The sequence below is a fragment of the Doryrhamphus excisus genome, linkage group LG22, assembly GCF_037039965.1.
Source record: "Doryrhamphus excisus strain RoL-2023G ecotype Guam linkage group LG22, RoL_Dexc_Guam_v1.1, whole genome shotgun sequence".
NCBI lineage: Eukaryota > Metazoa > Chordata > Actinopteri > Syngnathiformes > Syngnathidae > Doryrhamphus > Doryrhamphus excisus.
The window spans coordinates 9,744,440-9,888,618 of NC_136378.1; the positions used below are offsets into that span (position 1 = coordinate 9,744,440).

The 144,179-nt window shown below is 39.7% G+C and overlaps 2 protein-coding genes across 5 annotated transcripts; one reads left to right on the plus strand and one right to left on the minus strand.

Annotated features, from left to right (window-relative positions):
* Positions 1–10,831: 10,831 nt before the first annotated feature.
* Positions 10,832–61,453, plus strand: ctnna1 (catenin (cadherin-associated protein), alpha 1). 4 transcript variants are annotated; one of them, XM_078788246.1, is made up of 18 exons: positions 10,832–10,978; positions 19,067–19,181; positions 19,698–19,893; positions 23,676–23,842; positions 24,108–24,227; positions 24,711–24,980; positions 26,179–26,382; positions 38,163–38,243; positions 38,382–38,534; positions 40,498–40,590; positions 40,862–41,018; positions 41,106–41,306; positions 41,835–41,986; positions 44,898–45,008; positions 45,858–46,039; positions 48,496–48,601; positions 57,107–57,241; positions 59,861–61,453. In XM_078788246.1, exons 1-18 carry the CDS (start codon positions 10,857–10,859, stop codon positions 60,149–60,151), a joined length of 2,856 nt encoding a protein of 951 aa, XP_078644372.1. In that variant the 5' UTR covers positions 10,832–10,856; the 3' UTR covers positions 60,152–61,453. The 4 variants fall into 4 exon arrangements, with proteins under 4 accessions (XP_078644372.1, XP_057919005.1, XP_057919006.1 ...); XM_058063022.2 differs by lacking the exon at positions 10,832–10,978 and adding an exon at positions 17,463–17,631; XM_058063023.2 differs by lacking the exon at positions 10,832–10,978 and adding an exon at positions 17,638–17,824.
* Positions 32,117–35,450, minus strand: lrrtm2 (leucine rich repeat transmembrane neuronal 2). The gene is made up of 2 exons (XM_058063026.2): positions 34,799–35,450; positions 32,117–34,166 (listed from the first exon to the last, which is right to left on the minus strand). Exons 1-2 carry the CDS (start codon positions 34,998–35,000, stop codon positions 32,518–32,520), a joined length of 1,851 nt encoding a protein of 616 aa, XP_057919009.2. The 5' UTR covers positions 35,001–35,450; the 3' UTR covers positions 32,117–32,517.
* Positions 61,454–144,179: the final 82,726 nt, after the last annotated feature.

The following is a 144,179-nucleotide window of genomic DNA, read 5'->3' on the forward strand; positions in this document are numbered from 1 at the left end:
TATAGTAACACACACAAGCATGGTACTCTAAATATATATCTATTATGTCAGGTAATGTAAATGTAAAGGTGACTATAGGGGTGCTATTTCATGTCTGGGGGACTCTAATAATGTAAAAAAAAAACATGCAACCCCTCATTTTGGCATAATAAATGTTGCAGTTGCCATGACAATGACAGAGCCTCTATTTTCCTCACTGCAATATAAAATAGTATGGAGAAAGTAAATATAGTTTCATTGATAGAAAAACACACGTGGTCTGTCACGTTAGCGCTTAATGTGAGGGCGGCGTGGTGCAAAATATTATTGCATAGTATCCAATCCAATCCACTTTATTTATATAGCACATTTTATAAACAGAGTTTCCAAAGTGCTGCACAGACTAGTAAAATTAAAAAGTAATAATCCAAAACTAAAAGATCATTTAAGAAATAAAATAGTAAAATAGATATTAAAATATTAAAAACAAGAAACAAAGCAATAAAAGTATAAAAAATAAAACCAATTACAATAAAAACAAAGAACTAAAAGACACAACCATACGACTCACTCCGAGTTAAAAGCCAGAGAATAAAAGTGGGTTTTAAGACGAGACTTAAAGCTTTCGATATTGGGGGCCTTTTTTTACTTGGGACGGGAGGGAGTTCCATAGTTTGGGGCCAACCACAGAAAAGGCTCGGTCCCCCCCCTGGTCTTAAGTCTCGCCTTAGGCACCACAAATTGGAGCTGGCCCTCAGACCTTGGGGGCCAGCCCGTTCAATGCCTTAAAATACAATATTGTCTCTAATTGTTATGAAATATAGACAGTCATAATAAATGCGAGGCAAGCGACTCAAATGCTCATACTAAGAAGTATGCATTGATTTGATACTAAAACCAGAATATATTTCTCCTAATGAAATATGAAATTTTCATAATAGACGCAAGGGATTCCCTCAGTTATTGGAAACACTGACACGTCAAAATAGAAATCCATAAAGCTCTCTTGACAGAGCATGAAAGTGGACACATCCTCATGATTGATTAGACTTCCTCCTGACAGATACCCGGCGATTGTTTACTGTGGTGGACTCTGGCAACGACTGGGCGTTTTATTGCTGTCTGGCGCTGCAGTATTTCAAAGTTGGACTTGACTCCTCGGATGGGTAAGCACATTCGCTGCAAGCTCACCCGTACACGAAAATATTACTGTTCTCATCTGTTGCCTTTTTAAAATCATGTTTTTCACTTCCGCATGCACGGTGGACGAGTGGTGCAGACCTCACAGCTAGGAGACCAGGGTTCAATTCCACCCTCGGCCATCTCTGTGTGGAGTTTGCATGTTATCCGGTTTCCTCCCACATTCCAAAAACATGCTAGGTTAATTGGTGACTCCAAATTGTCCATAGGTATGAATGTGAGTGTGAATGGTTGTTTGTCTATATGTGCCCTGTGATTGGCTGCCCACCAGTCCAGGGTGTACCCCGCCTCTCGCCCCGAAGACAGCTGGAATAGGCTCCAGCATACCCCCCGCATATAAAATGGATGGATGAATGATACTGGGACATGTTTGTATATTTGTATGTACATTAAGTTGCTGTGTGATGAATTCAGTGCAATGAGTAAAGTGTTTTTTTGGAATGTGGCAGGAAACCGGAGTACCCGGATTCGAACCCAGGTCTTCCCGAGCTCTGTGCTAACCATGCTAACCATTCGCCCACCGTGCGACCCATGTATTAGATTCATGTTGCCCCAAAGGGATAGACAGCTGGGATTGGCTCCAGCCCCCCATGACCCTCGTGAGGATAAGAGGTAGAAAATGAATGAATGAACGAGTAGAGGTTCCTTGTCGTGAAGCCTAAACTTAACTCTCCAATTCTTCCCTCGTCCTGCGAAAAGAAACACTCCAAAAACTTCCAATTGTTCCAATATGACAAATATATAAAACTAGTATCAATATTTGACTTGTAAATTATGTAAATAGCTTTTATCCTCAGGAGCTCAGGAAGACCTGGGGACTCCGGTTTCCTCACACATTCCAAAAAAAAAACACTTTGCTAATAGCACTGAATTCATCACACAGCAACTTAATAAAAAATGTGTACATACAAATATACAAACATGTCCCAGTATCATTCATCCATCCATTTTCTATGCCGCTTATCCACACTAGGTTTGCAGGGGGTTTGCTGGAGCCTATCACAGCTTTCTTCAGGCGAGAGGCGGGGTACACCCTGGACTCGTCGCCAGCCAATCACAGGGCGCATATAGACAAACAACCATTCACACTCACATTCATACCTATGGATAATTTGGAATGTGGGAGGAAACCGGAGTCCCCGGAGAAAACCCCAAGCCCGAGCCTACATTAGTAGCTTTTCAGACTAATGTACAGATATCTAGCAGTAAAGTAACCTAAAAGTATTTGGAGGTGATATCAACATGTACTACTCAATAGATGACTGCAGTTGTCGGCAAATGTAATTGCAGCAATTTTTTTTCATGCACAAATTTTGCATGTCAATGGATCTGATTTCCTTAAAGGCCCATTCATTATTCCAAAACAGTTATTTCTGCAGGAAGCGGCCCTTGAATGTTGAAGCCTTTCAAAGCTACTTGACGCCACCAGGTGATGCTTAGCTGACTTCAACATATCATTATGGATTCAAAGGGCAGCACGGTGACAGTGGAAATGAGACGGAAACCACAAATAAGCTCTTATAGAGGTGACATCCTCTTCTACAGCGATCCCAGCTTTGGAAAGAAACACTTCCCAGACAAATGGAATGTCACTCCTCACGGCTCAGTTTTTGAAAAAGTCTAAAGTTGAAAGTAGAGTTTGTACTATTTGGAATTGAATATGTTGCTCTGTCATGTATGATGCATCGATTCATTCATCCAGTTTCTATTCCGCTTAGACCAGGGGTCTCAAACTCAATTTACTTGGGGGCCACTAGAGCTAGGGTCTGGGTGAGACTGGGACCGCAAAAAAAAACGCATTTATTAAAAACAGAAAAATATACAAACTTTTTCAGTGCTTTGGTTCTGATTTTCTACAATAAAAGCTCTGATAAAACATTCCACTGTTCTCAAATATCTTAATTTTTATTTTTCTGCACAAAATAAGATGAAAAATAAACAAACAAATCAAGAATAAAATAAATAAAATAAATATAATAATAATAATAATAAAACTGCAAATAATAAAAACTTAAGAAACCATATACAGTTGGCGGGTAGACAAATTATTTTTTTCAGATTAAAATGAACAAAGCATTATTAGAGCCCTGTAGACATGACAAAACACGACTATAGTCACAGTTATACTCTTTATTTACAACATATTGCGCAACTGCAGGGTCTTGAGACACATGCTAACTCGCAAACTAGAGAGCTAGCGACCTAAACGGTAGCCTTCAAGTTATTTCCTTTAAACTTAAAAAGCCCAAAACTTACCACTTCCACACGGATAGGGAGGATAACTATTAACAGTTATTTAACCTTTAACATGAACATTAATCAAACGTAATAATTTTTTCTGGGTACATGATACCATACAGCATCCATATCAAAAACTTACCACTTCCACACGGATAGGGAGGATAACTATTAACAGTTATTTAACCTTTAACATGAACATTAATCAAACGTAATAATTTTTTCTGGGTACATGATACCATACAGCATCCATATCAAACATTAAACTTTCATATCAAGGCGGGGGCCTCAAACTAGTGTCCTGTGCGCAACATTTGGCCCACGGGCCGCGTGTTTGAGACCCCTGGCTTAGACTCATTAGGGTCGTATTCCAACTGACTTCACCCTCCACTGGTCGCTAGGGCACATCCAGACAAACAACCAAACACGAACAAAGAAAAAGCCAGCGAGTTCAAACTAAGACGAAGCGGCTCAGTGCAACATGTGCAACACAATGATATCATACAAAGGAGGCTGCACGACCAACATGATTAAACACCTCCGGATTAATTGTGTAGAAATAACAGCGTACTCGGTCTTTGATGCTCTACATCGGAAATCCTCTAAGCAGTCAGAATCAGGGAAATCAAACACTAAATGACGACTGCCTCGTGCCATTGTTAAAGAGGATTGAAGAAAGGTTGCTGTGTACACACAGTGCAACATCCTGTTTATGCTAAAAGTCCACTGAGCTGGGACCAGTTCACGCTAATGCAATTTGCTGTGGCACCTAGTGGAGCCAATAAGGTGCCTAGTGGCATGCAGTGGCTCAAACTGCCTCCCAAGTGGCTTGTGGTGGCACGTAACGGCGGCAAAAATTGAGTTTGGTAGCAAGAAAATGTTTAAAATCTTTGTCACACCACTTGCATCAAGCAATTGCGGCAAAGTGTCCTCCAAGTGGAATCAATTGGAATCCACTGGAATGTAATGGCACGAGCCAAGTTGCTCCAATGATGCCGTGGAAAGTACACGGGCTAATGTTAGCTGTGTTATTGTTATGTCACCCTTAGTGATGCTAGAAGTCCACTGGGGTGGCGCTAGTTGGTGCCAAAGATTATGTGATTGGCGCGCAGTGGCACGTTGTGGCGCGTAGTGACTCGCTGTGGCACCAAATAACGGCAACATGCAGAGCGAACATTAATTTGGCGCCACTACGTGCCAATCACATAATCTTTGGTGTGAACTGTCACCAACTGGCGCCGGTCCAGTGGACTTCTAGCATCACTAACGGTGACATAACAATAACACAGCTAACGTTAGCCTGTGTACTTTCCATAGACAAACCTTTCACAAGTTGTTTACATATTTGATATTCTGCACCCAGGTTAGTGCATGTTTAAGTGCCTGCAGCATCACACGCTAATACCGAAAGAGCATATGTGGAAATGTTTTTTCATGAGCTTTTCAAAGAGTACTCCTGTGGATAGAAAGTTAATAACATTCATATTCAAGTTGAAAGGTTTGATATTTATGTACTGGTTGAAAACAGCCCTGTGAGAAATTCATAATAAAGTTGATAAAAAGTTCATATCATTTAAAGATTCATGCACAAGTTCAGACATTTCATACAAAAAGACATTTCTTTAGCACTCTCATTTAAACCATGTAAACATTTATGACCCTGCTTCTTAAAAGCAACAGAATCGAGACTTGGAAGGAACGGAATCGCAACTAAATTCCCAGCCTTACCCCGCAATGTTATGATTTATGGGATCTATTATGCCAGGAAAGTACAGAGCTACAGTGAAAATGTAAATAGCTACACACTGTTGGAGACAGGTGTTGACAAACAGCTAAACTACACACACAAAATGTCATTTTCACAGTGGAGTTTACTAAAAGCACTTTGGGGCAACATACATCTAATTCATGGGTCGCATGGTGTCCGAATGGTTAGCATGGTTAGCACAGAGCTCGGGAAGACCTGGGTTCGAATCAGGGTACTCCGGTTTCCTCCCACATTCCAAAAAAACACTTTACAAATAGCACTGAATTCATCACACAGCAACTTAATAGAAAATGTCTATATATAAATATACAAACATGTCCCAGTATCATTCATCCATCCATTTTTAATGCCGCTTATCCTCACTAGGGTCACAGGGGTATGCTGGAGCCTTTTCCAACTGTCTTTGGTCAAGAGTCTCTGACTCTTTTAAGAACACTGAATTCATCACACAGCAACTTAATAGAAAGTGTGTACATACAAATATACAAACATGTCCCAGTATCATTCATCCGTCCATTTTCTATGCCGCTTATCCACACTAGGGGGTATGCTGGAGCCTCTCCCAGCTCACTTTGGAGAGAGGCGGGGTACACCCTGGACTGGTCGCTAGCCAATCACAGGGCACATATAGACAAACAACCAACACCCGGAGAAATCCCACACATGCACGGTGAGTACATGCAAACTCCACACAGACATGGCCTAGGGGGGAATTGAACTTGGGTCACCTAGCTGTGAGGCCTGCATGCTAACCACTTTCCCACCGTGCAGTGCCGTGTAGTATGGGAAACTGCTTTTGCATGTTTCCACTGCAAGTATCAGGAGCCAAAAGAAGTTACACAAGTTGTGTATCTCCTCCAGGATTACACAACCATTTTCCCAGTGTCAGTGTGGTGGAGATCCCGGGAGACAGGCCAGCATGCCAGGGGAGGTGGAAGGTGCTGGAGGAGGGCAACTACCCAACAGCGTGGGGCCATGATCTGCTCCTCTGAGCGAGGAGGAACACGGCCAGCGCCAGACAAATTAACCTACAGCAGGCCACTTGCGGGCATGTTTGTGCCCAAAACTGTTTTCCGAAACAGACCCCCCGAGGGGCCCAAATTCCACAAGTGACATCTGTGTTCATAACCCAGTACCATGCAATCCAACTGACATGACAGAGAAATACGCCATTGGCACCATGTTCTCGTCATAGATTGGCGGTTCAGGACTTGGAAGCCTTAAGTCTCGGTCACGCATGGAAGGGATGGGAATGTTTTACACTTGTATAAGCATTAAACATGTTCAAATGTTATTCCGTAGAGTAAGGATCCCAAGGGGGTCCAATACAAACCCAGTCCACATCCATCCATGTACTGCACTGACCAAAGATATAAGAATAAATCTGGAATTGTGCGGCATGGACTAGCAGGAGTTGCAATCTATAAAAAAAACCCGAAGCAAAGCACCCATTGGGGTTATCAGGTTTGCTTTCCTGCTCGTCGTTAACTGTGTTGTGAGTAAGAGGATGTTCACAGTGAATTACTGCCGCCATGATGCTGCAGTCAATAATAAGCGAGGGAGCTTCGGCAATTTGTATGAAAGTAAATATGTTGTAAATGGGGTGATAAGTGAGCTGACATCCTCATACAATTCTCGCCTATTCATCACCTTTAGCTCACATAAACTCCATCAAATCCGTATGCAGTTTTTACATCATTAAAGATAAAAAAAAAATCATTTCCCCTACTTGGAAGTCACGTCCTTCACATAGACAGAAGCCCAATTGGACTCAAGGCTGTTAATTCCTGCTATTTATCTTACAAACTTACAGGAATGGAAACATTTATCTGGTAAAAAGCTTGGATTGTTTTTTATTTTGCTCTGAATCCTACAACTTGAAAGTATCACATACCGTACGGTCTACTTCCTCTCAATGGCATCATGAAAGTTTTTCATAACCGGAGATTGGAACATAAAATGGCCAAAACTACTGAGCAAAATGGCATCTTTATAAAGTATACCTCAAATGGGACCGCCACATCATTTTATGGTACCCGCAACAGCCTGAGAATAATGTGTCAATAATACACTTCACCTTTCTCCTTCATATGTATTTGTTCTTTCTTTTTGACAGAAATATTCTACTGTGTACAGTTCTTCATTTATTTTCTCCCGCTTATCCTCACAAGGGGGTGCTGGAGCCTATCCATTTGGGGCAACATACATCTAATACATGGGTCGCATGGTGACCGAATGGTTAGCATGGTTAGCACAGAGCTCGAGAAGACTTGGGTTCGAATCCGGGTACTCCGGTTTCCTCCCACATTCAAAAAAACCCCACTTTACTAATAGCACTGAATTCATCACACAGCAACTTAATGCAAAATGTATATATACAAATATACAAACATGTCCCAGTATCATTCATCCATCCATTTTGTATGCTGGTTTTCCACACTAGGGTTGTGTGGGTATGCTGGAGCCTATCCCAGCTCACTTTGGGGAGAGGCGGGGTACACCCTGGACTGGTCGCCAGCCAATCACAGGGCACATATAGACAAACAACCATTCACACTCACATTCATACCTATGGACAATTTGGAGTCGCTAATTAACCTAGCATGTTTTTGGAATGTGGGAGGAAACCGGAGTACCCGGAGAAAACCCACGCACACACAGGAGTCAGGAGATCCGGAAGACCTGGGTTTGATTCTCTGCTTGGATAACTCCGTGTGGAGTTTGCATATTCTGCCCGTGCATAGGTTTCCACATTCGAAAAACATGCATGTTAGGTTAATTGGCTACTCCGAATGATTTATGGGATCTATTATCTGCCAGGAAAGTTCAGCGTTACAGTGAAAATATAAATAGCTACACACTGTTGGAGACAGGCATTGACAAACATTGACTACACACACAAAATGTCATGTTCACAGTGGAGCTTACTAAAAGCACTTTGGGGAAACATACATTGAATACACAGGTCGCATGGTGGCCGAATGGTTAGCATGGTTAGCACAGTGAGGAGCTCGAGAAGATCAGGGTTTGAATCCGGGTATTCCGGTTTCCTCCCACATTCCAAAACCATGTGAGTGTGAACGGTTGTTTGTCTATATGTGCCCTGTGATTGGCTGGCGACCAGTCCAGGGTGTACCCTGTCTCTTCCCCGAAATGAGCTGGGATAGGCTCCAGCATACCCCTGCAACTCTAGTGAGGATAAGCAGCATAGAAAATGGATGGATAAATGATACTGGGACATGTTTGTATATTTGTATATAGACATTTTCTATTAAGTTGCTGTGTGATGAATTCAGTGTTCTTAAAAGAGTCAGAGTCTCTCGACCAAAGACAGCTGGAATAGGCTCCAGCATACCTCTGCAACCCTAGTGAGGATAAGTGGCATTGAAAATGGATGGATAAATGATACTGGGACATGTTTGTATATTTGCATGTAGACATTTTCTTTGAAGTTGCTGTGTGATGAATTCAGTGTTCTTAAAAGAGTCAGAGACTCTTGACCAAAGACAGCTGGAATAGGCTCCAGCATACCCCTGTGACCCTAGTGAGGATAAGCGGCATTAAAAATGGATGGATGAATGATACTGGGACATGTTTGTATATTTATATATAGACATTTTCTATTAAGTTGCTGTGTGATGAATTCAGTGCTATTAGTAAAGTGTTTTTTTTGGAATGTGGGAGGAAACCGGAGTACCCGGATTCAAACCCAGGTCTTCCCGAGCTCTGTGCTAACCATGCTAACCATTGGGCCACCATGCGACCCATGTATTAGATGTATGTTGCCCCAAAGGGATAGGCTCCAGCACCACCTTGTGAGGATAAGCGGTAGAAGCTCTGTAACCCCTTTGTAGATCCCTGGATGAGCTCAAATATAGATATAGTTCGGTGTCAATCAAAACTGAGCATTGTTATCCAGACGGAATATGATCTGACAGTTATACAAAGGCTGTCCAGCCATTTTAGTGGCATCACAACACCGGCCATGAGCATCAATGTAAAGTCGTTATTCTATTTTTGAGGCACCCAGGCACACGCGTGTTTGGCATATTTGGTTAGTGCACATTAGGGAGTGACTAAACCCGTGACTCATTTACAGCCTCACGTTTAATTTGTGGCTTTTCCACATAGTTCACCTTCCTTTTAGCCCGAGTCCCACTTGGAAAGCAAGAAATTAGGACACTAGCTCCCAGGAGAATTTTGGAATAAAACAAGGTCAGTAGAAGATTTACTGGTGATTGCATTTCTGTGAGTAATCTTTGAGATTTTCAACTCTATGCAGTCTGCAAGCCAGTAAAACAGATCCAGTAATATTGTGCTGTGCAAAAAGATGTTTTTTTTTTTTTTAGCAATGCCTTTATGGCTAAAATATCACAGACGAGCTGAACTGTTGACAATAGCAGAATGTTTTCGTGTTTGTTTGTCCATCTGTTTCTTAGTTAACAGGCTACTTCCTGGTTTATGGAGGATGACGAACAGACTGCCAATGCCATTATGATTCTGGGGGAGCGGAGGCTTCTGCTGATGCCATTGTGACATTCCGATTTTCACTATGAAAGCAATTTCATATGAAGAAGTTTACTAAGTCAGTTACTTAGTTACTACAGTAAAGTCTCGTTATATCGATATCGGTTATAACGAATTACTACTTATTACGATACTATTTTCATTTCCCGGCAAATTTCTAGTCTTTTATGATATAATTAGTTCCGTTAGTATGATACCCGGTTATTATGATAATCCGGTTACTACGATGCCCTTTTCATCTCCCGCCAGCCAATTTGGTCTGCTTATATCGATACAAACGCAGCTTAAATCAATCTTTGCTTAAGGATTTCAATACCAAAAAAGAACACGGCGAACGGCTGCTTCCAGTCAACTTTATTTTTCACACTTCCACCACCAGAGCGCAGCACACACACCGATTCCCGCACTTCCTGGTTCACAGGTCATGCTCAACCCGCCCCACATAGCTGGCCAAACACATGCCTGTATAGAATCTATACACACGAGAGAAACCACGAACGCAGTTGGTTCTTCTGTTGCAGGCATGTGTTTGGCCAGCTATGTGGGGCGTGTTCTTTTTTGGTATTTAAATCCTTAAGCAAAGATTGATTTAAGCTGCTCGACATTGTTCTATACTATAGAACAATGTCGAGTGCATTATTGCCCACTTTTAATGCAGTTCGGCGCAGGATCGGATATATGGATAGTCCGGTTATATCGGTATTTTTTCCGACTCCCGAGAATATCGATATAACGAGACTTTACTGTAGTTTTTGTGTCACAGAAGTACATCATTCAGTTATTTTGACACTGCTAATCAGAGAAGCATGAATGAGAATTAGAAACCATAATTGAATTGTACCGTGCAATCAAAACGGCAAGCCTTCAGAAGCCATTACATCACCGTCCCAACACCGTCCTGTAAACATTGTCCCCTACGTCTTCTCGGTCAAGTTTTTGACCACACAGTGACATAATATATGTTTCTCTTCACCCCTTGTGTGAAGGTCACAGAAAATTGAGAAGAATCATTAATGTTCCGAGCACGTTGACTTTTCCTCTCAACCCCCTCTCCGCTATTGCTGTGGACTGACAACTAAATTGCACCATGCCCATTGCTTTTCACAGAGGGCCAAGATATCATTGGGGAAAGGAGAGACAGCCGATGACATCATGCTGCTCCGCGGATGGCTGTCAGGATGAGTCAGGTGAATGTGGGCAGACTGAAAGTCACAAGGAACAAAACCCTCATCCAGTGAAGATGCATCCAATTCAGTCAGTATCAAAGTGAGTGGAACCCTGCTGGCAGCTGTACTGTACTATAATGTATAATGTCTGCAGGTAATAATGCATAAGAATTGTGAATTATGAGTAGATCACCTGTGCCTACTTCCAGTATGCGGCATTACCGGGATTGACATTATTTTGCATGCATAACAAAACAGTAAAGGTCATACACAGTACGTTCCGTATTGACTACTTTGATGTGTACTATGTTAAAAAAAAACATTCGGTGTCGGTCAGCATAATGTACTATGTGTACTATTTGTGTCATGAGTGACAAAGCAAATTAGCGCAATATAGCTCATTAGTAAGAAGAAAAATTGCCCCTGGGCCGCACTTTGGATAACAGTGTTTATTTTCAGGAAGGTGCAAGAGTTTGAAATTTTATTTTTAGTAACGTTCCTTACCTGAAGTCTCATAGTCGCAACGTTCAGACTGTTCAAATCGTTACTAAACAATGACAGTGTTCAAAAACAGTTGCACTGCCTGGGAGATCCACCAGGTTTGATTTCTTCTCTCTTGAAATATGTAAAGTTTGGCAAATCGGACATTAATTTGCGGGGACGTTTTTTCACCAGCCTGTACAAGCTCGCTTGTGCAACATGTATTGAAAAGCCAGCTCAGGACAGATCCAACTTCTACTCTCTGAACGTGACGTCTCTACCAGCTATTGACGCTTTTCCACTGACAAAAAGTGCAAAATTTTCCAAGACAACACCTAAACCACGGCTGGGTGCTCATCGTTGAACGGATTTATTATTTTCACGTCAATGCCAGTTTTAACAGTTGAGGATACACGACTTAAGATTACAACAATACCGTGTTGTAACTGCAGTCTTATATTCCGCAGTCTCAATTTGGCTGCAGCGGTCTTGTTTGGAATCAAATTTGTCTCCTTACTGTGGCCAACAAACATGCTGAGAAGTCAATACACAATAATTCAACCCCCCGAGACATTACTGGCAAGCAGAGAAAAAATTGGAAATCTAATCAAGATTAAATACATGAAATCAAGGTCAATAGTGGTTATTTTAAAGTAAAAAATAATATTTATCCTCCCAGGCATTGTATTTAATATTGTATGCATACTGAAATCTGACATATGTGACCTAAAATGGGCAAAATTGGAAATCTAATCAAGATTAAATACATGAAATCAATAGTGGTTATTTTAAAGTAAAAATAATATTTATCTTCCCAGGCATCGTATTTAATATTGTATGCATACTGAAATCTGACATATGTGACCTAAAATGGGCAAAATTGGAAATCTAATCAAGATTAAATACATGAAATCAAGGTCAATAGTGGTTATTTTAAAGTAAAAAATAATATTTATCTTCCCAGGCATCGTATTTAATATTGTATGCATACTGAAATCTGACATATGTGATCTAAAATGGGCAAAATTGGAAATCCTATCAAGATTAAATACATGAAATCAAGGTCAATAGTGGTTATTTTAAAGTAAAAAATAATATTTATCTTCCCAGGCATTGTATTAAATATTGTATGCATACTGAAATCTGACATATGTGACCTAAAATGGGCAAAATAATCATCAGAATAATCAAACACCAGACATTTACCTGTAGTCAGATGGGATAGGCTCCAGCTCACCCGTGACCCTGAACAACACAAGTGATAGAAACTGGATAATGGATTACAAACTGCCCACCCCAAACCAAGGCAGGTAGATCCACTTGATCCAATTCTGTGGATGAACAGGCACATGTTTGTATGATGTGGAGAAAAAAAAAGAGCAAATATTTACAGACATTAACACTATTATCTTCACAATTTTGATAATCAGCACCTCATGCTATCATTGCAAAATGAATAATCACACGTATTCTACATTGTTTTGATCTCCCACGTCTCCACACTCATTTGCATGTGCTCAATTATACATGCGGTGTGTGACAAACATGTGCGCTTCCTCATAATTAGAAGGAATTATTTATATCATGCTGTGCTCTCACCATTTGTTGAATACAGCAGGTACAAAAAGATGCAGTTCAAGGACATCCCAACTTGTGTCTCCCCAGGTCATTGTTACTTGGGCAAACATTTATCATTCAGGCACACGACTGCACCTTGCGTCCCCTCTCACCTCATTCGTTGGATGTACAACCTTTCACTTATGAAATCAGTCTTACACACTTGCACATCCGTCAACGCTTCCTAGAACTGTAAGTGACAAGGATGATGGTATCCACACTTGATCCACAGTAGTCTGTTAGAACAACAGGTATTTCACATGTGGATAGTTTCATGCATTATAGTGGAAAACACATTCATTGTATGGATAAATGAATAATTACATACATTTTATGCACCACTTTAAAAATCAGGGTGTCCAAAGTGCAGCCCCGGGGTCATTTTCAGTCCACAGCTTTTTTTAAAAATGGCCCGCAGCATTTAATTTTTTTTTTTTTCTGTAATGGGGGTTATCTTCTGGATCAAGCTGCATACTTTTGAAGACACAACAAATTTGTTAGCACACTCCAGATTCCACAGTGTCTTGGTGATATACGATGTAATGGTGTTTGTTGTCTTTCTATGATGATAATTCAAAAGTGCTCTGACCATTTTTTGTGGAATTACATACAAAAATGGCGAAAATTATTTTATCTCGCAATGTTAAAGAATCTTTAAGAACACTTCCTGGACCCAGACAGTGATCCAGATCACTTTTTTCATATTCCATTTCCGGCAATTCCTGAAAATTTCATCCAAGTTATTTTGAACACAAACAAACGTGCAGACAAAGAAAAACATAACCCTCTTGGCAGAGGTAACAGTTGGTTTTAGAATACAAAAATGAGCAAAAAAGCATATTAATACCCTTTGTCACATATAAACAAAGCTCTTTCTTCAACTATACCAAACGTCTTAGCATAGCTGCATGAGTTGGTTTTAAATATTAAAGCACCAAACATAATTTGTGTATTTTTTTCGGTATGCAGTTTGGGCACCCTCTCTTATATTAGAACTGAATTAGAACTAACAGAAAATATTATATACCTTAAAGTGGACTATACCACTTTTCTGACCTATGAATGTTGTTAGAATGTTGTATTCTCGTGTTAAATGATGCCAAAGTTTCAGATAATGAGGTTTGTGTATTTGGAAATAAGCCCTAAAAGAAGTTTGGGATGGTTCAAAACGCTGGGTTTCAAAAAGCATGGCAAAACTGCCCCTTTGTGATGTCACAGAGGGGCGGACTTCATTGTTAGGAGGCACTTAGGGCGTGTGACCAATCACAGCGGAGTTGGGCATGCCATATATTAAAACAAATCGTTTTGGCAGGAAGTACAAATCAATGAAAACAATCAAAGGTGCAGATTCTGCAAAATCTAAAAGTTTTCTGTGCAGGTTATTGTGCGTAGCTGCTCTATAGGAGTCCACAACTCTATACAAAGGGTAAAAAAATGAGCACAATAGGTCCCCTTTAAGAGTATAGTCGGAGCTTTCCAAAATAATACACAAGCTCCTTCTACTCAGAACGTCTTGCTGCACTGGTGGAGCTTCTTAATTAACACCTACTCCGGCCAACTACATTTTCTTTAGTTGCATTGCTTGCTGAACAAATAGCAGTTTTGTTTTGTTATGTTCTTTTTTTGGCCTTTTGCTATGATTGCCAGCAGCTTTGCCCTCTTCTTGTTAAGCAGTTTTCTCTCCGCGTGTGATTGAATTGGCTGAACACACATAGCAATGTGAAGGCGCCAATCCACAATAAATGTAAATTATCAAGAACAGCAAAGTAGAAACATGTGCATGTGTGTGGTATGTGTCTGGATGAACGAGAGAGAGAACGAGCGATACAGTGGCACCTGGCCTCTTGAGATAATTCTATTTAAAGCGCTCCTACTTCATTGGGTCCACTACAATACATACTCAGGGTTCTAGAACATGCTTATCAAATGTCCAAGTGTTCTCAGTCACAACTGGAACAAACAGAGTGTGCTCCGACAAAGTATGACGGGAAATCTTCACAATGTCTATTCATTCATTTTCTACCGTGTGCTGGAGCCTATCCCAGCTGTCTTGGGGCGAGAGGCGGGGTACACCCTGGACTGGTCGCCAGCCAATCACAGGGCACGTATAGACAAACAACCATTCACACTCACATTCATACCTATGGACAATTTGGAGTACTCCGGTTTCCTCCCACATTCCAAAAACATGCTAGGTTAATTAGCGACTCCAAATTGTCTATAGGTATAAATGTGAGTGTGAATGGTGTACCCTGCCTACCACAGCTGGAATAGGCTCCAGCACCCCCGCAATCCTAGTGTGGATAAGCGGCATAGAAATGGATGGATGAATGATACTGGGACATGTTTGTATATTTGTATGTACATATTTTGTATTAAGTTGCTGTGTGATGAATTCAGTGCTATTAGTAAAGTGTTTTTTTGGAATGTGGGAGGAAACCGGAGTACCCGGAGAAAACCCACATGTGAACTCGGGTCTCCTAGCTGTGTGGCCAGCGCTAACCACACATCCACCAAGTCACTATTATTGCCTTATTAATTAATATAAGGCTGGTTTAAATATGTGCATGTCCTTCTCATTCCTGCCTATTGTATCTGTATGCGTGAATGTGAATAATTGTTTTTCTAGAGTAGATTTGTCTTGTCATTGACTGGTGAGCAGACCAGGGCGTACCCCATCTCTCGCCAAAACTCAGTTGCGATCCAGCTCCAGAAATAAGCACATCGAATTTGTAATCTTGGTTTCCTACTTGTAGAATTTATAAAATACTGCCAATGGCTACATGTGGAAACATATACAATTACATGCTTAGGGGGTACAATTATTGACAAGCCCTCTAAACTTAAGAGTTAGTGATCCCAGTTGAACTTTATCAAGTTATGTCAGGAGCATAGACATAACGTCTGGTGCCCACAGTGAGAGAAAGCCGCTGCAAATCGTACTGTGGATTTCTTGTGAGCTTTGACCTCAAACCTCTTCAGAGAACAAGAATCCCGGAAAATCTTGTGGTGGTTTGACTGATTTGGAAATGCATTTATCTGACCTTTGACGTCTATCGATGTGTCAGATGTGTCAGGCCAGTTTCACTTCCTGTTCACAACAGTATGGTAAATGTTGCCGTCAAATTGAGAAGGGGAAAAAAAGAACACAATCCAAAATGTCTCCCTTAGAGAAAATATTTGTTGTTTGTCTATTTTTTATCCTTGATCCATAAAAGTACCGTAGTAAAAGCCTTGCTAATAATATCTAATAATAAGACAGGATTCAAATCCAGTTCGCAAACAAATAGTGAGATTTCTTTCTTATAACAAAAAGGAAAAATGAAAAAAAAAACTAGTCACATAACACGTCAACGCAACCATATCTAGATGGATGCATGTAAAAGTTGCACAATACTGAGTTTTAAAAAATGAAAACACTAAGAGTATAATATAATAATCAGTGTTAACTTACGTATTCACATGGTCAGCAGTCTTTTGCCAGCAGTCCACCCTCGCTCTATTGGCGACGACAGTGTTGTGTTTGGCTCTGATCATTTTTTTTGGAACTTCTCATAACACTCCATAATAATTACTTGCTCATCTTGTGTAAAATACACCAGCCAGATAAGTAGAATAATATCAAGCGTCCTCTTTTATGTGAAATTGGATTGTGCACAAAGGACTTGACAAAGTAAGTTGATAGCCATCTTTGCAATACCATAATAAGCACAAAACATCATTGTCAACATCAGCTTTCTACACTAGTAGAATACCACCACAGGAGCTGTTAATGCTAATGTGAATTTATTTTCCATTATTATGTTAACTATATTGGGTAATACAAGTGTAATTGTGACTATAGGGGTGCTATTCCATGTCTACAGGGCTCTAATTATGCTAAAAACTGTTTTATATGTAGTAACTACAAAAATATTCAATTTATTAATATTGAATCTTATTTTGTGGAAATTCACTTATGGTGGTCAGGTCTGGAACCAATTAAACTAATGCCAGCTGACTTGGGGCCCAAATTGACAATCACACTCACATTCATATTTATTGACATGTTAGAGTCACCTTCTAGTCAGGAAAAACTACTTTGTTTACCCATCACCCAAAAACATTGCCAAATTCTTCATAATATATGTAATAATATATATAATATAATATAATATATCCATAGTGTATGTGATAGGCAGGTTAGCCACTATTTAAAAAAAAGTAATTGAAAAAAATATTTACCATCTGTAATGGTAAGGGGGAAACAACGAATGTTTAATTTTTAAACATAAAAAGAGGGGGTGTCTTATATTCATTGTTGTTTTATAGCTGGCTCAAGATGGTATTTATGGAAAGGATAAGTTATTTAAATATTTCAAATTACATAAAAAAAAGTTTAAAACCTATTATCGGAGTATTTTGAAGTTAGTTTCGAGGTTTAAACATAAACAAAGTATCTGGCAGGTTGACGCAATAATGAATCCATATATGGGCAAGCACCGCTACTGCCACGCCCGAAACAAGCCGTCATTTGCGGCCCGGCTGTGAGTTCTGTGGTCCGCTCTAAGCCTGGAAGTTCAGGAAGTCGGTCACCGCCCTATTCCCCTCCTCCGCTTCGGCTATTGTTGGGAAACAACCATCGACACCGAAATAATCTTGAACGAAACTTCCAAGGTAACGGTCTCTAGAGACGGTCTTTGAACTTGTACTTTCTTGTATGTCTTTCAAGCGAGATATTTTGTAAAGTTAAGAACCGAGGGTTAAAAAAAGTCTCATTTCCGCGAAGGCAAGGAAAGGGGAGGACAACTTTTAGAGGCGAACAATTCTCATTCCTCCATCTTGAAACTTTCGGAACGAATTGTTATCGGTAAGTTAGAACCGTTTCTCTTCACCTTTTTGATGACAAAGTATAAACTGACGCGGTACTGTTCGAGAGCGTGTTGTAACATGTTTGTCGTTACTTTGGTATTTAGTGCGGAAGGCTTTAGTGGTTTGTCCACTTATTAGCATTAGCTTACGAAAGGTGTCGTCTTTGGCACGAAGTAGGTTAGCAGGTAAGCTAAGTAGGCAGGAATTATACAATTATGCTCGTGTCGCTTATTAATATAATGATCTGTAATCAAGATAATCCAAATTTCGTCCGAATAGTTTTACGTCAGCAGTCACACAGGTGTAACTTTAGCTTTTTTCGTATGGCTAGCACTTTTGCTAATAGTTTGAGCCGCCCTGTTGCTCGCAAAACAAATGTATGCACTTTTTACAGCGTGTGTCGCTTCCGGTTGGGATGAGAACGCATTGAAGAGAAACATTATGGTGGCAATCAGGCCTAATGTTATTATTGGTTGTGCTCTATGAAGGGTTATTTCACTTTCACGTCAACCCAGTTACCATACGTTGTGCATCAGTACCGATTGACCCGACCGCTGCAGGTTTTGACCGCAAATGGCCTACATATTCAGTCTAATGTAGCGCTGCAATGACGTGGACTGTCAGGAATGCAAACCTCAGTAAATTCGAGGCTTTCTGCATCACCATGGACGAACAGTGATACAGGAAGTAGAGCTCATCTGGTGGCCTTATCCGCCCATAACTAATTAACCATAACGTAAAGTGTGTCACATTCGTTAGTACAAATGTGCCTAAACAGAATGGCACATTAATGGATTATTATGAATTTAATGGATTATTCTAGCCACGCATAATTAAATCACACCCTGCCAATAAGTAATAGGAACAGAGATTATACAAATGTTCTGGAAGGCTACTAGCAATTACATTGTTTTCATCCTAAAGGTGACCATTTTTATGTAGTATCTAGTAGCCTCAAGGGGTAACTGACTGTTTATAACCAGTTTATGTCTGCTACCAAATCAATGCAGTTTCTTGTCACTGAAATGAGAGGACATTTTGTGAGGCAGGCATATAAACTCTTGTTGTTACTATTTTGTGTTATGCAGTTATTCACTTCAGGGACTTTTTCAATTTTTCTCCAGGTTGAGATCTTCTTTTGATGTGCAACACTGTTTACCTCATTTGAAAGAAATAACTAATGACCTGTGTTGTATTCGTGCATTAAGTGCCATCACTTTTTTTGTTTCCATTTTTGTAGAATTTCAGACATGACGAGCATCAACACGGCTAACATTAACTTCAAATGGGATCCGAAGAGTCTGGAGATCAGGACTCTGGCAGTGGAGAGGCTGCTGGAGCCCTTGGTCACACAGGTAATATTTTTTTATCATTAACATTGTAGGTAAAGAACAAATGGTTGAAAATAGAAAAAGTTAGTGAGTTAGCTGAGTTAGTATCTAATGCTGTTCAGTATGAACCTTAGAAGTTTTTGGGACACTAATTTTCCCAATTGGAATTACGGTAGCAACATAAATCGAAGTACAGTATCAATATCACTCCTTCACGATATTGTGTTTGGAAAAAAAATAACTGTTCAGCCCTGCATTTGTTTCAATATGCATATTTAATGACTAATAATAGTCCAAATTTAATCATAAACATGTTCTTAATGAATATGTTTGAAAGCTATTAGACTATTGAGTTGACTACTGTATTATCAGGTTCTCAATTTTTCAAATCAAACAATTGCATATCATTAAACAAAAATACAAATTAATGACTAAAGACTTACGTAGGAGGTCACAAAAAGGTGAAGGACTTGAATTGTAACATGATCCCATTGCAGGTTAAACATAATGATTTATCCCCTGTTTTTATACCTGCCATAGGTCACCACTCTGGTAAACTCAAGTAACAAAGGTCCGTCTAACAAGAAAAAGGGACGTTCCAAGAAGGCCCATGTCCTGGCAGCATCAGTAGAGACTGCGACTCAGAATTTTTTGGAAAAAGGAGAAAAGATTGCAAAGGAGAGCCAGTTCCTCAAGGATGAGCTGACTGCTGCAGTGGAAGATGTCCGCAAGCAAGGTATATTGGAAACACTTGATACTACAGAGTCTGGTCTCTTGTCTCTACATGCTCCACAAGATAAGTGTGTGTTAAATAAATCATAAACTGCTTTTGCAGAACAACACCATTCCTCATAGACACCGGTGTCACTGCCGTTCATACGGCCGTATCTGCAGTATTATCTTTAAAATGCAAGAGACCTTAGCAACACTGCAAGCCGTGGCCCAAATAGTACAGACGTGGTGCAGTTGTGATTTTCATTTCAGAGTACCTGATTGCAATCATCAGATAACACCGTCATTGCCATGTTGCACCCTGCTCCAGTGCTACATCGGCCTTCATTGAGACATTTACAAAGGATGTGGTGAATATTGATTTTGTAGATGTGTGCAGACATGATCCCTTTCATGGGGGGCATGGCTTCGATTCCCGGGCAGGAACGGCATCTGGTATAAAAAAAAAAAAAACTAAAACCATTCACACCAGTGGGTCGCTATGGCGACCCCCAACAGGGAAAAAGACGAAAGTGTGAGTGGGAGAAAAAAAAACGGATGTGTGTGAGTGTGTTGAAATCCATTTGCCACAGAAGTATTTATGTGATGGGAGAATCTCCCAATGTTCTGTACTCTTGTTTGAATGTCAGTTCCATATTGAGCAAAATCACGCTGCCTGGAAAAGGTCTGCAGGGATATCGCTGAACCTCTCATAGCTGTCGTCATGTTGCTGTCTATAGACCACAAACTAGTTAAGACTAAATCAACAGCGTGTCATCCATGTAATGCGGTCCATTTTACTTAAACGACTGCAAGCCATGATATGATTTGCAACACATGGCTGATGATAAACATAATACCTCCGATGTGGTGAAACCAAAACAAACTAAAAAATAAATGCCATAGTTTGTATTGCAGAGTACAAACAGCCATAGTGCAGAAACAGTGCCCAACTTCCTGCCACTCTAGCGAGGAGCACCTCCTGGATGGTAAAATGGTGACTTGACTTTACTGAGGAGGAACGGTGAAAGATATTTATAGCGCATATATTTTAATAACAAAAGAAATCGATACCAGTGCGAGCCTCTCCATAATCCATCGTAAGGTAAAACACTGCGATTGTTCGATTATTGTTATTTCGGCACATTTCTCACAATTGACATGATTTTTAACAAACATTATTATGCCCGGAAACGCATCAAGTGAGTAGATAAAAAGTCTCTCATGATAATCACATGATCAATGAAAATGAACATTTGCTGGCCTCCATATATTACCACGTGCGCACATGCATTGGTTCAGCACCTAGACGTTTCACAGAACGGCAGCGAGGGGGGGAAAAAAGGTGCTTGCAAAGTCAAATGGTAAAACAAGACAATATTTTTACCACTACAGCTTTTTACTTACTGTTGAGATATGGAGCGATCATCTGGACACTTGAGGTTTGTGGTTTTGTACTGCAGAGAAGAGTAGACTTTCTTATCACACTACTTCAGGAGAAGGCATAATTGGAATTGACTGCATTATTTTTGGAAATTGCAGAAGCTCTGCTATGTCATTCATAACACCAATAATATGGTAATGCTAATATGGTCACAAAGTCAAAATAAAATCTTCTCTCTTCGCCACTACAGTGAATTGGTCCTTGCTTACATTTGAATGCTGATACATGGCGATTGAACTATGCGGAATCTTCCCTTTTGATTGTTCCCGCTGAGCTGAGAATAGGAAGTGAAGTGATTTTGTTCGACTTATTTGAGATGGGGGGGTCTGCTCAGTAGGTAGGGCCAGTCAGTGTCTGAGTCTGGAGACGGGAATTCCACATCCCAATCCAACTATTTAAACAGTATTGTGACGGCAAGTTCCATTCCTCACTCGACATTTCCAATTTATTTCCTTTTTTACTTTGGTTATCTGCTGGCTGTTGTCTATGGCTCGAGGACAGCCGCTGTCACCATTTTGAGGTAGCAGCTGCGCTGGTGTGTCTCTCTTCTTCCGCAAGATGCCCGGCAAGTTAGATGCCCCCTGTTCGAGTTCTCCTCTCAATAGTTTGACATGTGGTTAGATAGCCCGTGCGACGCTCAGTTCCCAGTGTTGTTACTGCGGTGGCAGTAAGCTGTCACAGGGCTGGTGCCTCGTGCTGGCTGTCAGCTATGCTATGCTGCTCAGCGGAGCATGCCTGGACTGATAATATGACCCTCTCCATCCCCTGGATTCATGTAACCTTTTCCACCCAGCTGTGACCTGCCAGCTGTTAAAATGTAAGAAAACATTTATGACAGTATCACGAATGCCTATGCACATGTTGCAAGGGCTTTTTCCCCCACTAGTTATCTGAATATTTATGATCAAATTTGATTAAAGGTTAATTACGATCGGTAGCACTTTTCCTGACACCATTTTCCTCTGCGCTTTTTTTTCTACTCCTGTCCTTGTTGTTGGTTTTTGCCCTTCTCTTCCTGTCTGTCTTCTGTTATGCAGGCCTACTGTGATGTACATTTTAATCATTTCATCATGTACTCGGTGGCCCCGCAGCTGAGCATTATAGAGGCAGAAGTTTATTAAAGGAGAACTGATAGCCATCCACTCCTTTGAAAATGGCCTTATTGATTTGGTTCACAGGAGGTGATGATAGCCTGAAGGTGCAGCCTGTGTTAGAGCTGTGTGTTGCTTGTATGCAGAAACTGTTTTAACTCTGTGGGAGTAGAATGGTCCTCACTATTAATAGCAGCTTGACTCACTCAGTAGCCAATTGCTATTTCTTTTCTTTTATTTTTTTTTCGAAAATTAATCTTATGATGTGCCTTTTTTTTTTTTTTAACTAAGCAGAATTTGTATTAGCCTGCAGTTATGTATATGTAGTCAGCCGAAAGGTGGTGTTTCTCACTTTGAAGGATCATTTCATAGGTTTCCCAAAGTGGGGGTATGCCAAATGTTGTCGGGTGTACATGAATAAAAGATTTAAAAAAATAGCATGACTACATTAATGCTTAACAGTAATAGCGATCTAATGCCCATCACCGCCTCATGTGTATTTTCTAGTCTTCCTTTCACCTCCTCCTTGTTCACTAGTATTAACACTGTGCATGAACATACAGAGGTAATGTCATTGGCTCGGTGCTGAGTGACAGTGTGCAATTTGGTGCATAGGCTTATGCAATTTTAGCCAATATGTCAATTTAGCTCACTAATAAGCCTCATATCGCGTTGATTTCCTTATTGTTTTCTGTACTGTTTGTGCCTAATCCCATTTCATAATTATGTCCATGCGTAAAATTAGTTGCATTGTTTGACCGATTCTTTTAACATGTCAGGAGCATAATCACAGTTCGCTATTTACAGTATATATTATATACACGCTAGCGCACACTTTTCCAGCAGTATTTACTATGAAATATAGTCAGTGAAGGTGTTATTAGTCCATGAATGTAACCTATGACAGATGTACTGATGTTTATAATGTAAGCCGACAAAGTCAATATAAGCCCAGTCAACCGTATAGGCCAATGTAGGACAAATCATGGTGATGGACAAACAAGATTGTAGGCCTTTTGTTGAGGCTTTGACCTGTTTAGTGCACAGTATATAAGATACTGTACATAAAAAGAACACTGGATGTTCCTTTTATACATTTTAATGGCAAAATCTATGGCCTTCCCCTGGGGTCTTTCATTAAACAGACTAATAGAGAAAAGGTTTAATGATACCATATAAATGTTGTACATTTGCTTTTGTTATGGCAGCACTATTGGCAAGACCACTGAAATCTTCTCACAGATTTTTATTTTTATTTTTTTACATTCACAGGTGAGTCAATGAGGCAGGCTTCTGGAGAATTTGCTGAAGACCCCTGCTCTTCTGTGAAGAGGGGTAATATGGTTCGTGCCGCCAGAGCCCTCTTATCGGCTGTCACACATCTGCTGGTGCTGGCAGATATGTCCGATGTCTACAAACTTCTGCTGCAGCTGAAACTGGTAAGAGACGCCCCCTGTCTAATCAACGTAATCAATATTTACTCTCTCAAATCTGATTGCGGTCCTGCTATTACACATGGTTATTTTACATGGAAAATAATTTATATAATTTTGGCAATATGTACACAACTTTCACTATGAATAATACTACCAAATAAATAATAATAAATCTTGAAGTCATAGTATTTCATTTTAAGTGTTTTTAATACAGTGACTGCAATGTTTGAAAAGCATGGCGTAACTTTCTGTATGAACCCTGCTTCAGGTGGAGGAGAGTCTTGTGAAAGTGCGCAATGCCGGAACAGAGCAGGACCTGGGCATCCAGTATAAGGCCTTGAAACCCGAAGTCGACAAGCTGAACATCATGGCCGCCAAGAGACAGCAGGTATGTTATATGAATCATCAGTATCTTCTCTCACTAGCTGTTGTATGATCATCGCTATCATATGCCATGCAAACAATAATGTCACCGTGTGTGCTGTGCAATTGTGAATTTCAAATGTAAATTTACAAATATTTGTCTATGTAAATATACGGTATGTAAATATTTATGCAGTAGAAAAATTGCTCCATTAGGAAGACAATCCATGAAGCATTGCCAGTGATTGCTATCGCTTGTCCATAAGGCTATGAAGTCTCAGTAGCAACACATTACATTGCAAAGGCGTATTTTAACAGCCTGATTATGAATGCATTGTTACTGCCGGGGACAGAAATATATCTAGGTCATCCAGAACAAACTATGTCACACTAAACGTAAGGGCATGACAGGCCTGTTTTGAATTTAGTATAAAGTACCCACCAATGTAGCCTCCGGACGCAACAAATCTTTTCACCCAGTCTTTTTTTTTTTAATGCACCCACCAAGGAGCTAAAAGATTCCCACCACAAGGACCAAATGGCTGCAGCTCGCGGTGTTCTACAGAAGAACATCCCCATGCTGTACACGGCATCCCGCGCCTGCCTGCAGCACCCTGACGTGGCCGCCTACAAGGCTAACCGTGACCTGATCTACAAGCAACTGCAGCATGCCGTTTCAGGCATCTCCAATGCTGCTCAGGCCACAACCACCGAAGACTCTGCACTCAATCAACCTGCGGGTGGCGGAGAGCTCGCCTATGCCCTCAACAATTTTGATGTAAGTAAAAATAGTTTCAGATTGACTTATATCAGTGTTGTTTTTAACAGCGACTTGAATTTACTCCTTTAAATGCAAGGGATTTGCTCAAAAGTACCAAAAGCACACCACACTGTGTCATATTGTAAATAACAAATTCAAATATTGACATGAAAAGCCTCTTGTGGGGTGATAAATGTAGCTGATTAAGCCATTACTAGCCATTATTTTGATTACAATATATTTGTATTTAAACTGTGAAGATAATGATCATGCGTTCATTGGATTTGTTCAATATGTTCTGCAGGAATCCTTTTCCAATGCATCTTTAGGTAATCAGCATAATTGTGCACAACTTGCTGTTGCATTCTCACTGTGATATTTTTTACCTGCTTGATGGATCCTAACTGCTTGGTTGTCTCTTTCATACCCACAGCATAGGGTTTGTTTATTGGAAAGCATTTACAAAAGCAACTACAATTCTTATTTTATTTGAACTAAACAACTAATATCTCCTCTTACTCTCCCAAAGCTTGACCCTTATATCATCGTTCTACATTCGTACCATTCATTTTTTTGGAAGCATCACAGGAATGTTCAAATGGAGTTTTGTTCTTTGTAGAATTTTTAGGTATCCCGTCTTGTGTGTTATCTTATAAACAGAGTTAAAGCAGTTGATATTGTGGTAAATTTACTGTTAACATAGTTTCTTAATTGAATTTAGCACAGGTTTGACATAATCGGAATAGATCTCTTGACACCTGTTTAACCTTTCAAGCAGTGCATTACAAACAATAATACAATGTATTTTTTGTTCACAATTGATGTTTGGTTATCGTGTTTGTGTGTTCAGGGATGGACTGTAAAATTCCGTTTGATGGCATGTATAAGTCATAGCCAAAAATTGGTGAAATGGAAGTGTGAGGCAGAATTAGTAGATGCCCTCCCATCTACGCCACTGCACCCACATTTATATCTGTCTCTTTTTCGCCTTTCGTTTGTGTCTCTCATGCGTGTTGCCATGGCGATGTCACACTAAACCAGAGGAGGACAGATTAGATGGAGTGTAAGGGACTTGATTTGGCTCTGTGCCTAATAATAAACTACAATTGTAACAACTGAATTGTTAGATATTTATGTATTTTATTTTATTTTTTTTTGCCTCCACAACTTTTTTGTATAACTTTTTAATAAATCTCTTATTGATCTTCATCGACAGAAACAAATCATTGTGGACCCGCTGGCGTTTAGTGAGGAGCGCTTTCGTCCGTCCCTGGAGGAACGCCTTGAAAGCATCATCAGCGGTGCTGCCCTCATGGCCGACTCCTCGTGCACACGAGATGATCGCAGGGAGCGAATCGTGGCCGAATGCAATTCAGTGCGCCAGGCTCTTCAGGATCTGCTGTCGGAGTACATGGGCAATGTGAGTGTGTTTTTATTCTTTATTCCCTCCCCCCCTTTTCTCTTTAGGGATGATGCCTGCTGTTGCGTGGTGTCAGGTGGGACACAGCTGTACCAAATAACGCCACGACTGCTTCACGGATGCGGGAAGTGACAATGCATATACCCATGCTGGAACAATTGGTGTTGCACCTCCTGTTGCCATGCACTAGATGTAAAGAGTGTAAACAAGCCAAGCGGGAGTCACAAATGGCGTGCCAAGTGCGTAATTTATGTGTAAGCAGAGCGCAAACGGTGCACAAACTAGTCTTCACGCTATTTAGGCGTGCCATAAAAAGGCACACATTGCCGCAAAATGCATGCAAGTGTAAACACCCCCTTTAGGCTTTGTTCTGTGTTTTGTAAAGTGTGTTCACATGGAATGGAAAATAACAAGCCATGTATGAGTCCATATGTTTCGGTTCGGTTTGGTATTTTGCTATGAAGCTTCATTGCAGAATAGCTGGATGGATCTTTTGATTAGTTTGGTGTTACCATTGGCTGAAGGACATACTCTAAGGGTGAACATGTTACATTGACGGAAAAGCAAAATGGCAGGAAAATATTGTCCAAATGCCTTCTATTCTTCCTTTGCAGCATCGGCGGCTTTCAAACTGCTCTGGGGAATACATTGTACATGATTTTGTTTTCATTTTCGTCTTTTTGTGAGATCACAATTTCCATTCTAGTGCATCCCAGAGGTGATTGATGGGTTGGATTTAAGGCAATGTGTGGGCAAGTCAAGTTCCACGCCTCTGAACCAAAGGGCATGTAAATGTAGAGTTCAGTTACTTGATGTCGTGCAAGAAATTGAGGGGCAGATGGTCACTTTTTTTTAAAGCATATATAATCTTGTGAAGTGTATCATTTTGAGCCGTTTCCAGTCAGGTGTGCTTCCGTTCACCGTGCTACATAAGTGCGTGACATGAGCAGCCCAGTCGCACTCATTTCCACCTTTTGCAATTAATGTACACACAAAGGCATTATGGACAAGATCTGTTTGACATGCCAAAGCATAAATTGGATATCTACAGCGATTGCTGTGTAAAGGGTGTGTTTTTATGATAGGCTTTACAACCGTGTTTGTGGCTCCTGAAAAGGTGAAATACACAGTTGTCATGAAACTATATGGGCTTAAAGGGGAACTGCACATTTTTGGAATTTTGCACATTGTTCACAATCCAAAGAAATGTGTTGATGTTTCACATAAGGATTTTCAATGATGGGTAAAACTCCCCAAAAGTGCAGTTCCCCTTTTATTATTATTATAATATATTTTTTGTAACAGAGTGATGTTGACAGGAGTCAATTCCTAGTATGGTAACATAACATAATGAATAAAGCCGATTGTGATTTGTAACAGAATGCATGTGTGTTGTAGCCAGAGCATTGTCTTCGTTTCTCATAATCGCATTGCCATCTGTACTACCAATCTGCTGTTGTAATATACCACTGGGACAAAATGTTAAAATATCTTATTTACCTCCTCAAAAAGCAAATATATGGGAACTATGGTAAAACAACACATTTCCCATCTTCAGGACAGAATATTAAAGCTTGTCAATTGCTTTAAGATGGCATACATTTTGCATGTGAGCTTCCATGGAATTGTGTATATTCCTAATGATGGTTATGTAAAGTGACTAACTCAGCCACGAGTGGTGAGAGGTGGCAATGTTGCCCTGGCAGTGCCACATGGTATGACCTCATTTGTTACATATTGTCATGACAGTTTGGCATGACATATGTTGAGTATAAGTGTTTCTGCCACTTTTTTATTTATTAATAATGCATCTTTCGCTCTGTGTGTGTGTGTGTGTTGCGGTTTTGCTAAATAGAGTGATGCTTGGTTGATTTGACATATTAAGCTGCTGACATTACATTTGCCCTCAACTTTTAATGGACAAGTCTGATATTTGCGGTTTGACCCTTTTTCTTTGTCCGAGGCTTTTACTGTCTGTTATTCTCAAGCAGTTCTTTCTGCAGTTTTTCCAGTATATGTGTGTGTATCTTTAAGTCATTCAGTGTCAAAACCCTGCAGACTCTTTTCATTTTTAAATTTGCAGATGTAGAATGTTTATACAGCAATCTCTCTTAATTTAGTTTGTGGAAAAATAAACCTCCAGCCACCGAAGCATCAAAATAGTATGCCTCAACACTTCTATTTCATCATAAAATACGTGAATTAGGTGATTCAAATACTTTGAAAGCAACTAACAGTTCTGCTATTTACCTGTAATATTGTTTTAAATAGATAAATACAACGCTGTCAATTAACAGCTTTATCAAACAGTAGAAAACTAATTAGTATTGATTGTGTTGGCTTGTTGGGGTACTCGTTTAGGAGTATAAGATTAGAGTTGCCTTTTTATTAGGACTAATAAATGTCAGTATAACACCGGAACATTTTGGTGATTTCACATATTCAGGTGCATCTCGAGAAATTGGAATACTCTGCAAAAGTTATTTAAGGTCAGGAGACCAATTAAAGGCTCATTTTCAAGTGAATATACTGGTCAAGTTTTTAGACAGGGTTAATTATAAATCATACTGTCAGGAGGAAGGCGATACATACATCCATATCTTATCCATACATATTTAAGTCAAGTCCCAATATGAACCATTACAGCAGTCAGTAAACCAAATGCCAAGGTAAAAAACACTAAATGGAGTTGTACTTCAGACTGGGCCTCAGTCAGTTTGTCTGCCATGTCTTCCAAAGCTCACTGGTAAGCACCGCTTAGCCGTAGCTTCTCTGCGCTCCACAGGGGAAACTGTACAGTGCAGAGTAGCAAGGCATTCCTACTGGCACTTGAATGAACCACTATCGCTGGCAGCAGCACCCTCCCTATCTAATGCCTTATGTAATCACATCAAATTGTTACAGATCATTCCCTGGGGACCTGGACCATGTGCACCATTGCACCATGTTTCCTATCAGAAAATTTTCAGGGGTCCCCACATTCCCTTATGGACATGTTAGCCCGTTATGACACATATATATTGTATGATATTGCACAGTCCAGGCTGTTATTTGCCCAAAGAGTTCATAGTGTTACAGACTTGAGCCCTGGTGTAGAACAGAGACTGATGCTGGGACTAGACATTCTGTGTGATTTCATATTGTTTCTGTACTAATCCAATGCTTCTTTCAATATGGCACATCCATATTTCATTAGCAGTGATTTAGTACACCCTTATAAAAGACATTTGGAACATTCTAGTCAGGTTTTATTAACAGTCTGATGTGTTTTTGTCCCATCTCTTGGGTTGAATTGAATATGTGGTAATATAGGATAAATAAATTAGTGGCTGTCGGTATTCTTGTGTAAAAAAAAAAAATCTTTTGTGTGTCAGCCAAATGAGCCAGTGCCCCAGTTTAATGTGAATAAAAACGACAGTTCAGTGTAAATGTCAAATTCAGAGGTTTCTCTTTGTAATACAGATATTTTCTTCAATATATTGGCAGTGATCATCTTGTGTTAATGTACACTGGATAGGATGTTAGTATTTTTTTGTCCTTTGCTGCTGTCAACTGTATGAAATCGATAAGGAGAAATGCTTTAAAAAGTATTTCCAAAAGATATGTGCCAGTAAGTGTGATGAAGTGAACTAAAGCACATTTTGAGAACTCAAGTACAGTGTAATTTTAACCATTTTATTTAAAAATATACTGTTTTGGGGGATATTTTTGATCATGTTGGCACATCTTATCCACTATACAGATATGAAATTGTACATGTACAATACAAAAATGCAAAGCATTCATTTTGCACAAAAATGTTAGGTGCGAGAGGAAGGGGACCTGTTTGCTTGTTTTTCCTTTTTATTTTTTTTTATTTTTTAGGCAAGATAGGGACCAGAGCTAGAGGGTGACAAGAGGAAACAGAAACATTTTACAAAGAGCCAAAGTGCAAAGGGATGCATATTTCTACAAATGTTGTGGCTTTTCAGTCACTTGTTACAACCATAGTTTAACAGTGAAATGTCAAATAATAGCTGAAAATTGATTGGAATTCCACGTGATCTGAACTTTTGCTCTATCAGAAATGTCTTTCTGTCTCCCGGGTGACAAAACTGGTAACTAAATTTTGACTTTTAAACATGCAAGACAGGTTAAAAGGGCTGCTGTAGTAAGCGTTGCGAAGCTGAAGGTAAACCAAAGTAGAGACACAGCAGACCAGTTTAACTTTTTGGAAATCAGTGTATGTGCAGTGCATTGTTTTCTCCTTTTTAATTCAAATAAGAAATGAAACCATTCTTGGTGTATTGGGGGGAAAAAAAAAACACAAAACGTTTGTAGGCATATCATGACCATATGCTGACACATTGACACAAACATTTATTTGGAAGGACCAAACCAAAATTTGACGGGCACAAAGCCTGATATAAACTGAGATGCATTCTCGGAATTTGCCAAAAGTTTCAACATTAGTTTACAAGTGGTGAAAGTGTTATGGCAAAATGTTGTCACTCAGTATTTATTGATCAAATTAATTTCAATAACCAGAACTATGCACATTAGTCATAACCTAATACCGCATATTACCTCTAGTTGCTTCTTTCCTGTTCTGCATCAGTTCCTCTCGATCTTGCTCTCCTTCACCCTGCCCCCCCCCCCACACCTCCGCCCCCAAACTGAGCACAAAGAAGTGCGGAGCTGCAGCAGCAGCAGCTTTAGTCTGATGCTAATGCACATCCTCTCCCTCCTGCATACAAATGTGTCCTGACCCAGGCTTGCTGTTTGCTTATCACTTGATCTCAATTTGTTTTCACGGCATTGACCGGACTTTAGGTTGACACAACTCATAACTGTCATATTATGCGTTATTTGTAAGCCTGGAAAATGTTCTAGCCCATCCTATAATATTCTTTTAATGCTTTTGTGTGATATAGAGAGTGACTATAATAACACTATATTTGAGTGTCCGGACAAGCAAATTGTTGCCAGATCACTGGTGTGGGCGACAGAATATTTGATTCTTTTGCCTTGCCTTAATTGGTCCAATCTTGGGGCTGTCAGTCCTGATTAGTGTGTTAGGAGTAAAGAGCCTGGGGTACTGGGAAGGTTTTTTTTTTCTTCTAGAATGAATTGGTCCCCAATCTGGCATTTACACTACACATTAGCCCGGTGGTTCTCAATTATTTTCTGTCATGTACCCCCATAAAGGACAAAAATTTTGTCAGACCCCCCTTGTTTCCCTTATTTTAAGTAGAATTTTAGAACCTGTAATGCTAAATTATTTACCTGTACAAATCACTATGAGTTGCTGGTTGCAAGCATTGTTCAATCATGGAAAAAGATACCAACAGACAGAATTTCATGAATATAGCCCCCCTGTCTTTTATGCCTTTCCTAGTTATTACCGTCACGATCCACGTGGACAACAGCAAGAATGGAAACTCTCCCAGTCATTGGTTTTCATTGAGAATGCTAAAATAGCGACTTGTCAGCTGTAATTTGAGTTGGAGATCAGTGTGACAACAAACGGAAACCTTTACAAACGGGCTCATGCCTTTCTTGGATCATACATCTAAGATGAATAGATTCCCCCAGAAAAAAACAATAATCTGACAAAAATAAGGTATGTCTTTTTTCTTTTGAAGTGAATACAGCTGTTTAACTTGACATCTCTAGACATTCCACTGTAGTCAATTTGTAGTTCCAAATGTATGTTGGCTTGCTTGCAGTTTCCACGGTGTGGGTAAAAACTTGATTTTGTAATATCTTCAAAAAAGAAAGACAAAGTTTCTCCACGTAGCTTAGTGTCATTCGGCTAAATATTTGCTCTGTGCTGAGGAATTTTGAGACATTGTTGAAACGGATCTCACAGTTAATCTTTTTTTTTTGTTGTTTTAAAATGATTGCCCCTGCCTTGTACGAACAAACTTCCATTCATAGAAAAATAAATTTATGACTATCTCTACAACCACCCACCCCCCAGATAACTGCCACGTCCCCCATCTGTCATTGGCGTAATAAGAATTTGTCATGTTTTCACAAATCCCAGAAAGTAGAAATTTCTTTACATTTAACTGGAAAATTAATCCAAAAAGCAAACCCTGTATCATCATATGGTCAAATGGCAAACCATATGCCCTTGAAATAAATACCAGTTCATACTTCACACTCTTTATAAGGCAGTTGCTGACACTTGCACTGCCCGTAGCCATTAATGATCACAAGCGCTCCTTCCTCGTGGCTGGGCTCGTACTCATTATAGGGCACCTGTGTGGCTAGATCAGCCATAGGCTGCCGCTGCTGGGTCCTCATCTGTCGGCGATTCTGAATAGCGGTACAGTGGCGTATCCGGCGCAGGGTAGGAGGGCAGCACTTCCGTGAGATATATACAACAAAAATGATGAAAAAGAATGAAAACAGAAGAGCCATAGTCCCCATGATAACCCTATGAGTCATAACAGTGTTGTCCATAATGGAGAAGTCATCTGTTACAGCTGCCTCTTCCATTGCAGTGGTGGTTGCTTGAAAAATGACAGGTGTTTGTGTTGTGGCGGTTGTGGTTGTGACTGTGACTGTGGTAAAGCTCCCAAAATCCTCTGCATAGTCCTGCGTCGGGATTGGCTGCATAATTCCAAACAAGGAGCTCGTCATCTCTGCAGCCGTAGTCACGTCTGTGGTTGTACTCACGGTCTGCACAACCGGTGCTGAGAAATTCTGACAAAGTTGGAATCCGTACACAGCATCAAGTATCTCCTCACCTTGGGCGTATTCGGGACTATGGCAGAGAATGGAATGTTCCCACCTTCCCCTGAAGGTGCTTAGCCAAGTGGCCAGAGGGCAAATCCTTTTGGTACATTCCCAGAGGTTGCTCGACAGCCCAATAGTACTTAGAGACTGCCACATATCCATCACCTGGGCATCGAGACTGCTTAATTTGTTGTTATCCATCAGCAAAATCTTTATATTTGGCAGAGTTTGAAATATGTCTGGTGTCAGGACGCGAATCTCATTTCCTGTAAGGTCCAGCTTCTCTAGAGTCGTCCAGGTCCACTCCATGCCGCATGTGATGTTGTTGATCTTATTCCACTGCAGGTACAGAAATTGGAGCCCAACGAGGCGTGGGAAATGGGCCAAGTTGATCTTTGTCAACTGATTGTGCTCCAAGTGGAGCTCTTTGAGTTTAATGAGCCCAGCAAAACCATTTCGAGCTAGACTCCGTAGACGGTTGCTGCTCAGGCCAAGATATTCCAGGCTGCGGCAGTCCCAGAATGCCCGAACAGGTGTGGTGCGAAGTAAATTGGAGCGGAGGTGGAGTATTTGGAGCTTTCTTAATCCATGAAACAGTTCCGGTTCCAAAGCGGTCATCTGATTGAAGGACAGGTCCAAAATCTGGAGATTGATGAGGTGGATGAAGGTTGTATTGGGCAACTTGGTGATACGATTGGAGCTCAGATTGAGGTCCTTCAGCTTGTAGAGCCCTTGAAAGGCATCTTCTTGAACCGTGGTTATCTGGTTGTGGTCGAGATGTAACCAGGTGAGCTGACTGAATCCATAGAATTGATCAGGACTAAGCTCATTGATGCTGTTGTGCCGTAGCGAAAGCCCCAGGGCTCCTTTGTCCACGCCATCTGGGGGTGCCTGAAGTCCCTGGGTGTCGCAGTAGAACTGCAGGTCCTCACAGCGGCATTTTTGAGGGCAGGTTGTGCATGATGCAGAAGGCAGCAGGCACACAAGGAGCATGCTGATCAAATACAGACAAAGAGCCGCTGGTGCAGATCCCACCAATGGCCACCTTGAATGAAAACCTGAGTGGATTTGAAGATAAGAAAATGAACATGAGGGAGAAAGCTAATCCAAGCTAAAGCTGTGAATTCAGCTGTATTACTTTTTAACTTCTTTCCCAATACAACATTTAACTTTTTTTTTTATTTAAGAATTTCAATTCCACTCAGTATGATAGATGCTCCTAATGTCATATATACAATCATATACAGCCACTCTGTATTGAGTTATCCTTTCATGCAAATTATTTGTACTGAGAACTGTATTGTGCAGAATGCTGTGATTCTTCAGTAACTGTGTACAGTCCAAGCCTATGGTAATAAATCAGGTGGTCAGAACATCAGGAACACCTATCTCACCATAACCAAGTACAGTACCAGGAACTAGAGCCATTTTTAATTAATTCATCAATTTCAAATACATTCTTATTCAAGACCCACTGTAAATATGAAGTAACACAGAAAACATTGCCTTGCTGTCGGAACACTTGGATTATATATAAACTACCATAGTTTATCACCCATATGTACCAATAAATTGACAAGCAATTGCAGTTGGTGACGAAGGGAAAAATGAGGCATGCTGGAATAGATTGGGCTATAAAGAGCTTCCGTTTGTTTGCTTCACCGCCTCCTATATAAAGAGACTAACTTACCCATTCTTTTGTGCACATCGGAAGCTGCATTCAACTGTCCTTCTCCGCAGACTTTTTGAGCAACCACATGGGAAAAAAATCCAAAGGGAAAGAGCCCCCTTGAAAAAGCCCAAACGAAGCGGTTGTGAGCCCACGCAAATGAAACCAAATATAAAATTCCATGTCCCAAGATGTTTATTCCTGTTTTTATTCTCCGTCCCATACAATCCCGAAGAGTGTTGAATAGGCTTCTCTATCCAACAAAAATCCTTGAAGTATTTTATATATTTTTCAACTTGATCAGTTGCAGTCACTGTGATTCCGATGGTTTTCCTCCTCGTCCGTTCCCCCTCTTCTTTTTTTTTTTATTTTTTTTACCCCTTTCTTTCCACCGCAAAGATGTCAGCTCAGCCGCTTACTTAAAGAGCGAGTGTTTTTTCTTTCATGGCCGTAGCCCTCCAACCCTAACTTGTTGATGGCATCCAAAGATTCTGCTCCCGACGCCGGCTAAGTCCCAGCATAGCCTCCGCAGAGCTGTGAGCAGAGCCCTCATCTGCTTGCTGAGACGCACAGGGAGAGAGAGAAAAAGGCGAGCAGGGAGTCGGAGATGTTATTCTGTGCTTTTTGTTGCAGCCACTCACTGCTACAGAGTGGTGGCAGCCTGGCGTCGACCATCACTACTGTTTCTCTCTCTTTTTCTCACCCACTCACACAAACACCCCCTCTCTCTCTCTCGCTCTTTCTTGCTCTCTCTCACTCAGTCAGTTGCACTCTGTCTCATACACACCGCTTGTGTACCTCCAGTCCTCCTCCAACTCCCTCTTCCATCCCCCTTTCCTCCCACCGGCTTGTCACGATGAGAATATTGATACCTTGAACGTGTTGCGGTAGCCTGCTATTGAAATTAACCACAGCCGTAAATCTAAGCATCGCCTCACAATCGGTCTCCATGCTTATATATATAATGTCTGCTGCCCATAAAGACAAAACAACTTAATGCTTGACACAGTTTGCAGTATGTTTTTTGACAGCAAACACCAAGGACGGCTGAGCAATAAGTGTGTTCCATTTCCAAGTCTCAACGGGAGCACATTATAGAAGTTGAATGTCAAGCTTTTATTCATAATTTACATATCCGGAGTACAGTGCTTTAATGTTAAAGCACTGGCATGAGGGTGTAAAAAATGCAATTAATACATGACTAGAACACGTCTGTCATTGCTAAGTATACTAGCTAAGTACCACAGTGTGAAATTAAATAATTCAAATACTCCGTGACGTTCAACAAATGGGCTTGATTGTTTTGACCCTGTTTGGAGCACTGAAATAAAATGCATGACAAATCTTACTTTTTCTTACTTATTCATATTTAACGGGTATTAATGTTATCGCAGTTGACTAGATTTGGAACTCCCTAAGTACGATCGTGTATTAGCACTACAGATGGGCTTAATAGAGGAATTGATTCCGAATTTGGTCGATTGTGTGACATTGGTCTGCTGCTGACTGGCGTTGAGTGTAGTGCCTCTTGTCAGGCATAGACTTTAGCTCACCTGCAACCCTTATGAGGACAGGGTATTATAGAAGATGGATCCACAATGGATGGATCCATGGTTGGTGTGAAATTGGTTGTTGATCAATAAAGTCTTGAAACACAATGTGGCAAAATGACCAGCGACAGCCGCAAAACCAGATTGATGTGTTGAGTACAATATTAAAAAGAATTCAGAACATTCCGAGAGCTTTGCTCATCTTTTAAAAAAAAAACAATTACAAACTATTATAATTATACAAAAAATAGCTTGCACTGCACTTCTCTTCACAAGCTGTACAACGCACATATATTCATTACTTTGTTTGTCAGTTTAATGGCATTTTGTATATTAACATTTTAATACCTCCCTGGCTGCGACTTCCACTGTCTGCTGACCAGCGTGTAACTGTCACTCTTCAAAACGACTATGATAGCCACCCACTAAGATGGCGCTGCAGAATGGACGCGGGGGTACACATTTCATTGAGGGATAAAAGCACGTTTAGTCAACAAGCGATTTTTTTTTTTACCGACAGAGCGTACTTTTAACACCGTAATCCAGCAGTGAAGTGTTTCTGTGGAGAAGAGATGTTTTTAAGTCTGTCCTAAAAGAGATGGATAGAGTCCCTTAAGAACCATAAAAGATGCCACAGAGAAACTGCCTCCATAATAAGCACCTGAAGAAGTGCTTTCGAACCCTCTGATGTGGAAATGAAATATAGGCTAGGCATGAATGAAATAGGATTGCGAGACAAGGGGCAGAGCTGACTAAAGGCCTACCACAGAACTGCATCCAACCGGAAAAAAAAAAAATCTGAGGATTAATGCTATGGGAGCTCCCTTTGCATCTAGCTGTGTACACAACCCCCACTCTTCTGGGCGAGCAAAGGGCACTGGGGGATGGGGCGGGTCCATGCTCCTGTGTTGCAGCTGATTTGCACATTAGAAAGGGGGTGAAAGACCGCAACTTAACTGGGTCCTTGTTGTCCTTTTGTGTCCATCTCATTTTTCTGCAACCTTACTAATGTTCTGCCTCTGTCCTCTGTCTTGCAGTGTGTTTGCGATCCAGCTTCTGTGTGTGTGTGTGTGTGAGAGAGAGAGAGTTCTTAGTTGTGGTAACTTCCACTTGAGCAGTTTACAGAATGAGGCTGAACATTTCTCCGCTCTGTGGGGAACGGTGGTTAGAGTTTGACTACTGCTTAGCACTTTCTGCCAAAAGTGTTGCAATGTTTCTGTACATAATTTAAAGATTGTAGCCTTAAAGTAAGTAGTATAGTATTTCAACTAGTTATTTTGCTAAACCTCGTTCCCTGTGTCATATGTCGGGTGTCTAACCTGTTTTCATTGAGGGCCACTTGTAACTATCAGTATGTACCAATAGAAATATGAAATCTTGTGACGATATTACATAATTGCATTTGATTATTGTATATTCTTTACTAACACATTGATAACTTGCTTTGAAATGAGTATGCGTTTTTCAAAATAAAAAGCTTGGAACATCAAACATTTAGAATGAAAAGATGAAGTGCATTATTGACGCACATTATTCCCAGACTTGGGAATATGAATAGTGTGGCAGGCCACATCTCGCCCCGGGTCCTTGAGTTTGATTTATGAACAAAGCAGCTTGTTTTTTTGTTTGTTTTTTTTTTTTGCATCATGCCCTTGGTGCATGCCCATAAGAACATGGGTGATTTGGTTATGATGCATGTTCAGTACCATATAAAATGAAATTGCCCTTAGGGAGGATATAAATTGATTGTTGTTCTTTGTGGTCTTGATTGGGATTATCTCACCAAACAAAGTAATTACAATGCAGCCCATGATTCTCCCATGTTTTCTTTTCAGGCCGGCAGGAAGGACAGAAGTGATGCTCTGAACACAGCCATTGACAGGATGACAAAGAAAACAAGAGACCTTCGCAGACAGGTTTTTTTTTTCCCCATTGAGATTTTTGAACCATTTACTTTCCTTTAGTACAGCCGTCATTGTAGAAGTGAATAAGAAGCATATCATGTATTCACTTGGAAAACGTTGCCATTTTCTTTTCTGTTTCTTCCTCTACAGCTACGCAAAGCTGTAATGGACCACGTCTCCGACTCATTCTTGGAAACCAATGTACCCCTTCTGGTTCTGATTGAAGCGGCAAAGAATGGCAACGAGAAGGAAGTCAAGGAGTACGCACAGGTGTTTCGCGAGCATGCCAACAAGCTGATTGAGGTAATGTACGATGTTGCGCCAACTCCAATTAAGACCGCCGGGCACCAACTTGCAACATGTAGTTAAAGTTAGGAAACGCATTTCCAAGAAAAAAAGAAAATGGCCCTATCCTTTACAAACATAAAGTGATCAATTATATAAAAAGCGGTTGTTAATTTTCTTACCGTGCAAATCCTTGCCTTTTTCTTGAGAACACGAAGAGACGAGACGCAACAAAGTGATGACTTTGCAGCAGCAACAAGCCAGAGGCAGGACTTGCTGACCTCATTAGTGTACTTCCACTCAATTCCTTGAATGCCCATGTCTGAGCGTCAAATGCTGACATTTCAAATGGGACGTCTCCCCATGGGCGGATGACCATGAGTCTAGATGCATTGGTTAGTCCAGTGAGAGCAGAGTAGCATAAGCTTTTGCCCCAAAAAAAGTAAGAGAATTGGAAGGGAAGGGGACACTGCACTGGGGAGGAGACCTTTAAATTTGCCAAGGAACACCTCCCTGTCAGACATGACACTGACAGGCCGTCCCCTCATTTTTAGTATAGCTTGTATCGTATAGCCATGTAAGAAAAATCATTGCTTTCGTTTGAAAGTAGGTTGTGTCACGAGTTCATTTTGCAATTTAAAAAGCAAAAACAGGACAGATCCTGAAAACTCACTCAACTTTAAAGATCCTTGTGTGTCAAGACCTTTTGTGATGATGATTCTAATGAGGCTACTGGGGACTGCATGAAGAACTGATTGTTCGTAGCGAAATCTGCAGATATGACATGACAAATGTTATTCATGGAAGTCTTTACTGCTTATTTTCTTTCTTTAGGGTTGCAAAAACATTTATACTTCATTTATTCCAATCAATTTAATTAGAGTTGAGATACCTGAACAGTTATACCCTTTTATATCTACACATGTAATTTCTAATAACTATTTCATGTTTATGTAGCAGACTCTATAGAAGTTGTCACCAACCTTTTTGAGCCCAAAATCCCTGGTCTCGGCCGTGAACTCTATGCAAGATCTAGGCTCCCATATTTCAATATTATTATTATTATTGTTTTTTTGGTTGGTACTAGCACCTCCGGCCAGGCTTTGGGTGCTTGCCTTGAAACGGTGACACGTGATTGGCTGGGTAAGTCTGAATGATGACTGGTTGGCGACCCCTGCTCTTGGGGAAAGTGCTTTGGAAACAGAGCCTACTAGTTTATTTTTCTAGTCCCTTTTCTTTATTTTGGTAACACTGGTTAGCACTGCTGCTTTAAAATTTAAAATATGTTTGGTTGAGTGAAAGGTATTAATTCAGCCGTGTGATTAAGTCATCTGGGATCGGCTCAAGCTCCACAAAATGGACTGACAGACTGATGTGTTAGATGTAGAAGATCCTCAATTCATCGTTGGGAAGCCTTGCCCCCAAAATTGTCCATTGCCGAAACCAGTATTTATGTTGCACCGTTCTACTCTAATAATGAGCCCACGAGTTAGTGGCCCAAAGGCAAATGGTCCATTAGTTTGTACACATTTGTTTATGACTGACCCACATTCATCTTGAAAGTCTATCATCTAAATAGAGCCACGACCTTTTCAGAAGTATGTACTTTTTAGGAAGCAAGTCAAATTTTAACTAGTGTATAGTTGCATTTTCAGAAACAAATGACAGGTCTCAGGTTGTGTAGGTCTTTGTAATAGATTACATGTCAGCACACTACTGTCTAGATAATCCCGCTTTGGCGCAGTTTGTCTCATCCCAGCCGTTCTGTCTGCATTGCTGCTAGCATATGCCAAACAAAGCCTCTGGCCTACATTCTAGAAACAGTTCCCTGGAAGATGTAAAAAAAAAAAAAAAACTTTTGGAAGTTATTTTGCATGCGATTAATTTGTTGGAGTCTTGAAGAAAAAGCTGAACTTTTTCAGTTATTTCATTGTACCCATGTGTGCTTTCTGTCTTGTGTGATTTTTTTTTTTTTGTTAAGGTGGCCAACTTGGCTTGCTCCATCTCCAACAATGAGGAGGGAGTGAAGCTGGTTCGGATGGCGGCATCCCAACTGGAAACTCTTTGTCCTCAGGTACAGCTACTGTTTGCACACACTTTGTAACACAGCTGCCGAACCACAGCGGACCATAATGAAAGGAATTACTAGAAATTACTATAACTACTATCATAACAATGACTTTGTTCACGTATAGTGAAGGTAATCATTTTTATTTCAACCATGTAAGGAAATACGGCCATAGAATTTCCACCTTGGACTTGTATTCTGCATGGTGTGTGACTAATATAACAGTTAATACAATCTACCTCAGGAAGCCATAATGACTGTAATTGGATGGTTACAGGTGATTAATGCAGCTTTGGCCCTCGCCGCAAAGCCCAACAGTAAGGTTGCCCAAGACAATATGGATTTGTTCAAAGATCAGTGGGAGAAGCAGGTCAGAGTCCTCACTGATGCTGTTGATGACATAACCTCCATCGACGACTTCCTTTGTGTGTCTGGTGAGTGGCACTTGGCACTTCCTGCTAAAATATGCAATAATTGATACACGTTCATGTGGAACTGCAACTACAATGGTGTTTCCCCAGAGAACCACATCCTGGAGGATGTGAATAAGTGTGTCATCGCTCTGCAAGAGAAAGACGTGGACGGTTTGGATCGCACAGCAGGGGCCATTCGAGGCCGTGCTGCCAGAGTGGTCCATGTGGTCACTTCTGAAATGGACAATTATGAACCCGGGGTCTACACAGAGAAAGTCTTGGAGGCCACCAAGCTCCTCACCGACACAGGTACAGCACAAACATGAGTACGTAGTGGTGTACAGACTAAAATAGAACCAAATCACGAGGAGAAGAAAGATGCTCTATTTGCTTCAAATGTAGCAACAAAAGCCTAGTCCCTCTTCAACTGTGTAAACACACAATTTGTGTTGTTTGACACCCACTTACCAACTAAGTGGCAATGTTTGGAAAGCTAAACTGATAAACTAGTCTTTTACTTGGAAGAGCACGGATTGTAAAGCTTCTTTGATAGCTCTCGGGGTAGTTTTTTTTTCCTCCAAGAAAGTCCTATAATTCATTCATTCATTCATTTTTACCACTTACATGTCAGTCTCTTTCATTGTAATATCCATAGCAGCATAATGAAATATAAGGCCATCACCTGTACTAAAATACACTTGTCTGTCTTGGCTTTTGTCGTGTGACTGGGAATTGTGATTGGTCAGTGGTTAGCCTGTGTTTGCATTGGCCCATCTTCACTGTGTAGAATCTTCCTCAATATTGTCTTTTCCCACCTTTCATCTCATCCTCCCTCAGTGATGCCACGGTTCACAGAACAAATTGAGTCTGCAGTGGAGGCCTTGAGTGCAAACCCCTCACAGCCCGTCGATGAGAATGAGTTCATTGATGCTTCTCGTCTTGTGTATGATGGCATTCGAGACATTCGCAAGGCTGTACTCATGATCAGGGTGAGTTGCACATATCGGGTTCCTCATTCAATTTGACACTTTGGTTGTACTCTACCTTGTACCTATGTGAAAATGTATGCTGTGTAAGAATGTGTGATTAGATGTGACGGCAACATTTCAAAAGAAGCCTTATAATTCAGTTGTTTATGCCATTCTGTTATCGCTGCCGTGACTTTCTCCTGCAGGCAAACCTCCATCCTAGCATTCTTTAACCCAATGCATACATCTTTACGTGAGTTTTGACTGTGAAACATAACCAGTAACTCAGCCAATGATATATAAATGACTTATTGCCACATGCAATTTGCCACATGCAAATTACAAGGTTTTTTTTAAATACTTAAGAAAAAAGAAAACACATTGTCATGCTGCAATACACACGCCGTTAGACAGGCACCCCCTTTCTACCATCATAAAGGAGAAAAAAAACATTTCAAGCTTACACATCATGACAGTGGCCGCATCCCAAAGCAACCTTCAGTGTCAGAAACGTAAGAAACATGGACAGTGAGCAGCTGTGGCAATGCTGTGTGCGACTGCATAAGCATGCATGTTTACATGTGCACAATGATTGTTGGGATGGTAAAGTAGTTATAACCAATGCCAAGATAATCATAACAGTAGAAATGTACCACACTATTAGAATAGTACTACATTAATAAATATCGGCAGAAATTTTGATTAAAAATGCTCTGCGGCGACATTACCTGTATTGTGTTGAAGGTGTGTTAGGCCGAGCAAATTAAGCACTCATTTTCTCCAATGTGTTATATGCTGTAAACAAACATGGGTCCCCAACACCCACAAAGAGTCAAATTAGTATCCCACTGTGAAATTCTTGGCATTTGTATTCCCTCAAATCTCAACATTGTCCAAAAATGGTCTCCTGTAATTTTGTTTTCACACACATTCAGGGTCATTCAAAAGACACTTTAACAGTTTAGTTTGAACAGAAAGTGACCGTTTAGTGTATATACATACATATATTTATGGGGTGGAATACTTACCAGGTTCTCTTCCCAGCTTCTCTTGTAATCAACAAGGTTAAAAGATTCAGTTTGACCAATACAAACTACGAGTGGTATAAAATGTACAAGCATTAGAAGTAGGCTGTAATGTGTGGTGACAATGACTGGCCACAAAAAATTGGATGTGGGACGTGGTGCGTTCATAAAAGAAGCAGAAATTAGATACAAAACGTGCTCCGAACCGGATCTTTGGTTCTATGTATATTTTGGCATTGTTGAAATTGCCATTCCACATTTCATTGACATTGAACAAGCATTCATAATGGAAAACAATTAATTAGTATTGTCAATATGAAGATGACACTTAATGGTAAAAATAGGGGATTTAGCTTAATAAAAACATGAAAGACAAACGTATAGGCAAAGGCTACACAATTCTGCTTAGACTCAAGATCAGTACTATAAAGGCATGGCAAACACGGGACTGAGACACCCCCCGCCCAACCGACCTTTACCTTACAAAATTGGAGTTCAGACTGCATTTGACAGCTGGACTGAACAATCTTCCCTCCTGCAGTGACATCAAACAGTATGCCCTCCAGACATCAGAGTATCATAAGTCTGAGAGCTGCTGACTGAGAGAAACGTGGGGCAGCTGTTGCTTCACTTAATAATGCTCAAGATGGCACAAAGGGCACCAGTGCTTTTCAACTTGATGCTTTTGTGCCGTTCGTATGTGTCACAGCATACAAAAAGTGGAGCTCCAGTTTGCTTTTATGAATATGAAATAAAAACTTCCAGTAATTCCATGTCAAATACTCAGCTTGGATACATCTCGTACAGTGGAATTCTATATTGATATCTTGTTTAAACTTATTACATTACCGTAACACTGCATGAAGTCAACCATGTCATGTACGACATGATGAGAGTGGGAGAAAGAGGTTAACCTCCCATTATGTGTGGATGTGGTAAGGTTTTGGCTTCTTAACTTCAGAAGAAATAAATATGAGGCTAACTATTTAGCTCGCTGGCTGGTTGGTTGGCTCGCTAGGAGTCGTTTCGAGTGCCTGAAGCGTATAGGAGTTGTGAAAGTGGTGTTACTCATAACAACACGGTAAAGGTGTGATTCAAATGTTCAGATACAATGCTTGGTGTGTTTTAGCTTTATTTAATTCATGTTTTTTTTTTTTTTTATAAATTTGGAAAACAATTGGAAAGGGTGATTAATCATTCATTTGAAGGCTGATTAATTTGATTAAAATGTAATCATTTGACATTTAATGTGATTGCAACAAACCAGGACCATGTTCTTAAAGTGCTAACTGACATGGAGACTATTCAGAAATGGGGGCTTTTGGCTGCCAACCACGAGCTATCATTTGTGAGCCTCCCACATTCATCTGCCGCTCAGGCCACAGCAGGTGATAGCTATGCCCCACTGAACGGCATTGTCTGACTTGAAAGAGATGCCTGTGACTCAGTATAGCTTTGTACCTGGAAACCATACCAATATTCCCTCTGCGCCGTGAACGGCTCTACATTCCGTAAAACAAGAGCGTGGTTAGTCAGAGACCATCAGTTATTTTTAGGCGGGACCGCTCCAACGCCGTTGCAGATTGGGATGGTATTGAGACCATTACGAATAATGATTTGTGTAAATACAGAATGAATTGTTTATATTGGATGATTGAGTAGGCTCAAGGATAAAGTAGCGCACTCAAGAAGGGTAAAATCTTACATGGTTGCAGATGGAATTCCGAAGTCAAACCTTTGCTTGTGATATTGCCCGTTTCTCCTTTTCATAACAACACATCAGAAAAAGAATTCAAGTATATAACATGAATACTTCTTCTTCTGTTCTACTTCTACTACTACTTCAGTTTTTCCCCAGATTCACAAACTGTATGTACCTTACCCATTCCAACCATGTCCTTTTACAGACTCCAGAAGAGTTGGACGACTCAGACTTTGAAACCGAAGACTTTGATGTTCGCAGCAGGACCAGCGTGCAGACAGAAGATGACCAGCTCATTGCTGGCCAGAGTGCACGGGTGAGTGTGTAGTTTCTATCCGAAAGCTTTACAGTTAACGCACAACATTAACCTCGATGTCGTTATTGGCATGACACTGTGATGTGTAAAATTTCCTGATGAATAATTGCTTATTTTCTGATTATACAGTATCTATTATATTGGGTAATACCAACGTCAAGGTGTGACTATGTGGGTGTTTCATGTCTTGGGGCTCTAATAATGCTAAACTATGAAAATATTCCTTCTTTGTGGAAATTCACTCACCACAGTCGGGTCTGGAACCGGTTAGCACAAATAAAATAGGGATTATTGTATATTCAAGTTATTGTTAGAATTATTGTGTATATGAAAGTGGTCGTTCTCAGTCTAAGCGACTTCACAAAGAGAATTGTATTTATTGCATTGATTTACTGCTCCTTAAGTGTTTCCTGTACTGACCTTTCCAGCGCATTCATGATAGATCTGATTGCCTGTTTGGAAGCTGTCCTTCAATTGTCCATGCCACATAGATGGATGGAAATTGTGCTGAATAGATTTGTGCATGATATTGAAAAGTGCTGAAGAAATCTCCATGTATTGATCTGTGGCAGCCAGAGGCAAAGAGTTTTGTTAAGCTTTTCATGTGTAAATGTTGATTATGACTGGTGTTGATCAATGCCTAAAGCATTTTTCCCCCTACAAGAACCTTGGTTAGAAAAGCAAATCCGATCTTTGGAATCATTGCACACACAAATGTATTGAACCATCTTGATCTGGAGGATCTAACCTGTGGTCTCCCATAGCACCATATCACCATGTTGTAGAAACACTTTCCAAACCATACATAGAGAGAAGGAACAAACATGCTTCTGCTATTCCCTGCTTTAGGCTATCATGGCTCAGTTGCCACAAGAACAGAAGGCGAAGATTGCAGAACAAGTCGCCAGCTTCCAGGAGGAGAAGAGCAAGCTGGATGCTGAGGTATCCAAGTGGGACGACAGCGGCAATGACATCATCGTTTTGGCCAAGCAGATGTGCATGATTATGATGGAGATGACAGACTTCACCAGGTGAGTTTTACTCTCATCTGTCAATTAACAACCATACCCTCATATACAAATACATACCTGCATTTCGGGTGGACATATTGCAACCATGAGATCATGTTCTAGTAATTGGTGACAGCAAAGTTTTCATTTAATTGGCATTATTTTCTATTCCTCCAAACAAAGAAAGGCAGCCTATATGTGCCTCAGGATACTTTCTCTAGCAAAATAAAACTTAAGTTGATGCACCACAATTTATCAGCCATAATTGTCTACATAGTAGGCATGGCCAGTATGAGATTCCGATGCTGTCATAACCTTGGACAAAAATGTCACGGCTTCACGATATTATAATTACAACTCAAAAATTTGTTATTTTATAGAAAAGACAAAAAGTCAAAGTCAGTCATTTTAAACCATATAATAGAAAACAGAAAAATTGGAACATACATATTTAAAATGAATCACGAAAAAATTACAGAATTCTTTCTAAATAAATAAAATGCAGTCTACCGCAGCTAATTCGTAATTAAAGTCTCAACACAATATATAAATACACACTCAAAAAAGTATACATATTTATTGTGGTAAATGTGCCGGTCACACTTTTCCACCAACTTCCATTTCCAGGTCATGTTCTGAATCACACCTCCGTAGTTGGTAACCCTCGATACGAGGAATGTCGACCAACAACAGCACGACCGTTCCATTAACGACATTTTTTTTTTAGATTGGGACTTGAACCGGTAACTGGCCCATGCCTATTACATAATAGATTTTACTGAATGACAATTCACAAGTTATTAGAACACAAGTGGAAACATAACGTCGGGTGTGCTTGGCAAGTCAACCAAGTCCCATATTAAGAGAACAAAGCTAAAATGGAGTCACATAGCAGATGGGAGCATATGAAGGATTGCCGGGAAGAATATATATGTTCGCATTATTCCCTCACGCCTGCATGGTATAGTAGCACACAGAAGGTCAGTAGCGAGCTAATTCCACCTTCTCCCAAATTATCACCCCTTCAACCTTGAGCCGGCACAATGCCTCGCCAAGGTTAATGCTCAGTGAGGTAATTGATCTCGACCTTTCTCCTGACAAATCTGCAGAGTGAGAGTGATTCTTGTTGACTTCCTGCATTGCTTATGGCTGTCTGTTGGCCCTTATGAATAAAGCATTGGCGGCTTAGAGACATGCAATATATTTTGGGGGCCACCTGATGTAGAGCACCGGGTAGCTGCTAGCTGATGGCTTTGTCCTGTGTGGCTTGCTCACATCTTGATGACTCCCATTAAAATCTGCCCATTGTTACTCCTTCTTTTTTTGAGGGGCTTTCATTTCTATGTAGGCCAAGAATGCTCAAAATGTCGGCCTTTATTGTGGCTGTTTTGTTATTGTCTTGCTTCGACTCCAACATAAATTGGGTTGTGGTTTTCACATTTTCCTGTGGCACATTTCATGTTTTTTTAAGTCGAAAACCAACCCTTTTCAAACTGAACTCACTTTTTAAACTTTAAAAAAGACCCTATAGGTGTTTTTTTTTATACGCAGTAGCCCTCTGAAATCTCGTAGCTATGCCTGCTGGGACCGACTCGTCCCTTGATAGATTCTGCTATGTGCTATGGCACGTAGCCTCTTACCCTGGGACCATGACTTGTTTTATAGCAGCGCATCAGAGGGACTGATATCGGAGGGTAGCTATGACAACATGTGAGCAGAACACAAAATTCCATCTGTCCTAGGTTAGATGGCTCTTTTTTTTTTTTTTACCCTTGCGAGAGTTGCATTGACTTCAATTTATGTCTCTTGCCAACTGTGCCCCTGAATCCCTTGTGGGCCCTGGAAAAAAAATAGCAAATGTCTCTGGTAGATTTGATCACAGGGCTTTCTTCACCTGCGTAAGGTCTGCCTATATTTAGAGTGAATAAGTTGTTGCTCTGTTTGTTGTTTTGTACCGAACCAATAAAAATGCACATCTCCCCCTTTCAATTCCTCTGATGAAAACCAATAATTATGCCCTCTAAAAGGATTACGTGATTGAAAAATGTCCTCAGCTAAGGCCTGTTGTTCTTTTTAATTTGCATTGTTTTTTATTTGTATGCAAATGAATAATTAACGCATGGGGTGCACCTTAAAGCTTAAACAACCAAACAGCAGACTCTGATGAGTCTGTCATGTCAAAAGTTGTTTTTCAGCTGATTGTGTCTGATTGCAGCAGAATCTGGATAGTCACTTGCTGAACTTGCAGACATGTTGATACACTGATAACCTGCATACGGGGATGAACACTGCTTTGAAAGAATGCCACATCTACTACGACCTGGAGTGAAAATCCTCTATCCCTGTGGCGTCATTAGTCTTTTTGTAGCAGCTCTCCAAAACAATCTGTCCTTTCATGGATAAAGTGTTCCTACAGTACAGGTGGCTGACGTTGCAATAGAACAGAACTGACAGATCTTTGCCAAATTTCTCCCCAGGGGGAAAGGACCATTGAAGAATACATCCGATGTCATTAGTGCTGCCAAGAAGATTGCCGAGGCGGGATCAAGAATGGACAAGTTGGGTCGCACCATTGCCGACAATGTAAGTTGCTATTACCCTTTAACCTGAAGGTTTTGCACCCTTCTGCTTGTCAGGTCAATATTTAATTTGAATTACTCGAATATGGGTCTGATGAAGTCACTGACAAGACAAACATTCACACCCTGATCAATTTCATTAATTTTTGTCCTCTTTTTTTTTTTCACCATCTGCCTTAACCTCTTGGAAAAGGCTCACAGTAAAGAGTCCTGCTGATGTTAACGGCTGCCATGATTTCTGTTATTCATGAGACACTCTTACTAATCTTAACCAATTTCTCTCCAGAGCACTCGTTCTTTTTTTCCTGGGCCTTTTGCCTCCTACTCCTCAACTCCTGATTCCATCATCTCTCAACATATATTCCTTACCCATGAGACGATGGTCCCGGACATAGGGTAGACACACATTCAATTATCCATGGCTTCATATTTCACTTAAATACTTGCACTGTACTACTCCTCTGGGAGACATGATGTACATGATGTATCCCCTAACTTATTCACGTCTCGTGTCTTCAGCAGAGTCTCATATAGTTCTTTTGCAATGTAATTTTTTTTTGTTAAATCACAGTTTTGAACCTTGCTACAAATTATGCTTATGAGGCATGTCTGCAGTGGTTGGGGTGTAGTTTAAGAACATACTGTATAGCCTTGTATATCAATTATTATGTTATTTTAACATCAAACTGTTCAACGCAGTCTGGACGTTGATGTTACATGACAAACATTTTTGTTTTATGCTAAATTTATTCAACACACACCTTTCCTGCTCATTTCCGCTACTTTCACACGCAATCTAGTTTTAGTATTTTTCATCATGAGCCCCACCCGCCTCTCTTGACTACATGCCACTGCTTACAACATAAACCGTACCAATTTTGCAATGCGCTTCTTTGTGCCTTCCTAAAGGGAACAGCCTTAGAGAGGCGCATCGCTCACATGAACGTGGCAAAAAATGACCTACTTATTATACATTCTTAGATCCTTAGGAAGGATATGCGAGAGGTATATCTAGAACGTTTGTCTCGACACTACACAATCTCACGTCTCACTGTGACTGGTCCTGATTAAAAGTGCATGTAGTCAAATTTGAGCAGTGGTCTTCAATGAATTTAGATACAAGTAATGTCAAATATAACGCCCAGCGTTGCCGGTCCACATTTCTAGCAATGTCAGTGTCTGACCTAATTGCATTGGAATAGTCCAACTAGAGAAGAGCTGTGTTTGCAAACTACTCTTCCGCCTCAATGGCACAGTTTTTGAAGACGCTTATTCAATTCAATTAAAAAAGTGTCATCCCCAAAAGAGAACAGATGGGCGACTGTGCAGGTGTGTGACTGTGGTTATCGGTGGAACTGAAGCCTGAATGTGTTGGATTTTGGTGACGAGATTACTTTTTTTTGATATGTTCAGCATATTTTATATGAGCACAAACACTGTTCTTTTTGAACCGAAACAAATGATGCGGGCCTCTTCGGGCTACCAAGCCATCCTGCTTTTAGGCTGTCTTTTAATGCGACCCATTACAGGTATGTAGATATAAATCAGCTACATGTCAGATGCTACTGCGATGTGAACGTTTGGATCGCATACATCCAACCTACGTCATTGAAACGCGTTTTTTGTTGTGTATAATTTGGTTAAGAAAATGTTGACTCCGGTTGCACAAAATACTTGAAATTGCCACAGATTTAGGACGGTACCGCTTGTGATGTAGTGTTTTGTGTGCATGTGCATCACTTCCTGGATGCATTGTGTTCACGTTACACGCAAACTCATTTGGTGTGACTAACGACATAAATATATATTTATATATATTTAAATCCAAATTGGGCATCTGCAGTGTGAACATGACCTGTGACTTTCAGTGGGGACCAAATCTCTATCAACCAGGTGATACTAACCCAGGGGTGGGCAAACTACGGCCCGGGGGCCACATTCGGCCCGCCAAGTGTTTGAATACGGCCCGCCCAATCTTTCCAAAGTATTTCATTTAAACTCAACATACAACCTGGCATCATGGCCTGAGCCAACCTTTTGATGGTTTTATCAATTTCGTTTTTTGACATGGTCTGTTGTTTACAAAGTACTCCTGAAAAAAGGGACACAAGCACATAATAATAATAATAATTATTATTATTAGATTATTATAATTATTATTAGAACTATTATGATTATTATAATTATTATATTAATGCTAATTATTATATTAATTATATATATTATTGCTATATTTGCATATTTTACATAATAATATAATAATTATTATTTTAATTTTATTGTAATTATTATAATATTATTTTTAAAATATTTAAATATAAATATAAAATAATAAATAATAATAGCAGATTTCATGCCAATTTTACAGATACAATAATACCAGGTGGACTGTTACGTGTAAAATATATAGTCTGCCCCCCCCCCCCTGTAAATTTTGTCATATCAATGCGGCCCGCGAGTCAAAAAGTTTGCCCACCTCTGTACTAACCCATAACACACTATGTAGTCGAAATTCTTATGTGATAAATGAGTAGGGATGTCAAGATAAGGGGCAGTGCATTTGTGAAAAGAGAGGAACATCCCTCTTGAGAGATGAATCCATTAAACGTGCTTTGCCCTTTTAATTAGCAGTATAATTGCCAGGTGGCAGTTTGAAAGCTGCATGTATTTACTCACATAGTGTGTGTGTGTGTGTGTGTGTATATATATATATATATATATATATTTAGGACATTTCTCTAACAAAGCACGGGATGCCCCAGGCCCGCTAAAAGCAAAAGGCATGGCGTGTTACACTGTCTGCATACTCCAGCAGTAATAGTTAAGTGAATCACCACCAAGATGCATACATACTGACAGCAGAGCAAAGGCAATGCTGGGACTGCTCATTAACCTAGGCATATTAATCACTTGTGCTCTGTGCTTCTGGCATAGAGGGCCTATGAGATTTTACTCCTCATATAAAACATCAGCAGATGGTCCCAGATTGATAGCACAGCTTCTCGCCCCTCGTTCCCCTTCACAAGACTTTGCCGCGCTGCATTTCTCCATGTGCTCGCCTTGATTGGAGGCGTGCGGGTGAATATGGTCAAGTTTGGTGTTTGTGAGGAACATTAAAATGTGTAATAGAGCCTAATTAAAATTGTGAATAACTTAAAAGTGGAGGAGATGAGCTGTGGTATGTAGGTCGGTGTTGTACAAGGGTCTGCAATGCAGTTGATTAAGTATTTATGACCCTCCTATGCAGGGCATCTCAGAATTCTATCCAAATCGGTTGGTAAACAAATAATGCCCTGTAATTGAGATTTATAATGCAAATATATTTGTCACCATGTCGCCCATAAATATGTGCCTTTTGCCTGCGCGCCACTTAAACACATGCATGTAAACATACAAATGCATACACATAAAATAAGGTTTGTGTGTTTGCACACAAGCAAGCTTTATCCTCATGATGTATACTGACATACATAGTGTACTTTTCCAATTTGCATTCAATCAGCGGAGATTTATAGTGATCCATGGGCTATGTTGCTGGACAGAGTCTAATCCTGGCTCTGGCACTAGCCGCTTAACAGCAGACAGGGTAGTAAATTACCTACTGCATTGGAGAAGCAAAATCACCCAGTGAGCCCATAAATTCTCAGCTCAGCAGTTCAAGGGTCATCTTCCAGCCAATTGGAGTTCAGTTCAGCTAAGAGCATCTCACCTTATTTGTTGAGGAAATTTATCAAACGCGCAATTGATCGGTTTGAAAGGCGTTCACCCATGCTAATACAGTCTTTTGAATGTTTTTTTTCTTCCCCCTGGAGGCCTGCAGAATCTAGAGTCATTTGAAGGGAACATGGTTGCGTGATGGATCTGTTGAGAGCAGGAAATGGGGGGTGTAAGATGGGTGTCTAAGAAGACGGAAAATAAAGAAGAAACACTTTTTCCACATTCTACATTTAAATATGCAAGCTGGAATAATCCAGTCCACTAATTGGTCCTGAGACACAGCCCACAAACAAGTGTCCATCCAGCCGCTGCTTTGAGGGTACAATATAATAATTTGGTACTTCCAAGCAGTCCCATCTCAAATTATCAGCTGTCTTTCTCCGTGTTTACATAAGATTTCTGCAGAAAGCCTACAACTATTAAAACCAAAATAAATTGTAGCTCAGTTGCCACATAGTGAAATTACACCTGAAAGCTGCAGCATAAATTTACAAAAAAAATGTCGACTTGATTCACCCTTGTTTATCAGCTTTGTTTGTAATTTTGGCTCGCGTCTTCTCCTGCCATACCTAGATTGTTATCCTCGATGTCAACATTAGCATTCCTAAAGTGCCAGTGTGATTGAATTGACCCTCTGTGCCATTATGTGGCAGCCTTTAAGTAGACGGCCAGTGGAGAGGACAACTGGTGATCATCATCCTGTTGAAATTCATTTTGACTGATGTATAATTGGGCTGAGCTTTTTTTACACACCTTTGAGGTGTAATCCCATCTAAAAGTGCCGTGTAGTTAATTTTCTTTGTGTGACACAGTTAATTTCCTACCACAAATAAATATAGGCCTTGCCGTAAGCAGCAAAATAAGAATACAGTTTTTAACAAGACAGGCATGATCGTGCATCAGTCACTGACTTTTTTTGTCTGCTTGTTTCGAACAGCGGTGAAGTAAAGTCAGTTAGAAAATTGCTTGTAGTACTGAATGCAGTGCTTTTGAGAAAAATACATTCTGCAGATACAGATGGTACAGATAGTGGTGTATCCCGACTTGCTACCAACCTGTTCTGTTGACAACTAACAGAATATCTGGCCACTGTATCACTCATATTAAATGAAGTTATATGAAGTGTATATATTTAAGTGTTTGCTCTTAATGCATGCACCCCTTTTCCCCGCTGCAGGGTACTTAGGCCTGGCTCAGCATGTCTTTACTCGAAATTGGCATTTTTTCATAGTCAAAACCAGTACTTTTTTATTTTCTGTCCTTTGTCTCTATCATTGTTTTTGGCGTCATACATCATCACTACTAATTTTTATTAGATTTTTTTATGTACTGTAACTTTCATATTGGGAGAACTGCCAAACCCAAAACAGTGCTTTCTGTAAATAGGATTGTCCTCATAGAATAGATATTACGTTTGGGTCGGGCTAATAAGGTCATTGTTTGCATTTGCTCTACTTTTGATTTGTGTTAGACAAACTTGATCAAGGAAGAACCTTTTGCTCGGTTCTCTGTGGAGCTCAACAACAGGTTGTTGGCAGTGACTCATTAAAATGCTGTGTCAATAAATATTGGAAATCGGCATTTCGTTTGAGTGAAGCTTCCTGAAAGGTCAGCGTCTCTGCCTCTCTGTGTGCCATATAATGGAATTCACTGAAACTGCCTGGCATTTGTAATGATTGGACCTGACCTTCCTGATCATCATTTATATCATGGACATTAGCCAATGCGTGCCACTGTGAATCCTTTTGTTTAACATCCTGCTCTGTCATTCTTGGTCACTCATTTCCTGTCTCGTTTTATTTTATGGCAAAGACAGATGGTATATTTTATTTTGATTTATTTGCAATACTTGCTGTCATCGTTCAATAGATGCAGAGCAATCAAGTCAACTCAAACATTTTATCCCATTCTCTGGTATAACAATGGCTTATGAAAATGGCCATAGACTAATTTTTATCTGTACTTGAGCTAGATCGTGTTCAAATTTTTGTTGAGCACATTTTTTTTGGTCTATCAGTATGCATTCCCATGCAGGTTCCTTGTGGTTATCCGAATTACCGTGAGTAAATCCATTTACTAGGTATGTAGCACAGTAAATATTTGTAACGAGACCACAATGTACACGCTGTCGAGCGCACTGGTAATCACACTGGGGTTGTATTTGCGTTATCAAAACAATCTTAAGGGATCTTGTCGCTTCTGTACGCAACTTATGTATGCACTTGTCACAGTCGGAGAAGCCTTGCAGAGTGAAGCCAGCAGCTGAGCACGAGCACAAGCGATGCTTTCACAGCGCTCTGCTCTCAGCCGTCTGAATTCTTCCCCGAGCCCTCATTAGCATGGCTGCTGCATTCAGCCTCATCGCAGGTCTTCGCGAGGGTGTGCACATCTTTACCCCACCCCCCCACCCCCTCCACGCACGCACACATACATAGAATTACATGCACACACTTACTCAGTATTCGTGCTAGCTGCAGTTGAATCCTCCTGTTTCTCTTCTCCCCAGTTGGATATCCCCCTCTTATTTACCCCTCCATACTGTTTCCACTCTGGCTCACTCTTCATCCTTATTCTTTCTCCAAGTGCTTGTGTTTTTGGGTTCTCCTCCACTTTTTAACCTTTCTCTTCTGCCCATTTTACTCACCCTACCCTCCATGTATTGGTCCTCATCTGTATGATGATCATCCCCTCCAGCTCGCCTTCCTTTCCCCTCATCTTCTTTTATACTTTTTCCTTTTAATGGAATGCCAACTATTACATATCCTTCCTCTCCACTTGGCCCATATTTCTATTAATCACTAGTAGATGGTGATGATGAAAGACTCTCCTCTGAATTCATACGGTCACAGTGGCTCTATAGAGCCCTGAATTGGGCATTACATCAGAATATGCATGTAGGGTCAAACGTTTACCTTAACATTTCTTTCTTGGGGAGGAGGATTTTGGTAGGATTTTTTATGCACAAGCACAAGACGATTGATTGATTTGTGCCTAACTGTAAGTCCCAACTGAAGTATCACATTTCGCCCCCTAAATCAGGCGTGGCAAACTCAATCACACAGAGAGACAAAATTCAAAGCCGACTGTAGGTCACCAGCCAAAAAGGTCTTACATTTTCCCAGTTCCCCGTGTATGCAGTGATTGAAAGATACAAATATAACGTGCCAAGCAGCTGTGGCTGCATCTTCAGTTTAGGATGTTAGTTTTAAGTAGGAATAGCAGCAGGAATAGTTGAAACGTGCAAAACATTGTAAGCAGGCTGATGGTTGAGGTCCGCGATGTGGATTTTCCAAACAGTCCTTCGGGCCCGAGTTTGACACACATGCCCAAAATGATATGTTAATTCTCATATTATATTGTTCACTATGCACATTACTTGCCCTTTGTGGATATTATAGTCTGGATACATGGTCATAGGTTGACACTTCACTCCAGCGCCCACAGAAAACGGAAAGTAATTTATGAGATTACCTGCCCTTACATAATTGGTAACAATCTGCTGTCTGATTATTTAAATAGCCAACCAACTGTTTGTGACACACAGTGTTTGCATATCAGGTAACTGAACACCGAAGTCTGCTCAAGTGTCCCATCAGGGCTTTTATGCTCCCTTACTTCACAAGCTGCAAATGTGAATACTGTAGTCTAATTACAATGCAGACGGCGGGCTTGTTTATTGAGACGTAAAAAGGGACCAGCAGAGTTACTATGAATATCCCAGGTCTAGCCGTCATGTGGTTTTAGAGCAGTTTTTCAAATTGATAGTGCGTCACATAATGACACTTTAAGGAGGTTCACTATAATTCCAGAAAGAATGTTCTTAATCGGCACCACAGCCCAATTATTTGCTTAGTGCACTATCCACTTGAACGCATACACACCTCCACACAAACGATTGTCTCCTTAACCCCCTCCCCCAAGAACAACTTTTTTTGTTCAACACTGGTTTTGGTCTTGGAACTCTGCATTGCAGGCTATTTTTGCCCAGTGTCTTTATTATAGTGGAGGTAAGGACACTGACCTTGAAAGGGCAATTGCATTTTTTTTTTTTTATTTTGCCCATCACTCACAATCCTTTTGTGGTACATGATCAAATAGTTATTTCCATTCTAGCACGAGAAAACAAGTTTATATGAGCTGGCTAACAATAGGCATCATGGGAAATGACTATTTTGATGCTAAAACGCCAACATATCTACTACCTGTATTCGTAGCAGCTAACATGAAAAAGTATTTTTAGAGGCCTTCATGGTCTAAATGGATGTATCCCAATGACGGCATTGTAAGCTAGCTGAAATTAACTTTTATTCCCGTGTTGTAATGCACAGAAATAACACATATGGATTGTGAATGATGGACAAAATTCCAAAAAAAGTGCAGTTTCCCCTTTTAACTGAGGCAAGTGAGGCCTGTTGTTGTGGTGTATTCAAATCCACTGGGTACTTTTTGCTTTATGCACCTTTCTAATATTGTTGTTTGCCTTGGAATAGAATTTTCATTCGGTGTGATTATGTGGGTGTTTGTCATTTTGCCTCTTAGCACCTTCCTAATGTGGGTGTCTACCTTTCCTGTCATGCTGTCGCTAAGTCGTCTTGATAAAGTGTGAGATCACCGTGTCTGTAGAATAATAACATAAATATCCAGTGCCAGCAAATAACTCAAGTGACAAATTTTGATTCATTGCACCACCCACAAGCTGTTAAAACACAAACACGAGCCACGACTGCCCTTTCTTCCATATACCAACGGATGCTAACAGATTTGTGTAACATATTGTCTTTGTGTTTTGCAGTGCCCGGACTCGGCCTGTAAGCAGGACCTGCTCGCCTACTTGCAGCGCATCGCCTTGTATTGCCACCAGCTCAACATTTGTAGCAAAGTCAAGGCTGAGGTTCAGAATCTGGGAGGAGAGCTGGTTGTCTCGGGGGTAAGTTCACCATCATTTTAATCACAGACACAGGGGGAGGTATCTATAATTTACAGTCTTCGGTGCACTCGGGCACCAAAGTTAACAGAAAAGCGGTGGAGCCGTTAAAGAAGGGATGTTAAATGACAAGTGAAATAAGCCTAACTGTTGGTGAAATGTTTTGACAACTCCGAAAAGGAAGGGAGGAATAAGTTGACAGTGCTGAAGTCTCAAAGGTAACAGAGTGAATCCTGGGAAGGATCGGGGTGGCAGAAGATGCCAACAAAGCAGGGGTTTCAAATCTTAGAAATGACAGTTATATCTTGGCACGCGTGTAAACAAAATTATTGATCGAGTGTGTCACTTGGTTTGCTCCAAATGATATACAATAGATCCTCTTCTTTCAGTCATTTGACACTCATAGAAATGCTGGCGTGTACACATTTTTCCTACACGGCATGCATTTTGACCCACACATATTGCATTTCGTTTTCAAGTTCAGCCTCGACTCTTGAGGCTTTAATTTGTTCTGCAGCAGAGTAGAACCTCAGTTAGCGTGTTGGAAATGAACTCCCAACATTTTGCCTCAGTTTTTGGATGGTTTCCCGTTGTCGTCTTGTCATGTTCTTGATACACTGCACGCATCCTTGTTAGCCTGCTAATACATGGAAACAGGAAATGGAAGGCTGCTTCGTCGCCGGTCTGTGATGTCATCAACAGTTGACTGTAGATCTTTGCTAACACAGTTGACACAAGTCTTAAAACTATCGAAGACGTGGAGTTTGGGAGCGGAATCAACACAAATATTCATTTACCCATTTTCATTCATCATTTATTTGCATTTTGAATTGTTTTCTACATGTAAAACTAGAATTGTAAAACTCGAAAAACATGTTCGGTGTTAACATTTTTGCCATTTTGGACCGAGAGTCAGACCTTCTGGAGCGGATTAATGACTCTAAACAAGGTTCCACATTATTTCTTGTGTGTATACGACTTGTTCAGAGGGCGGACAGCCCGCCTCTGGGAACGCCTTCTCCCCTCGGTTTTGGGTCTAGTAACTGTTGTCACACATCGATTGGTTCCAACTGCAATAACACTCCCCTTCTCTACTTGATTACCAATTCACGGGGAGTGGTGAAGTACTTATAAAATGGCTCCAAGGTCTGAAAATGTCTTATTTAACACACGGCTCCATCACACCCGGCCAAATCCTCTTACTAGTTGGCCGTTGACGTTATCCTCCAATTTTCAAAGTGCAGTAAAAGTGACTGCTGTAATGATTAGATTAGCTTCAGATGCAGAACCCTTTCTCCTCAATCGCCTCTGCTCACCAACAACGGGAGCTAGCAAACTAAATTCTTAAAAATGCTCAATCCAGGTTTAAGGTATGCATTTTGAATTATAAAATGCATGGTTACGCGTGAGTCATGGGCTAGCGCAGGGGTGGGCAAACTACGGCTCGGGGGCCACATCCGGCCCGCCGAGTGTTTGAATACGGCCCGCCCAATCTTTCCAAAGTATTTCATTTAAACTCAACATACAACCTGGCATCATGGCCTGAGCCAACCTTTTGATGGTTTTATCAATTTCGTTTTTTGACATGGTCTGTTGTTTACAAAGTGCTCCTGAAAAAGGGACACAAGCACATAATAATAATAATAATAATAATAATAATAATAATAATAATAATAATAATAATAATTAGATTACTAGATTATTATAATTATTAGAACTATTATGATTATTATAATTATTATATTAATGCTAATTATTATATTAATTATATATAATATTATTGTTATATTTGCATATTTTACATAATAATAATAATATAATAATTATTTTAATTTTATTGTAATTATTATAATATTTTATTATTTTTAAAATATTTAAATATAAATATAAAATAATAAATAATAAAACAGGTTATTTCCTCATTCTGTGTGGAAGTGGTTTTTTTTGTGGCTTATTTTGTCTTTCTTTCCCACTCCATTTGAAACCCTAGTTAGCTCATTAGCATGCTGATGATTAAAGCGGTGCCTGTCTTATGTCACTGCAGTGATCCCGTAGTTTGTAATGGAAAACAAATAATAGTAGTAGTGTAAAGGTGACTATAGGGGTGTTATATTATATCTAGAGGCTTTAATAATAGTTAAACATATTTAGGAAGCTATTAACAGGTTTTTTATGCTCTAATGACGAAATATTGAATTGTACTTGGAAATGACTACTCTTAATTGTCTTAAACCAGGGATGACTGTATTGCACAAATGCTTACTTTCTTTTTTAAAATCCGGGCCATGTTTACAGGCCTGTTAAAGCATTAATTAGCCACTTGCCAGTCAACCTGATTTTAATAGCATGCTCTGTGTGCATGAAATAATGATTCCCATCCGCCTTTCTGCAGGGCGAAAAGGAGACGGAGCTTTCAACACTTTGCATAAGTGTCACCAGCGTCTCTGAGGCTTTTAAATTGTTGAGATGAAATTAGACTGACCTTTTTCCAAATTCCACACATATGTTTATATGCCAAAACGTGGGAAGGTTGTTGATTCCCGGCTACAAATAACAATGCCTTTGTTTTCAGATTCAGACCCAACTAGGCTAAACATTTTATCTGCCTTGTCTTGTGAACAGTTGGACAGCGCCATGTCCCTCATTCAAGCCGCAAAGAATCTGATGAACACGGTGGTCTCCACCGTGAAAGCGTCCTACGTCGCGTCCACCAAGTACCAGAAGAGCAAAGGCATGGAGGCCCTCAATATGCCCGCCATTTCCTGGAGGATGAAGGCACCTGAGAAGAAACCTCTGGTGAAGAGAGAGAAGCAGGATGACGGCCAAACAAACCGGGTCAAGAGATCCTCTCACAAGAAGCACGTCAACCCCGTGCAGGCGCTCAGCGAGTTCAAAGCGATGGATAGTATCTAGAGTCCAACTCCTTTTTGGTTATTATAGCGAGATCAAGCTTTGCAGTTTATCCATAAGAGCTTTTAACATATTTTTGAAACTATTTCCATAGGTGGGGTGTGTGTGTGTGTGTGTGTGTGTGTGTGTGTGTACATGTGTGTGTGTGCGTCTCAATCTCAATCTCAATTCCATCAGATCCGGTTGCTTGATGCCGTCTTCTTCTGTGGATAATAGAAAGGGATCAGTTGGATAAATATTTTTTTTTAATTATATATGCCACATTTATTTCTGTCATATTTGTGACAGAAAAGTATGATTATTTTGTATTCTAACCAAGTTTATAATACTCTTCTGGGGTTTTGGTGGTTATGACATGGCAACGTATATAACTGAGAGAAACAGCAACTATGCAAACTGCCTTATTTTAACTTGAGCAATAATAGTTTAGATGGAGGGCTCAGTGACATTTGAATATGTTTCCGACTAGCTGCGGTAAACCAAAGTTAGTATATACTTGTATTTGACACAGCCTTTATTTTGGTTCTATACATTTTATACGTCACATTGAAGGTGACCAGATCTGCGCTCTTGAGTCCAGCTTTGTGCCATTCGGGCTTGATGAGCTTCATTTTCTGTCACCGAGCCCAATCTTCACAATCCTTGAATGGGTCCAAAATTGAGGGATCAATACTTATTCCTCTTCTCAGCCTGAGAGGCAGGTGTGGAAAGAGAGATGAGGGTTTCTTTCCTTTCAGCGCCTTGTTTTGCTATTCCTTGTCCTTGAGCTTGAACACTAGTCCGTATTCTACATTGTCGAAGCTTTAAAAAGCGTCACTAGACTAAGCGGTGATAAGATGTTGATCTGCGTTTGACACCACTGAACCAATCCCAGATGGTCATGTATGTGCTGATTATTAGAAATATACAGTGCATGGTATTTGCTGCACAACCAATCATCTCAGTGTTTTTTTTTTTTTTTTTTGGTTATGCCTTTCAGTTTGGAAAAGATACAAAGATAAATGACTTTGCTGTGGATTTTTTGAGTTGATAGCTGACCTGTTAGTGCACACTGTTCTGAATTCATGTGCCTGCTTTCTATCTCAATAAATGAATAATAAAAAAAAAAAGATCGTGGAATACTGGAATACTGGTTAAGTATGCAGTTCTGCAATGGCACATAAAAGAATGGGTGTTATGATTGCAAGACAACTGATGATTCCTCTGAGCATAAAACAAGGCGCCGTTGTCTACAATTGCATATTTTGTCACCTTCCACATGATTTCAGATTGCATAATAAAGGTCCTCTGGGAAATATGTTATTAGATCGCTGGCCATGATAGGTCACGGTTTGCATTTTGTTCCTCAAGGAGTTGCAAACTGCTGTGTCAAAAGGACAAAGAAGTCAAAGTGCTTAGTGCTTTAATACAGTATATTCGGTATTATATTAATATTGTCCATTCTGTATAATTTCACACATTAGGAATTTTTCTATTAAGTTCCCTGTTAAGAGAACAGCAAAACACTGAAACCTTGACAAGTTGGGCATTGAAATGTTTGAATTCACCTATAATGGTTATACTGGTATACTCTCAAGCCTGTCTTAAGTCTCAAGACGGGTCAAGTCTAAAATCATAGGGTTGAAATTGTCGAGTAATATCACACTTTAACAATGTAACATATCTAAATTTGACAAGTACGACAGATGTATTTATTTATTTTTGTTTGTAACATGACAAGAAAAATTATGTTATCCATTAATTTGTTGTTCTTAATCCTGATAGTACGTAACCGTAATAGTTAATATTTCAGTGATCCTGATTCAGTATAGATAAAATACATAATAATCATGTTAGTTGAATATGTTGAATGGGGACACATCTTACTCAACAAAATCGATTATTGTCAAGTCATCCATACATTTTTTACAATGTTTACTCTCACCTGGGTCGCGGTGGTATGACAGAGCCTGATGTCAAGTCTGAATATCATTGACTTAGATGCTATTATTGACTATTTGGCTTATTATTATTATTATTAGAGATGGTTATTATTAAACGAGGGCACTGTTGCTCAAACTATGTACAAGTTTATCTTTTTGCTACAGCTCGCTTCACTTAAGACGACACAAGCCGGATCCAGTCAGAAGCAGACACATAGCCATACCGCTGATCCATGTAGGGGAGTGGGGTGGGTTCCTGGTTCCTAGTTTTGAGGCTACAGTAGATGGACTGAAGCTCCAGAGCTCAGCTTTGTGACATATCTTCCAGACAATTTTTTTCACTAAATACAGTAAAGTCTCGTTATAGCGATATTCTCGGGAGTCAGGAAAAATATCGATATAACCGGACTATCCATATATCTGATCCTGCGCCGAACTGCATTAAACGTGGGCGGATCTTTGATATGGCATGTAATTTTCTCCTTGAGTTCATGGATTGCGTATCTAGCATGCTTTTGTACTACAATAAATTTTGTACTACAGTAAATAAAAATAAACTTACGCTGTAGTGATTACCGGGACAGGGATCGATAGGGAAGGTGTTGCCACCCGGAGGGGTAGGCGCGAGGGACGGGTGTTTTCCGCTGTGTGTGCTGCACTCTGGTGGTGGAAGTGTGAAAAATAAAGTTGACTGGAAGCAGCCGTTCGCCGTGTTCTTTTTTGGTATTGAAATCCTTAAGCAAAGATTGATTTAAGCTGCTTTTGTATCGATATAAGCAGACCAAATTGGCTGGCGGGAGATGAAAAGGGCATCGTAGTAACCGGATTATCATAATAACCGTGTATCGTACTAACGGAGCTAATTATATCATAAAAGACTAGAAATTTTCCAGGAAATGAAAATAGTATCGTAATAAGTAGTAATTCGTTTTAACCGATATCGATATAACGAGACTTTACTGTATTGAAAATACAGAATAGTGTGCCTGACTGTCGGAAATCCGATGTATTAAATATCCTGCGTCACAACGATGCATTTTTTGTGCTCTGTAAGGTATTAATGTTTTATTAGTGTTTTACCGACCCAGTTGCTGGGTTGCATGTGACGTCACATCCAGTTTCCGATCCGCTCAAACACTTTGGTATCGAACAAATATGTTTGTAAGTGGACGTCACTTAAAATGCCGCATACATTCTCTGTTCACGTTTTTTTGCTTTTTGAAGCATTTGATCAATAGTTTGTGCTGTTTTGGGGTAAGATGCAGCCATTGTCTTCTATGGTGGACATGATGACCTTCTGTCCTAATTCTGCTTTTTCACATCAAATAATGAAGATGGTTGATGCAACAAATGGCTAATGTCCTCATAACAATGTTTTCTCTTTGCTTTTGCATCCCCTGCAGAACATATCCCACATTTCCCACCTGATCAACAACAAACCTGCAAGGCTAGGTTATTAGCATACCGTAACTGCGGCCTACTTGACCTTTCGGCAAAACACTTCCTGCAGCTACTCTAATGTCTGCCAAGCATCCACCTGCTTCACCGACTCTAAAGAGCACATTTAAATGCTGTTTTTTTTTCCACTGTGCACCGTTACACAGCTGTGTCACATTCTTCCGATGTGTTGATACTCCATGGCGCCCGTTATTTGCTGTCACTTGCACGTCACATTGAAAGCAGGTTGTTGCTATTTGCTCGCCGTCCTTGAAATCTGATGCCAACAAATACATCCACGTGTGTATATAACTTGATGTTTGTGTTGCACAGCGTGCGTGTTGTATTTAACAAGGTGCTTTTTGACTGAGCTCGATGTTGCGGTGACTTATCACAGAGTTAAAATGATAAAGCAGCACCTCTAATACACAGTTTGTAGATTTGTTACATGTTATTCACGTAAAATGATCTAAAGCAGGGGTCTCAAACTCAATTTACCTGGGGGCCACTGGAGCTAAGGTCTGGGCAAGGCTGGGCCGCATCAGGTTTTCCAAAAAAAAAACAAAACGCATTTATTAAAAACAGAAAAATTTTTTTAAACTTTGCTTTGGTTCCAATTTTCTACAATAAAAGCTCTGATAAAACATTCCACTGTTCTCAAATATCTTACTTTTTATTTTTCTGCACAAAATAAGATGAAAAATAAATAAACAAATCAAGAATAAAGAAAATCAATCAGTAATAAATATAATAATAATAAAACGGCAAATAATGTTGGTGGGTAGACAAATTATTTTTTTCAGATTAAAATGAACAAAGCATTATTAGAGCCCTGTAGACATGACAAAACACGACTATAGTCACATTTATACTCTTTTTATTTACAACATATTGCGCAACTGCAGGGTCTTGAGACACATGCTAACTCGCAAACTAGAGAGCTAGCGACCTAAACGGTAGCCTTCAAGTTATTTCCTTTAAACTTAAATAGCCAAAAACTTACCACTTCCACACGGGTGGGGAGGATAGCTATTAACAGTTATTTAACCTTTAACATGAACATTAATCAAACGTAATAATTTTTTCTGGGTACATGATACCATACAGCATCCATATCAAACTTGCGCGGGCCGCACTAACATTAAACTTTTATATCAAGGCGGGGGCCTCAAAATAGTGTCCTGCGGGCCACATTTGGCCCGCGGGCCGCATGTTTGAGACCCCTGATCTAACTGCTCATCTCTTCTTAAGAATGATTTATATTATACAATTACATTACTTACAAATATAATAATTTGCCAAACAAAAATCAAGAATATAAATTGGTATCTATGTGGAATAAGCAGCAGTTTTGTATAATAATAATTATAATAATAATAATTATTATTTTCTCAGTATTTATTAGGGTTGGGTGACATTACCGTGCATTACCTCAACACTGCATATAGTCAGCCATGGTTTGTCCGACATAACAGAGTGAAGAAAATGTCTCCTCCCGGTCAGTGTGGAAGTGGTAAATTTTTAGCTTTATGCTTTTTTCCTCCATTCCATTTGTAATCATTTCTTATGTTTTGAATAAAAAAATTGGAGGTTAGCTAGTTAGCTCAGTCGTTGAAATCTGTGTTTGTTTGTGTTGCGCAGAGTGCCTGTTGTTTTTAACAAGGTGCTTTTTAACTGAGCTTGACGTTGCAGTGATTTATCCCAGAGTTAAAACCATAAAGCAGCACCTCTAATCCACAGTTTGTAGATTTTGTTCCAACATGTTATTCACGTAAAAATGATCTAAAGGCTAATCTCGACCTCAACATGGCTTGAAGTGAATGAGTATGTGTTGCTATATGTCAGGGCGGCCCTAATTAGCATGCGCTGTACATCTGAGTGCTATTTCAGCTTGTATCCTGCATTAATGTGGACGACTACGTTCCCTAAATGGCCCATTCAGTGGGGCTCGTATTCATTTGCTGGAATATCATTTTAAAATGGAATCCCGTGCTTCATCTTGGTGTAAAGTCGGACTTAATGAGTGTCCACGTAAGAGATAAATCCCACCGCAAAGTAATAATGTCCAGTGTGGTTTGAAACCATCTACTGTTTGAATGCGCCATGCAGTAGACACACACACGGGGAATAATTATCCCATGATAACATCTGATGTCGTTGATGCCTGATTGACAGTGTAGCAATACAGAAAGACGGCAGCAGCTTGAATGTTTTTTTAAAAAAAAATGCATCTTATCAGACCCATAATATCACCATAATAATAATAATAATAATGTGGAACAAAATTTGAATACCCCAATGCATGTCTTAAATGGCTTATTTGGGTAATAAGAGTGTAAATGTGACTATAGGGGTGCTATTTCATGTCTAGAGAGCTCTAATACTGTATAAAACCTTATTTTTAATGTTTTCTTTGCTTTACCTACATTAATAGTTCATTTATAAATAAGTTAGGTTTGCAGAAATTCATTTGTCACAGTTGGGTCTGGAACCGATTACCATAATTTCCGGACTATAAGCGCACCTAAATATATGCTACATCCTTTAAATTTCATTCATTCATTCATTTTTTTACCTCACAAGGGTCGCTAGGGTGCTGGAGCCTATCCTAGCTGCCCTATAGACCCTGGACTGGTCGCCAGCCAATCACAGGGCACATATAGACAAACAACCATTCACACTCACATTCATAACTATGGACAATTTGGAGTCGCTAATTAACCTAGCATGTTTTTGGAATGTGGGAGGAAACCGGAGTACCCGGAGAAAACCCACGCATGCACGGGGAGAACATGCAAACTCCACACAGAGATAACCGAGGGTGGGGAAAGACAAAATAAGTAGCCAAAAAGTTACCACTTCCACACAATATAAGAGGAGAACTCGTTCATTCATTCATTTTGTACCGCTTATCCTCACGAGGGTCGCTAGGGTGCTGGAGCCTATCCTAGCTGTCTTCTACACCCTGGACTGTTGGCCAGCCAATCACAGGGCACATATAGACAAACAACCATTCACACTCACATTCATACCTATGGACAATTTGGAGTCGGTAATTAACCTAGCATGTTTTTGGAATGTGGGAGGAAACCGGAGTACCCGGAGAAAACCCACGCATGCACGGGGAGAACATGCAAACTCCACACAGAGATGACCGAGGGTGGAATTGAACCCTGGTCTCCTAGATGTGAGGCTAGTCATCATTATTATTTATTATAGATGCCTGATATCATTTGATTGCATTTCTGACACACAGCCTTTACAATTACATTAAAACTGGGAGATAATCTAATGTTTTTGGCCTCACTTCTACAGCAACAGTTCCGACTTTTCTATGGATGCAAATGAAATCCATAGGTATATCTATATATATATGTATATATATATACATATATACACTTACCCAGTAGCATAAATAAGTACTTTCACATCTACAGTAAACATCAAAGTCTCCCATTTAGTATCTCCATACAAGCCCATCCCTGTAGACCTTTCATATGCGGTGATAAAACACATGTTTTTATTTATTTATGTCCTTTCTCAGAAACATAGCCCAGGGCTTCAAAAGGTTAAAACACTAAAGCCGTCGTCACGTGTTGTCAGCGTAACTCACCAACTAAACTCAACCAGTATCAAAGGTTTTACTTTGACTATTAATTATTAAGAATTATTTATATTATATAATTACATTACTTCAGACCAGGGTTCAATTCCACCCATGTTCTCCCCGTGCATGCGTGGGTTTTCTCCGGGTACTCCGGTTTCCTCCCACATTCCAAAAACATGCTAGGTTAATTAGCGACTCCAAATTGTCCTTAGGTATGAATGTGAGTGTGAATGGTTGTTTGTCTATATGTGCCCTGTGATTGGCTGGCCACCAGTCCAGGGTGTAGAGGACAGCTAGGATAGGCTCCGGCACCCTTAGCGACCCTTGTGAGGATAAGCCGTAAAAAAATGAATGAATGAATGAAATTTAAAGGATGTAGCATATATTTAGGTGCACTTATAGTCTGGAAATTATGGTAATCAGTTCCAGACCCAACTGTGACAAATGAATTTCTGCAAACCTAACTTATTTATAAATTATAAATTTATTATTATTATTTATATTATTTAATTTAATTCATGAAACATGAGAAATAAGGTTTTATACATTATTAGAGCCCTCCAGACATGAAATAGCACCCCTATAGTCACCTTTACACTTGTATTACCCAAATTACATTACTTATAATTATAATAATTTGTAATAATTACAAATTACTCATAATAATAATTATTATTATAAAATAAAATAATAATAACAATAATAATAATAATTATTATTATTTTCTCAGTATTTATTAGGGTTGGGTGACATTGCCGTGCATTACCTCAACACTGCATATAGTCAGCCATGGTTTGTCCGACATAACAGAGTGAAGAAAATATCTCCTCCTGTTCAGTGTGGAAGTGGTACATTTTTTTTTAGCTTTATCCTTTTTTTTCCTCCATTCCATTTGGAATCATTTCTTAAGTTTTTAATAAATAAATTGGAGGTTAGCTAGTTAGCTCAGCAGCATACTATGCATAAATCCATGGCTGTGCTGTCGTGATCCTGTGGCCTGTGCATTAGCAAGTGAAATAAAGAATAATGGGAGTGTAAAGGGGAATATAGGGGTGCTATTTATTGTCTGCAGGGCTCTAATAGTGGTAAAAAAATGTGTTTAGAAATTCATAAACAGGTTTTCTATGCTCTGAATGTAGAAATTCACTCATCACGGAACCAATTAACTGCAATAAACGAAGTTGGATGGTTTATATGACTTATATAAGACTCCCACTGCCGTAAATTCTGGTTTGGTCTTACCTGTGTTATCTGTTCAGTAATTTGTCTTTCCTTTTCGTTGACGCTCCCACCATATACCGTAGATGCGGACAAAATAGAGACGAGTCTGTCGAGGGAGATGTTGTCACACCTGTGAACGTTCCTGGTGAATTTATGACGCCTCTGCGGGCAGCGTAGCAAAACAATGAGCAGATCTGCTGTGTTTTGACAGGATTGGCTTTTTATGTGTCAGCTGTTCCGTTCACCGGATTAGCCGAAAACACTGCAGGTTATTCATTCGACGCTTTATGAATTGATTTTTCCATAAAATGTACTCTATTGTGATTTGTATCTGTATTGTTGCATAGAATTACATATGCTGTGCGGCTGGGATTTTATCCATATAGTCCAACTAATGCTTTTCTTGTAGGATTGTGAACACATAAGAATCGCTGGTACGGTGCATTATTGGAATGAGCTTACAACAGGGAATTACCAAATTGTTGACTTCATGCGCCGTCATTCAAGAGTAGCACTGATGGAAGCAAATTGTAGTCACATTTATACAAGCACACTCCAATGCAAGTACTGCATGCCAAAATTGTATGATTGCATAGTAGTAGTGTCTGGCTGGGCAAAAAAACTCTTTCCAACTCGGCGACGCTCTCGGCATCGAAACAAGCATCCGAGCCCCCCAGATGATTGCAGCTTTGTAAATAAGACCGGTCCCCACTGATGCGGGGAGAGTTAAATCCTTCAGAAGAAGCTACCCGGATGAAGAAATGACTTCCGATTTGTATTTGTGTTATTTCTCCTGCACATACTTCTGCTTTTGTATCCGGTCATCATCAACCTTTCGGTGGCGTTGCCATAGCAGCACAAGCAGAAAGGTCAACGCAACAAATCGGATTTGATCACTTACAAATGACGGTGCAGACATTGGTGCTTCAAGGTCTGATTTGACTAACAAAATCAGAGGCCTCACACGTTTTGTCGTCACGCCAAGCAGTTTGTACGGAAGCCAGGGTGCAAATGAACTACTTGTCATTTGTGGAATCATTAGCTCTGTAAAAGATGGACGAGTCCAACAGGACACATTGGGAAATATTCATTTATTTGGCTTTGGACTGTGCCCACAAACATGCCCGAGTGATGTTTTATTTGCACTTTAGAGCCAAGTGAATGTTTCAGATATATGATAATGAAGCAAACAAGCTATTAGATCAGCTTGCTTATTCAGACCAAAGCACACACACACACATATATATTTATATTTATATATATTTATATCAGGCAAAATGATCTGACTCATTGTAGGTTAAATAAAAGGCAAATAAAGTAAAGTAACATTCATTAATTCATTCATTTTCTACTGCTTATCCTCACAAGGGTCATGGGGGTGCTGGAGCCTATCCCAGCTGTCTTCGGGCGAGAGGCGGGGTACACCCTGGACTGGTGTCCAACCAATCATAGGGCACATATAGACAAACAACCATTCACACTCACATTCATACCTATGAACAATTTGGAGTCGCTAATTAACCTAGCATGTTTTTGGAATGTGGGAGGAAACTGGAGTACCTGGAGAAAACCCACGCATGCACGGGGAGAACATGCAAACTCCACACAGAGATGGCCGAGGGTGGAATTGAACCCTGGTCTAATATGAAGTGTTTTTATTTTCAGTTGCTGCCATAAGTTGGACTGTGAGCATCGCGCTTTCATTGTGAAAACGTTTATCAAAACAAACGAATGAAACAGGCTGCACGGCGGTCGAGTGGTTAGCGCGCAGACCTCACAGCTCGGAGACCGGGGTTCAATTCCACCCTCGTTTTGCATGTTCTCCCCGTGCACGCGTCGGTTTTCTTTGGGTACTCCGGTTTCCTCCCACATTCCAAAAACATGCTAGGTTAATTAGCGACTCCAAATTGTCCATAGGTATGAATGTGAGTGTGAATGGTTGTTTGTCTTTATGTGCCCTGTGATTGGCTGGCGACTAGTCCAGGGTGTAGAAGACAGCTAGGATAGACTCCAGCACCCTAGCGACCCTCGTGAGGATAAGCGGTAGAAAATTAATGAATGAAACAAAATGGTGTTTTGTTATGTACATATTGAAAACAAAAACACTTTTTTGTTACTTTACTTTATTTGCCTTTTATTTAACCTAGAAATGTGTGATCATTTTGCCTGACCCTGTACTATACACCTTCTCTCAAGGAATTTCCATTTACAATACCAACTTCAAAATATACATAGAATAGAACATGTATCTATGAATCTATGTATCTATTGAACCATATATATATATATATATATATATATATATATATATATATATATATATATATATATATAGTCACTATAAATGAGGAACTGCATACCTGATTCCTTTCCTTCAAATTTCTTATGCACCGAACCACCTTTCTAGGGCATCATAATAATGGTAATTACACTAATTATTTTTCGGTTTGCCCCAGAGCTGTCTAGAGGGGGAAAAAAGCTCCAGAATGTCCCCTAAAGCCAAAGCCACAGGCTGAAAGTTGGGAATTCAGGAAAGCCTTAATTAGCTTCTAAGAAGAAGGTGAAAGCTGTTACAGAACTACACATTGACTTTCTCATGTCACATTAAAAAAAAACAAAAAAACGCAGTTTGTTTAATGGAGGTATTGTCCTGAGGCGTTTAATGTGTGCTGTATTTTGCCAAAAGCATAATATGTGGTGTGGTATGGGACCTTCAGATGTCTCCAAGGAGAGCCATGTTGGCAGGGTTGGAACGGGTTTATTTGTTCGGCCAACAACACTGTTCCATTTTTTTGTTATAGAATTATTTTAGTCATATTTTAGTCATCCATCATCATTACTGCTTATTATTGATACAATTGTCACAATCACTATTTTCTCATTCTTCATCCAGTCTCTCGACCTCTCTGATGATACCTTATATCAGTTTTCTTCTAGAACAACATACCAGCACATTGCATTGTTTATCCCTAAGACAGAATTCTGAGAAAACTCGTGTTGTGTACTATGTAGTGCAATGACCTCTACATTGGAGACACCAAGCAGACCTGGTACAAAAACTGTTTCTTCAGGCCTGGATTCATCAGTTCATTATTATCTCAAAATGAAGACACATTTCTTTGAGGACAACGGTGTCCAAATTCTGGCTACGTATGACCTTGAAAGAACTGTGAAAGAAGCCATTCATGTCAATCTAAAAAATGTCACGACCCATCGTCTGCATGCAACAATGCTCTATCATCTCTCCTCCAAATATTGTCTGATTCCACAGAAAGCGTGGCCACAAACAAGCAGACGAAATAAGTTCTTGTTATGCAGGAGGGTCGTTTACCTGCCACGTCAGGCAACAACAACAACAACAACAACAACCCTATTGTGGGAACTTACCCACCAGAGACTGAAGAAGCCTTTTGGATCAAAGATGAAACATCTTCAAAACACTTGCCTCCATTCAACCTTTGCTGATTTAAAAATGAAGCTTGAACCTGATGAACTTAAGCACTAAAAGACCATCAACCATCCCTGAGGATGAGCTTGCTGGGTTGGAACAAAATTCCACCTTTTCATGTCATGGCTTTTTAGACCAGTTAGATAAAATATCAGTCTTAAAATCCCCCCCTTTTCTAATTTGAGTGCAGGGCCAGGTTCACGTATCCATCCCAGAAGCAGAGTCTGACAACATTTCAGAGATGGATAATATTGAAAAATGGTGCCAGCACATTGAAAATAGTCGGGACACATAATTCACACATCTGCCTTGCATACAGAACTGTGATAAATGCTAGCTACTTTTAGTCTTTTGTTGGGGGACTGTCATGGTATTGGAAACACAATGGAACCTTGGTTAGTGTCATCCTGAAGGTCAGACTAACCAAAATGTACTTTAACCAAAACATTCATTCATTCATTCATTTTCTACCACTTATGTATGCTCACAAGGGTGCTGGAGCCTATCCCAGCTGTCTTTGGGTGAGAGGCGAGATACCACCTAGACTGGTCACCAGCCAATCACAGGGCACATATAGACAAACAACCATTCACACTCACATTCACAATTACTCACAATTAACCTAGCATGTTTTTGGAATGTGGGAGGAAACCGGAGTACCCGGAGAAAACCCACACATGCACAGGTCTCTTAGCTGTGAGGCCTGCGTGCTAACCACTTGTCCACCGTGCAGCCTTAACCAAATCAAGTCAAGTTTATTTATATAGCCCTTAATCACAAAAGAGCCTCAAAGGGTTGTACAAACAACAGACCATGGAATCTCAGATCTCCTGATCTGAACCCCCATCCAGGCAAGGAAAAGGTCAAAACCAATTTTGGGAAAAAAACTGTCAACTGTCAAAACCTGTCAAACAGGCCGGTAATACTATTAACTCAGTGCTAAAGTGTAAAAATAAGACAGAGCCAACCATATATTTACCACATACAGTATATGAATATTCATAATGTTGGAAACGTTCCTGTTTCCATGCAGTACCAAGCCAATAGACTGCTTTTGTGATTTAAAAAAAATACAACAATCTGGGTTTTGATTTTTTGTACGTTAACTGAGACAAATGTTAACTGGGGCGTATGCTAACCAAGGTTCCACTGTATGTATGTGTGTGTTGTCTAGCATGATTTGTGTCATGTAATTACTTGTGAAATGGTTTTTTAGCATGCTTTTTAATTGACTTATGCTTTGAGTGATTTGCTGTTCAAGTCCCCATGTTGCTGTCTCCAGTCAAGGCCAGGGGATTATTTGCAAAACACTTAAATCCAGTTTGAGCTGGACTACTTCGATTAGCTCTGGCTTGTAAAATCCATGTGAAAAATGGCCTTTATTACAGATTTATTATTATGAATTGAAGTTTCTTGCAGTGGTTTTCACAGGCCGAGATTCTGTACATGTTTTTTTTTCGGTTATTTGTTAATGTCATGTATACTGGCATTTCTGACCATCAATCATCTCATGTTTTTTTTTTTAACTACTTTCTTTTGCAGGATTTTATATTTTAATGGCTTCCATCGTGAGTGCTTTACAAGTCAACAGCTCCAATCACATGCAATGATCTGACATGCTAGTAGAGCGACAACACAGGTGAGGAAAAGAGCAGTAAAACTGTGAAACCTGCAGCAGAGACGGAGACGGTTTGGGTGGGTTAGAGAGGGATGAAAGGCCTCTACATTGACACATGATTCCGTGTCTCATCCTTAAACCAATTTCCTTCAACAATACTCTGGGGAGCGCTCTGATTTGCGCTGGTTGCCTTTCTCAGAGAAAGTGTTTATCCTGCTTTCACAATTAGATCTCGCTCCCAGTCGCCGCGTTAATCAAATCGCCAAAGATACGCCCTGCGTTGTCGAAATTGAGGGAATGTGTCCTACATGTCGTTCTTACTGCTAACAGGATGTGCAGCGGCACCGTTATGACAGGATTTCAGTGAAGTCAGACTGACGGTTATTTTGATGCATGGTCGAAGGAAATGTGTGCGTGACCTATGTAAGTCAACGGGTAAAATATTACTCATATCTCGGTATGGCATTTTGCTTTGTGTTGTGTTTTGTGATTTAATATCTTAAAAACGGGTTTTGACATCTTTAAAAAAAAAATGCATAATGGGAAATTCTATTTATAGGGATGACTTTTAATAATATTTCACCTGGGTGGAGTGTTGTATTAAAAATCTACCTCCACTGCACATACATTTTTCTGATGTGTGTGATAACAAGGATGGCTTATTCGCTATCATAACAGCAGTTATATTGGCTGTATGTCTTATCCCGAGATTGATTTTTTCAAAGGGGAAAAGCAAGTAAATATAAAGGCATGAGAATACTTGTCAACTAGAGCAGTTGATTTTCAACCTTTTTTTACATTGGAAAAATCTTGTGGCACACCACTAATGAAAAATGTTACAAAATGTCACCACAACCTCACACGTACATCAATAAGTCTATCAGAGGAACAAGGCAGGTGTTGCCACACGGACTAATATTACATTGCTATGCCAGTCTTTACACCACAGACACTCCACAGTAGCCATGTTTTTACATGACGAGTATTTCTCTTTCCGAATGACCTTTCGGGAAACAATGGTATCCATGGAAAGGAATATTCCAATCTCTTGTCTACATGCGGCGTGAAAATCAATTAGAATAGTCAATAGGGCATGCCCATTAAAACGTAAACATCAACATCACGTGATAACGACTTCCCCGAGTTGTTCTTTCACTTGTTGGAATAATTCCGTATTGCCAGTTTTTTGTCTGTCGGGTCTTGAAATTTAGTTTGAATCAAAACGGCGGTTTAGTGGTTAGCGCGCAGACCTCACAGCTAGGAGACCAGGGTTCAATTCCACCCTCGGGCATCTCTGTGTGGAGTTTGCATGTTCTCCCCGTGCATGCGTGGGTTTTCTCCGGGTACTTCCAAAAACATGCTAGGTTAATTAGCAACTCCAAATTGTCCATAGGTATTTATGTGAGTGTGAATGGTTGTTTGTCTATATGTGCCCTGTGATTGGCTGGCGACCAGTCCAGGGTGTACGCCGCCTCTCGCCCGAAGACAGCTGGGATAGGCTCCAGCAACCCCTGTGACCCTCGTGAGGAAAAAGCGGTAGAAAATTAATAAATGAATAAAAGTGGACTTGTGAATAAAGTATAGAAGGGTTTAGATTCTGTTCCACAGATGGCGCTAATGCACACGAAAGCTGCTTGCCAACCGCCAATAAACAACAGAAGAAGAAAAACACCACGAAGAAGAACACACCCTGACAAATTCCCATTTGAGCTTGTACAAGATACCTCAATCGGATTGGTTAAAGGAATATTCCATCCCTGTTCAATTCTTTCCGTTTGAGCAAATAAAATGCAATTAGAATATTTGGGTCCATGTATACTATTGACATAATACTTGCAAATGATGATTAATAAATGTTAATTATAAAAAGTGATATTGGATAATTCCTCATGGCACATCTGACGGTTTCTCAAGGTACACTAGTGGTTGAAAATCACTGAACTAGACCAGCACATGATATATAAAAGTAATATAGTCGAAAAAAAAAAAAAAAACACAGACCTCATAGTTGATGGTTGTAGTATAATGTTAGTGTGTGTGCATTTCTCTCTCTTCAGAGCATAATGTCAATAGAAATCCACTACAATCACTTAATGTACTCTACTAGCCCACTTTACATATGGGCTTTAAATGCTTTAGTCGAAGACCTGCTCATTTTTATTGGGGTTCTTTATAGGTAAGGTTAGCGATGATTTTCAAATGCACTCATGATTTATGGGTAATTAGGGCAAGAGTTTGTTGGCCCACAAAAATGCATGTTTGCTCGAGGGCAGCATGTTGTAGTCAAACCGAGGCCATAATACTCTCAGGGACCAGAATTGCTTTTCAGACGCTGAGTGAAGGCGAATCAAACTAGTACAGCGCTCACATAAATAGAAAATGTATTGTGTTGTTTTCAGGGGCGGGTGTACTTCAAAACAGGGGTGTCCAAAGTGCAGCCTGGGGGCCATTTGTAGAGCGTGACTCGTTTATTATTGGCGTCTGGAACATTGTAGAAATAAAATTAAATATAAAGTGCAAAAATAGGAAAAATAAGGCACATTGTATAGAAAAAAATATTATAATAATTAAATATGCAAAGTTTTGGCTTAAATTATTCCCTTATGTACCAACCATTCAAATCAGGGGTGTCCAAAGTGCAGCCTGGGGGCCATTTGTAGTGCATGACTCGTTTATTATTGGCGTCTGGAACATTGTAGAAATAAAATTAAATATTAAGTGCAAAAATAGGAAAAATAAGGCACATTGTATAGAAAAAAATATATTATAATAATTAAATATGCAAAGTTTTGGCTTAAATTATTCCCTTATGTACCAACCATTTTGTTCTTGGGCCATATTTTTTTGATTATAACCTATTATTCGTCACAATATATAAAGTACCAGATGGATTTAATAGGATTTAATAAGCTTTGCTTCTTCCTACTCCTTTTGGACATGTGGAACTGTGAACTGATTATGTGATGCATTCAATTGTAATCTGAAACATGTTCAAATGAAATAAAACCATTACTATTACCATAGCAAAATACAAGTTATATGTAGTATTTTGTAGTACTATTTTGTAATGTAGTACATTACATTAGAGTCCATTACTTTTTACACTGCATGGAAACCAGCTGCTGTCAAATTATAGTTAAAAGTAATTTCAATAAGAAAACCATAAAAAAACATAATTTTCACAGCTCTAGGTAAGTAAATAACAGATTTTCGTTATTATTATTATATTATTTTACTAAATTACGCACGGGAGATATGATATAAAAGCAGATCAGAACCGGAAGTGGGAATCCAATCCAGTTCCATGCGCACCTGCGCGTCCTCAATGGACGCACGACTTCCTTTGAGCAGGTAAAGCTGCTGACAGGTGGGATGATTTGTGTGATCGACAGCTGCTCCTCAAACTTTGCTTAACGTGGACCAACAAGACGGAAGTGGCAGCCGGTAAGGAAGCGAAACTCTTTAATATTTTGGCTGTGTGGTTTGATGCACCCGTAATGCGCACGACGACGCAGACGGCCTCATTGTTTGAGTTATTCGAGATTATTGTTCGAGTTATTCGAGATTATTATTTGAGTTATTGGACAAATTGTTGAGTTGAAAGCGTTGTCTTGCTGGCATTGGTTGAAATATGATATCTTGAATGCCGTCGATCTTATGGCAGGCAAGTGAACGCAGCTGTTGGTGTTTGTTTAATTGGTCCTAGTTGACACGATTGAAAGGTAAATAAATTATGCACATTTAATATCATTTTTAAACTGGAATTTTTCTTTAATATAATTTTAGTTATTTGATGGGACTCCATTTGATAAAACAAACATGATGTACAATAGTTAAAAATAAATAGAAGTTAAAGTGGTCAATATATTTTCAATCATTATTATGAAAAATTATTAATTAATGTACCGCTATACAAAATGGCATGGATTTATACTATATTTTCCCTTTTGTTTGAAGGTTTTTCACCTCACTAAATAAGTAAAATTTTGAATAGGTAAAGTGTAGAGGCTAACTAGTTAGCTCGTTAGCTTGCTATGCTAGTACAGGTAGCCTGTTATGTCGCTGTAGTGATCCCATAGCTTCCTCAATACGATATATATACAAATAATAATGATTGTAAAAGTCACAATTGTTAATAAAAATAAAATAGCAATGAGTTTTTGTATTTTAGCAACACTAGCACTTAATCAGAGCAAACTTGTTCAAGAAGCTAAGTCGCGCCCAAAATGGCTGACTGAGGCGGAGTAATGGCCACTTATGGCGACTTTACAGGCAATGGTGGAAGTTTGTTATTAATGCTCAAAGTTGCTAGCAGTCAGGAAATGTATTCAGTAATTAAGTATACTTATCAACAAAACCGGAGTAGATATCCATCAGTACCGTTGTCACTGTGCAATCCAAGTCTGAAAGCTTCCAAAAAAATATCCACTATGTAAACCACACATTATCATTATTTTTTAAACAATATTGGCTCTCACAGTGTCTCTTTCTGCCAAGAAAGTTTTGGCCGGTCACCTTTTTGTAGCCCTGAATTATTGTTATATAATGTTGGTGTGAGTGATATTGCTAATGCTATGCTGCCCTCTGAAAGAAACCATAGAATATGTCAGTACAATTGAAGTAAGTGCTTGGTTTGCATTGCTGAAGTTGTTCAAGTGTGGAACCCTTGGGTCACCATTCTGCTCATCACATTATTCATCAACCGATTTCTAGGCGCTGCTTGTGTGCGGTATGCTGTCCCAAATGTGGCCCGCAGGACACTAGTTTGAGGCCCTCGCCCTTGATATGAAAGTTTAATGTTTTGATATGGATGCTGTATGGTATCATGTACCCAGAAAAAATTATTACGTTGATTAATGTTCATGTGAAAGGTTAAATAACTGTTAATAGTTATCCTCCCTATGCGTGTGGAAGTGGTAAGTTTTTGGCTATTTAAGTGTGGAAGTGGTAAGTTTTTGGCTATTTAAGTTTAAAGGAAATAACTTGAAGGCTACCGTTTAGGTCGCTAGCTCTCTAGTTTGCAAGTTAGCATGTGTCTCAAGACCCTGCAGTTGCGCAATATATTGTAAATAAAGACTGTAAATGTGACTATAGTTGTTTTGTCATGTCTATAGGGCTCTAATAATGCTTTAATTTTAATCTGAAAAAAATGTCTACCCACCAACTATATGTGGTTTCTTAAGTTTTTATTATTTTTATTTGTTTTATTATTATTATATTTATTTATTTATTAGTGATTGATTTTTCTTTATTCTTGATTTGTTTAAAAAATAAAAATTAAGATATTTGAGAACAGTGGAATGTTTTCTTGTAGAAAATCGGAACCAAAGCAAAGTTTATTCATTTTTCTGTTTTTAATAAATGCGTTTTAGCTCCAGTGGCCCCCAGGTAAATTGAGTTTGAGACCCCTGTTATATATTATGCAAGTTTGACTCTTTCTTGGCCCGATGCAAGCATCCATTTTGCTGCGTTGGCTTAAATGACCTGCATCAGAATGCAAGCGTGGAAGACGGTTGTTTAGTGTAGTGCTAACATTTTGCATTTCAATGCTTTAATGCAATTTGGGGTTTTTTTTTCTTACATTTTGGCCTGGTAGTTAGCATGTTAGCCCCACAGTCAGGACATCAAGCATGCATGTTTGGTTAATTGGGGTATGAATGCAACTTTGGTTGTCTACAAGTGTCCTGGAACTGACTGGTGACCAGTCCAGGGTGTACCATACCTCTCGCCCCAAGGTCATCTGGTATAGGCTCCAGCTCGGGAGTATAAAAAAAGAGGATGTATGGGCTTCAACCACTGACATTTCATGAAGATTCCTCTTGTATTGTAGTCTTTGACAATGATACTCTTGAGAGAGTTCTTGGCCTGGTTAGGTTTTATTTGACCATTCCCATCACCTGTCCTTACTGAGTCTTACATCATCCTCCAGCTTCTGAATGGAGAAATGCTGCATGTTTAGCAGGGCCAGAAGCCACAATGCCAAAACAAGCTCCATCCAATTTTGATTGTGACTTTGGCAGCATTTGGATGTGAAAATCCCGTTTGACATCTTCAGCCGCTTATCTTCCAGTCAAATCACATCAGATTAGGTTCTAATTTGTTATGCTTTTTTTTTGTCAGATTTGAAGTGATAAAGAGGGGGTCATGTTTCATCCACACCCTGAATGTCAAACTACTTACAGATCCGAGGGAACAAAATGCAATTATTTGATTATGACTTGGTAGATGACAAATGGTGGAGCTCGGCGGAGCTCTGACCTCCCCGAGGAGAAGCACAAAGCTTGTAGTTTAGTTTCTAGTTTGCACATTCTTGGTAAATGGTGTATACGCTTGCACCCATCTGCATAGTCGTGGGTGGATTGCTCTTCCAATGAGGTGTGGTACATTTGTGTGCCATGTGCGTCATACCATATGCTTTAGAATGCTGAGAAAGAGCCAAGCGTTTGCTAGTAACACGACTCCCTGTGAATGCAATTAAAGTATTGACATTACACAGACGCATGAAAGCATCTGTTATTCAACTTTTTGATGGCAAATAACAAAGGTTTATGTCCTTCAGTGTAGTTGGTAGTTGCATAGAGACAGTACAGTTTAAGAGTCCTCCTTTATTTCTACAACTGGGAATTTATATATGAAATTCTATCTAGATTAGTACATGAAGGACATACTGTACAAAAAACAGTAATAAAAATATGAAATACTAAAAAAAACCCAAATGTTTGTGAAATTTTGAGAGAAATGATGTTAGCATGCTAACACCTAACATCTAGATTAGTACATGAAGGGCATACTGTACAAAATACAGTAATAAAAATATGAAATACTACAAAAATAAATTTTTGTGAAATTTTGAGAGAAATGATGTAAGCAAAAATGTCGGCATGCTAACACCCAACATCTAGATTAGTACATCAAGGACATACTGTACAAAAAACAGTAATACAAATATGAAATAGGAAAAAAAAAAACCCAAATTTTTGTGAAATTTTGAGAGAAATGATGTAAGCAAAAATGTTAGCATGCTAACACCCAACATCTAGATTAGTACATGAAGGACATACTGTACAAAAAACAGTAATACAAATATGAAATACTAAAAAAACCCCAATTTTTTGTGAAATTTTGAGAGAAATGATGTAAGCAAAAATGTTAGCATGCTAACACCTACCATGTAGATTAGTACATGAAGGACATACTGTACAAAAAACAGTAATAAAAATATGAAATACTAAAAAAAACAAATTTTTGTGAAATTTTGAGCAAAATGATGGAAGCAAAAATGTTAGCATGCTAACACCTACCATTTAGATTAGTACATGGACATAGTGTACAAAAAACAGTAACAAAAACATGAAATACTAAAAAAAAATGTGCAAAATTTTTGTGAAATTGAGAGAAATGACGTAGGCAAAAATATTAGCATGCTAACACCTAACATAAAAACACAAAGTGTTGTTTCGAGCGCTGCTGCTACCTAGCGAGAATGTGAATTACAGCTCAGGAGTGTGGTTCAAACTGGTTTGAACCGGTTTGGTCTGAGTTTTCACCTCGACCGAAGCCGCGTGCCGCTTGGCCTGCATGTCGGTACCCGTCAACTACTTCAGGAGTCCCACAAGCCATAGTGCTGTCAAGAGATTAAAAATGGAGAGATGAATTAATTATGATTTGTAATTAATTAATGTAATTGATTAATCTATATCTATTAAAATATCACTTAAATTTCTGAGCATTGTTGTGGCAGATGAATAATATATTGAATAAATGTTTTTACAGACTTAAACAGTCTAGTCATTCACATCCTACTATATTTGACACAAAAAGTACACAGTGTACATTTGGGCACATTTTAAGAATGACTTCAAATTTTTCACTTTCAGCGCATTGCTTTGGAATATGTATTTGATCCCTTTACATGCAACGTCAATTTGACACTTACATTGCTTTGTGATCAGTGCCATTCATTTACTTGTCACTTTCTCCATTGCCACTGTCATGAACGTTCTGCCATAACGTCGATAAGCCGGCACCGACACCAGTGAGCATGGGGTGAACGGCCACATGTACCGTAGAAGCTGCTGCAACTCAACTGAGCCGGAAACGCACTAAGTAAATCACCCTTCCCTTGTAATCAGCGGCTGCATAGGATGACTATATTAAAAAATCATGTTAAATTACTTATGTTATGACTCAGGTCAGGGGGGCAGACTTGACTCTACGCTTGATTTAAGTCATCATACGCTCCTCTTAGGTTGTAATCAGTATGTACTGTATCTTACTCCTCTTCACAAAAGGACATTTTTTGAGGGTGGGGGAATCTGGCTGAGTGTGTGATGATGAAATAAGGGTGCAGGACAGCACAAAAATGTGCTGGCATCAAGGTGTCTGGTCTTTTTTTTTTTTTTTGCCTTGATTGCAGCCATGTTCCTTGAAGGTTTTCTAATATCAGCGGCACTTGAGTGTGCACATAGAGAGAGGGATTACTACAGTATTACACTCAAGAACTGAATGGATGTGTCATCTTCTTTTCAGTCATACACAGAATTGCACACATTTATATTGGACTATCTTATTTTTTTTCCTGCAGATGATCTGTCTTGCAGAAGTAGGCTTAGGGTGAAATTGTACATTAAAACCTGATCCAACCTCATTAAATCCACTTCAAGCGCTGCAGAGCCAAATCAAATGTAAGCAATGTGTTACATTTTAGATAGCAGCGACAGAAATACCCTGCCTGTCATCGGGGATCGTAGCTACAGTACACCTTCCGTCATTTTCAGCATCTATTGACATTCTAAATACAATGGAACCTCGGTTAGCCTCAAAATGTCGGCCCAAAACACATATTATAGTTGTACAATTATAGTTTCACTTTCAAAATGCAGACAAATACTCATATTTTAGTGAAGATGACTGTTCAAAGACACAATATGGCAGCAAAATCAACACCACCTTCTTGTTTTGCCATGAGTTGTTTTTTGCATTCAATAGCATCCCACCTCAATAAGCCAAAATGAAGCCAAAGAAAGTCCCACTAGCATTTTGATAAAGATGAGAAACACTAGCAAGTGTCCTGTGACTGATGACCAGTTCAAGATGAGCCCAAGGTCGGCTAGGATAGGCTCATGCACGAGGATAAGTGGCATAGAAAATGGATTGGCTGGATAGAAACACGTCTTTCATTAGAAAAAGTTTGTTTCTACCTTTTTCCATTCTGTATTAATAAGTAGTAGAACATAGGTTAGTTTTAGGAAAATATCACTTCCCAACTAAAAGACAGAAATACATTTTGCTTTTGTGACAGCTCAAATAGCTAAACCAGGGGTTTCAAACACGCGGCCCGCGGGCTAAATGTGGCCCGCAGGACACTAGTTTGAGGCCCCCGCCTTGATATGAAAGTTTAATGTTAGTGCGGCCCGCACAAGTTTGATATGGATGCTGTATGGTATCATGTACCCAGAAAAAATTATGACGTTTGATTAATGTTCATGTTAAAGGTTAAATAACTGTTAATAGTTATCCTCCCTATCCGTGTGGAAGTGGTAAGTTTTTTTTTTTTGGCTTTTTAAGTTTAAAGGAAATAACTTGAAGGCTACCGTTTAGGTCGCTAGCTCTCTAGTTTGCGAGTTAGCATGTGTCTCAAGACCCTGCAGTTGCGCAATATGTTGTAAATAAAAAAAGTATGAATGTGACTATAGTCGTGTTTTGTCATGTCTACAGGGCTCTAATAATGCTTTGTTCATTTTAATCTGAAAAAAATTGTAAAAAACTATTACTATATTAATAAATGAGATGTTTTTGTTGGATCAACAAACATATCTTATTATTGAGACGCATGATACTGAATGTAAGTTTTGTTTGAAGGATGTAATGCAATCATCTTTATCGTGTCATATTCGAGGCCTGCCAGTTCTCAAAAGGCTCCCTGCCAGCCAGTAGAGCAGCAGAGTGCTGACGATGCAGCGCTGTCACAGCGCCTTTATAATAGCATACATCAAGCCTCAAACGCTTCGGAGAAATACTCACACGTCTACGTAGGGGGTCATTTTTGTTGCCCTATAGATTCTACCCAGATAGACAGAGTGCAGAGTTGGTGTTCAGGAAAAATGAATGAATGAATGAACACACGCCGTTTATAGCGGCAGCGGGGATTGCATCTGGAGGCCACGCCTCCCATACCCTAACAATAAGGGGGAACCATTTATCTGCTTCACTGTTTAACATGGGCTGCACGGTGGAGAGTGGTTAGCGCGCAGCCCTCACAGCTAGGAGACCCGAGTTCAATCCCACTCTCGGCCATCTTTGTGTGGAGTTTGCATGTTCTCCCTGTGCGTCCGTGGGTTTCCTCCCACATTCCAAAAACATGCTAGGTTAATTAGCGACTCCATATTGTCCATAGGTATGAATGTGAGTGTGAATGGTTGTTTGAATGAATTAATGACTATGTTTATCACTTTATATTAACGTGAACCTGTAGGCTATGGATTCTCCTAGAGCTAATCGCAGTCAGTAAATGCACCACCTCACTCAAATCGGCTCTCAGAAGACCTCTGATTAAGAATTGTGGCTTGTCTAAAGCCGGACAGATTGTCTATAAGTGGGGAAAATTCAGCGTGGGTTTTCTCCGGGTACTCCGGTTTCCTCCCACATTCCAAAAACATGCTAGGTTAATTAGCGACTCCAAATTGTCCATAGGTATGAATGTGAGTGTGAATGGTTGTTTGTCTATATGTGCCCTGTGATTGGCTGGCCACCAGTCCAGTGTGTACCCCGCCTCTCGTCCGAAGTCAGCTGGGATAGGCTCCAGCACCCCCTGCAACCCTTGTGAGGATAAGTGGTAGAAAATGAATGAATGACTATGTTTAACTAGAGCTAATCACAGTCAGTAAACGCACCACCTCACTCAAATCGACTCCCAGAAAACCTTTGATTAGGAATTGTGACTTGTCTAAAGCCGGACAGATTGTCTATAAGTAGGGAAAGTTCAGCACTGTTTTTTTCTAAGGAGTGGCCGTCCTGTAAAGATGACTGCAAGAGCATTGCACAGAATGCTCAATGAGGTCAGAACAACCTTCGAGTGTCAGCGGAAGACTTACAGAAATCACTGGCGCATGCCAACATCTGACAAATCTACCACAGTAGAACTGGTAAAATATTCTATAGAGACATGGAACCAAAGCTGGATTGTTTGGGAGGAACATGCAATGCCGAGTGTAGAGGAAAAATGGCACAGCACACCAACATGAAAACCTCACCCCAACTGCGGAGCATGGATGAGGGAGCATCATAGTATGGGCGTGCTTTGCTCCCTCGGGGCTTGAACAGCTTGCTATCATCCATGGAAAAAAATGAATTCACAGGTTTTTCAAGATATTCTGCAGAAAAACTTGTTCAACAACAGTTAAAGCAGGGGTCTCAAACTCAATTTACCTGGGGGCCACTGGAGCTAGGGTCTGGGCAAGGCTGGGCCGCATCAGGTTTTCCAAAAAAAGACGCATTTATTAAAAACAGAAAAATCTACAAACGTTTTCAGTGCTTTGGTTCTGATTTTCTACAATAAAAGCTCTGATAAAACATTCCACTGTTCTCATATCTTTTATTTTTCTGCACAAAATAAGATGAAAAATAAACAAATCAAGAATAAATCAGTAATAAATAAATATAATAATAATAATAATAAAACGGCAAACAATAAAAACTTAAGAAACCACATATAGTTGGTGGGTAGACAAATTATTTTTTTCAGATTAAAATGAACAAAGCATTATTAGAGCCCTGTAGACATGACAAAACACGACTATAGTCACATTTATACTTTTTTTATTATACAACATATTGCGCAACTGCAGGGTCTTGAGACACATTCTAACTCGCTAACTAGAGAGCTAGCGCCATTTAGTGAGTCAGTAAAGGCAATTGTAACTTCCTCATACAGCCCCAAATAACTTTCTACTTGGAATTCTGTACCGAGGCTCCGACACATAAAGCATGCATTCCCGTCTAACGTGAGACTGGGATGTCTTTCCAGATAAAGTAGGCTCTTGCATCCGTTACGGCTCTGGCGTCCGTGGACTTGATAGCCAGTTGACCGCTGAGAAAAGATGAAATGCGCTGCTCGCCGTGTGTGGATTTAAAGTGAGCAGCGTCTGCCACTGAAGCAGGTGAACTGACAGGCGTCTCACTCTTTACGCTGATTCCATGTCACCGTTTCCAGTGCGTTATAAGTTCAGTCATGCTTCCACGGTATTTGACAGCAGCGCCGCACATTTTGCAAATCTTGTTTGTATTATCAAGCTGCCTGTTCCCGCTTGTAAAATCCAAAAAAAAGTGTTGGCAAACCTTTAGATTTGAAGTGTGGAGTTGAATGTATCATCTGGAGCCAGGCTTGCCTTGTTGTTGTATCTTACAATATATGCTACCCACAATCCTTTGTGTTACTAAAAGGAAGTCCCCTTGTGGTTTCGACTTAGGCCATATAGTCAGGAGATCGGGAAGTGGGTTCCATTCTCTGGACACCCTGGACTGGTGGCCAGCCAATCACAGGGCACATACAGACAAACAACCATTCACACTCACATTCATACCTATGGATAATTTGGAGTCGCTAATTAACCTTGCATGTTTTTGGAATGTGGGAGGAAACCGGAGTACCCAGAGAAAACCCACGCATGCACGGGGAGACCATGCAAACTCCACACAGACATGGCTGAGGGTAGAATTGAACTTGGGTCTCCTAGCTGTGAGACCTGCGTGCTAACCACTCGACCGCCGTGCAGAATGGTCACTCATTCATATGCAAATATACGTTTTTGTCCGTTAAAAACTAAGCTTTTGGAATTATTGACTAATTTTTGTACCACAGTAGATGTCCAAGGGGTCCAAAACAACAGGATTTCCCTTTAAGTGTGTTCTGATTTTAAAGTGTTAAAGGCAATGTAAAGTAACCATGTCTTATTAGTGTTTTGTGTCATTACTGACACCTGCTGACCAGAATACTGCATATGACATAATTTTTTTTGACTAACAATTTGTCATTTGGACCAGTCCAGGGTGTACCCCGCCTCTCGCCTGAAGACAGCTGGGATAGGCTCCAGCACCCCCGCGACCCTTGTGAGGAAAAAGCGGTAGAAAATGAATGAATGAATGAATTTGTCATTTGGGAGCCTAAACAGAAAACCAAAAGAAGCGTCTCCCCTAACAGGGACGGAATTGCCATCACTAACTGGTTATTCACATGGAACTAAGCCAATACGACAGTGGTGTGCGTCCATGAAAAGTGCTGGCTCACAGGACACTTTGCATGTTCTGTACGATGTTAACCCTTAACGAACGTTCACTTCGGATTGTTGGGACGTCAGGAGGGCGTGAAGATGCATGCATCGGTTCATGAAAAGCAACAACCAAGCACAAACTACGCCGGTCAATTAAAAGTGGTGTGTAACGAAAGTTTAGCACCATTCTGCCCATGGCCATTTCATTTCTACCAGTTATGTGAAGTCCAGTGCAGCAGCTCATGTGACCTAGAACTGCCTGAGCCCGACTATTTAGCAGCCGTACACTTGCAGACAGACAGTCACTCTTTTGCTTTAGTCAGCCGCTGGTGGATTTTCCTCCCTCTCATCTTTTCATGAAAGCTCATGACTCTTTTATGAGAAGTTGTTTTTGATTGTACATACATTAACTCGGGTATTTTTTTCTGATTTTTGCATGTTAAAACTGACTGTACTGCATTTCTAAAGTATTTTTTGCTATTTTCTAGTTTTGAAAACCAAAGATTGCTGCTCATGCGCCAATATTGTTTAGTCAAATACAAATGTTGGATAGAAAGACAGCCTCAGACTGGGTTTCTGCCATCTATTTCATCAGCAAATTTAACTTTAACTTAAAAAATACTCCAAACGATTGGGATCATAGAGAAAATACATTTTATAACAGAGTTCAATAGACAAAATATTCATTTTTAGAGGTCACCGTTCTGAAAACTAAACACTACTTTTAGTCCATGGACATACAACCAGGGTATCAAAGCTTGAAGTACTCTCTTGAAAAGCAGGGGTCATCTGGACTTCAGCAATTCAAGGGGACCTCTGCTTTCATTAAAAAAAAAAACATTTTTACAAAAAAATGATTAAAAAAAAATAAACATTTTGATTCAATACATTGCACAGTTCTTTGGATTTGGTCCTATGGGTATGTGGGATTCCTGGTTCTTTTTTTCACTAAGTGCTTTGTCTGGGACCCCTGTTCAATACCTTTATTAGTGGATGCAGATTTACCAAACATGACTTGAACAACGCGGTGGACGAATTGTTAACATGTCGGTTTGAGCATCTGTGTGTGGAGTTTGCACATTCTCCCCGTGCGTGGGTAGGTTTTCTTTTGCAGTACAGAAAATTAGTCAATAATTCCAAAAGTTTAGTTTTTAAAGGACAAAAACGTACGTAGTATGTTTGCATATGAATGAGTGACCATTAAAACATGTTGGGGCTGCACGGTGGTCGAGTGGTTAGCTCGCAGGTCTCACAGCTCGGAGACCCAAGTTCAATTCTACCCTTGGCCATCTCTGTACTCCGGTTTCCTCCCACATTCCAAAAACATGCTAGGTTTATTAGCGACTCCAAATTGTCCATAGGTATGAATGTGAGTGTGAATGGTTGTTTGTCTATTGTACTTCGCCTCTCAACCGAAGTCGGCTGGGATAGGTTCCAGCATACCTGCGACCCTCGTGAGGATAAGCATCATAGAAACTGGAAACTGGATGGATGCTTTGTTTCATTGGCTATCCTTGTTGCACTGAAGAACCTGTCTTGGGATTTGGAGTGTGTCTTTTGATTGTCTGTGTCTTTGTCAAACACCAAAAACCTTGCAATCAGTGACGTGGCTACTGACAACTCTGTGTCAGTTGGCTCTTCAAGGAGACCCACATGGGACTTGTATTAATACAAGTTCTGTATGGATGCTGCGGTCTTGATTAGTATTCAGGAATGCCTGGATAACAGTGACTCATAGGCACTTCCCTACTCGGGCACTTGACAGGTGATGGTAACCTGATCGCACAGTTCATTGCACACAACTCTGGGTACACACACAAATGGGGATACGGAACCACAACGGTCCAACTGCAATACTAAATGTTAATTGTTGCTTCACCTTTTAGCCTTTTATAAAACGTTTTTCTCTCTTGAAACAAAGCCAATGAACTCTCATCATGGAAAGGTGCTCAGTTCAATGTTCCTCACGGCTTGGCAGAGCTCAAGAGATTTTCCTTCAAGTTTTGTGTCTTCTCCCATCCTTTCCTGGCTGTCTTATCTTATTTGATTCTGTCTGGTCACATTACACGTGCAACACACACACATACAGACTTTTCATTTCCTGTCTGGCCTAAGGGGTTTTGGTGTGATTCATGCCCTTTTCCAGAGTTTGAGTGGGTCTCAAAGAAAGAACGGTGTAACATCCAAAGAGTGTGGCACCTTCCTTAATTGGTGTCTTTTCTACCACGGACGTCACATTTGCCCTTGTTCTCCAGAACCTCCTACCTTGCTGTGTCTACTGAGGTTCATTACACAAATCCTTGTCGATGCACATAAAGATCGGTTTAACCTAAACAGGAGGTTAAAAAAAAAAAAAGCAACACATCTACAAGTATGCTTTGACTGTACAGCGGTCCCTGGTTTCTCACGGCTGATTGGTTCCAGGCCCCCAAAGTAGAATTCAATATTTAAAAAAAAATAAAATTTGTAGCGTTTTTTTTAGAACAAAAATCAAACCTGTTTGTTTGCGTTTGTGACCATTATTAGATCCATGTACACATGAAATAACATCAGTATAGTCACCTTGTTTTCACTACAATTTATAACACTTGTGCAGAGTATGAGATTACTGCAGAGACAGCCATGACCATACTAGCGAGCTAACTAGTTAGCCTCCAATGTATTTATTCTAAACTTATGAGAGGGTTTCCAATTGAGTGAGGAAGAAGGGCAAAAATAAGAAGCCAAAAACTTACCACTTCCACACGGTATGTGAGAACTTGTTTTACATGCCATGTAATAATGTAATGCACTTTCAATTTTTTTTTTTTTTTACTAATAGGTTACAGTCAACCACAAAACATCGATCATAATTATTTTTTGGAAACCTACTACCTAATTTGTGGAAATAATGGGATAAATTAAGCAAAATAAATGTTTTTCCCAGCTGTCGAAACCCGTTTTGATCGATGGTGAAAAGGCCTCTGCAGGTTGACTTCTTATTTTACCTATTAGTAAAAAAAAAAAAAAAAAAATTGAAAGTGCATTACATTATTACATGTCATGTAAAACAAGTTCTCACATACCGTGTGGAAGTGGTAAGTTTTTGGCTTATTTTTGTCCTCCTTCCTCACTCCATTTGAAACCCTCTCATCAGTTTAGAATAAATACATCGGAGGCTAACTAGTTAGCTCGCTAGTATGGTCTCGCTTAAAGGGGAGGCTGTCTCTGCAGTAATCCCATACTCAATCCCATTACAAATTGTGGTGAAAACAAGGTGACTATGCTATTGTATATTTGTTTGATATTTAATGTTATTTCATGTGTACATGGCTCTAATAGTCAAAAACTTTTATAGTCAAAAGTAAAAAAAAATGTATTTATTTTTAAATATTGAATACTACTACTTTGGGGCCCTGGAACAATTAGCCTTGAGAAACCAGGGACCGCTGTACATGGGGGGGGTTTCACGTTCACATTCAGTGATGTATAATGACGTGAAATGAGGAATGTTTGTAAAATAATCTAATTTTTGAAAATATGATAAATGAAGTGAAATAAATGTCTTTCCCAGCTGTCAAAACCTGTTTTGATTGATGGTGAAAAGGCCTCTGCAGGTTGAGTTCTATAACTTCAAATTACACTTTGCATAGAGCTATTCAATTTGTCCTTAGTAAAAGATTTAAGTGAGGTGAATTATAGATTATAATGAATTATGTCCAAACATAAGTTTATCCTCAGTGGCTCATTTACAGGTTCTCCCAACTGAGCACTAAGAGGCTTTTTTTCCTCTTTGGTCCCAATGATAAAAGTGGTGATTTTAATTGTTGCTTGTTTTAGTGATTGGGAGGCAGGGACCAATTTTTGCACTCTGTTGTGCACTGAAATGCTAAGGTCGCATTCATTTGGTAGCAGGTCTCATCTGTGCATTGATTGCTGTGTTTTGGATCCTCTTTTATCTATAAAGACCGCAGTCATTTGCACACAGCAACTCTCGCTTTCCAGCATCGGTGACTCAGTCAGCCCCGCATTGCATGTCACGCTTGTCTGCCATAATTGTTCTCTCATTTTCACAGTCCGACTCTGTGGCAGATGATTGCATGTTAAAGGCTGACTTCCAGTCCGGGCACCTTTTGTCCTAGTTTTTCCTGCATCTGAAATGGTTTCACACCTGTCTCATGAACCTCTTTCATGAGCTCACTAACTAGCCCCATCGCTAAATTTCACCCCCCCCCCCCCTTGATAATACCAAGACAGGAGTTCACGCCACCGTTTCCTCTTCCTCTTCCCATCTTACTCGCTCTCTCATTATCGATGCATGGTTGCATGTGTTACCCAGTGTAGTGTAAATGCTTTCAATAGCAATGTGGGAGGGCTGGGAGAGTTGAGATTTCCATTCTATTGCACATTTCTCTCTGCTGGTCTCCAGAGACAGTTGGGGGATTGCTGGGGCTCCCCCGAGGTTGAACACCAAGCCTCAGGCAGTGTGAACAGATTAAGTTCAAGATGGAAATTCAGATTATTTTTCCTTCTACAGAATACATACTGTTAGTTGTGTACCATGGGGCTTGTCATTTCATGACACGTTACAAATTTTTGTTGTGTATACAACTTTTTTTCCTGTCTGTTATTTGTTGCGCTCCTCCTTTTGCTATTTGACAATTTCATCATCAATATATCTTAGATTTATTTTTGCATCACATGCAGTCACTTTTTCTTACTCAATTTATGCTCCAAAATCCAACATTCATGTTTCAAGCCAACTCTTGCCTGAGGATGACAACAAATCTCAGTTTGACTTGGCTTGCACATTGTGACATTTTGATGTGGTTTGGTTACACTGGTGACATGGGAGTCTCTTGGGGGTTAACTCACTGCCAGCTTACACATTAAAAAAAAAAAAAAAAAAAAAGAGCGCTAAGAATAATTTTGCCTTCTGGTAAACTGGCGGTATTAGTTATAGAACGGCTGACATTTGTCATGCCAGTGTTTTTGTTTCTTTACTCGGGATATTCTCAGAGAGAGCAATGTACTAATTGGGGTTTTGTTTTGATGCTCATGTCACAAATAGCCACAAACACCAATATAGAAGAAGTGGCTAAAAAGCATCAGATCATCATTAAAAAAAAAAAAAAGTGCAGTCGACATTTTCACATTCACCACAAAGGAGGGGTCAACCCGATTAACTCATTTGCTAAGAAAGACATATTTATATATCTTTTACAGTTTTTATTTTTGCGTGAGAGACACATAGAGGTAATGATGTAACTCCACAATAGAAAAAAAAGCACATTTGATGCAGTTTTAAGCTGGCCAAAAGGTGGCAGAAGTGCATTTTATGAGATCACGGCCTGCATTTTTGCCTTGTATAATTAGTGCTATGCAGCAACCAGGAAGTGACAAGACCTTTAGGGTTGCACACACACACACGTGTGCACACACAGTTCAGTTGCAAATGTGAAAATTGTAACTACTCATAAATACATTGGATAAAAAAAAAGTTAAGGTGCAGTGATTAATACAAGTTGATAGCATAGACACTCAAGTACAGTCTATAGACATATGAGACTAAATCAGGGGTCTCAAACATGCGGCCCGCGGGCCAAATGTGGCCCACAGGACACAAGTTTGAGGCCCCCACCTTGATATGAAAGTTTAATGTTAGTGCGGCCCGCGCAAGTTTGATATGGATGCTGTATGGTATCATGTACCCAGAAAAAATTATTACGTTTGATTAATGTTCATGTTAAAGGTTAAATAACTGTTAATAGTTATCCTCCCTATCTGTGTGGAAGTGGTAAGTTTTTGGCTATTTAAGTTTAAAGGAAATAACTTGAAGGCTACCGTTTAGGTCGCTAGCTCTCTAGTTTGCGAGTTAGCATGTGTCTCAAGACCCTGCAGTTGCGCAATATGTTGTAAATAAAAAGAGTATAAATGTGACTATAGTCGTGTTTTGTCATGTCTACAGGGCTCTAATAATGCTTTAATTTTAATCTGAAAAAAATAATTTGTCTACCCACCAACTATATGTGGTTTAAGTTTTTATTTGCCGTTTTATTATTATATTTATTTATTACTGATTGATTTTCTTTATTCTTGATTTGTTTATTTATTTTAATCTTATTTTGTGCAGAAAAATAAAAATTAAGATATTTGAGAACAGTGGAATGTTTTATCAGAGCTTTTATTGTAGAAATCGGAACCAAAGCTCTGAAAAAGTTTGTATATTTTTCTTTTTTTTTTTTTTTTTTTTTTTTTTGGAAAACCTGACCCACCTTGCCCAGACCCTAGCTCCAGTGGCCCCCAGGTAAATTGAGTTTGAGACCCTTGGACTAAATAATAGGAATGTTGCAATAAAAAAAATGTGAAAAAAATAATATATGTGCAATAAAAGGTACTATGTATTAAGCTCAGTGTAAAAAAAAAACAAAAAGCCACACACTAAAATTAATTTAGTGAAATCTCCATGCATGCTTGGATTTCCTCTTCTTAATGTATGACTCGTGATGATATTTCAAATGCATTCATTCCTCCTCTGCAAAGGTTGTGTGGTTATGGAGGACGTTGGCTGTCATGCAGCCTTACCTTACTGTCATTTTTTATACCATCACTCGGTAATAGCATTGCAATAAGCAGCTATTAACAGGAAGTGAACTCGCATAAAGAACTGACAATTTACACGATCTGACTCTACCCCAGTTAATCACTACTAACAGAAGCTTCCGGTCATATTACACCGCAGGCTTTTTAATATACTGTATGGTAAGACGTGCCTGATATATATTTGTGTCATGTTTTCTGGAAGATTTAAAGTCTTGTGTATTTCTTTTTGGGTGGATATTGAACTTGTGCCACGGACTGTGTGTGTGGGGTCTGAGATTGTTAGCTGACCCAGCATTTGGCCGGGGCTTTATGCTTCATAGAATCTTTCTGCAATCTACTCTACTGTAACGTCCAAGGAATTGGGAAAGGGAGGACGCTACAGCGGCATTGATGAATTTCATCTCAGCACCGAGCACTTCTCTGTATTGCAGTCGGAGTTGAAGCACAGCAGTCGGCAAAAGCTTTGAATCCTCTCTCGGGTATTGGGGATTTGTAGGCTTCGTCCTAGAAAGTGACAATTATTCCCGTGTAATACATTCTAGCACCCTCCTTTTTCAAGCTTCCACTGATTTAATTGACTTTTTTTTGTCATCCATACCCTTTTGTGGTACCTCAAATTGACAACGGTGATGTCGTCATCATGCATCATATCAGTACGAGTGCATAAGATGGATACAGCCTAAGATAAATTATAGTGGCTGAAATTGAGCAATCATCTAATATTTGAAGTGCTGAGGGACAAGTGAGGATGGGAAAACACGGATCCTACAAAATGCAATTTTATGACCCTTCCTGTCACATCCAGTTGCTTTGTCAATTTAGCACTAACACTGTTGCCTTGGGGCCTCGGCATTGTGGGAGGGGGAGAAAAAAAAAGTGTCATGCAGACGTAGCAGCCTTGGTTGGGTCAGCCACCCGAGCATGCAAGAATCCACTTTATATCGCTTCCAATACCCAGTTAGTTCAATGAGGATTACAGATACATTTAAACACCCATAGACTCCGTGTCTCGGCTTTTCAGTGAAATCTTTTTGAATAGTTGGAGATCCATCACAAGAGCTGTGTGAACATTCTCGTAGTACGGCTGAAAGTGGTGTCCAAGATGGAGAAGAGGAATGCAGGTGGTCCTTGAGTTATAAACGAGTTCCTTTCCTGCGAGGTATTGTCAGTCCAATTTTAGCGTAACTTGGAATCCTTACCCTTAATCACTCACTCTGTACTCAGACCAGACGAAGGACATAAAATAGAGCAATAACGTGTTAAATCTAAGAGTTAGATGACGGTAATAAAAGGGAGAACAAAACGACTTTCATAGGAGCAGTCTTTTAACATACGGTGAACGTGTGGTTTCCACGTAGGCCATATAGTCAGGAGATCAGGAAGACCTGGAACTCCGGTTTCCCTGCCACATTTTATTTGTCTGAGACCCCTGTTCAATACCTTTATGGGTGGGTCTGGGTTCTTTTTATTGGTGAAGATAGATTTACCGAACATGATTTGAACAACGCGGTGGGCGAATGGTTGACATGTAGGCTTAAGCATCTCTGTGTGGAGTTTGCACATTCTCCCCGTGCGTGGGTAGGTTTTCTTTTCTCCGGGTTCTCCAGTTTCCTCCCACATGCTAGGTTAATTGGCGACTGCAAATTGTCCATAGGTATGAATGTGAGTGTGAATGGTTGTTTGTCTATATGTGCCCTGTGATTGGCTGGCCACCAGTCCAGGGTGTACCCCGCCTCTCGCCCGAAGACAGCTGGGATAGGCTCCAGCATACCCATGACCCTAGTGTGAGGATAAACGGCATAGAAGATGGCTTGATGGATGGAGCCTACTATAGCCAACCAGCAGTTATTACTATTTCTTCTTTAGCCTTTCTTCCTGGTTCTTGGGAGCGATATACAGTATTTGGTAGAATACCGGACTCTATATCAGCAAGAAAGATGGATGCAAAGAACGCAAAATGGTAGTACATAGAGTATACACATCTAGCAGTTGTTGTACTCACTCTTGTAAGTGAAAGTTAAGCTTTTGTAGAAATGACGGTTAAGCTTATGTAAATGAGAACAATATCATCGATTTAGTGACCAGTCCAGGATGTATAACGTTCCCCTCACCCAAGCTAAAGCGATCAGTGACACTGTGATGACAAAGTATACAAAAAATGTAGGAATTGTGTAAATGATTTTCAACTTTACGTGACCGTTTCACAGAGCAGACATTTCGTATTCATACAACAGCAGGAGAGGCATCACGTCTCCGGGGACACCCGTCGCCTCACCATGCCTATAGACTGGAGCCCTGTGGGAGGCGTACTGGCTTGAGACCCCCCCAACCCTCCAGGGGGAAAGACCCCGTAGTCAGGCTTGTTTTTGTCCTACATTGCTATCAACACAGATAGGCTCTAACGGTGCTTAACAAGGATAGGTTAAACATGATGTCTGCATGCTAAACGAGTTGCTACTTGGTGATGGTGACATTTCAGCTGCTTATTATTATGTTCTCTCATGCACTGTTCCTCCAGTGCCTCTCAACTTCTCTTTGAGCATCTCGGGTCAGGGAAGGGCTTCTCTGTCAGTAAAACAAAATTGGAGTCTATTATAAGTCTGGAATGCAGTGCAGTTAATCTGAGCATGTTATTAACGACCCATTGTAACAGCAGGCATGTCATTTGGAAACCGGGAAGTCTAATTTTCACTTGATTTTTTTTTTTTTTTTATCTATCAGTGTTACCTGTTAATTTCTATATGACAAGCTGGCACCGTAAATGAGGTTTTTATCTTTTCACCTGACAGTGTTAGACCTTGGAAAGTGCGAGGGACTTCAGACTCATGGAAACTGTGCTCGGCTTGTCTTAGGCTTTCATCTTGCCTGCCTGCCTGCGTGCGGACGTGTAAAGAAATGAATACAGGAAAAGGTTACAATTATATTGAAAAGTCTTCAGGCTGGCTGTCAAGCAAAACTCCCTTTTTTGTACCAACATTTTCAATCACCATCAACGTATATACGATATCGTCTCTATTCTTTTTTTCTTTCTGCCTCCTTGTGAAAGAGGAAGACACTGACCACAGGAAATCACTATGAAAGTACTTGGAAAAAGTACTATATTGGTAATATAAGTGTAAATGTGACTATAGGGGTGTTATAAAACCATAGTCAGAAGATATTAAACATGTTTTCTGTACTCTAGCTATGAAAGTAATCCATTAATGAAGGGGCATTCACTGACCAGGTTGGGTTTGGAACCAGATAACAGTACTAGGTACTCGTATTTTTTTTTTTTATTCATCCAGAGATTTCTGTATTTTGCATGTGTGATTTAGTGCATGAGCATAAAGAGGGTGTCACAATACGAGTAGAGAAGATATTTTGACGTTGATGTTATGAAAACTACAATGACAAAACATAGGAGTGGACAAACAATCAGATCAGTCAAACAATGCAGCTACATCTTGAAATGTTTTGTAACTTTGCATTTTTTTGTTAACCGTTGACCTTTTTGTCATAAATCGAAACAAAAACCATCAAAACACATGTAAAAATAGATTGCCGTACATTAGTTGATGCTAAAATTACTACAATTCCCATGATGCTTAGTTTGTGAAAGCAGGTTTTCATGTTGGGATAGAAGTCATGCAGTAATCATGTTTTGATCTGACAAATCTGAAGTAATTTTGATCAAATATAGAAGTGACGAGTGGCGCTGGGAACACCGAGGTGGGTTGGATTGCTAGATTTATAGTGTTCCAAAAACACTTAATCTTAGTCTGATAGACTTCTGGATGATCTGTTCCCGCCTCAAAACTAGAAATATTGTCACAATTTAATCATGTGACACTCCCTGTCAAAAGCAGATAGGTCATTGTTGGAGTTGGTGGGACCAAATACTGATTGGTGGCATTCAGTAGATGGTAACAGTAGTGAAAAATAAAATGTACCTTGAGGTAAAAGTCGTCGTGTTCATTCCCGCGGGTCCTTTCAACTAACATATGGAAGTAGGAGTTTAAGGTACACAATTATTCTAAAACAGGAAAGCACTTTTGCTTCCACCAGCAGAGGAAGCAGTACATTTGCATGTATTGGCGGTGTTGAGCTAGTATTTATATATAGAATGTGTATGTATAGCGGCACGGGTGAACTATCCTAACAATGCTGTTTTTTTTTCTCCGCTGCTTTCATCCAGTGGAAAAGAAGTGAAATTATCCAATGTTTTTTTTTATGCTGCTTAACTGAAATGCATCAGCAGCATTGGTAATTTTTCCATCATCATGTTCATTTACCATAAAATTAAACATTTTGTCAATCGCATAACAAAAGAACAAATAGCGGCAAACTTTTGACTGGAGTTGGTTCATACTGACTTCAATGCTCATATTGTCCAGCACTTGTCAGGACTTATAAACCATAATAATAACTGTTAGTAATATTACTGCCAGATTCCACTAAAACTGTGATATAGGTACTATACGTAGGCGTGTACAGGTATCTATGTATGTGCATATACATAACTGCATGCATATGTGTAATTATCACTGAGAATGCATGAAGATGAGGCACCAGCACCACCACAGAGCCACCGGCCCCCAGGACTGGTAACACACCGGCAGGCCCAAAGTCGCACCCACCAACCCTGGTACCGCCCCCGCCCCAAGGCCGTAGGAAATATAACGCCCTGCCCCAAATATACATACGATACATGTTTTTGTTTTTGTATTGTTCAGGTTTATTCATGAGTGGGTCATAAATTGTAAGCAAGTAGAAATCATACCCCCCCCCCCCAAAAACTGAAATTTGATTGATTTAGTGTAGAAGTAGCTAAGGCAGGGCAGGGCGAATGAGATTAGCTGTTACATAATGGTATCATGCACATAATACACCCTACCAATAAAGTGGACGCATATACGTACGCCCTTGTGTTCAGTCTGAATTGAAAAAAAACAATATTTAATTTGATTCCATAGAGAAATTAACTTTAAAAAGTTTTGGTGCTGGCACTCAAATCATTTGTCTATGGTTTAGTAAAAGATTCAACATTTTCATTTTATCAAGCCAATATTTAATTCTAAAGCTCTGAAGAGGTTTCCTTCATTTACTTTTTCCTTTATTGCTTCAAATTGGAATATTTAATATTTTTAAGTTTGCTGTTATAATTTCACGATTCTGTGTTTGGGATACCACATGATCTAACGCTCTGCTCGCTTGATATGGATTGAGCAAGTCGTAAATCTAAAGCTTATATATTATTCAATAAATGTTTTACACAGAGAGAAATGGATCTAAGATTCAATTTAGGACTTATGATGCCTGGATTATGAAAGATGATTAGTGTCTGACTTCAATGCAGGAGAACTGCAAGCAAGAAGTGTTTTATCAGTCCTCCAGCAGAGGATGTTAATGGTTTTTCAAACTATATTTTGGCTAATATCACCCCCAGGAGGGATGAACATTTTAGGAGGTAATGGTTTGAAAGATTTAAAAGTCCAATTGAGGTCAGATTCCGAGGATGTGTATTTTCACGAGCCCCCCCCCCCCCCCCCCCCCACATGTAGAATGGTTGCAGCTGCTCTGCGGTGATTAGCATGACACATCATGTGGCGTGCACAAAGTGCTACTAGGCTAACAGCTGAGTCAAAAAGGAGAGGGCCAGACACTCCAAATGGAATTTTCAGAGGAAGTCTTTTTTTTTTTTTTTCTGCAACATTTGCGATTCTCAAGTCTTCCTTATCTTTGTGGCCTGCATGAAAGGTAAAGCATCACCCCCCCCTTAAAAGTCTGAACAGAAATTGATTTGCATTGTATTATGCAAATTGCAGTTAAGGGCATAATTCTCCCTAATTACACGAGTCAGCACTTGAGTGTTATGAATTCATGCATTTCATTTTACTGACTGACTAACAAAATAAATGGCACACAATGAATAATGGGGGGTGACTTAACAGATGTAAAAATGCACTATACAGTGTTTTAATCAGTGAATAATGTTGTTTCTTTCCAACTATAATGGGGTCAAGCCCCCCCCCCCCCCACCTGCCAACATGTACGAATTTGTCGTTGAGTACGCTTATTGCTTCACTGTTGTCGGTTTTGAGTTCAATCTGTACATTCATTCACTTTCTACCGCTTATCCTCACAAGGGTCACTAACTAACTACTAAACTAACTAAACTCATCACACAGTAACTTAACACATATACAAGTACTAATACAATTTAAAAAATTCATTCATTTTCTACCGCTTATCCTCACGAGGGTCACTAACTAACTACTAAACTAACTAAACTCATCACACAGTAACTTAACACATATACAAGTACTAATACAAATTAAAAAAATCATTCATTTTCTACCGCTTATCCTCACGAGAGTCACTAACTAACTACTAGACTAACTAACTAAACTCATCACACAGTAACTTAACACATATACAAGTACTAATACAATAAAAAAAAAAAAATCATCCATTTTCTACCGCTTATCCTCACAAGGGTCGGGGATGCTGGAGCCTATCCCAGCTGTCTTCCGGCGAGAGGCGGGGTACACCACCCATGGACTTCATGGCACATCATTGCATGTACAGCAGCCAAATGTGGCCCGCACGACACTAGTTTGAGGCCCCCGCCTTGATATGAAAGTTTAATGTTAGTGCGGCCCGCGCAAGTTTGATATGGATGCTGTATGGTATCATGTACCCAGAAAAAATTATTACGTTTGATTAATGTTCATGTTAAAGGTTAAATAACTGTTAATAGTTATCCTATCCGTGTGGAAGTGGTAAGTTTTTGGCTATTTAAGTTTAAAGGAAGTAACTTGAAGGCTATCGTTTAGGTCGCTAGCTCTCTAGTTTGCGAGTTAGCATGTGTCTCAAGACCCTGCAGTTGCGCAATATGTTGTAAATAAAAAGAGTATAAATGTGACTATAGTCGTGTTTTGTCATGTCTACAGGGCTCTAATAATGCTTTGTTCATTTTAATCTGAAAAAAATAATTTGTCTACCCACCAACTATATGTGTTTTTTTAAGTTATTATTTGCCGTTTTTTTATTATTATATTTATTTATTACTGATTGAATGATTTTCTTTATTCTTGATTTGTTTATTTATTTTTCATCTTATTTTGTGTAGAAAAATAAAAAGATATTTGAGAACAGTGGAATGTTTTATCAGAGCTTTTCTTGTAGAAAATTGGAACCAAAGCGAAGTTTTTTTTTTTTTTTTTTTTTTTAAATAAATGCGTTTTTTTTTTTTTTTTTTTTTGGAAAAACCTGATGCGGCCCAGTCTCACCCAGACCCGAGCTCCAGTGGCCCCCGAGTAAATTGACTTTGAGACCCCTGATGTACGGCGATGTGGCGTCTTGTTTCCGTGGAACAACAAGAATAAGCAAACTAAAACCTGCCGGGGACTGGTCTACACGGCATTTTATTTTCACTCTTACCTTCCACTGAACTATGAATTTAATTGCTGTGATAATCCCCATTTATGAGATGTGTTAAGAAGATTAGAATAAACCGCTTCTACCGCTATTTAGGTGCCCTTTGTGTGCACCGTGTGTGGTGGGGGTCAGTATTCATGTGAGGCAAGTACAGCTAAAGAGTGGTGAGTAAGCGTTTTGGCACACAGACAATATGTGGACATGATGTAACTTTCATAGCGATGTTGCTGAGAACCATTTAACCAGCAATTAAATCCAGTCATTAAGACCTAAAACAGCTCTTGGTTAGATAAGATAATGGTTGCCATTTTACTTGCATGTTGCAAGAACCATTTCCATGTAATGAATGTTGTAGTTTTTGTGAAATGGTGCAAGGCGATGTGGGGTTAGTACCCCCCCTCGTCCCGCAGACACAGATGCTTCTTACAACTTACTATTTATTGATGTTTTAAATAGTCAACATTCAGTTCTGTCTGACCTGCGGACTTTGCACCATTTTTCGTTTTGGAATGATGTTTGCTTTTGCTTATGCCAAACAGGTGTGGGAGTTTTGGTTATGGCTGCTTTGTACTCACTAGAGCGAAGCGTGATGCTGATGAAAGAAAACAAGCAGACAGGATTTGAAAGTGTGATGCTATGTGTAAACTGTCTTTGCCACGGTTAACTGGCTCCGCACTTTGAGCCGGGGGTTAGCGCTGTTCTCGCACCTACGACCAATCCTTCATGTTCATCCTTTACATGTTAAGGTTGCATATTATGTCATTTCCGCACAAACTGGTTTACATGTGCTTTAATAAATATGTCTGATATGCTTTGGTTATAATACCCCAAGAATTACAGGACTCTCTCTAAACCACCCTGTTCGGAGGAGACAGTTTTTGGCTGCCGGAGAGTCGAGTCCATATGTTTGAACCCTAGCCAAACTGTCAAGCATGAGGAGACTTCTGAACAAGTTTGTGAGTCACAGATACAAGTATAATTGAATTACCGTGATTTCTGGTGGAAAGTTTCTTAAACTTTGAACCTGCAGCTTATACATCCATGCAACAAATGAATGGCTACGTTCTAATCTTGTGACACCTACTACGAATCGTTTAAATACTATGCCACTCTTTTTTTTGGCAGGAGCCAATCACATGAACTCATGACGAGCTTGTCAACCCGGTGGAAATCGCAGGAGGTCATTACTTTAATATAACTAAACTCATCACACAGTAACTTAACACATATACAAGTACTAATACAATTTTAAAAAATCATTAATTTTCTACCGCTTATCCTCACAAGGGTCAGGGGTGCTGGAGCCTATCCCAGCTGTCTTTGGGCGAGAGGCGGGGGACACCCCGGACTGGTGGCCAGCCAATCACAGGGCACATATAGACAAACAACCATTCACACTCAGATTCATACCTATGGACAATTTGGAGTCGCTAATTAACCTAGCATGTTTTTGGAATGTGGGAGGAAACCGGAGTACCCGGAGAAAATCCACGAATGCACAGGGAGAACATGCAAACTCCACAGACATGGCCAAGAATGGAATTGAACTCGGGTCTCCTAGATGTGAGACCTGCGTGCAGCCACATATAAGTACTAATACAATTTTAAAATGAAAAATATTTTTTTTATGTTTTTGTGATTTATTGGTGCCTGCTGGGGGCACTGCGATGATGTCAGCCTCCCTCTAGGCTCCACAGACTCCCTCTGGCGGACAGAGCCCTCATTGCATTGCCATTTTCTATGCCGCTTGTCCTCCAATGAAATGCTTAACTCAGACAAAGTGAGAAAAATAATTTGCTCGGTTTTGAACCAGAGGAACTGCTCCCAGGAACCGTATACAAATTCCACTGAGTTGTAACGTTTTTGTTAATGATGCGCAATATTTTCCGTGTAATGACTCATGTGGTGTAATGACTTCCTAAAACACCATTCCATCGCAGCATGCGTGTAAAGAGGACCACTGGCAAACCACCAGAATGTTAAAGTGCTGTTTTCACAGCTCCACGGGAATTGTCACCTTTTCAACGGTAGTGCAACAACACACTAACATGGGCTCCCATGGTGAATACTCAAAGGTGTAATTAGTCACATTCACACAGCATTTAAGTGCACCGCATCCACACCTATCCGATCCACTCGCGTACTGTCACTTCATTATCATCGATGCTCCAGTCATCAATTTTTAAATGGATAAATGCATTGATAGAATAGACAGAATTGATAATGTTACTTTTTGTTGTTTTTATTTCTAATCAGAGTCCACCATAGTTAAATATTTCAGTTACTTTTGCTGAGTGCAAAAGTGTGAAATATAAGTTTTGGCCTTACATTGAATTATGAAATAAGGGGGGTTAGTCCCGGGAAAGAAAGTCCAGTCTCCACTCTACCAAGTGCCTTTCTAGTCACTTACGTAGACCCATTTACAGAAAGGAAGTTTTGGTATTGACATTCAAACTGAATCAGTATTGTTATACAAATGGCAGAATGATAGACTGGATGACATTTCAGGGGAAGAGAATATATTTCTCTATTGGCTGATGAGCAAAGGACCTCAATATTGTGACACCGTGACAGGCAGGGCTCTTGGCTTTAAAAGTGATCTGTGTTTGAAACAATCCAAGCATGACTTGAAGAACAGGCAATGTGCTAAATGCGTAAGGTGAAGCACGACTGCGACGGAGGAAAAAGTGAAAGGCTTGTGCGATAGAATCAGCAGTGTTGCTAGTCAGCTCCTCCGTAATGGAAAATGTATTTAGAATGGGGTCTATTGGATCTCATTTTACGAATCATTAATAATAAATTGGTGCCATCAATCCTAATGATGACGGGCCCCCTATTATAAGACAAGCAATTGGGAAACTTCTGTTTGCTTGGATTAATTACATTTTCCTAAACATAAAAAAAAATCTGTTTGATGACTAGAAAACAGGGGGGCCTGGGTCTGCGGGCTCACAGGTTCAATTCCTGAACTACTCAACCTTTCCCTGCTTTATTGCTGCGATATCAGCGACAGAGACTAAGCATGGTATGCCAACACATTGTGATTGATATAGACAGGAAGCTAAACCTGGCAAAGTTAAAGATCCATGACCATACATGCTTCGGTCATATGACGGGACTAATAGAAGACGCTGTGGAGGTCATTGGGTGAAATGATATGTCCTTGAACCACATTCATCATCATTCATTTTCCCCACTTTTGCTTCCTGCCATGTTTATGTGCACTCTCTTATTGAGTCACTTTACTTTTGGAAGTGTCATTTTTTTCCCCTCTTGAATACACGAGCAGGATGTCTAAACAAATATTGTCTACTTTATGTCTGAAGGTTACAGCAAGAATGTAACAACTTGCCCCTTGTTGTTGTATTAACTGCAGTGAGAGAGAGATAACCTCTGATTGATATTCTCAGCATTAACCTCAGATAATCTCTTTGGTTGCACATAATGATTCACAGACAAGATAACACCCCCCCCCCCCTCTCAGAGGGAAGACAAGCGCTGAATGGATCAGTCGGTGTAGGATTAGCCAAGATACTGTATGCCAGACGTAAACAAAATATATCAAAATGCCTCTACCTCTCTATTTTTATGCTTGAAATGATGAAAATTACAGGTCTTTATCAGCGTCTGTTGAGTTAGGAGCAAAAGCACATGTATGTAGCATTATATAGTGCGCATACTAATAGCTGTTTCCCACAATTAGTGACTCTACCCAAGTTTTGGTAGTCCAGCAAAAAACTGACCACATTAGATGTTACTGATGCTGTAGAAAACCTGATGCTAAAATGCTAAAGCTACTTACCATTGAGAGATGTTTTCTTGAGAAACTTCGGACTGTCCAGTTTCTACTTCTGGATCGGATTCAGGATCCAACACATATAGCTGTATGTTAAAAAAAAAAAAAATCACAATTTATCAACTCCTAAAAATTTGGGTTCACAGCTAGCGGCACAACTGGAAGGGGGCCGTGGGTGGAATACATTAAAACAGACTGTTTTCACAGGATGCATGAAATCTAAAGAAATACAGCTGGAATAGGTGCAGATTCTGGATGAACTAGAGCGCTTTCTGTGCTGGTTATTGTGTGTAGCTTGCTCTATAGGAGTCCACAAAGGGCTGAAAATGAGCATAGTAGCTCCCCTTTAAAATGTATATTGATGTTGATGTGTTCTGCTCATCTGTAAACCACAGTCGCTAAATCCAGTCGTAGTGGTGAACAATATTTTCACATTGGCTGAGCATCGTCTTTCCTCTTTAACATTCAGTGACAGCGCCAATCGTTAGCGTACAGGACAGCACATCTCCTCGTGCCGCCCGAGTCCTGCCACTGCCAAACTTATTATGGCAGATCCCATTGCCTGAAGACGCAAATGAGTCACGTCTGCATGCATGCAACCAGGTCTCACTGAAGCGGTGCCAGTTCTCCAGCCTGCGGACATTTTGTGACCATTTCTGAAAAATACATCTATCAATACTGACACAGGCCACACCATACGCATTATGATCAGCGTTGCAAGAAGTGTTTTGATTCCCTGAGGTTGCTGTAAAGCTTTTGATGCTGGTACTGTCTCACACCTTTTATGTTTAGGGTGACGTCATGCAGTCAGAAGAACTCAATTCAAGCCTTGATCTTTGACATGAATATTTACAGCAGAACGTGACATGGTTACAGTATATGGTTAGTTTTTTTGAAAAAATGCAATCAAGAGAGCATACAAGTACGTGTGTATTCAATAAATGTCATAGCGTAGTGAAAAGCAGTGTTTAATCAATTCTTTGTCCCGACATACATCATAGTCATGGTCGATTGGACGTGGGGCAGAACGGCCTTTGTCATGTTGTCTTTTAGTTTCCTAATGTAGGCTTGCATTAAAGTATCACCAGTCATGATGAATGCCCAATGGAAAAAGCTTTAGGGCAGGGGTCTCAAACACGCGGCCACTAGTTTGAGGCCTTGATATGAAAGTTTATTGTTAGTGCGGCCCGTGCAAGTTTGATATGGATGCTGTATGGTATCATGTACCCAGAAATATTATTACGTTTGATTAATGTTCATGTTAAAGGTTAAATAACTGTTAATAGTTATCCTCCCTATCCGTGTGGAAGTGGTAAGTTTTTGATATGGATGCTGTATGGTATCATGTACCCAGAAAAAATTATTACGTTTGATTAATGTTCATGTTAAAGGTTAAATAACTGTTAATAGTTATCCTCCCTATCCGTGTGGAAGTGGTAAGTTTTTGGCTATTTAAGTTTAAAGGAAATGACTTGAAGGCTACCGTTTAGGTCGCTAGCTCTCTAGTTTGCGAGTTAGCATGTGTCTCAAGACCCTGCAGTTGCGCAATATGTTGTAAATAAAAAGAGTATAAATGTGACTATAGTCGTGTTTTGTCATGTCTACAGGGCTCTAATAATGCTTTAATTTTAATCTGAAAAAAATAATTTGTCCACCCACCAACTATATGTGGTTTCTTAAGTTTTTATTATTTGCCGTTTTATTATCATTATTATTTTTATTTATTTATTACTGTGATTGATTTTCTTTATTCTTGACTTGTTTATTTATTTTTCATCTTATTTTGTGTAGAAAAATAAAAAGTAAGATATTTGAGAACAGTGGAATGTTTTATCAGAGCTTTTATTGTCGAAAATTGGAACCAAAGCGAAGTTTTAAAAAAATTTCGTTTTTAATAAATGCGTTTTTTTTGTTTTTTTGTTTTTTTTTGGGAAAAAACCCAGACCCAAGCTCCAGTGGCCCCCAAGTAAATTGAGTTTGAGACCCCTGCTTTTAGGGGTAAATCATCTCATGATGTATGTCATGGTTTACCGAAGAACCTGAAGGAAACACGTTCAAACAGTAACCTTGTCTACTGCTGTGTTCATCTTCCCCTTTGACAAGCAAGTACTACTGCATGAATGCATTTGGGGAGGAAGAACAAAAGCCTTCTGAAAATCAAGGGCACTTCAGGTAAGAAGCAAAGATTGGCTTGTATTAAAACAAACAAGGCTGCTTTCCCTCCCCGACTACAAGCTCAGTTATGACATGTGGATCCATTTAGATGATTGCAAGTGACAGCTACCGTGTTTTGGTCTTTACTTAGCAATATGCTCTGCCTTTCTTCCTTGTTAATTATTCAGATCTTTGTTGGACAGAGTATTGCACCTCTCTCCCAAGCTTTTTGGCAGGATCTGATTTGTTGCACAGTGTACTCTCCTGCTTAAACACGAGGGGGGGGGGGGTTCAATGTACACGCTCCCACTGCAATATCTCTCCCTGCTTCGTCCTTTAAAATGTTTCAATGGCCTTTTTAATATCCTGTGAGGACATCAAACCTCTGTTTTACGGTGTTCTGAAATATGTTACGTGGTGATATACAGACTGCCATAAATTATTAATAGTATACTAAGCGGAATGAGGCATTGGCGGAGTGGGGTGGCCAGGGCAAGGACAACATCACTTTTGTTCTTTTTAGTTAACTATTGCAAGTTTGACCTCCATTATGTTTCCCATGCCAGTGAGGCAGCGCGTACACGGAATTGAACTTAGATGCTCAGTGGAGAAATCAACAGGGCGGCCATCATGGAGGGTAAAGATGGTATTCTTGAACAAGTGAAGTCTTTGTCTATGAAACGGACAGTGATAACCAAGCTGGCCTTAATACTGCAGGACTTGCCCATGGGGAATCCTTAAGGTGAGAACTACTTGCCCGAACTTGCCCCATGTAAAATGAAAAGATTGCCATAATGATATCATCACATTTTTGTGGCATCACATGAGAATCTCAAACATTAAATTATCATTTCTTGTGGTTGTTTTCCTACATAGATCATGACGTTGCATGGAAATCTGGATTGTCAATAGACTTCTATGCACTTTGCCTTTTATAAGTTGTGCACCACTATGAAACCTTATTGAACAGACACATTTGTGTACTAGTAAAGTGTTTTTAATCCGGAAAAAAAATGCTCAATGGTCAAAACAATAATTTGTGAAGCAAAGGTGAGAAAAATACACAGAGAAACGGAACCGCTAGATTTTGTAGCTTGTGCAAAATCAGCACTTGGTATTGGATCTAATCGGTGGCGTTTCATTTTGTGACTGCTTAAAATTGTCACGGCAATGTGATTCACTCACCTGTGCCATCATTTGATTTGCTGCTGCTAATAAAATACTTGTTTAGGAGGCTCTGGTTCATCACTTTTTGCTGTTTTCCTTCAGAAGTTGTTGAAGAATTAGACCATGTTGGCAGGGACGCCATGATAGATGTTTTCCTCGTCAAACGATTGCCGATTGGTTGATCGCGAACAAGAACGGGTGTGGGTAAAAACACGGACCAAACGATTCTGATTGGTCCAGTTCAAGATTTGCAAGGATTGGTTTGCAAATTACCACCGGAATTACGCAGTCCGTGTTTTACCAACACCCAACAAGAATTGCTTTAAAAAAAACTCTTTGCAGTATGGAATGCCAAAGTGCACTTGCCCGACGGGAATATCACTGATTGGATTTATTTGCCCCAATTTTGTTTTAGCTCTGTACATCGTTATTGTCGATACTGAGATGTTTTCAGGTATTTTTTTTAGACTTGGTATGTTGCGAAGTAACGACGTAGCACTGCCAGTAACTATAAAAGAAGACATACCTGAAGCTCGGATGACAGTTCATCAGCATCACTGACATTACAGTGATTCTCTTTTTGGGGAAAATGAGGACAAAGTTGGAACAAAAGGACTCATTTGCAAGTTAATAGGGCTCATTTAGTTTTGTCACAAGCTATAACAAAGGGATATAGACACAGGGATTTAGACAATGGAGCTTTAAAACTGACAGAGGAAAAGGGTTGTGATGTTTTAATATCATTTAGTTTTTAACATTGTTGAAGGGTCAATGAGGATCCCTGATCCAGTCACGGTTAAACACTTGTTTCATAATCAACTGAATATTACAAGTTTTTGTATAGCGTTGCTTTGTAAATACTTATTTCATGGGTGAAGGACCTTTTGTCTTTTTCAGGTTAAAGGGAAGCCGTGAAGATTGTAACCCTAATGAACAAGCCACCTTTTCACTGTATTATCTCTGAATGACTTTAATTTGAACTTTCTGAGACATTTTCAGACACAAAAATGGAAAACTCTTATTATGGACGTACACCACATGCCAGTTTTCAATGCTGAGGTGCTGATGTCAATGTTACGTATACTGTATATACAGTATACTACTCAACAGTCATTTATGACTATATGCAGTTCATGTTTTTAGTTAGCATCCATATCATTTCAATGCTGATTTTTTTTTTTTTTTTTTTACACCTTTTGAATTATTCAGTACTAGTTGGACTGTGATTGTGAGACGTTTCCCAGATACTAAAGTATACAGTACCTACGATGGCTGACATTTTTTTTTTTTTTTTTTTTTTTTTTTGAGCGGGGAGCCGCAAAGGTGAATCTCAAATGATAAATATTTAATCCGGGCGTCTCAAGGAGATCTGCGTCTAACTGCACATTTGTATAATATGACTTCTCTTAACCTGTAGAGATCTTTACTGGGATCTTTTTTTGTATACTTTGAAATAGAACTCATTGGTTGTGATTGTTATATTATTGAGGTATAGTATCGAGATTGACCGATATGGGTTTTTTAGGACCCTGTGTCTTAGAAATTAAATAAAAACTTAATTACCTTCTTGAAATGTTTCCACAATAAATAAAGTAACATTTATATTTGCAGTCCTAAAAATGCTATTTTATCATGTTTTCCTACTGTGATGGTATTTTAATGGATACTGGCCCATGCGGTGAACATAACTATTTATTTAACTTGCAGATTGGAAATTAAACATGAAAGCAAAAAAAAATATATATATATATATATATATAAAACAGGTAAATTCAGTTCTGTTATCGTGCTCTGAAAGAGTTAACCACACTATACCAGATGCAACGACTTCCACATCGTTTGACCTGATTATGTGAGATCAACATCGTGCATCTGCATTTATTCATGAAAGTCTACAGTCTCTATCCTTGACTCATTTGCCAGACTATAAAATAATGACAAAGACACTTAAGCTCCGGTACAGACATCATTACATAGTAAACAAAAGCCTTTAATATATCAAGATCATAAATACAATTAATGCACAGGAACAATTCTGCCGGCGTTGTTCCCATAAGTCATGAGGCTACTGTGTGTAATACAAAGCAATGTTGTGACACTTATTTCATTATTACTCACCTTTTACTTTGTTATTCTTCTGAAACAAGTGACAAAAAAGAACGTTGATAGAATGGGTTTACTCGTGAAAATGAATCCCCTAGGAGACCATGATAAAATAGCGGCACGGCGGTAAAACAAATGTTTTATTTTGTCAAAGGCAAAATATCAACTGCAATCAGTCATGATTACAAATGAGAAGTGAAAACTGCTTTGCTTTATCACATCGGAAGCACAGCTTATTCAACATACAGTATTTATACTATTGCATGTATTCAAGTGCATGACTCCATATTGTGCATAGGTATGAATGTGAGTATGACTTGGGGGTGCTGGAGCCTATCCCAGCTGTCTTTGGGCGAGAGGCGGGGTACACCCTGGAGTAGTGGCCAGCCAATCACAGGGCACATATAGACAAACAACCATTCACACTCACATTCATACCTATGGACAATTTGGACTCGCTAATTAACCTAGCATGTTTTTGGAATGTGGGAGGAAACCGGAGTACCCGGAGAAAACCCACGCATGCACGGGAAGAACATGCAAACTCCACACAGAGATGGCCGAGGGTGGGGAAAGACAAAATAAGTAGCCAAAAAGTTACCACTTCCACACAAAATAAGAGAACTCATTAATTCATTCATTTTCTACCGCGTATCCTCACGGGGGTGCTGGAGCCTATCCCAGCTGTCTTCAGGCAAACTCCACGCAGAGATGGCCGAGGGTGGAATCGAACCCCGGTCTCCTAGCTGTGACCGCCGTGCCGCCCAACGTGCAACCAATTACTTAAAAAAAATCCTAGAAAACATTAGCATTTTAATAAATGTATCAATTTTTATGGTTGAAAATGCTTAGTTTTCCCTAAATCAGCTATAAATAAGCATAATTGATTAATTATGTTTATTCTGCATACCGATTATAACAGAAATGGTCACTCGCTACGTCCATCAAGTCCCAACGTGATTACTACAAATTAGCTCAACAATCATCTTGGTTGCTTCCTGGGAACCAAACCAACGGAAACAATAACTGTGCCCAGTTATTTTATCTTTCAGCTAAATGAGGTGGCATAAAAGAAGAGACATCGTTAAGGCTTTGTGGGAAATGTTTAATTTATTGTCAAACGCAATACCCTACTTTAGTATGAAGTTGTGCATTTAGAGAAGAGTGAGAGAGTACTTAATATTTAAAGAGCATAAAGTAATTATCTTTCCTTCATGCATTCGGGGCTTCGTTGGAGTAAACACAGTGAAGTACTCTAGGGCTGAAAACCGAGTTGCTGCTATGATCTTTAACTTAACACCTTCCCGTGGCTTCCGCAATATCTGCTCTTGCAACTTCTCACAGGCGCACTGAATATGATTATCATTAACATTCTCAGTTTCCCCGACACAGAAAAAAAAAGTAGGTCATAATGTTTATTCAGATGACATTGCTGGCTAGATATTAAAAAATGCAGTGCTGAGTCAAAGATGTGTTGTGGTTTCAAGAAAAAAAAATCTCCACTTCTTGATTTATATGACATATGATATACGATACAGTACCCGGTATGGTCAGCCATGTTAGATTACAGTAGGGGTCTCAAACCCACGGGTCATTTGCAGCCTGCTGGATTAGATTTAGCTTGAGAGGGTGGACTGCACGAGCCTGGTTCGATGCCCACACAAGTTCATAGTGAGTGAAACATGCAACAGCCTTGACTAAGACACACATTTAGAGTAGTTACTGATGAGCTAATGAACAATTAATTAGGAACTACTGACTAGGGCATGTATTTAGAGTAGTTACAGAGGACCGAATGAAGAACTAATTAGTAGAGTAGTTACTGAGGAACTTATGACTAAGGCACACATTTAGAATAGTTACAAAGGAACTAATGAAGGCCTGATGAGTAGAGTAGTTACCAAGGAAGTAAGGTACATAGATTGAGAGTAGTTACTGAGGAACTTATGACTAAGGCACACATTTAGAATAGTTACAAAGGAACTAATGAAGGCCTGATGAGTAGAGTAGTTACCAAGGAAGTAAGGTACATAGATTGAGAGTAGTTACTGAGGAACTTATGACTAAGGCACACATTTAGAATAGTTACCAAGGAACTAATGAAGACCTCATGAGTAGAGTAGTTACCAAGGAAGTAAGGTACATAGATTGGGAGTAGTTACTGAGGACCTAATGAGTACCTAATGGGTAGAGTGACTACTGAAGAACCAAGGTACATATATTTAGAGTAGTTACTGAGGAACCTATGACTAAGGCACACATTTAGAATAGTTACCAAAGAAGCAAGGTACATAGATTGAGAGTAGTTACTGAGGATCTTATGACTAAGGCACACATTTAGAATAGTTACCAAAGAACTAATGAAGGCCTGATGAGTAGAGTAGTTACCAAGGAAGTAAGGTACATATAGACTGGGTGTAGTTACTGAGGACGCAATGTGTAGAGTAACTACTGAGGAACCAAGGTACATATATTTAGAGTAGTTACTGAGGCACACATTTAGAATAGTTACCAAAGAACTAATGAAGGCCTGATGAGTAGAGTAGTTACCAAGGAAGTAAGGTACATATAGACTGGGTGTAGTTACTGAGGACCCAATGTGTAGAGTAACTACTGAGGAACCAAGGTACATATATTTAGAGTAGTTCCTGAGGAACCTATGACTAAGGCACACATTTAGAATAGTTACCAAGGAACTAATGAAGACCTGATGAGTAGAGTAGTTACCAAGGAAGTAAGGTACATAGACTGGGTGTAGTTACTGAGGACCCAATGTGTAGAGTAACTACTGAGGAACCAAGGTACATATATTTAGAGTAGTTACTGAGGAACTTATGACTAAGGCACACATTTAGAATAGTTACCAAGGAACTAATGAAGACCTGATGAGTAGAGTAGTTACCAAGGCAGCAAGGTACATAGATTGAGAGTAGTTACTGAGGACCTAATGGGTAAAGTAACTACTGAGGAACTAAGGTACATATATTTAGAGTAGTTCCTGAGGAACTTATGACTAAGGCACACATTTAGAATAGTTACCAAGGAACTAATGAAGGCCTGATGAGTAGAGTAGTTACCAAGGAAGTAAGGTACATAGATTAACAGTAATTACTGAGGACCTAATGGGTGGAGTAACTACTGAGGAACCAAGATACATATTTAGAGTAGTTCCTGAGGAACTAATGAAGAATTAATGAACAGCTAATGAGTAGTGGTTAGGTTTGTTCCTCATTAACTACTGTCATTTTGTGTACCTTGTAAAGTGTTACAGCTTCACTTATCACGGTCATTTCTGGAACCAATTAACAGTGATAAACGAGGTACGGTTGCATGCTCAATGGAGAAAGTTTATTCAAAAGCATTGATGTCTTTCCTATGAATACATTCCTGAGTAAAACAAACAGTTGCATTGTCTGCACTTATTTTTGTTATGAAGCTTTCTTGGACAGAAAATGTATTTTCCTAAAAAAAAAAAAAAAAAGTAGGTTATTGTGACGTTTTTCTGAAAAGTGAAATATTATTTCTTATTTTAGGATACAGAATCATGACAGACAGTTGTCCTCAATAAAAATAATGAGGCACCAGTAAACTTCCTTTTGGGAATATGTAAGAGGATTAAAAATGGTATGACATGTTAACTTTTCATAAATCCAACTGTTTCAATCATAAAGTATTCCAAAGTCATTAAACCAATAAACTCAGGTTATTTGTATGACTACGGTGTGTGACCAATGACCTTTTTCTCAGTACAGCACGAAGAGCTGGTCTTCCAGTACAACATACACTGTTAAACAAAAAAAAAAAACTCTCCAATTAAAGCGACAGAACCCCCAAAATGTTGCATTTAGATGCAATCATGGTGTGCCCATTTATGGACCCCAAAGGGCTATTAAAGAAAAACAATACAAATCACATTTTTATTGTGCTGTTCTGCTGAAAACGCTTCCCAAGGTCATTGTTGCCATTATAACTGAAACTTTGTAGGCAGTAGTACTTGCATAATTAACATATTTAACTAGTCCTTATCTCCAGTCAAGGGCAAACTCACCTCAGCTGTCCACTTACGAGTAGTACCACATTAAGCAGTGCAGTTGTTGACGAGCACTGCACTAATACTGAAAATCTTAGCATAGCTTAGCATACTTAGCATCCATGCCACATTCATTATCCTTCAACTGCATCTTCTGAACAGGATAAAAAAGTCAAGTCATACCTAGTATTTGGTCACTAGGCATCAATAATACATTACATTACCTTAACACTGCCATGGCATGTCCAATATGGTAGAGTAAAAAAAAGTTCTCCTCCCACTCCGTGTGGAAGTGGTACATGTTTAGCTTCTTATTTTGTCCTTTTTTCCCACTCTGAAACCATTTTGTAAGTTTAGAATAAATAAACTGAAGGCTAACAAGTTAGCTTGCTAGCACGTGATGCTTAAAGCATTAGCAGTCTCTTATGTCCCTGCAGTGATCCCACAGCCCGCACATAAGAGTTGTGCAAAGCGGTGTAAACAAAGACAAATAGGAGTATAAAGGTGACTATAGGGGTGTTATTTTATGTCTGCAGGGCTCTAGTAATGAGTATAAAATATAAAAAAAAATATAAAAAATATAATTTTTATATGTAAAAAATATATAAAAACTAAATATTATATTAAAATATATAAAATATTTTAAATATTATTAGAATATAATATTAAAAAATAACTACACGTGTTTGTACAAGTTCAACCTGACTTTGTCAAAGGATGTGCACAAGCAATGACAGGAGGATGCAACAATACGCTCGGGTGAGGGGAAACATTTTGAAACAGAGTGGGGATGAAAATAAATGAGGTACTTATTGGGTGGCTGGTATCAGTCATTGATTCTCAGAGGTGCTCGGCGGTACACATTTCACACAGTAAGGATAGCGCAATGGCACAGTGTCAGGAAGAGCTGTTTATCTCTCGACCAGTACCCGCGGCCCCGTTTTGTCAATTATTTACAATTTGGACCCATTTGATTGCTTATAAATCCACAAGATCCAATCCGATATTGAAGGCAAGTCCACGGGGATTACTGACACCCACATAAGTAACACTGAATATTTCGTCAATTTCTTTCTTTTTTTGTGGACCCCAAAACTCTTCATTGCCCTTCAGCAGAAAGCTATGGATTTCTTTTATTACGCTCTATGTTTTATTATACTCACACCTGGAGAGCAAATATTGATTGGCAATCAATACTCAGGGCACAGAACTGAATGTGATCCAAAATGTAACGGATGACTTCAGGCTGGTGAGCTGCTGCTGCAAAAAAACCAAAACAAATCTATAGATTTGCAATCATTAAATAAAACATTCACATTGCTTAATATCCCGCAACCACATGATGTCAGAGTAGGTCAGACAGGATACACCTTAGACTGCGCCTCTTTAAAATATTTATGAAATGGAAATTTGTTGGCGTTCTGGGTACAGTGTTCATTCTCAGATTCGCTGTTTCATTTTTTTTCGTGTGTGTATTTTATTTTGCGTCCTTGTGGTGTATTAGAGCGAGCTATCGGTGCTCTGTTGCGTGTTTGTTGTTGTATCTACCAATGCTACCATCTGTGTGTTTTGCGTGCCTGTACGAGCGATTAGGAACCTTTGACAGGCCGCTCCCGTATTTCAACAGGAAATATGCAAATTCAGCAATTTTTACTGGGAAAAAAGTTAAACAGAGTACAGTTCAGTAGAGGGTTCGAATCTCTGCTTGTGAATGTCATTGGCTACTTGTATGAAGCTTTAGCTCATCCAAGACCTTAAAGCGAACGAGCAGCATTGAAAATGGATGCATGTTCAAGATGAATTAACCATAATAACCAAAATAATTCATTATATCTTCTGTATTCATTATTATTCATTCGTTACATGGCCTATTTATTTATTTTCCTGTGAGAAAATGATAAACATGAGTTCTAATGTGAGCAGTGCTGTGAGACACAGAGAAGGGGTTGCATTAAATCAACTCTGCTTCTCTCTACTCCTTTTCAGGCATGTTGAATTGTGCAAATGAAGCCATATTATCTTCCTTATTGGAATAATTTCTTGTGTATTCATTTTCAGAAATATGAACTTATTTTGTTGTTTTGTCTTATGGAAGATTTCGTGGTTATATGTGTGGAAAAAATCACTTATTGAATTGGTAACTGCTATGGCGTGGAGAAGGGGTTAGGATTTAATAAGCTTTGCTTCTTCCTGCTCCTTTTCAGACATGTGTACTAATGAGGTGTTGATGTGTGTGTGTGTGTGTGTGTGTATATATATATATATATGTGTGTGTGTATATATATATATATATATATATATATATGTGTGTGTGTGTGTATATATATATATATGTGTGCATATATGTGTGCATATATGTGTGCATATATGTGTGCGTATATGTGTGCGTATACGTGTGCGTATACGTGTGCGTATACGTGTGCGTATACGTGTGCGTATACGTGTGCGTATACGTGTGCGTATACGTGTGCGTATACGTGTGCGTATACGTGTGCGTATACGTGTGCGTATACGTGTGCGTATACGTGTGCGTATACGTGTGCGTATACGTGTGCGTATACGTGTGCGTATACGTGTGCGTATACGTGTGCGTATACGTGTACGTATACGTGTGCGTATACGTGTGCGTATACGTGTGCGTATACGTGTGCGTATACGTGTGCGTATACGTGTGCGTATACGTGTGCGTATACGTGTGCGTACACGTGTGCGTACACGTGTGCGTACACGTGTGCGTACACGTGTGCGTACACGTGTGCGTACACGTGTGCGTACACGTGTGCGTACACGTGTGCGTACACGTGTGCGTACACGTGTGCGTACACGTGTGCGTACACGTGTGCGTACACGTGTGCGTACACGTGTGCGTACACGTGTGCGTACACGTGTGCGTACACGTGTGCGTATACGTGTGCGTACACGTGTGCGTATACGTGTGCGTATGTATGTATATATGTGTGCGTATATGTGTGTATAAATAGATATTGTAAGTGTATATGTGAGAAAGAATAATGTAACATAGTATGCATATCTGAAATAAATAAATAAAAGAAAGAGAATTATTATATATATGTATTAAAATTTCCCATTAATGGCTACGCATGTGTAAGCAACATGTACGTAACTGCAGGCATTCCTTGTGAGTGACGGTAATAAGCAGAGCAAAGCGTGATATCAGATCTCTTCCGCCCCCACATTTAATATTTCATGCATGCTTTTCCACACACAAGAACATCAGTAGAGATGACACACTTTGGACTGTTGGTTGTGTCCCGTTCAATGACGTGTGGGTTGCGTTTCAAAGAGTATGACTATTTCTTTTGAGATTGATAACATCTAATTAAATAAGTCAGTGGGAAGGCCTCCCTTTTGTATGACAGAATCTATTATATACATTTTATTTTCTTTGATATTAGACGTTAGGAGTTTATGGAGACTCTTGCTACACTACATCTTCTATTCTGCTTGTCATAATGGTTTGTTTACTGTTTGTCATCTTGGTTGGAGCATGTTTGTCAGAAAAAGACATTATGCCAGAGGTCATACGAAGAACTATTTCAAATGTCAGAATATGTAGCAACATCCTCGCCATGACGCCCTTTTGCTCTATCTTTCCCTTCAAGTCAATAACACTCTCGGAATATTGGGGGGGGTGGGTGGATTCGTCACAGCAATCTCCTCTGCAGAAATATCTCCTTTTTGAGTCAAGGTTGATTTGTTGTGTGTGTGTGAAAACTGCACATCATTGAGCAATGTGGAGGACATGTGATGGTCAGATGAGCCCCCACCGCCGTCATCGCCTCCTTAACATGCTCGTACATACCCGTTGTGAAAAAGGACGTGAGCTGAAAAAAAAAAAAAAAAACGGCATATCAAAATCCTCTTCTTTTTCCACCGCTACATCGATATGGGACTTAAAGTGTTCAATATTCTCTACCAATCCCTGCACCACCCAAATGTTGAGAGCAGGGTTGATGCAAGACTTGCAAGTGCTGCCGGGGTATTAGAGACAGTTGATGCGGAAAAGTGGGGAAAGCAAAGGAAATGCCAACTGATTGACAGATTTACCCGGAAAGTGTTTAGCGAACGCTTGACAGAAGACTGTTTACATGACTGCTGCACTTAACCGCCGTCTCCTTCTTCCCTGTGATCAATTACTGACACGATAGTTGCTTTTTATTCCAGTCAAGCTATTTTAGTGGCTGGGGAAAAAACCACTAAGTGCCTTGAGGTTAATTCCATCTCTTCATTTGACTTCATGAGCTTTTCATGCTTATCAGATATGCTCTGCCCACACTGGATCTATTGAGTGTCACATCACAATTGTCAGTCGATGGCTTCTTCTTACATTCCGCAGCGACAGATTCTCTAGTGAATACTCCTACACGCAGATGATTGTATTCCCTTTCATGGAACTTTGGAAATTGGTGTTGCCGTATATATAAGCAGGCTGTGGTGGCCATTTTATAAATCACTATTGCTGTTGTGTGGGAGGACATATGAAGCGTCTTGCAGATAAACTTTTGGAGATTGTGATAACAGAGGCGTGAGCTCAAATGAAAGGTTGAAAAGCACCCCCCCCCCCCCCCCCCGACAAGTGAGTCAATTAGGGCCCCGCTTCAAGGTGAGTCAGGTAACGCTCCTGTTTCAAGGAGCAATTTTCCCTTTAAATTAAATGAAGGAAGAAACGGTGTGAGGGGGATGATCACCTTCTGGGGTGACATTTGGTGCCTTCGTTTTGGCTGTGTTCATTCTCTAGGACAGGGGTCTCAAACACTAGACACTAGTTTGAGGCCCCCTATTTGATATGAAAGTTTAATTTTAGTGCGGCCCACGCAAGTTTGATATGGATGCTGTATGGTATCATGTACCCAGAAAAAAATATTACGTTTGATTAATGTTCATGTTAAAGGTTAAATAACTGTTAATAGTTATCCTCCCTATCCGTGTGGAAGTGGTAAGTTTTTGATATGGATGCTGTATGGTATCATGTACCCAGAAAAAAATATTACGTTTGATTGTTCATGTTAACGGTTAAATAACTGTTAATAGTTATCCTCACTATCCGTGTGGAAGTGGTAAGTTTTTGATATGGATGCTGTATGGTATCATGTACCCAGAAAAAAATATTACGTTTGATTAATGTTCATGTTAAAGGTTAAATAACTGTTAATAGTTATCCTCACTATCCGTGTGGAAGTGGTAAGTTTTTGGCTTTTTAAGTTTAAAGGAAATAACTTGGAGGCTACCGTTTAGGTCGCTAGCTCTCTAGTTTGCGAGTTAGCATGTGTCTCAAGACCCTGCAGTTGCGCAATATGTTGTAAATAAAAAGAGTATAAATGTGACTATAGTTGTTTTGTCATGTCTACAGGGCTCTAATAATGCTTTGTTCATTTTAATCTGAAAAAAATCATTCGTCTACCCACCAACTATATGTGGTTTCTTAAGTTTTTATTATTTGCAGTTTTATTATTTTTATTTATTTATTTATTACTGATTGATTTTCTTCTTGATTTGTTTATTTTTCATCTTATTTTGTGTAGAAAAATAAAAAGTAAGATATTTGAGAACAGTAGAGTATTTTATCAGAGCTTTTCTTGTAGAAAATTGGAACCAAAGCGACGTTTTTTTAATTTTTTGTTTTTAATAAATGCATTTTTTTTTTTTTTTTTTGGGGGGGAAAACCTGATGCGGCCCAGTTTTGGCCCCCAAGTAAATTGAGTTTGAGACCCTTGCTCTACATTGTTAATGTAACCTGAAAAATTGCTTGCCTCTGAGCCTTTGAGTTAGCAGTGGTATGCTAAGGAAGAACTCCATATGTAGAAAGCGCTAAGAAAATGTTTCACTTTGTTGTTAGAAAAGTTTCAGCCTGGCAAAGGTCATGGAGATACAGAAAATACTTTGGAACCCGCACAGATTTTTGTGTCCTGGTGCCATGTGGGCTTTTAAACGGATCAAGCTTGTTTTCTGACTTGGATCTATTTATCAGCCAATCTCTGTCATTTGTGAAGAAGTCTGGTTAAAGTGGGAAAAACATGAGTCCAAGTTGTCCCCTATAGAAGGTCAGTTATATGGATCATTCCGTATGACAAATAAATGGGCATTTTCAAAGGTTAGTAAACATCCTCGGCACTTTGGTCCTTCCACCGAAGCTGGATGATAGCGCCAAGAGCTGTGTTAGTACGATCAACGGCGAGACCGCTTGGTTCCCCATTGCTGCCAGTGTCCACCAGGTTTGCATGACCGCACCAGACCTGTTAACCGTGTCATTGACTATGTCACATTGTGTCCACTTCCCTGGAGTCAAGATCGGTGACTACGACCTTTCTGTTCTGTTGCTCATACACTGAACTGGGGTGGAGCCCTTTGTGTGTTCAATGAGGAGGCAATGAAGCTGGGACCGCACGTCAACTGGTCCAAAAGCTAAATTAATGCATGAGGTTGATGATCCCGATCCACCCCCTCATTGTCTTTGGCTCTGAGCCTACTCGGTTTGCCATGTTGTTTGTTTACCTGGGCTCAAAGCTTACTAACACCGGAGACACTGCCTGAGGTGAACAGATGGTGAGGACTGGCTGCTGGTGTCGTGAAAAAACTCTTGAGACCACCAAGATCCAGGTCTACAACATCACCGTCCTGCCAGTACCAGAGTCCTGTACGGTGCACGGTGGTATGACTACCTCAATGAATGCCGCCAAAGGACTAACCAGCTGAACAACCTCTGTGTCCTTGTCCAGCATCAGGATACGTTCTCTGCGCCCACACTGACCAACCCACCCGAGTCATTATGACGTTTGATCCACCAACAGCCAACTGGAAAAAAACCCTTGGCTGCCCATGTACCCTCCTACAGCAGATCCGATCATACTACACAATATCTTGAAACACTGCCTGTACATCGTACATACATGCTGACTGTGGCATGTATCCTTCCAAAGAATCAAATGCCCAATTTTTATGGGTGTATCAATTTTCTGCAAAAGACATTGGACTGTATTCTGACAGTCCATGATGCTTCTTTGTTGGTTGGTGTACGCTCGGTATTGAGGCCAGTGCAACTGTGCTGTCTCAATATGAATGATTGATGAAGATGGACAGTAATACCGTAGCAGCATATGCTTGAACCTCTGGGAATCTACAATGAATTTCTGATGCAAACATATTTTGATTCACACAAATCCGGCAGGGAGATTTATGACATTTCCTCATGTTCGCTCTTTGTTCCGTTTAGTGACTTTGACTTGGCTCGGATTCCCTTTGGCCAGCAAACATAACAATGAGTACATCTTGGTATCTTATATTTGGAATGTGATTGTAAGTATTTGTACTAGTGAAGTAAAAATGACTGTAATGTGGAAAAAGAAAAAAAAGTGCTCAAACACTAGACACTAGTTTGAGGCCCCCTATTTGATATGAAAGTTTAATTTTAGTCCGGCCCGTGCAAGTTTGATATGGATGCTGTATGGTATCATGTACCCAGAAAAAATTATTACGTTTGATTAATGTTCATGTTAAAAGTTAAATAACTGTTAATAGTTATCCTCCCTATCCGTGTGGAAGTGGTAAGTTTTTGGCCATTTAAGTTTAAAGGAAATAACTTGAAGGCTACCGTTTAGGTCGCTAGCTCTCTAGTTTGCGAGTTAGCATGTGTCTCAAGACCCTGCAGTTGCGCAATATGTTGTAAATAAAAAGAGTATAAATGTGACTATAGTCGTGTTTTGTCATGTCTACAGGGCTCTAATAATGCTTTGTTCATTTGAATCTGAAAAAAATAATTTGTCTACCCACCAACTATATGTGGTTTCTTAAGTTTTTATTATTTGCAGTTTTATTATTTTTATTTATTTATTTGTTTATTTTTCACCTTATTTTGTGTAGAAAAATAAAAATTAAGATATTTGAGAACAGTGGAATGTTTTATCAGAGCTTTTCTTGTAGAAAATTGGAACCAAAGCGCCGTTTTTTTAATTTTTTGTTTTTAATAAATGCATGTTTTTTGTTTTTTTGGGGAAAACCTGATGCATGCCTGAGTACATCTTGTTATCTTATATTTGGAATGTGATTGTAAGTATTTGTACTGGTGAAGTAAAAATGACTGTAATGTGGAAAAAGAAAAAAAAGTGCTCAATCTGGTCACTATGATAAAAAAAATATATATCACGCTTCCTCACCAACAATGGAGCCACCTTAATCCCACTGAGGTCCTGATCTCATGTTCAAGTGGTGTCGAGAGACTTTCTTCCACTCCAAAGTAAACAAAGAGTGCCATCAGGCTCTCTAACCTAAATAAACATCTGTGGGCAGATAAACACAACACATTCCTGTGAAAGGTCAAGTGCTTAAATCTAAAACGGAAACATGAACAGGCTGTAATCCAACATCTCAGGCTTTGCCAAAGAAGCAACCAATAGAAATGTCAGAGCCCGGACACAAAGCCGCCTCCATGGGGGCCCTTTTCATCACTGCAGCCAGCGAGGCCATTTGTTTACATGCCAGCCATCTGGGATGAGTGCAAAGAGGACAGGTACAGTAGATGATCAACCAGTGAGAGATACAAATATCATCAGGCAGACAGAAATACGGGTGGCAAAGTACAAAATCCTGAATATATCATATTGAGGTTTCTGTTGGATTTCCATTATGTGCACATAGCAGGCATCTGCTATGTGGATGCCCTCTTATTAGAAAAGGTCATTCGCTAAACAGCACTGCTCTGATGCCCTGGTCTTACGGTAGCGGTGGTGTTACAATATAGGCAGGCGTACAGTAGGATACGGAGTGCACAGAGATACAGTCATCTAAGAACATCACCTCAAGTTGCTGCATGATAATGCACAGCCCTGTGTTGCAAGGATCTGTACTCAATTCCTGCTTGCATGGCCGGCATACTCGCTGTACATGTCAGCCACTCGGCACTGAATCCGTGTCTACAGTATTTCAAGATACTGACCGTTTTTTTTATGACTAAAACTGCACATTTTGGAGTAGCCTTTTATTGTGACCAACCTTAGGCATACCTCTCCAATAATACTGTATGAATGCCCACTAACATGTGCAATATTAAGGGCTCTATGTGAAGTATTTCCATAATGCTTCATATTAATTGACTTTAAACTCACTTTAACTTAAGATCTCCGTGTATAGACTGGTCATATATCTCATTTCATATTATCTGCATACTGTATTTGTATATAACTCTGGGGAAAACCTGTTGATTTTGTTAAAACTTGGGTTGTTTATATTGTTTATTTTTCTATATTGTGTATTTTGTACTGCTTAACTGATTCTGTACTCTTGCTGCTGTGCAATGCAAATTATCTTATCTTAACACAGACATGGTTGCAAAAACAAAAGGATTGCATTTATTAGGAATGTAAATCTCTGCAAAGATGATTTTATTCAAATCTACATACATAGGTTATATTATTCAAAAACAATATATTTTATTGATGAGGCCATTAATCTTACATGACAAAATAAAGATCCCAATTATATGACAGTGGCATTCTTACAGTATTTTCAAATGTTTAAACATTACATCATATCCCTAAACGTGCTTTAAGGCACCGTCAAAAATAAAGTCAACAGAATAACAATAATTCCATTCATTTTCTACCACTTATCCTCACAAGGGTTGCAGGGGTGCTGGAGCCTATCCCAGCTGTCTTTAGGTGAGAGACGGGGTACACGTTGGACTGGTGGCCAGCCAATCACAGGGCACATATAGACAAACAACCATTCACACTCACATTCATACCTATGGACAATTTGGAGTCGCTAATTAACTTAGCATGTTTTTGGAATGTGAACTCCACACAAAGGGTGGAATTGAACTCGGGTCTTCTAGCTGTGAGGCCTGCGAGATAACCACTCCCCAACAGAAATGTATTTACTGTTTAGACACAGACCAAAAAAGTCTTGCTGAATGAACCTGAATGAATTGATTTTACACTCTATATCTTATATTTATATTTTTATACCTATTTAAGGTCTTAATGTTGCTAGAAATGGAAGTTTTATACTGTGTGCAGTGAAAATAAACGATGTCTTAGCCTTCAGTCGAATCAATAATACACAATAAGTAGATGGTGCAAAGCCCCGTAACTAATGGCACATCTCTTCCCAGCACTGATAAGTAAATAGAAGTATTTGTCACATGGGTGCAATGGAATTACTGTGTTAGTCTGGAGTAATAAACAATCCCATACTCATAATGTCATAACAATAGTGAGCGTGCAACATTTCAGACTGAGCATCGTGTTTTCAACACTAAGTCAACGTTACAGAGCGAATATTTACATCCAACTGATTGCTATGGTGCATGTCTCCCCAATCGATTCATCTTAACATTTATGGCTGCTTCTTAACGATACAGGAAGCTGCTACCGTATCCACTCGCTGAACTAGAATTAATATTTTTTTTTTGAGTTTACACTGTTTTCTTTTCCGGGCATTCAACACGAACGGGCCCCATACAGTACAGCAAATTGACCTTGACAAACTTACAAGTGAAGTTTTAGTCCATTTATGCCCACTTAAATTTGAAGTAGAGCCTCTCAGTAAAAAATGTATTCAGTGAGCATATTTTTTTCATCATGTTCCTCTAACTGTCCATAAGGACAGATGCCCACAGCCACTGAGTGTGTCCTGGTTCACTGAGTCTTTCACTTCATCATAATCTTTGTCTCATCAAATCACATCATAGTTATTTCCCTTGTGATGTTGCAATTTGTCATTGAGTTTCAGTTGACTGCATCCTAAATGCCCTAAATCCACCTTATGCTTGCTTTCTTTTTTTAAAAGGATCAATTTAGAACTCAAAAATACTATTTTTATTTTTTCCTCCTCCATGAAAGGCTCTTTTGGATGACATTTAAAATGTAATCACCACTGCTGGAACAACAAACATTTATTAAAATGACTCTTTATGTTTGAAGACATATTTTCAGTTGAAACAATTTCCAGTTTATCTGTTCTTACTCCTGCCTGTGAACCCGACTAAGCAGCAGGAAATGAAGGAATAGGCTGCACTTAAAACTGTGAGCTTAGCAGCGGTTGCTAAGCGTCTTATGAATAAAGAAGTGTGTTGTTTGAGTTAACTTTGATCTTCGGGCGTCTCGCAGAATCCCACATATACACACCAAAAATTAAATATGACAACTAAAATACTCCCAAGAACTCCTCATCCTTTTGAAGTAGGTACATTCAAACAAAGCATAGGCTTTTCTCCGTCTAAAATATAAACAGTTTTTCATTTGTCATTTGCCGTTAAATTGCAAAGCTTGTGAATTCTTGACACGGTGGGCGCGTGGCGTCAAAGATTGGCCTTTGTAGTTATCCCCACTCATGTGGCTCAAAGTGGATGTTAATTTCATCTTTAGTGGCGACTCCTGCGGGCAGGAACACTTACTCCTAAACAGCAGATGGATACAGTCAACTTAAATGTGGACAGCAAAGGGTCTTAAAAAGGAACTGTGCTTTTTGGGGAATTTTACCCATCATTCAAAATCCTTATGTGCAGCATGAACACATTTATTTCCCTTTTCTGTGCATTGCAACGACAGAAAACAAGTTAACAGGAGCTAGCTAACAATGCACATCATTAGGACCCTCTAAGAACGTTTTATCATTTGATATACATGATAACATTCATTCATTCCTTTTCTACCGCTTTTTTCTCACGAGGGTCGCGGGGGTGCAGGAGCCTATCCCAGCTGTCTTCAGGCGAGAGGCGGGGTACACCCAGGACTGTTCGCCAGCAAATCCTAGGGCACATATAGACAAACAACCATTCACACTCACATTCATACCGATGGACAATTTGGAGTCGCTAATTAACCTAGCATGTTTTTGGAATGTGGGAGGAAACCGGAGTACCCGGGGAAAACCCACGCATGCACGGGGAGAACATGCAAACTCCACACAGAGATGGCCGAGTGTGGGGAAAGACAAAATAAGTAGCCGAAATGTTACCACTTCCACACAAAATAAGAGAACTCATTAATTCATTCATTTTCTACCGCGTATCCTCACAAGGGTCACGGGGGTGCAGGAGCCTATCCCAGCTGTCTTTGGTCGAGAGGCGGGGTACACCCTGGACTGGTGGCCAGCCAATCACAGGGCACATATAGACAAACAACCATTCACACTCACATTCATACCTATGGACAATTTGGAGTCGCTAATTAACCTAGCATGTTTTCGGAATGTGGGAGGAAACCGGAGTACCCGGGGAAAACCCACGCATGCACGGGGAGAACATGCAAACTCCACACAGAGATGGCCGAGTGTGGGGAAAGACAAAATAAGTAGCCGAAATGTTACCACTTCCACACAAAATAAGAGAACTCATTAATTCATTCATTTTCTACCGCGTATCCTCACAAGGGTCACAGGGGTGCAGGAGCCTATCCCAGCTGTCTTTGGTCGAGAGGCGGGGTACACCCTGGACTGGTGGCCAGCCAATCACAGGGCACATATAGACAAACAACCATTCACACTCACATTCATACCTATGGCCAAGTCGCTAATTAACCTAGCATGTTTTTGAAATGTGGGAGGAAACGGGAGTACCCGGGAAAAAAAACCCACACATGCACGGGATCAACATGCAAACTCCACACAGAGATGGCCGGGGTGGAATTGAACCCTGGTCGCCTAGCTGTGAGGTCTGTGCGCTAACCACTCGACTGCCGTGCCGCCTTAATAACATAATACTTACCTTATCTTGCCATATTTAAATAAAAAATTAACGGAACAACATTCTTGTACTGATGTGGTGTGGCTGTAGTCAACCCCCCCCACCCCCAACTGTTGGTAATTGTTTTTTGTATCTGCTGAACAGAACATAAATGTTGGTTATTATTTCATTTTCATAGGCTCTGGCATACCCGCGACCCAAGTGAGGATAAGCGGCATCAAAAATGAATGAATGGACGGATGGACTTTTCGATATCATATACATAATACAATAAACGAGAGAGCAGTAAGACGTAGCTTCCACTCACTGTCGCTTCCGGTGGAATCAGCCCTATTACGTCTCTTTCAATGAGACGCATGCAGGCGTTGGCTAAAGCGACAAGCGGGCGCAACCCCATGAAACTGACATGGTCATGCTGGTGTCACGCACGCCCACTCAACACTGGTATGGAATTGCTGTGCCATTTATATATTTATATATTTTCACGTCGAGATGCTAAACTGATTAATTCATTTCCAAGCAAGGCGTTCTGTTTTTACTTGGCACACGCGTTGGCTTAGCTTCCAACCATGTTTTTTTTTTTTGTCAGTTCCAAATGCACATTTACCCCTCTGATTTGTATTCACCACAGTGGATTAGGAATTAATTATACCGCACAACATAAGTGAGGAGTGTGGGAACACAAAGTCATAAATATTCCTCCCTGTCTGGCAAAACATGGTGGATTGCTCCTTTCAGGGGTTCAAGTATGCCAGGTTCTCTGTCAAGAGACCAGGTAAAGGAGTGGGAATGAATTAGATGGTTGCGGTACAATGCGGTATTCTCTAGAAAGCAGTCAATTTATGAACTAACCCCGACCGTGTGCTTAAAGTAATGATACCTTTATGCAAGAATGAAAGGATGTCACGTACCGATGAAATGATCTGCTTCTATAGGGTAGCTCGTCTTTCCTTTTGACCGTGGCTCGGGCGTGATGTTACTGTAGACGAGGAGAAATATGGCAATGGCATTTGTGTTATGTGGAGTCCATCTGTTCTCCCAGGCAACCATTTCTGACAATTAAAATTGCTGTGGGCCAAAATGCGGTGTAAACAGTCTGATCCGATTCTGTGGCATGTGATTTGTTTTGTATTATTGAGTCTAGTCTTCTTTTAACATAAGACTGTCCTCTGCTTTGCACTCTCAAAATCCCTATTAATATAGGTCTATAATTATTATGCATGGATATAGAGTATCTCAAGAAAGTGATGCAACATACATTAGAGCCCTCTAGACACAAAACAACACCCCTATAGTCACATTTACATGAATATGTTGCTTAAAACACGAATAACATTCATTCATTCATTTTCTACCGCTTATCCTCACGAGGGTTGCGGGGGTGCTGGAGCCTATCCCAGCTGTCTTCTGGCGAGAGGAACACCCTGGACTGGTCGCCAGCCAATCACAGGGCACATATAGACAAACCACCATTCACACTCACATTCATACCTATGGATAATTTAGAGTCGACATTAACCTAGCATGTTTTTGGAATGTGGGAGGAAACCGGAGTACCCGGAGAAAACCCACGCATGCACGGGGAGAACATGCAACCTCCACACAGAGATGGCCGAGGGTGGGGAAAGACAAAATAAGTCGCCAAAAAGTTACCACTTCCACACAAAATAAGAGAACTCATTCATTCATTCATTCATTTTCTACTGCCATTTCCTCACAAGGGTCACGGGGGTGCTGGAGCCTATCCCAGCTGTCTTCGGGCGAGAGGCGGGGTACACCCTGGACTGGTGGCCAGCCAATCACAGGGCACATATAGACAAACAACCATTCACACTCACATTCATACCTATGGACAATTTGGAGTCGCTAATTAACCTAGCATGTTTTTGGAATGTGGGAGGAAACCGGAGTACCCAGTGGACAGGATGTGAAGTCCGGGATTTAAAAGTGGAGTATGACCAAAACAGTAGCTTGTGTTATTAAGACATGTGATATGACTATTGTTATTAATGCACCTGAGATAAATAATGAAAGGCCTGTCATCGGCAAACAAGCCTGGTGTGTTATTAGTGACACCTAGTGGCCAGTAGGTTACACTTCATCAACATCTTAAATTGCCTTAAACTGTATTTATACATTTGCCAATATGCCATAGTAAACCACAAAAAAGCGATCATTAATATTAAGTATTTTTTTTATTTAGTTTAGTATTTGCAGTCCTTACAAAATAATAACACACAGCCATTATTGTTTAAATAGCTGGCAAGACATGAGTAAACCTAGCAGAGAACATTTCCAAGTTGTGCCCAAATGTAAATATATTGTTTGCCAATTGATTCTAGCAAATATAACATTTATAAGCATGTCACGTTTTTTTTTTTTCCTCCACCGTAATAAATTGGCTTTTGGCCTTGAATGAGAGTAATTTCTTGCTTCTGTGTTGTTCTTCCTCTGCTCTGCCCCTATGATTTATTTGGGAATCTGTGTGTTTGCTACCTAAAGCTATAACAGTGCTGGAAAAAGATAATAGCTCTGTTGCAAAGTCGGGTTGTTTTAGTTCAGCATCCAATATTTGATAGTGCATGCTGATGCTTTATAATGGGGTACAGTCATGGCTGCTTCAGCCGGCCTTGTGTTCCGCCCGAGTCCGAGGATTGAGCATCAAGAATGCCGGCCCTCCAGACAGTCCACTCGATGTCAGGTAGCGAGGTTTGCATCCGCTCATCCATTGTACTCGACCCGCTAAACCTCGCTCTCATCCGGGTCACGGCACCATTGGAACCCACATGACTCAGACAGCCCTCTAATTCAACCCGGGCTCGAACCAAGGTTTCTCAGAATGCAAGCCATCGATTTAAAGTCCGGCCTGTCAGCTTGATGTCCAGGGTGCCACTTAAGGTGTAAAGGAGTGAGTTTTACCAGTGTACCAGTTGTACAGCCGCACCAGCTGGTACTCTGGTTATGTAAACACACTTGAGCATCTTATCTCAATATGTATTGACGTCTGTCAAACTGGGAAATTGTGTGTGTGTGTGTGTTCCATCTGTGTGACCCTTTTATTGCACGCCGAAGCATGTCAGAATTATTGATACATGGGAATATTCGGTACTTTACATCATCCGAAAATCCAAGTACAAAATATGAGTGTTGTAATTAATTTCAGCAGTTTTCATGTTGGTAGCAAACACTTATTGTACTCCAAAGTACAATATATGGAAGAGTAGATACAAAAAATTAATCATACTGTTTTTATCTATTCCCTTTTGCGTCATAAGACTTGCAGACTGAGGTTCGCTTATTGTTTAGTCGCTAATTAACCTAGCATGTTTTTGGAATGTGGGAGGAAACCGGAGTACCCGGAGAAAACCCACACATGCACGGGGAGAACATGCAAACTCCACACAGAGATGTGTCGAGGGTGGAATTGAACCCTGGACTCCTAGCTGTGAGGTCTGCGCGCTAACCACTCGACCACCGTGCCGCCCTGACATCTGATATGACTATTGTTATTAATGTACCTAAATAATGAAAGGCCTGTCATCGGCAAACAAGCCTGGTGTGTTATTAGTGACACCTAGTGGCCAGTAGGTTACACTTCATCAACATCTTGAATTGCCTTAAACCAGGGGTGGGCAAACTTTTTGACTCGCGGGCCGCATTGATATGACAAAATTTACGGGGGGGGGTGCAGACTATATATTTTACACGTAACAGTCCACCTGATATTATTGTATCTGTAAAATTGTCATGCAATCTGCTATTATTTGATATTTATATTTATATTTAAATATTTTTAAAATAATAAAATATTATAATAATTACAATAAAATTAAAATAATAATTATTATATTATTATTATGTAAAATATGCAAATATAACAATATTATATATAATTAATATAATTAGCATTAATATAATAATTATAATAATCATGATAGTTCTAATAATAATTAGAATAATCTAATAATCTAATAATAATCTAATAATAATTATTATTATTATGTGATTGTGTCCCTTTTTTCAGGAGCACTTTGTAAACAACAGACCATGTCAAAAAACGAACTTGATAAAACCATCAAAATGTTGATGCCAGGTTGTATGTTGAGTTTAAATGAAATACTTTGGAAAGATTGGGCGGGCCGTATTCAAACACTTGGCGGGCCGGATGTGGCCCCTGGGCTGTAGTTTGCCCACCCCTGCCTTAAACTATATTTGTATTTGTACATTTGCCTAAATGTGCATGTTTGGACTAATAGGCGATATATGGAAGGGTACATACAGAAAATGAATCATACTGTTTTTATCTATTCTCTTTTCCGTAATAAATTTCAATCTTTGATTCGTCCCCCCACGCAGACTGAGGTTCGCTTATTGTTTAGTTTCTAATTTTTTCGATTTTTCTCATTAGAGTTCCACTCCTGCCTGTCTTGTTTCCTGTGACTCTGCCCCCACAAAAGCTAATGGTGTGCAATTATGCCGTCTGTCAATGACGGTGACAATGACTTCCCACACTTTTGTGAGAAATGTATTGTGTCGTTCAATTACATCGTACACGGGTCGTCCATTTATTGCAACCATTAAGTATCGTAACATTGCATAATCCATGGTTTAATTGGTTTTGTATTGCTGCTTTACCGTACGGTTGAATTGCTGCTATTTGTAGGTGCACAATTATATTGTCTCAATGGGTAATGTTGGGTTTGGGAATACAATTGAGAATACATTTTTCCTCTGTTTGCCATTTTTGTCTTTGTGTGAGTGACTGGAAGAAAAGCATTATCTGTTTGTTTGCATGCATCACTCTTTAGGCCCCAAATATAAATCTTTTCCACTCTTTTTTTGTAGGTCAGCACAGCAAAAAAACAATGTCATATGCACCGTGGGTCTTCTCTCCTAAAATCCGACAGTGCTATAAATCAAGTAGGGCCATCTGTGACCATTTTTATGCTGAGTAATATATTCTTAGGTTGGTTTATTATTGCTTGTATGGTTATTACTGGCGTTGAAATATCATAGCTTGTAACTCATTAAACATGGTGACTGTTGTCAGATTGTGGGCCATGCAGCCATTCCACTGACTATAAGACAGAAGTGTGTATTTGAGTGACATGCACTGACTTGGATGGAACAATTTTGATGACTTTGATGCCAAATGTGGCCCCCGCCTTGATATGAAAGTTTAATGTTAGTGCGGCCCGCGCAAGTTTGATATGGATGCTGTATGGTATCATGTACCCAGAAAAAATTATTACGTTTGATTAATGTTCATGTTAAAGGTTAAATAACTGTTAATAGTTATCCTCCCTATCCGTGTGGAAGTGGTAAGTTTTTGATACGGATGCTGTATGGTATCATGTACCCAGAAAAAATGATTACGTTTGATTAATGTTCATGTTAAAGGTTAAATAACTGTTAATAGTTATCCTCCCTATCCGTGTGGAAGTGGTAAGTTTTTGGCGATTTAATTTTAAAGAAAATAACTTGAAGGCTACCGTTTAGGTCGCTAGCTCTCTAGTTTGCGAGTTAGCATGTGTCTCAAGACCCTGCAGTTGCGCAATATGTTGTAAATAAAAAGAGTATAAATGTGACTATAGTCGTGTTTTGTCATGTCTACAGGGCTCTAATAATGCTTTGTTCATTTTAATCTGAAAAAAATCATTTGTCTACCCACCAACTATATGTGGTTTCTTAAGTTTTTATTATTTGCCGTTTTATTATTATTATTATATTTATTTATTACTGATTGATTTTCTTTATTCTTGATTTGTTTATTTATTTTTCATCTTATTTTGTGCAGAAAAATAAAAAGTAAGATATTTGAGAACAGTGGAATGGAGCTTTTCTTGTAGACAATTGGAACCAAAGCAAAGTTTTTTTTATTTTTTTTGTTTTTAATAAATACGTTTTTTTTATTTTTTTATTTTTTTTGGAAAACCTGATGCGGCCCAGTCTTACCCAGACCCTAGCTCCAGTGGCCCCAAAGTAAATTGAGTTTGAGACCCCTGCACTAAAGAGCACTTAAGACTTTGAATCCTACAACTTGGGACTTGACTCGATGTGTTTTATCATGACTTTAGACTTGACTTGGACTTGAACGTCTTGAGATGAAAGACTCGAGACTTGCAAAACACTGACCTGCAATTGAGAAGGCAGCTGTGTATTGCTTTATGAGAAGCGATTTGCCCCGTGGAGGGGGGTCACTGGCAGCCAGCGTGATCGCACGCCCGGCCCCTGGCTGCCTATGAAACCATTTGGCTTGCTGCCTCCAATTCCAAACATTCAGACCCTCTGTTGGATTACCTTTTTCTGTGCGAGAGAGAGAGAGAGCTTAGGAACCTTTGTGAAATCATTAACTCAGATTTCTTTGTACTTTCACTTGACAAAAGTTTCACTTCAGAAACACTGTTTTTTCCCTTCAATCTGCAGAGTGCCAATTTTCCACTCTATCTTGTGCTGAACATAAATTTCTGTTCTAATTAATCCATCTTTGCAACCTTCGAAATCTCATTTGGGTTTTAAAAGGAAAACGAGAGAAGCCCGTTAAGAAATCTTGATCCACATAGTTACTTCTCAAGGACTCATTTCACCACTCGGGATGACTTTAATAATGAATGAAATAATGAAACACATACAGCACGATTATGTACAGTGGAACCTTACTTTTTGGTAGTAATCGGTTTCAAAAACTTACGATATTGATTATCGATCTGTTCCAGACCCATGGAAATATGAACAAAAAAATTTCATAGAGAATGATTATGGTTTTACATGCAGAAAACGACTCTGAAATATGCATTGTGTTCATCAGTGCAGGACACACATTGCTTGTTAAGAGGAATAAAGTTGTTTATTTCTATATGTGTTCTAAGAACACCCCTGCTTATAATAGCTTAACTCTAAGAACCATTATTAAGTCTTCACAGGGACTGAGTCACCAAAGTCTGGCACCGTTTGGCCGTACGATAACCGAGGCGGTATCTGAAAACTGGATCCTATACCAGGCTTTTTTCGCTTTTCTGTGCATTGCAACGCCAGAAAACAAGTTAACAGGAGCTAGCTAACAATGCACATCATTGGGACATGGCTATTTCGACTAAAAAAAAAAAAATCTTCTAAGAACGTTTTATCGTTTGATATACATGCTGTGATCATGTCAGTAATGATAACATTCATTCATTCATTCATCTCAAGAAAGTGATGCAACATACATTAGAGCCCTGTAGACACAAAACAACACCCCTATAGTCACATTTACATGAATACGTTGCTCAAATCACGAATAAGACTCGTGTGTGTTTCAATACATTCATTCATTTTCTACCGCTTTTTCCTCTCAAGCGTCGCGGGGGTGCTGGAGCCTATCCCAGCTGTCTTCTGGCAGCCAATCACAGGGCACATATAGACAAACAACCATTCACACTCACATTCATACCTATAATTTGGAGTCTCCAATTAACCTAGCATGTTTTTGGCTGATGACTGATGTGGCCTACATGCTAACCACTCATCCACCGCGTGGCCCGAGTTCCACTGTATGGTGTTTTATCCAGTGCTTTTGCAGACAAATGACTTTTTACAACATCCCAGTATGTTCTGATTTTATCTTTGTGAAAATGTCTGAAGTTGATTTAATAGAAATCGCCCGGCGGTCTTCATTTGTGAGTGTTTTTGCCTTTTATTACTTTTTCCTTTACGACAAATTCTTTGATTTCGACGCTTCAGTTGTTTCAAGTGCTTAGTATTCATTCAAATCATGTCTTCATCAAGTCACCCTTTTGTCCACACTGTAAGTAAGCAGCTTATACAATATATTTTATATTCTAATAACATGATTATCTCAAGTCTGCCGAATACAATGGCATTGTGAAAAATAAAACAATGACCAAAATGTAGAAGACTTCATTCATTTATGTAAAATGGATGCTAATAACACATTGCAGAGAGCACATCTTTTTTTTCTTTTCAATGAAATGAGCAACTCATTGGAGCATGAAATCATTATGAAACAAGCATATGGCAGGCAATTGCAGAGGACTCTCCTCACTCTTCAGCTGAGTGCGACTATGCTTTGAGTGTAATCAATCGATAGCATTCTTAGGTGGTAAGCAAAAGCAGTGGTCTTCGCTCCTTTAATAATGAAAAGTGGTCTCTATGATAAAACTTAGTCTAATCTCCCAAGGGGGTTAGTAGTATTTATAAGCTACAGCTGCTGCACCTTATTTCCTCAAGGACACGGATTGGGCTTTTCATTTTTTTTAAAGATTAGTTTTTTGTTTTTTTTTTTGTAAAGTTAGGTGTCTGGAATTCCTCTTGCTTTTACTTTCTGGGGCATGTAGTGCACCTTTGCTTTGTTTGTGCACAAACTTCATAAACACACCTCATGTATGATTATGATGAGCCATAACACTGCAGCCACATTTTAAATTTATACACTTTGTGGTCTAAATGCATCAATTTTTGATCGCTGGCATGCTGGTCAGTTGGAAGTAAGTCTCGCTCGGAGACACTGAAAGACGAGATGTGGATAGAAAGGCAGGGTCTGTTTAACAAACGAGGAGGCTAAAAAGCATCTTTGCAAAATACCAATATGCATCAAAAACTGGGAAGCAAAAAAAAAAAAACAGACCAATCAATTAGATCAAGTGACTCAAACTCGTAGCCTGTATTTTGTAGCCCCCTACTTGACATGAAAGTTTAGCGTAAACGCGGCCAGCAGACCTTGAGGGAGATGGTTGGAGGTACTCGGCTTGCTTACAGGAAGTGACTTAATTGGCTAAGCAACAGCCAACATTGAACTCACAGTGAGCTTGTCACAGAGACATTCATTCATTCATTCATTTTCTACCACTTGGGTGCTGGAGCCTATCCCAGCTGACTTCGGGCGAGAGGCACGTATAGACAAACAACCATTCACACTCACATTCATACCTATGGACAATTTGGAGTCGCTAATTAACCTAGCATGTTTTTGGAATGTGGGAGTAACCGGAGAAAACCCACCCATGCATGGAGGGAATATTCAAACTCCATACCAAGATGGCCGAGGGTGGAATTGAACTCGGGTCTCCTTGCTGTGTCACCACATGCTCATCGTCATTGGGAGCCATTCATTCATTCATTCATTTTCTACCGCTTTTTCCTCACAAGGGTCGCGGGGGGTGCCGGAGCCCATCTCAGCTGTCTTTGGGCGAGAAGCGGGGTACACCCTGGACTGGTGGTCAGCCAATCACAGGGCACATATAGACAAACAACCATTCACACTCACATTCATACCTATGGACAATTTGGAGTCGCTAATTAACCTAGCATGTTTTTGGAATGTGGGAGGAAACCGGAGTACCAGGAGAAAACCCACGCATGCATGCAGGGAATATGCAAACTCCATACCAAGATAGCCGAGGGTGGAATTGAACTCCGGGTCTCCTAACTGTGTCACCACTTGCTCATCGTGCAGCCATTGGGAGATTAATTCCTTGAAATTATTATTATTGCTGTTTGGAAAATGTCTTATTTCTTTTTGGACAATCAAAAAAACTTATCTTAACTAACGAAATGTGCCACAAAGCATGCTGGGAAGCCGAAAGCACTCCCATAAAAATCAACTCACTTCTCTCCAAAACATTCATTCATTCATTCATTTTCTACCGCTTTTTCCTCAAGAGGGTTGCGGGGGTGCTGGAGCCTATCCCAGCTGTCTTTGGGCGAGAGGCGGGGTACACCCTGGACTGGTGGCCAGCCAATCACAGGGCACATATAGACAAACAACCATTCACACTCACATTCATACCTATGGACAATTTGGAGTCGCTAATTAACCTAGCATGTTTTTGGAATGTGGGAGGAAACCGGAGTACCCGGAGAAAACCCACGCATGCAAACATGCAAACTCCACACAGAGATGCCAGAGGGTGGAATTGAACCCTGGTCTCCTAGCTGTGAGGCCTGCACGCTAACCACTAGACCGCCGTGCCGCCCATTGGGGGATTAATTCTTTGAAATTTTTATTATTGCTGTTTGGAAAATATGTCTTATTTCCTTTTGGACAATCAAAAAAACTAACGAAATGTGCCACAAAGCATGCTGGGAATTAAAATCAATTCTCTCCAAAACAGAAACAACTAAATATGAATGGTGAATCATGAATGTGCGGAGATGTATAACATTTTCATCATAACTATTTTTCACTCCGGCTTCCGCCAATGTCAACTGAAAACCATCCCAGTGTGCAAAACCCCTCCTTGTCTACCAACGGAATGACCGTTTCGGACATTTTCTGCTGTTCCCAAAAGCACTTTGTGTGAATCATGCAGCAGCACACGGAGCGCTTAAATGCAGAGTGCAGCGTTTATGTTGAATTAGGCCCATCTTCTTGTAGCACTTGAACGCTCGAAACTAAAAGATTAATCTGGAACACAAAAGTGCTGCAGCGTCGCGAGTACAGAACATCAAAATGTTCTTCCCCCAATTTAACCATTGATGAGTAGACCCTCGGATGACTTTTTGAAAAGTAGTTCACGCCTTAATTAGTTTGTAAAACTATGTGTCCATCCGTCCACAGTCTGCCATTGTGTTCCTAATGATGTGTGTGACTTGTGACCATGATGAGTTTCCTTTTGTAAGAAAACACTCCTAGAGAGTTTACCTCAACTTGCAGGACACCTGAAGTGTGAAATCCATTTTACAAGCAAATAGAGCAGCATTGCTATCAGTGCTGCTCAGCACAACTGTAACACAAATCCATCCATCCTTGCAGGGTCTCCCTGTAGTTTGACTCTAATGGCCGCCCTGTCCTCCTCATCTCTTTTTTCCTCATACGCTCTCTTACACAAAACACATACACACTCCAGTTTGTGACCGATTTTGAAACCAATTTTCCCATTCCTGCTGCCGTGGTTCCCTGTACTTTCCTGGGATCTTCAGTAGGAGTTACAAGTGGTCACTTGTGCATGATCTGTAAAGAAGGAACTTTAGAAGTCAATTCCAAACATCGTAAGTGGGTGTCAACGTGTCAAATTAAAGCATTCATTGTGATTGATAAATTACAGCAATAGTTCGTGTTATTATTTTTAAATCGTGTTAATCAAATTTTTTACGAAATCTGTGTTTGTTCGTTGGGATTCTTGTGCTTGAGTAGTTGGGAGTGGAAAACAACGGTCAGTTCGGTTATTGTGTTTGGGCTTGTTTAGTATCAGCTATTTGTAGTTGGGAGGGCAAGGTGATGAGCGGCGAATAATAATAATAATAATACATTTTATTTGTATAGCGCTTTTCAAAATACTCAGACACTTTACAGAAGAATGGAGTTGAATAAAGCAAGTAAACAGAGTAGAAGACACACCAAAATACAACATTCGTTCATTAATAATAATAATAATAATAATAATAATAATTAATACACAGTTAAAACATAAGTAAAAGTGGGGCGGGGCACAGCAGTCAGATATAAAAAGTTAGACATGAATGATAGCATGTGAAAATTGGCGGTCCAAAGAATGGGAACTTTGCATTTCCGAAACATTTCCGAGTCTTAAGATTTTATGGAGGATTCGAATCGAGATCACTGGACCTCAGAAGGTCTGGAGTTCAATACCGCCGTGTTCAATACCTGTATTGCTCCAAAAAGTAGAAAAAAAAATACAGTATGGTGTTGAGACTTCATAATGATAATTATCCGATTATTTTTTTTTTTTATAATTGCTAATTTACATCCCTGATTTTTACCTGCCCCGCCTGCATTAATTCGACATGGTATAACCAGAAAACTGCATAGCAACAATAACTCTTCAGGTAAATAATTGATATTGTGATGCTGTGAAATTGTTCCGAACCTGGAAATACAGTTTAATAACAACTTAATGTTTGCCGTTGTATGCTCAGCTTGTCTGGTTGAAAAGAGCATGAAATGGCCTTTTGAATATGCCCTTTACTCGTTTCTGGTTATTATGTGAGCCAAGCACTGTAAAATGTAGCGCATTACGCAAAATAAAGCTGTGTCACAGGTGTTGGTACAAAAAGTTGTACACCTTTAGCGTGTAAAACTCAAAAGAGTCGGTAAAATTAGCTCTTGTGCTGAGAAATAATATCTGTAAAAGTGGTCTTACTTGCTCCCTCAGTGCTTCCCATAGACGATATATATATATATATATAGTATATGTGCTTGGCAAAACAATAGCCAGCAGCAGTATAATACACAATCTCCCTAGACTGTCTGCTGTTGCAAGCTGCTTGTGTGTTATTTTGATGGATGAATCTTAATTCCAATTTATGACCGCTATGTTCTACGTTTACCTCTTTTGTTCTGCACTTGGTCTGCCCTGGCCTTCATTCGCCTCTCTGTGGTTTTTCTGGGCACCCTTGCTGCTGACTACTTAAAACAGGGGTCTCAAACTCAATTTACTTGGGGGCCACTGGAGCTAGGGTCTGGGTGAGACTAGGCCGCATCAGGTTTCCCCCCCCCAAAAAACCCGCATTTAATAAAAACAGAAAAATATACAAACTTTTTCAGTGCTTTGGTTCTGATTTTCTTCAATAAAAGCTCTGATAAAACATTCCACTGTTCTCAAATATCTTATTTTTTATTTTTCTGCACAAAATAAGATGAAAAATAAACAAATCAAGAATAAAGAAAATCAATCAGTAATAAATAAATATAATAATAATAATAAAAACTTAAGAAACCACATATAGTTGGTGGGTAGACAAATAATTTTTTTCAGATTAAAATGAACAAAGCATTATTAGAGCCCTGTAGACATGACAAAACACGACTATAGTCACATTTATACTCTTTTTATTTACAACATATTGCGCAACTGCAGGGTCTTGAGACACATGCTAACTCGCAAACTAGAGAGCTAGCGACCTAAACGGTAGCCTTCAAGTTATTTCCTTTAAACTTAAAAAGCCAAAAACTTACCACTTCCACACGGATAGGGAGGATAACTATTAACAGTTATTTAACCTTTAACATGAACATTAATCAAACGTAATAATTTTTTCTGGGTACATGATACCATACAGCATTCATATCAAACTTGCGCGGGCCGCACTAACATTAAACTTTCATATCAAGGCGGGGGCCTCAAACTAGTGTCCTGCGGGCCACATTTGGCCCGCGGGACGCGTGTTTGAGACCCATGACTTAAAACTAGGGATGCTCCGATCAGTGTTGATTCCAATACTGATCATCCAGGACTGAAATAGGCCAATATCGATACTGATCACATTATCCATTAACCAGGGCTGCCTTATAAGTCAGGACAGTTAAAAAAAAATAGGTCATTACTAATAATAATGGTAATTAATTTAAGGGTGGGTGGCAAATGTGATTTTTTTTTTTTTTTTTTACTGGACAGAATCCCTGACTTCACCCTTGCTACTGGCTATATGATATAAAAAAACAACCATAAAATCCCCTTAGAGGATAAGAAGGCTTCTTTAAGGAGACTTTGCATGTGATAGTACATTGGTGGATCGCTCTCGCACGACTTCCATGTAAATGAGAAAACCGATACCGACGAACCGGTTGTCTTCCACCGCTGAGAAAGGTCATCTCGTCCGATGAATTCAATTATTTTTCCGGTTATTTGCTTAGCCTTGTGACTGTCATGGACATGCGGACAAGTGATGTCCACATGGCGAGGTGAGCTGCTGTTTGACTGATGAGGGACACGGTGAGCCCCCACTGTACTCCAAGTGTTTGTTCTTCAAATGTGTTAAATTCAAGCTTTTTAATGTGATGAAATTTCATGGCATGTATTGGTAAAATTCCGCAAAGCAGACATGATTGTTTTTGTTTTGGTACGTATTAGGGCACGGCACTCCATGTATATGCAGGGGATCACTGCAGGCTGCAATACCACCGGTAATCACTTTTTTCATCGTGTTGAAAGGTATTTATCGGCATATGACGTTATTTTTTCAGTTTTTGATCAATTGGAGCATTGCTACTTAAAACCATTGTTTCAAGTTGGATGGTGCTGGTACTTAGTTATTTTATTACTGTTGCAATTTTGTATTTTTAATATATTTTTACATTTTATTTATTCATTATTACTTTTTTGTTGCATATTCCCACCATAAGCTGAGTGGTTTCCCTACTTTCTTTTTTTTTAATAACAGTAAGTCTCCATGGTGCCTTTTTTTTTCAGTTGTTTGCTCCCTCTTTTGTCGCCTTTTTTGTCCTTTGTGTGACTTTTCATGCCTCTGCTTCTGGGTTCCAGACAAACACAGCACGTAACACTGGCATTGTTATTTCCTATGATGAAAAATTTTATTTTAATGATGTTATAACAGTAATGTGTATCCCTAGAGCCTATTTATGACAAGCAAACACCAGAAAAATCCCATTCCCACTCCACTTTTGAGGAAGGAAGCGCACATCACATTTGAAATGCTGAGTTTCTGTGACGGGGGGTTGGTATGGGGGTTGTGGATGAGAATTTATTGATACTGGAGAGTGCAGGGAAGACAAAGGCAGTGAAGGAAGTAGCAGGAAGTAAGGTGAATCGCACTGCAAAAAGAGCGCAAACAGCAGGAGGTGAAAAAGTAGCAACAAAAATCACGAAGAAACAATCTTACTAGAGCTGGTGATGTTTCCTCATCCTTGTGGGCCTTTATGGGATTTGCCATCAAAGATGATGCGCCGTTGATTCCACATCAAGGCCTTCTCAGGAGTTATAAATCAGAATGCTGCAATACGGGATGAACGGTCGGGGAGGGGTGGAAGAGGGATCTGGAGAGATTCTTCTGTTTGCCCACCACTTCGTGAGTTCGAATTATCACACAATAGGTACGATGCATCCATCCATTTTCTATGCCTCTTACCCTCACTTGGGTTGCAAGTATGCTGGAGCCTATCCCAGCTGTCTAAAAACAAGGACTACTATTGCAGCCGTAACTCAAAACAACCTAAAATGCAACTATGAACCCCCGACTTAATTTCCTGCCCTGTTCCCCTAAGGCGCACATTTATAGCAACACACATGAGCATCTACATCTATTAGCCATTGCTTTATTTTTTGAGTGGATCTCGTTTTTCTAGTGGGTGCTCCCCATAGCTTCTTCAAAACAAGCTAAAATGCAACTATAAACCCCCGACTTAATTTCCTGCCCTGTTCCCCTAAGGCGCACATTTATAGCAACACACATTGGCATCTACATCTATTAGTCATTGCTTTATTTTTTGAGTGGATCTCGTTTTTCTAGTGGGTGCTCCCCATAGCTTCTACAAAACAACCTAAAATGCAACTATGAACCCCCGACTTAATTTCCTGCCCTGTTCCCCTAAGGCGCACATTTATAGCAACACACACGGGCATCTACATCTATTAGCCATTGCTTTATTTTTGAGTGGATCTCGTTTTTCTAGTGGGTGCTCCCCATAGCTTCTTCAAAACAACCTAAAATGCAACTATGAACCCCCGACTTAATTTCCTGCCCTGTTCCACTAAGGCGCACATTTATAGCAACACACATGGGCATCTACATCTATTAGCCATTGCTTTATTTTTGAGTGGATCTCGTTTTTCTAGTGGGTGCTCCCCATAGCTTCTTCAAAACAACCTAAAATGCAACTATGAACCCCCGACTTAATTTCCTGCCCTGTTCCACTAAGGCGCACATTTATAGCAACACACACGGGCATCTACATCTCTTAGCCATTGCTTTATTTTTGAGTGGATCTCGTTTTGCTAGCGTGTGTGCTCCCCATAGCTTCTTCTGTTTTGCGTCTCTCAGACACTGGTTCTCTTGAGTTAGTGGATGAGTGCAGCTGCTTTCCATCAGTGCCTCCTTTCCTTTTTTATTCACCTCACCTGCGACAGTAAGGTGTGGGACTATTCCTGTCAAGTCTGGACGCTTCTGGCCACGCTTCATGCCGCCTCATCTCCTAAGACTATTTTGTGTCCCTGTTAACGCCTTTTTGGGCTTAGTCTTTTTGTTTGCTTCCTACCATACTAAGTTTGCAGTCTGAATTTCAGGTACTTTATAGTTTCTCTTCGGGGCTTTGTTGTTATTGTTCTCTTTTGTTCGTCTGTATTACATTTTTTTTATTATTAAACACAATTCTTACCTACAGTTGCCTTGCCTTTGCATCCGGGCAGCCACCTTTATATTGTATCTTTATCTTTATGCCATCATACTGCCTTTTAATAATGTAAAAGATGTATTTAGAAGGTTGTAAATAGGTCTACATGCAAATGTCTTCCAATTAGGCCTGTCACGATAATGGATAAATCAACTTATGGAAAGAAAAAAAAAAAAAAAAACAGGTCGATAATGACGACATGCCTCACAGGCTGGATGACAAGAGTGTTCACTCTGCATCTTTCTGTGCGCATTGGTTCTATAAGTGGAATGAACGGAGAGAGTGGGCTCTCATCTCATTCTCATTGTGGAGGCGGGGCTATTAGCTACTACGCTAGCTGCAGTTAGCCAGCTCTGTGCTCATAGTATGCTAACAAAAATGGCCACAAAAAAGCGATTTTAAGGTGAATGCGGTGAATTTGGTGTTTGGTCGGCAAAATGTTGCGCGCACACAGAGTTGTCGCTGGCTACTTGCTAATGCTAGTAGTTCAAATTTGAATGATTATTAAAATTAATGAAAAAAATGTCTAAAAATATTGAATATCGACGACACTTTGAAGCACAATTATCAACCAGCAACATTCGATATCGTAATTCAATTTATTAATAAAAAATTCACTTATCACAGTTGGGTCTGCAACCAATTAACGATGATAAACGGGTTATTACTGTATATGGAAAAGGTAGATCAAGTGCATGATCGCGCTTCTTGGAGACACACACTCTTGGACAGGTGTGGGGAAAATTACAGCTCATTAGCATTGGAGCTAAGCACCCAAATTGGCCTGTTCCCAGTAGGGCTTACTAAAAGCACCTTTTTAACTGTCCCAATTTCAGATTCAAGACAAGATTCTGGCCAAGACATTTCCAATACACTGTTATAATAAAAATATATACTAATATTATGGGACTTTTAATATTGTTCTTAATGTAGTCTTCAAACCATAAGTGTCAATCTCTGAGAACATCCACAAAAAAAAAAGCTTTCACGAGCAAGGTTCATAGGTTCATTCATAGGTTCATTCATAGTTCAGCATGTCAATGGTTGTCTTCTCCCTCCTAACCGGTGCCACAGATGTTACAATTTGCCAGGTAATCAGTTGCACAGTTTGATCCGTGCGCCAACATGTTGAAACGTTCATCAGTCCAAACCCGCTGACGATGAAGTTTCTTCTTGTTGTGATGCCCTCTCTCACACTCGCCCCTCACCCCCCCTGTTTTCCTAAATAGGACACAAACATGTCATCTGCAGGAGAGCATCTTCAGCCATAGCTGGTTTGCTTTCTTCTCCAGAAAAGCTTGGACCATCTAAAAGATCCCAGCATTTTCATCCTGGGTTTAAACAATTAAAGCAATCGGTTGTTATGAAAGCAGGCTCACTTGACAATAATGTACACAAAAATACAGTAGTTACTGAGGAACTCATGAGTACATTGTAGTGGTAATTTTGTGTACCTTATTGTAATGCAA

Bases quoted from the DNA above. Each gene is read 5' to 3' on its own strand.
- ctnna1 (XM_078788246.1), top strand. From the start codon at position 10,857: ATGACATCATGCTGCTCCGCGGATGGCTGTCAGGATGAGTCAGGTGAA. The intron at 38,535-40,497 runs GTAATGTACGAT...TTTTTTGTTAAG, and splicing joins ATGCCAACAAGCTGATTGAG to GTGGCCAACTTGGCTTGCTC. The intron at 45,009-45,857 runs GTGAGTGTGTAG...TCCCTGCTTTAG, and splicing joins TTGCTGGCCAGAGTGCACGG to GCTATCATGGCTCAGTTGCC.
- lrrtm2 (XM_058063026.2), bottom strand. From the start codon at position 35,000: ATGGGACGGAGAATAAAAACAGGAATAAACATCTTGGGACATGGAATT. The intron at 34,167-34,798 runs GTAAGTTAGTCT...AAATCCACTCAG, and splicing joins CGATGTGCACAAAAGAATGG to GTTTTCATTCAAGGTGGCCA.